Consider the following 141994-nt stretch of genomic DNA (forward strand, 5'->3'; position numbering starts at 1 on the left):
TTGGGATTACTCTTTCGGAACATCTTTCGTCAATGATTAATTAGTTTATTAACTTTATTTATTTATTTTTATCGTGAACTTAATGAATTACCAAAATTCACTACATTTCACATTTTGTTGGAAAATATGAAAAATGTTACCTACCTTTACATTTTTTACAAAATTTCAATACAATCTTTAATAAAAGGCAAAAAGATGAGAGAGGAAAGAAAAATGTTTTGAACGTATTAAAATAATGGATAGGGAAGCTCTTTTGGTTTCCTACACATTGGAAAGAACTGTAGTATTTCTAATACTTATGAAACCGATAATGTCTCTGTTGTGGGTAGTTTTTTGTGATTTTTTTTGACATTTTTTCTATATATAAAAAAGGAAAATGGCTATAAAAAAGCTGTTGAGAATGCTGTAAAAATTATTTGTTGGATCTTTCCATTTCGTTCTTTAATTTGCATCTTCTTTGGTTTCAGTATGATCATTATTTTGTCTTCTTTTCAGAACTGTTTCTGCTCTAGGTAGATGCATGGGATGGCCTTTTTATTTTATTTTATTTTCGTTTTTTTGAACCCTGCATCATCTTTTCTTGTCATTACATGGAAGAGAAGAAAATTTCTAATTCTCAACTACTGAAAATTGTAGTTGTTGTAGTAAACAAATTTTAAAACCAGAAGTTCAAACGCAATCGACAAACGGCTTTTACTTTCAGACTTTGTCCTCTTTTATATCTACCAAAAAAATAATAATAATAATAATAATAAATACATAAAAAATTAGAAGTTAGAAGCCGCCTTCATTGCAAACCATTCATGCATTATAAGTAAAAGCCCAGCACAACCCGTTTTCTCAAACTGAGCAAGCTAGAATTCCGACGACTGTCCCACCTCCCAATTTTCTTTGCTCCCCAATTTGGTTCAATCTTTTTCAGGTGCTTGACAATGGCCGACGAAGTGGTTCTTCTGGATTACTGGGCCAGCGTGTTTGGGATGAGGGTCAGGATCGCCCTCGCTGAGAAGGGGATCAAGTACGAGTACAAGGAGCAGGGCCTGAGGTACAAGAGCGACCTGCTTCTCAAGATGAACCCGGTTCACAAGAAGGTCCCGGTTCTCATCCACAACGGGAAACCGGTCTGTGAGTCCCTCATCATCGTTCAGTACATAGACGAGGTCTGGAACGACAAGTCTCCGTTGCTTCCCTCTGATCCTTACCAGAGAGCTCACGCCAGGTTCTGGGCTGATTTTATTGATCAGAAGGTAGTGCGTCTCTGCAATTTCTTTTTTTCTTCTAATTTTCTATAATTGTTTTTAAACCAACGAAACTAATCCCAAATTAATAGGAGTTCAAATCATTTAGTTTATTTGTTTATTGTTTAATGTAGAGTGATAAAACTTCTCCGGCACTGTTTGGTAACCATTAATTAGTGGATAAATAATTTTTTTTTGTTGCATAGTAGTAAAAAGTGGTTAATATAAATAAAGTAGAAAAAGTTTGATTTTTTTTTTTTGGGAGGGTGAAAATTTTTTATTGGTATTCAAAATTTTGAATATAATAAAGAATAATATAATACAATACGAAAAAATTAACACTCAAACAAGTCCTTAATTTTAATTATTAAAATTTCAAGAATTTATTTGTACGTGCGATAATAAGATCTAAGCTATTTATCAAAAATAATTATTAAAATTTTAATAATTTTACTGTGAAATTACTTCAGAAATTGTAAAAAGAAATATGATATTTGAATAATTAATTAGATTATTTATTAGAATTTACTATTTCATAGGAAAGATTCATTTGGCATGATGATTCTACCACGTATTTTGACATGCAGATACAGGGTGTTGGAAGGAAGGTATTGGCCACAAAAGGAGAAGAGCTGGAGGCAGCAAAGAATGATTTCTTGGAAATATTCAAGACATTGGAGGGAGAGCTTGGGGATAAGCCTTACTTTGGGGGTGAGACATTTGGGTTTGTCGACATTGCTCTCGTCACTTTCTACAGCCGGTTCTATGTGTATGAGACTTTTGGTAGATTGAGCATGGAGGTGGAGTGCCCCAAGATTGTTGCATGGGCTAAGAGATGCATGCAGAGGGAGAGTGTCGCCAAGTCTCTTCCTGACCAGAAGAAAGTTTGTGAGTTTGTCGTGCAGTTGCTTGGATTAGGGTAAGCTCAGCCGGCCAGAAATAGAAGTGCATGTTTTTTTCGTTGTGTCCACTAAATGTTTTATGAAATGGTACCATAGGAATAAGGACATGATTATGTTGTGTCTGCTAAATGTTTGATGAAATTGAAATTGTCTTTCTACATACGAGAGGAATGATATATCTTTTTTTCTTTCTTAACTTTTCTTCTGTCATTTATCCATTGTCTAATGCTCCGTTTGTTTCGGTGTAAATTGATTTCTGGAAAATGATTTCGGTATTTTTCGGTGTTTGGTTGGGGCGAAAATAATGGTCAACGAAAATCATTTTCGGTTTGACCGAAAAAGCTTCTTTAATTTTCGAAAAACGATTTACGATTTTTAGAACCGTAAATCGTTTTCCGAAATTAAGCTCTTCGTCCTTACACGCATGTTTGATATTCGATCGTCAGAATTTAGCAATTGTCGGTCGTCGGGATCCAGTCGGCGCCGGAGTCCGACAACATCTGGTCGCCAGAAACCTGCCGGCGCTGGAATCAGGCCACCGGAATTCTGCCTGTGCCGGAATTCTGCCGGCGCCGAAATTCGGCACTGGCAAAGCACATTTCGGCTGGAATATTGCCGGATTCCGGCTAGATCTGGCCAAAACGGCCGGGATCCGGCCGGATCTGGACGGATTCGGCTATTGATCCAGCCGGATTTGGCCAAAACGGCCGGAATCCGGCCGGATCTGGACGGATCCGGCTATTGATCCAGCCGGATCTGGCCAAAACGGCCAGGATCCGGCCGGATCTCGACGGATCAGGTCATTGATCCGGCCGGATCAGGAAGATTCCGGCCTGAATCCGGCCATTTTGGCCGGATCCGGTCAAACTTTCTCCCCGGAATCCGGCAACGACGACCGGACGTTGCTGGATTCCGGCGACAATTACCAAACTCTTATTTTTGCATTTTGTAATTTTTTCGTGCGAACCAAACACCGAAAAATATTTTTGAGAAAATCATTTTTCCTGAAAATAATTTCGTCGAAATCATTTTACGTCGAAACAAACGGAGCATAAGAAGAAAAGAAACTATTATTTTAACAAGCAAATACTGACAAGCAATGGTATCCAACAATTTCAGCATACATACACACATATTAGAGAAACAAAAAAATTGTAGAGCAAATAATAGAAAAAAGGAAATTAAAACAAGAAATACCGCAATGCCACCACTGTCCCATCAATTGAAAAAGTTATTTTGGTGAGCCAATTTGTTGAAATGATTTAAAATGAGTTTCTAACAGCTTCACCAATTTAGTAAAAAAAAAAATTGGTGAGTGAACAGTACTTACCAACTGTAACATCCAAGAAATTTATTTGGATGACTAAGAATATTTTGGTATAAATATTAGTTTTAGATTGGATTAAATATATTTGAAAAAAAATATATATTTTGTCTAATCTTATGTTCTTAGTTTGATCTAAAAAGTGAACAATTCGAACTAGGCTTAAAGAAAAATGAAATTTTGGAGCTTTGGAAATTATTTTCAAGAGTTTTGTTTTAAAAGAATAAATAAATAAAAATATAATAATAATAAATAAATAAATAATAGTAGGTTCCAGATTTGTATTATGCTAGAATTTGGTAAGTCCATGTCTAGGTGGACTTGATTACGGAGGAAGTCCACTTTAAGCAACGTACCCCACCTTCACGTAAGCACTAGAAGAATTTAGATAAAAGTGAAGGTATAGTTGTTTTTTCACATTCCATAAAAATTTTGGAACTTTGAAAATTATTTTCACATTTTCATAGAATGTGAAAAGATAACTATGCCCTCATTGTTACACGAAATGAAAAGAGTCCTCTCCATTTCATCCTTGTCGAAAGACTACCCCATTCTTTCTTTTATACGGATTTAGAGTGGTAAAAACCTTCGTTTATAACCTTTTTTTTTTTAGCATTTAATTAGAAAAAAAAAAAAAAAAAAAAAAAGAAGAAGAAAAGAAAGAAACAAAAAAAAAAAAAAAAAAGCATTAGAATGACTTGGATTTGTAAACTAGCACTAGTTCACGTAAGCACTAGAAAGAGTAGAACAAAACAATAATAAAATAAAAATATGATTATTGTGTATTCTATAGTACATTACATATTCATTGATGCTCCCTTTTCAATGATTAGAGTGTAAACCTTTCATGCATTATATGTAAAAGCCCAGCACAACCCGTTTTCGAATACTGAGGGAGCTAAAATTCCGAGGACTATCCCACGTCTTTTTTGCTGCTCCATCCCACTTTTCTTTGCTCCCCAATTTGCTTCAATCCTTTTCAGGTGGTTTGACAATGGCGGACGAGGTGGTTCTGCTGGATTTGTGGCCCAGCATTTTTGGGATGAGGGTCAGGATCGCGCTCGTTGGGAAGGGGATCAAGCACGAGTCTAAGGAAGACGACTTGAGGAACAAGAGCGATCTGCTTCTCAAGATGAACCCGGTTTACAAGAAAGTCCCGGTTCTCATCCACAACGGGAAACCGGTCTGTGACTCCCTCATCGATCATCGTTCAGTACATAGACGACTAGACGAGGTCTGGAACGACAGCTCTCCGTTGCTGCCCTCTGATCCTTACCACAGAGCTCACGCCGGCCAGGTTCTGGGCTGATTTTGTTGATCAGAAGGTAGTGCATGCGTGCGTCTCTGCAATTTCTTTTTTCTTTTCCTTAATTAATAGGAGTTCAAATCAATTAGTTTATTGTTTAATTTATAGGTTTTCATGGGCGTATTGTGTATTGGTTTTGAGATTTTTTATTTATTATATTTTATTATTTTTGGAAAACATGTTTGGATAGATTTTTTAAATTTACATTTTACTCAAGTTTTATCAAACTTTTTTCAATTTTGTCTCAGGTTCTTTAAACTATCTTAACGTACATAATTTTCAAAAAATAAATTTTTTCGATATTTGCAATTTTAAATATAGTAAAGAATAATAGAATACTGTTGGGTGGTCCTTCCTATGTGGGGACCAACCCAGGTGTGCTGAAAAACAGAAGGCAGCAACCCTCTGCTCTGCAGCAAAAGAGAAGTCACGCACAGTGCGTGACTCTCTTGACTTGCGACCAGGAAGAGAAAAAAAAAAAAAAATAGAAAGAAAAGGGAGTCAAGCTGATTTTTCAGCTTGAGTTACAGAGAGGGGGAAGTGAGTTTTTTGAAAAAGGCTCTCGAGAAAACAGTGAGGGAGAGGAGAAAAATAGAGCTTCTAACATAGTTATTTCTGTCAGAGATTGGAAGGTCATCTATGGTCCGATCTTGATGAAATTTTAGTATGTTGTTCCTGACGACGAGAGCTACGCATTGACTGGTGTCGATCGTTGGACTTCCTCTCCAGTTGCTCGATTGTTCATCCCCACTTGGTGAGACCTTTCTTTTTTGTTGTTGGAATCCACTTTTATAGTAATGAATTTATGTTTTAATCCAAGAATGTGTGTATTCTTGATGTGGTGATAACCTCTAGATATTGTTCTAGAGAAGACAATCTGTAAGCCCATTATTGTTGATAGTGGAAGTTTAACTGGATTAGGTCCCGTGGTTTTTCCCTTCACACCGGAGGGTTTTCCACGTAAAAATTTTGGTGTCTTTCTTGTGGTGGTTGCTGGATTTATTTTTCTGCATTGTTCTTGGGTGAGTTGATATTTTGGTGCTAGCTAGATTGACTATTTAATTTGCACAAAGAGGGATAGATATTTTCCGCTGTGATTTTGTTATTGACATTCACACCAACAAAGTGGTATCAGAGCTTTGGTTGTGAAATTGCTGTGTAAATTAAATGGAGGAGTCATCTAATAGCATGGTTAAACTTACAGCTTCCAATTATTCAATTTGGAAGACTAGGGTGGAAGATATTTTGTACTGTAAAGAATTGTTTGAGCTTATTGAGTTGAATGGGAATAAACCGGATGCCAAAACCAATGATGAATGGAAGAAATTAAATAGGAAAGCCGTCGGACATATTAGGCAATGGGTTGATCAAAGTGTCTTCCATCATGTAGCCAAAGAAGTTGATGCTTACTTACTTTGGTTGAAATTAGAGAGTCTTTATGAGCAAAAGACTGCTCAGAACAAAGCCTTTATGATAAGAAGGCTTGTGAATTTGAAGTACAAAGATGGGCAAAGTGTTACGGAGCATTTGAGTAATTTTCAAGGATTATTGAATGAGTTGTCTACCATGAAACTTGTGCTAGATGATGAGGTGCAAGCATTACTTATGTTGAGTTCTTTGCCAGACAGTTGGGAAACCTTGGTAGTGTCACTCAGCAATTCAGCTAACAACGGTGTGATGACTATGGGTATGGTAAAAGACAGCATGTTCAATGAAGAGGCAAGAAGAAAAGAGCATGGTATTTCTTCTCATACAGATGCACTTGTAGACCAATGATTGTCTTTACAAAATTTTTGTATTGACAGTAAATTGGATGAGGCATGTGGACAATGTAAAATGTTCTTAAGACAAAAAAGATTATTGGAAGTGGAGAGTAGTGAAGAACCAGTGTTGGCTATTTGTAGACCACCTCCATTGCCTACTGTCACAGTTTCAGTTCCTTGATATGGTTGTTGCAGGGTGAGATTCTCAGGTTCCAGGGTGATGTGGTGATTAGCACCGTTCTCAAGATACCAAGGCTACTCTAGTTCGGTTGCACTGTGTGTAGTTGCTGCCATTGCTGCAAGTTGAGAAGGTGGGTGGCGACCTTGATAGGCAAAGTCCATCCGATGATAGCAATCCAAGGCTTGATGGCTATTTTTCTCACAAATTTGACAAGGAGGACGATTAGAAGACTCAAAAGAAGAGAAAGGGTTTGTAGTTTTACCCGATTGCATGTTGGTGGGAAAACTTGGTCTCTGAGGTGGAAACCCTGGTCTTTGAGGTGGAACTTGATGCTAAAAGGATGAGTATTGCTGAAATGGTCAAGGAGGCTGCCTGTAACCTTGCTGAAACTTGGGTTTTCTAGAGAGTTGCTGTAGTTTCTTTTGTGTAAAGAAGGCAAGCTGTCCACCTTCAGGTTGGACAGTTTTTTGGGATGCATTTAGAAGCTATTCATAGTTCAATAATTTCATTTGAAAAGCATCAAATGAAATTGGGCTGTCTCGGGTAATAAAGCTGAGTGTTGTAATGAAAGGGTGGTAGGAGGGGTTAAGGCCTCCAATAACACAGGATATGAGGTCTTCATCATCTACGCCTTTTCCTACTGCAGCAAGTTGATCAGCCAAGCTTTTAGCAGTAAGGAGGTAGTCTGAGCAATGTTGAGATCCTTGATCAAGAGTTTGAAGTTGCCTCTTGAGATGAGAAATTTGAGTGCGGGAGTTTGGAGCAAATCTGTTGGAGAGGTAAGACCAAACCTGGGGGGCTGTGTTCATTCCATAGACTGTAGAAAGGATTCTCTCAGTGAGAGTAGCATTAATCCAAGCAAGTATAAACTGGTCTTTCTTTTGCCAAACCAGAAATTATGGATTATGAGCTGATGTCGGTTTGCCTTCATCATCAAGGATAAATTCTGCAGGACAAGGTTCAATGCCATCAACAATACCCAAGAGCTCATGGGGTCGTAGAGCTGGAAGGAATTGTGTGGTCCAGCTTATGAAGTTTGGACCATCCAGTTTCAAAGACACCAAAGATGTGATGTTTGGAAAAACAAAAGTTGCAGAGGTGGAGTTATCTGCGGCCATTTCAAAGGGATGATTTTTCAAAGAGACTAGGATCGAAAGAGGGGATGAGCCAAGGGCTCTGATACCAAGTTAGAAAGGTTGGGAGTAAGAAGGATTTGGAAATTCTGAAGTTTTGGAATTCTTTGTTTTGGAAGCGTGCCAAAAACATAGGAGTTTCGTTTGTATTTATAAAGGCAAGGGATTGCAGCTTTTGTACAAAGGTCACAAAACAAAACAATGTAATACAATGTACAAGGAAAGTATCAAGAACACTTTACAAGTGAGGAAAACTAAGTAAGGACCAAAGAGGGAATAAGGCAACTCCTAGTTTCTGTTGTCATTGCATGCAGTGGTGTCATTGTTGGCATGTAAGATTCCTTGTTGCTGACATTTCAAAGCTGCTGGTGTCATCATTCTGCTGGTGTCATTGCTGAGGAGTGCTGGCAGAGGTTTAGCAACTGTCATTGTTGTGTAGCTGCTGGTGTCATTGCTGAGGAGTGCTTGCATAGGTCTCTCGATACTGTTAACACTTTCTACTTACAAGAGGAATGATATATCTTCTTTTCTTTCTTACTTTTCTTCTGCCCTTTATCCATTGTCAAAGAAGGAAAAAAAACTATTATTTTAACAAGCAAATACTGATAAGCAATGGTATCCAATAATTTCAACATACATACACACCTACACATATCAGAGGGAAAAAAAAAAAAAAAAAAATCATAGAGCAAATAATAGACAAAAAGGAAATTAAAATAGGAAAGACCGCAATGCCACCACTATCCTATCAATTGGGGGTAATTACCTTTTCCCCCCATGAACTACCAACTTTTGCGCAAAGCCCCCACAAACTACCAACTCGACCAAAATAGAGCATTCAACTACCAAAGACAACTATTTTCCCCCCTTCCGTCAGTCAAATGGGTTAAATAAACGGTCAACGGGTCACGTGACCGTCACATGTCGTTTTACCCTCATTTTCTTCATCTTTTCCCCCCATGAACTACCACCATCTTCCTCTTTCCTCCCCATGAACTACCACCATCTTCCAACATGCCCCCATGTAAAATGGCACATGACCCGTTGACTGTTTCTTTTAACCCCTCTAACTGACGGAAGGGAGAAAAATTGTTGTTTTTGGTAGTTGAATGCTCTATTTTGGTTGAGTTGGTAGTTCATGGGGACATCGCGCATTTTTTGGTAGTTCATGAGGGGAAAATGTAATTACCCCAAAAAGTTAATATGGTGAAAAAAAATTTGGTGAGTGAACAATACTCACCAACTTGACACCCAAGAAATTTATTTGGATGACTAGCTAAGAATTTGTTGGTATAAATATTAGTTTTAAATTAGATTAAATATACTTGAAAAAAAATAAATATATTTTGTCTAATTTTATGTTCTTAGTTTGATCTGAGAAATGGACAATTCGAACTAGGCTCAAAGAGAAATGAAATTTTGGAGCTTTGAGAATTATTTTCAAGAGTTTTGTCCTAAAAAAATAAAAAAATAATAATAAATAGATAAATAATTCTAGATTCCAGATTTGTATTATGCTAGAATTTGGTAAGTCCATGTCTAAGTGGACTTGATTCTAGAGGAAGTCCACTTTAAACAACCCCACCTTTACTTAAGCACTAGAAGAATTTGGATAAAAGTGAGGGTATAGTTGTCTTTTGACATTCTATGAAAATTTTAGAACTTTAGAAATTTTTTTTTACATTTTCATGGAATGTGAAAAGACAACTATACACTCATTGTTACACTAAATGAATAGAATCATCTCCATTTGAAATGGAGAGAATCCTTGCCAAATAACTACTCCATTCTTTCTTTTATACGAATTCAAAGCGGTAAAAACCCTCATTTGTAACCTTTTTTTCCCATTTAATTAGGAAAAAAAAGAAGCACTAGAATGACTTGGATTTGTAAACTCTAGTTCGATCATGTAGTTCACGTAGGCACGAGAAACAGTAGAACAAAAAAATAGTAAAATAAAATATGATTAGTGTGTATTCTATTAGTACATTATTCATTGATGCTCCCTTTTCAATGATTAGAGTGTTTGCCCTGCAATTTTGCACGTTAAACATGTATTTTTTAAACAAAATCACAAAAACTATATTGCATAGAGTGCGTTTGAAAAAAAAATAAAAAATTGTAGCATTTTAAAAAACACGCAATTTTAAAGGCTAAATCACGATTTTATCAAATGCTAAATTGCGTTTTAAAAAATTGTATTTTTTAAAATAATGTTTTGAGATCACTATTTTTAATATTTCAACACAACGTAATTAAGAGAGAATGTATAAATTAGGGAAAAGTACATATATCCCCCTCAAACTATCACTCAATTGTCAATGTACTCTTCAAACTACCAATTGTGTGAATATCTTTCTAAGACCAACAAAAAGACAAAAATGACCCTAATTTTTTTTTTGAGTTGTTGTGCCTATGTTGTGGACTTGTAGTGCAACAATCAAACCTCTTTATTTATTTTTCTCGTTACTTAATGAATTACCAAAATTCAATACATTTCACTTTTTGTTGGAAAATATGAAAAATGTGATCATTAAATAAAAGACAATTTTTAAAAAATGACCGCAGAAAAACGACAAACTTTCAAGACTCGTTGCAAAAACTTCCATGAAAACTATATTTGTCGAATCTTTCCATTCCGTACTTTGCATGTTCTTTGGTTTCAGTATCGGGCTTGTTTGTCGAGCAACAATACAGAACAGCATAATGCTGTTACTATTTACTCGTACTTTTTTTATTTTTTTATATTTTTCACTACTAATCAACATCAAAATATTTTTACTTTTTTCACTTTTTATATCACATCAATAATTTTTTATTACTATTTAAATAAAAAAATTCACTACAATATAAAACTTTTTTACTTTTTTATACAAATTCTTTTTATTTTATATCACATCATCACTTTTTACTCATTTTAAAACTAACAAACCACTGCTCTATTCTGTTATGTTATGTACATGTCTTTGCCAAACAAGCTCATTTCAATATTTTGTCTTCTTTTCCGAACTGTTTCTGCTCTAGCTAGATGCAAGGGTTGGCCTTTTATTTTGTTTTATTGTTCGTTTTTTTAACCTTGCATTATCTTTTTTTAAGAAAATAATTTCTCTACATCACATTATCCTACATTAATTCTACATCAAGACACATAGGGTGTGAAATCCATGCATGTGAGTCCTATATATGTGGATCTCATATATATATATATATATATATATATATATATATATATATATATATATATGTATCTTACTCTCAACGTGTCTCGATGAAAAATAATATGATTTTGGAATAAAACATCCTTTCTTTTCTTGTCATTACATGGAAGAAAATCCCTAATTCACAACTGCTGAAAATTGTAGTTGTTGTAGTAAACAATATTTTAAAACCAGAAGTTCAAACGCAATCAACAAACGGCGTTTACTTTCAGACTTTGTCCTCTTTTATATATACAAAATAATAATAATAATAATAATAATAATAAAAAGCCCAAGCACAACCCGTTTTCGCATACTGATCGAGCTACAATTCCGAGGACTATCCATCGTCTTTTTTGCTGCTCCATCCCACTTTTCTTTGCTTCAATCCTTTTCAGGTGTTTGGCAATGGCGGACGAGGTGGTTCTGCTGGATGTCTGGTCCAGCATGTTTGGGATGAGGGTCAGGATCGCGCTCGCTGAGAAGGGGATCAAGTACGAGTCTAAGGAAGTCCACTTGAGGAACAAGAGCGATCTGCTTCTCAAGATGAACCCGGTTCACAAGAAAGTCCCGGTTCTCATCCACAACGGGAAACCGGTCTGTGAGTCCCTCATCATCGTTCAGTACATAGACGAGGTCTGGAACCACAAGTCTCCGTTGCTTCCCTCTGATCCTTACCAGAGAGCTCACGCCAGGTTCTGGGCTGATTTTGTTGATCAGAAGGTAGTGCATGCGTGCGTCTCTGCAATTTCTTTTTTCTTTTTCTTTAATTAATAGGAGTTCAAATCAATTAGTTTATTGTTTAATTTATAGGTTTTCATGGGTGTATTTAGTATTATGCGTTGGTTTTGAGATTTTTTTTTATTATTATTTTTAGAAAACATGTTTGGATAGATTTTTTAAATTTACATTTTACTCAAGTTTTATTAAACTTTTTTTAATTTTGTCTCAGGTTCTTTAAACCATCCTAACATAATTTTCAAAAAATAATTTTTTTTTTGATATTTACAATTTTAAATATAGTAAAGAATAATAAAATACAATACAAAAAAATTCACACCCAAATGAGCCCTTAATTTTAATTATTAGAATTTCCATAATTTATTTGTATGTGCGATAATAAGATCTAAGCTATTTATCAAAAATAAATAATAGAATTTTAATAATTCTACTGTGAAATTACTTAAGAAATTGTATAAAAATATGACATTTGAATAATTAATTAAATTATTTATTATAATTTAATATTTCATAGGAAATATTCATTTAGCATGATGATTCTACTATTTATTTGACATGCAGGTACATGGTGCTGGAAAGAAGTTAATGGCCACAAAAGGAGAAGAGCTGGAAGCAGCAAAGAAGGATTTTTTGGAAATACATAAGACATTGGAGGGAGAGCTTGGCGACAAGCCTTACTTTGGGGGTGAGACATTTGGGTTTGTCGACATTGCTTTCATTACTTTTTACAGCTGGTTCTCTGTGTTTGAGGCTTTTGGCAAATTGAGCATGGAGGTGGAGTGCCCCAAGATTATTGCATGGGCTAAGAGATGCATGCAGAAGGAGAGTGTCGCTAAGTCTCTTCCTGACCAGAAGAAAGTTTATGAGTATGTCTTGCAGGCGGTTGGATTAGGGTAAGTTCAGCCGACCAGAGTTACAGAGTATAGAAGTGCATGTTTTTTCGTTGTGTCTGCTAAATGTTTGATGAAATGGTATCATAGGAATAAGGACATGACTTTGTTGTGTCTGCTAAATGTTTGATAAAAATGAAATTGTGCCTTTCTACGTACAAGAGGAATGATATATCTTCCTTTCTTTCTTAACTTTTCTTCTGCCATTTATCCACTATCTAAGAAGGAAAAGAAACTATTATTTTAACAAGCAAATACTGATAAGCAATGGTATCCAACAATTTCAACATACATACACACATACACATATTAGAGGAGAAAAAAAAAAAATCATAGAGCAAATAATAGACAAAAAGGAAATTAAAACAGGAAAGACGGCAATGCCACCGCTGCCCCATCAATTGAAAAAGTTAATTTGGTGAGTAAACAATACTCACCAATTGTAACACCCAAAAAATTTATTTGGATGACTAGCTAAGAATATGTTGGTATAAATATATTAGTTTTAAATTAGATTAAATATACTTGAAAAAAAAAATATTTTGTCTAATTTTACGTTCTTAGTTTGATCTGAGAAGTGGACAATTCGAACTAGATTAAAAGAGAAATAAAATTTTGGAGCTTTGGGAATTATTTTCAGGAGTTTTGTCCTAAAAGAATAAATAAATAAAAATATAATAATAATAAATAGATAAATAATTCTAGGTTCCAGATTTGTATTATGCTAGAATTTGGTAAGTCCATGTCCAAGTGGACTTAATTCTAGAGGAAGTCCACTTTAAACAACCCCACCTTCACGTAAGCTCTAGATTGACTATCCCATTCTTTCTTCCATACGGATTTAGACGGTAAGAACCCTCACTTGAAACCTTCTTTTTTTTTTCTTTTTTTTTCCTATTTAATTAGAAAAAAAGCACTAAAATGACTTGGATTTGTAAACTTTAGTTCATGTAAGCACTAGAAAGAGTAGAACAAAAAAATAATAGAGATAACTTTATAAAATGGTATCGAATTATACGGCGTTTTGAGATAAGGGTACTGAACTAGCAAATGTCTCAAACTGAAATATTCAAGTTTTCAATGTCTCACTTAAGGGTACTTCGTTAGGATTTGCTTTTAAATCTTAACGGAGTACCCAAAATACCCCTAATTTTTTTACGAAAAGGAAAAGAAAAAAATGCTAGGAACTATGTGTTAGTCAGAATTTAACAGAATTTGTAAAAATACCATTGCCTGAATCTTTAAAAAAATAAACACAATGGTATTTTGAAAATTTTTGCAGGATTTAATAGCAAATCCTAATGAAGTACCCTTAAGTGAGACATTTGGAAACTTAGATATTCTAGTTTGAGACGTTTACTAGTTCAGTACCTTTATCTCAAAACGGCGTATAATTTGATATCATTTTGTGAAGTTATCTCAAAATAATAAAATCGCAAAAAATATATTGTATAGAGTGTGTTTGAAAAAAAAAAAAAAATTGTAGTGTTTTTAAAGACGCACAATTTTAAAGGCTAAATCACAATTTTACCAAATGCTAAATTGTGTTTTAAAAAATCGCAATTTCTAAAATAATGTTTTGAGATCACTATTTTTAATATTTCAACACAAAGTAATTAAGAGAGAAGGTATAACTTACTAGCATATTTCGCATACCATTATTGCCAACAAACAGTCAAAGTACCAATTTAAGCAAAGTGTCTTACAGAAGTCAAGAAAACAACAATAATGTTAGCAAATGTACATTGTTTATAGGTGGGAAAATAGTAGGAAGAAGATGAAGAAGAAATGCAATCATTGCATAATGACTGTAGTAAATATACAGGCATCATTTCTTCAGTGGCGTTTTGATGCTCACATAAACACATAGCTGATGAATATAAGTCACCTCAAGCAGTTCTGTTCAAGCCTAATGATGGATTTCTTTGCTCGTAAGCTAATAATTAACCTTCTTCTCAAATGCAGAATTTCAACCATCCAGCAATTGGCCGAATCATCTCCAAGTTCATAAGGCCAAGGAAGTGTTCTAGAAAGGAAGTGTTCTAGAAATCCTTTGAGGTTCGCTTGCTCTAGATCTCAGCTTGGATTTCCCCCCTTCCATGTTGTATACTGTATAGGACCGAAAAAACATGTGGCCTATTAAAGGAGGATTAATTCCAATATAACTTGGGCTAGAATTTTCCTATCAGCCTACCAGTAGTCTTTACAAGAGCATAATCCACCTTTAAAATGGTGAAATCGATTGCAATCTCTAACAACAATCTCCCTGTCAAACACCCTAGATATCATCTTTATTGCAACATGACAATCACTACAAATCCTTAGGTTCTTAACAATTCGGATTGCAGTACCTGGACTGGTCTTTAAAAAGCAAAAGGCAATGGCCAATTTTTCACTATGAAGGGATATTGCCAACTCCCTTCCTTCCTCGTCCAAATCAAGCAATACCTCATTCGTGTTCCCCACATAACCCTCCATCTTCAACCTCTTCATAATCTCATCAAGCATCTTATATATCTCTCTGGTTTCTGGATGAGAATCATCACCCACCAAAAACTCATGAAGGACACCTCCCAACTCTACCAAACTACAACCAGGAACTTTCTTGATCCCCCTTGCCTCCATAAGATCTCTCACATGCCTCACATCCGCCCACCTACCCCTTTTTGCGTACACATTGGACAGAAGCACATAGGCACCACTGTTTGTGGGATCCAACTCAATTAGTTTTTTAAGTGCAATCTCACACGTTTCAATGTCCCCATGCATCCTAGATCCGCTAAGCAGAGCACCCCATACCAGCACATCAGGCTCCATAGGCATAGACTTGACCAAAACGCATGCCTCCTCAATGAGACCAGCTCTTCCATAAAGGTCTACCATGCAACCATAGTGTTGGATCAAAGGAGTAATACCAAACTCCTCACTCATCCTCCTAAAATACTCCTGCCCTTCACTCACCAAACCTCCATGTACACAAGCACAAAGGACGCCCAAAAATGTTACAGCATTAGGTCTCACCCCATAATTTGTCATCTTTGCAAATAATTCAAGGCATTCTTCGGCATGTCCATGCATGGCCAATCCCGAGATCATAGCACTGCAAGCCATCATATCCTTATTAGGACCCATATTATCAAATACCCACTTTGCCCTCTCAATACTCCCACATTTCGCATACATGTCTACCAATGAAGTTCCTAACACAACATCAACTTCCATTCCACATTTCCCAATATAAGTATGAACCCATTTCCCATGCTCAAGTGCACCTAACCGTCCACAAGCCAAAAGCACACTGGACACGGTGAACTCATTAGGCTTAACTCCATTCACTTCCACCTTTTGCATCTCACGAAACAAAGCAAGAGCTTCTTTATACTCACCAGACCTCCCATACCCATTTATCATACAACTCCAAGATATAACATTCCTTTCAGGCATCTCGTCAAACAGCTTCCTTGCAATATCAACCAAACCGGCTTTAACATTCGCATTAATGATCGAGTTCCAAGACGGTAAATCGGGTTGGGCAATCTCATCGAATGCTTGACGCGCAAGCATCAAATTGCCACAAGACGAGTACATGTTGATGAGGGACGTTTGAACAAACTGGTCGTTAGCGCGCCCAAAGAGGAGAATTTGCGCGTGGGTTTGTTTTCCTGATTGGAGGTGAGGTGGGGAATCGAAAGATTGGAGAAGGAAAGGGAAGGTATGGAAGTCTGGTTCGACTCCATGGAAGCGCATCCGGAGAAAGATGGAGATTGGTGTATGCGTTAGGGCGTCAGCCCGAGACCCGGCTTGGGCATGGGCTCGAATAAGGTTGTTCCAGATGAAGGATTCAACGGTTGGATGTGCAAAATGAAGAGTTGGGTGCGTCGAAGATATGAGCTTTGCGCAACCTCGCATTGCAGGGCCTGCAGCCACAGGGTGGCGGGGACACTCTACAAACCGTTTCATAAACAAATTGTTGTATTTGTTCCTTTTATGAGTGGATTAACATGGTCATTTTTTATTTTATGGTTTTTTTAGGTCCATAATAGGTTGGGCTCATTTTATTTATTTATTTTATTGCTGTTAATTATATTAGAGAAATATACGAAAGAGAGAACGGAAACATCTAATGGACTACATTGTATTGAAGTAGTGTATATCAATATTGAATTAAGATCCCATCAAATTTTTTGCCCGAATTTGATAGAATTCGGACAGGTAGTTGTGAGTGAGCATTTATAAGATCCACCTGACCAAATAAAAATTGGGCTGCCCAACTGCTTATCCAGTCAGGTGAATCTCATAAATGCTTACTCACAACAACCTGCCCGAATGGTATCAAATTCGGACAAAGAATTTGAGGGGATCCTAATCCATCAATATTACATACGTCTCTATTTATAGAGAGACAATGAGTAGTAAACAAAAAATCCTAAACTATATAAGATAGGGAATAAACCCTGACAAGAAAGACAATAAACATAAAAAAAATAATATAATATTCTTAACAGTTGCAAAACCCGTACTCGCCTCTCACCATATATATATATATATAAATGGAGTTGGCTCATTAATTTTAAAGTTAAATACATTTTTACCCCCCTTGGTTTTAACAATTTTTTTTTTTTTTTTCCACTTCGGTTTCAATTTTGATCATAGGTTGTAGCCTTGTAGGGGTGTACAACTAAAACCAGTTTAGGCTGTTATTCTTTTTCTTTTCTTTTTTTCTAAAAAAAAAAAAAAAAAAAAAAAAAAAAAAAAAAAAAAAACAACAGAAACAGGCCATAGTTTCAGTTCCCGTACATATTGGTTCAGTGTTTGCAGAGATTACTTGAAGAAGCCATTTCATTTTAGAAGGTTTTTACTTGGAAATTTGGAAGATTTTTGTAGCACTGGGTTTGTTTTACCTTATTTCCGTGAACAAAAATTCATGTAAATGTGCGATGCTTGTTGTGCGCCATGTTATTGTTTTAGATTGTATTGGGTTCAATGGTTCATGGTCTGGGCTAAATGCATAGCAAGAGCCTGCCTGCTTGTTTCCTCAGCCGACCCAAAGTTTCAATACGACAACGTTATTTAAGAAAGCTTTTTGTATTTTATATATTCATTTTGCTTCCATGGTCCGGTGACTCCGATCCGGCCCCTACACCAAACACCATTAAAGAGTCAGTTGGCTGCTTCACCCCCATCACCCCAAAGTGTGAATTAGTCAAGACAATATACTTATAAAGCATAAGAATGAAACTCCTAAGACTTTTAGGATTGGTAAGTTACACATGCATCGATCCTTTTGACTCTTTGAGACTTGGAACCCACAACCTCTAACATAAGATATATTGCTGGAACTAGGAACAGAACTTACATTCATCTCTCTTGCTCTCTCTTTACACAAGATCTAGTTATTTGCTGATGTGGCTTTTTAATGACATGGCGATCCACCGTGGTATATGTTTTACGTGGTGAAGCTGATTGCAATGTATACACGTGTCGCAAAACTATTAGATATGACGTGACATTCCGTCAACAAAGTTGGCAAAAGTAGAACAAATGAGTGATTTGACAATGAATTAAACTTAAATGATCGATTGAATTAGTTTTAAACCTAATAAGTGATGTGATAAAAGAAGGATTATTTGATAACGGCAGGAATTTTATACCTCCATAACTACTAGTGGATCATTGCTGCTTTTTGTTGTTTTTCCTTTCTACATATCTGCTTTTAGCTGACGATTTGATCAGACATTCAAAAATTGCAGTGTCCATCAATTTCTTTGGTTACCTACCTTGTTAGCAACAATACTCAATGATCAATGTCAATACGCAAAGGCTTGATCAGTGGTGCTGGCACCAACTTTTTAACTAAAAATTGCATTATTGAAGGTACATGCAGAATCAACACTTTGAACAAAAGCAAACAAAAGTTCTTCTTTTCCATTCTGTGTCTATGTGAGTATACAATGCCTTCTTGCGAGGCGTTTTATCAACAAAAGATATTAACAAAAAAGGGAAAACTTTTTGTACATACAAAAGTCCCAGAAAGAGCAACTTAGCTGACTCTAGAGCCTGGGACTAAAACTGGGTTTGAGAGGAAAAAGGCAGCTTCAATGGCGTATTCACTTCGTTCGAACCCGCTTCCTTCCCTTCATGGGAGCAACGGGTCCTTGATGAGCACTTACACGTCCACCTTTTCTTAGCCGACCAAGGCCTTTCTTCGTCACAGCCAAGGATTCTACTGAAGAAGGGGAATCAGCATAACTTGGTCTTTTACCAACATTTGAGGTGTTTGTAACAGCATTCCTAGCATTAGCTGCTTTTCCTGATACCTTTCCATTAATGGGGTGAAAGCTTCGCGGTTTCACTGGACGATTAGGCATTGGGGATTTAACTGAGAGGTTGGCAGAGGTAGCCTTGCTGCTAGAATACTTGTAATACTGCTGCAGTTTTTTGGTGATGAGGTCTCTGAGAAGTAGAGCAGATTTATATTCACGTGTGCTCTTGGAGTAAAAGACCAAGGAATTGTTACTGAGCAGCAGAAGATCTCGGAAGAGTTCCAAAGCTGATGTGATGGAGCGGCTAGCAATTCTTGATCTTATTGTGTCAAAATCCATATGCCGCCGGATCATTTTCTTGTATCTTCCTCTCTTCTGAGAAGGAATACAGTAAATAAATAAAATGAGCTGATTCCATGGATAACACCAAAGTTTGTTTCTTTTTATTTTTTGGTTGCAAGCAGAAATAATAAATGTATATCATCTAATGGGACAATTAACGGGAATCATTGGGTAAGCTTAAGATTATTCGATCCAAAGTAGCTGATAAGAAATCCTGACCAAATCATAGATACAGTTTGGCCGAATCAAATGCAGCAATCAACATCAAGCACGTATTTGAATGATGGTAAGTCTGAGAAAACATGAAATAGTTGTTCATACCTGGCTATCAAGCCGTCGACGGAAGATGGAGGCACTTTTATTCTCCAAAAGAGAGTTATAAATCTCCATCAGATCATCAATTCCATTCTTGCTCAAATTTCTGTTATAATCATCAGCACCAGAAGATCCTGCAACCTCACCACGGTTGCTGGTTGCATTTTCCGTAAAACGCAAGGCAGTTAAAACATCATTTGGGCCCAAAAAGTCAGTTTCTCCAATGCTACCTTCCTTGACATCCCTACTGCAGAATTTTCTCTTTCTCTTCCCCCTCCTCTTTGTTAAACTCCCTCCTCGTCCTCCATGTAAGGTCTCTGTCAGCTTCTCAATACCTGAGATTTTCTCCCACTCATGAGGCCGTGAAGTTTCTGGGTTAGTCTCCATATCTTCAGTTGACACTGCTGCAGGAATCCGACATTCAGCCGACCAATATGTATGGATGTCCTCTGTGAAACTACCAGCAGATAGTCCATCCTTAGACATTTCTTTAATGGAAGATTCAACTCCCTCTGATTTTTGAAAAGGAACAGGTGATTCAGTCTGGCTGGAGCCATAACCAACATGACAGTCATCTCCTTTCTCAGCCTTGAGAGATTCAAGCTTTGATTCCAGGGACCTGAAACAGGCAGATTATACAAATCATAACAAAAATGCAAGAATACAAACTATAGCTCGCTGTAGACTGAAAATCCCCACAGAAAAGCAAAACAGATTTTCTAAATTCACTCTGGCATTATATATATATTTTTTTCCTTCTCTCATGTTTAGTGGAGCTCAAGGTCTTTGGGAGCATCAAATAGCAAATTTAAATTATGTGGTTTTGTCGTGCTTCTCTGACTTCAAACATCTAACTTCCCCTAATTTCAAACCAACCACATGCTCAGCAACTCTGATTCATCTTTCTTCAATTTTCAGCTCTTATATCTTGGGCAAAACAGAAGGTTACCGCTAAACTACTATAGCATGTCCTTCGAAGTTAGTTGAGAATCCATGCTTTAAGTGTTAGACTCTAAATCTTAACTTGTTCCCATCTTAACTGCAGCATAAAATCTTCCAACACACAGTTTTTGGAATTGAAAATGACCAGTTCCATCAGAGTACAAAAAAAGGAAAAAGGGGACAGCCATCATCATGCTATTTTATGGTTTTTTTAGGAGGATAGCATGGAACCGTTCTATCTTAATATAAATAGAAAAAGGGGAAAATATATTTAGTCACCTCAAATTACCACTACTTTAGCACTTAGACCACCAAACTTTAAAAGGTGACACTTAACCCCTCCAATTACCACATTGTTACAAGTTACGCCAATCATTAGCAACTTAGCATTTAGCGTTAAAATGGATGGAAAAATGTCACACGTAACACGCACGAGAATTTTCTTACTTGAACTATCCAAATTACCCCTAAAAATACTGAAGGGTGGGGTGGTTCAGCCACCCCCCCGAAATGGTCAAAGGGGTGGCTGAACCACCCCCCGAGGCTGGGGGGTGGTTCGGCCACCCCTTCAGGCTTCAGGTTTTTTCCTTCTTCATTTGTTTGTATTTTTTTGATATTTTTTAAGAGTAATTTGGGCATTTCAAGTAAAAAAAATTCACGTGCCACGCACGTGTGACATTTATCCTTCCATTTTGATGTCAAATGCTAACAAAGAGTGTAACTTGTTAGTGTGGTAGTTAGAGGGGGCCAAGTATCGCTTTTTAAAAGTTTGGTGGTCTAAGTGACAAAGGGGTGGTAGTTTGAGAGGGTTAAGTGTATTTTCCACATAGAAAAAAGATGTATTGGGTCCTTTGATCTTATACAACTTGACAAACAAACATGTAACTAACCCAATAGAGTCTTCAGACAGCTCTAAAGCTCGCCTCAGCTCAGCCATTCGCTTCTTCCGTAGCTCATCAAACCAGGCCCTACGGAGGAAATCATAAAATGAACTTGAGGGAAAGAGCCATACTGGTAGAATTTAATAATATGCATAAACATACATAAGTTGAAATAAAGCTTGACAAGAAAAGTCAGAGCAGAGGTATGAAAAATTCAGGAACCAAGCATGTTAAATTCATATTTAAGAAGAGGATACAAGAAACAAAAAAGGCCATCATTTATATACATTCAAACTAATTAAATGCTAAATGTTATGCATTACCAGACAATCAAAGTAAACTTACTTGCATCCAGCATAACGCCGTTGCAAGTCCTCATATTTGGACTTACATACCTGCAAACAAGATACTATATTTACTATATTGGATGTGAAAATGAATTAAATTGAAAAATTAATCAGATAATTCCCTCCCATTTCACATCTTGATGAATTATTTATTATTCCGAATACTCATAGCAGGAAGGTAAAAGAGAAATTACAACTGGAAATATCAGCATACTGATGGTATGAGAAAATAATGAAAGAAAAAAAAATTAGTCAAGTAACTCTTTCACATTCTTTCTATAAAACGATTATTACGTGAGTTTGTAAGAGATTGTATTAAAAATTGTAGTACCCCAAGCATTTTCTTTTAGTAAATGATGTGGTAAGTGTCACGTAGACTGCAACATCATTTGTAAACATGACAAGTGCTATGTAAACTACTGGATGATAATACATATTTTAGTGGCTGACCTGTAAGGCTACATAGATTGTCACGTCAACTACTGCGTGATAATATATATTTTAGTGGTTTACGTGTAAGTGCTACGTAGATTGTCACATAAGTTTGTAAGAAATTTTATATTAAAGCTCTTCATAAATACCCATGGACCTAGCTTCTGTTCAATCCAACATTGGTGTCAAATGGGCAAACACTGAGGTAACAACAGTTTCACTAAAAACATATCAAAACTCCCTTATCGACTCCCTATTTGATCTAACTAGTGTCCATGAGATCCTCAAGATTCGAATCCCTTCCTCTTCCCATATGAATTTTCTCTAGACCCCCTCCTCAGTAACTTCACTACCAGTTCTGCCTTTCTCTTCCTCACCAAAAATAACAACCCTCCCTCCCCCCTTCCCTGCAAATCCTGGAATGCTCTCTGGAAATTTAACCTTAGTGATAGACTTAGAATGTTCATGTGGAAAATTGCTAGGAACATTGTCCCAACCAAAACCATAATCTTCTCCCTTTTCCAAAATCCCTCCACTGACCTACTCTGGCCCCTAAACTGAACCTGACTCATTGCCCCACCTTTTCTTCAACTGCCTTTTTTGCTCATGTGGTTTGGAAAGAATCCTTCTGGCCCTTGGATTCACTAGCCCTGAATTTGTGTTCCATGGCTGATTGGATTGAGAACATTATTTATCCAGGGAGATCCCATTGGATCACCTTGATAGATACTCCCCTTTTCCAAATTTTTGCAGCTACGGCTTGTGATCTACTTTGGCTTTATAGGAATAAAGCCCTGCATGAAAATCTCGACTGATGCCCCCCCCCTTTCTAAGACAAAAAAAAAAGGTGGCATTGGAACACATGCAGCTTTGGTGGAGAAATGGTCCCCCCGCGGGCACCCTTAAGATTAACTTTGACACTGCTATTAGGGACTCATTTTCTGCCCAAGCTGCTGTTTGCAGAAATTTTGAAGGCTGCATCCTCAAAGCAGTTTCTCTAATTAGTCCTCCCTGTGATCCCAGCACAGGTGAGGCACTTGCTGCTCTCTTAGCAGCCCAGCCAACCCTCTCTTTCATGCTCAAGTCCTTTATATTATAATTTAAATTAAATGATTAAATTCATCACTTCCTATCCGCTTAAGCTTTTGGGACAAGTGGTAATTTAACACTTTATCTTGGAAGGTGACTCCTTGGCGGGCATCCTTGCGCTCCTGCAACCCAACATCACTCAAGATTGGCGAATCTCCCCCATCTTCCTTTTGAGAAACTAGGAAAATTAACAAAAGTGTCAAGTTCTATGCCTACCATATCGCATATTGGGTCGCTGCCCAATCCTCTTCGAGCGACATTCCCATTTCCCCTTCCCAATTCCCTCCTATCCCATTTGTAGAGAGAAAGAGTCCCATATTCCTCCTCTTTCTTTAGCTGACTGTTGTACTTTTTTAAAAAAAATATATATATATATATCAAGCTATGCTATCCTACACACAAGGGGGTGAGGTCATAGGTATCACTATACTAAACTTTCCCACTCACTCATAAAGACTAACGATGCAATTACGCGGAAGCTCTTTAATGCCGCGTTTATGCAACAAAAGGTACCCTATTCCATTCTTTAGGGAACAGTGAAAACCGAGTTAAAAAAGTTAATGGACATTTCCTTTTCTCACTTTCAAGTATATATTCTCCCAATCACCTACATATAAATATGGCCTTTATTTTGTCCTTTGTTCCCTTAGCATCGATTTCCATTTACGCCCTTGGAATATTGACATATATATATATATATATTTTTTACCTTGCAACATTAATATTATTCCCTTCCAACTTGAGATCCTCTCAAATTATTTGTCCGTATGTGAAAAAATTCAAACAGGTGATTGTAAGAGACTATTTATGACGCATGGAATTCATTAGACCGAATAAACGGTTGGGTAGCCCAATTTTTATTTGGTCATGTGAGTTCCATAAGTGGTCTCTCACAATCACCTGTCTGAATTCTCTTAAATTCAGGCAAATAATTTGAGAGGGTCCAATTCTAATCCCTCCAACTCAGCCCTACACTGGAGGGTAATTTGGACATTTAATGCCCAAAAGACCCGTATGTTGTTTGCGGGACCCACTGATAATATTACCAAATCCTAGTGGTAGCGTAAGAACTAAAACATCACAAATTATGTCTAAAACAAGTTTTAAAAAAAAATGAAAGAAATTTCCAAAAATATATAGAAGACTTAGTAGAATATAGCACATTAGCACGTTTTTAAGTGAAATTTTGTAACAATTTAATGTATGATTAAATAAATAGTGTTTATAAATCCCCCATAAAGTAATTAACTTGTGTTTAAATATTTGTTTATTATTATTTACCTCGGGAGTGAAAGTGTGGGTCGGGCAAACGAGTCGGTCTCGGAGCTCCGAGGCCACGACGGTCCAGTCTCGGGTCCCGTGGCGGAGCACGGCCCCACCAAGGAGAAGCTCCTCCCATGTACCCCACCTCCCCAACATGATCACCACCCTCCACGAGTACGGCGGCCACCACCGCCTCCGCCTCCTCTTCTATCTCCCTACGCACCCGGCGGACGTTAGCGGAAACCGCGCTCCAACCCAAAACCCGGAAAAGAACCCCTTTTTGCGTGAGAATGAAATGAACGACCCAAATGGGTTTGTCTGGATGGAAAAGAAAAGAACAGAAAAACCGCTTTTTGGGATGTGGGTACGAGAGAGGGAAGGGAAGGTGGTTTTGGGATAACAAAGGCGGTTTTTTTTTTTTTTGAAGGGGGGGTATTTCTTTCTATTTTAGTGGTTTTGTAATTCTTTTAGAAGTACTTGTTTTTTGTTTATTTGCTTTTGATTTGTTTTGGGTGGTTTTCTTCTAGTATTGGTAAGCGTGAGACAAGGGGTTGACGGATTCTATTCCCATGGGGTTTGAAGAGAAAAACAGAGAGAAAACAGAGGAGACGCCTATTATGGAGTTTATAGTCATGAAATGTGGAGAGAACGATGAGGAAAACGATGGATTTTCTTATGGGGCTGGTTTTGATTTTGCTAAAGCTTGCTGTTTTTGCTTTATTCTCGCTTTATATATGGCTGTCAGGCTGTGGTTTTTCTGCAATGACTTCTATGTCCCCCCATGTTTTTGTCCTTTTTCTTTCTTTCTTTTTTTGGGGTATTTAATTCTGATATATAGAAGTCAATCATGGTATTCTTAAACTACATTCCTTGTTGCCTACGCCAATTTAGAATAGTCAACTTAGGTCTCATTCGATGGTCAAGGATCATTTACTGTTTTTAGAAGATATTTTAGAACCTACGCAGTTGTGAAAAGAGTATTTTGACTAATATTGTGTTCTCCATTTTCGGTGGAAGAAATATAATTTATGGTCAATATTAAATTTTATAAATTAATGGTATGTATATGTTATTATATTAATTAAAATTTTAACTAATATGGTTTCATATATATTGATAAATGCAATAAAATAAATTAATAAGTTATATATGTCATGACGTCATTTAAAAATATAATATACACGTTAAATTCAACAAAATTATGAATCTATAATTCAAATCGGGATGCTTCCAAGAGAAAAAGCATGCAAAAGCTGACGTAATTTTCATTCTTGCAATTGATGTTAGTCTAAGTAATGCTATTTTTCGTATGTATTTATTACGCTCATGTTATATCGGTTCACATTGGGTATTTTAAATAGCTTATATTTTTAGTTTTTTAATTTTATTTTTTTTAAAGCTAGGAGAAGCTACTTAAAATATAACACATCAACGGTATGATATGAGTGTGATCATAGTCTTTAGAATATTGAACTTTTCGGACTATACCATGTTTATGAGAACCTAACACCATGTAGTGTTGGATAATAGACGAAAATATATATGTGGTTGAGAAATTATACAAATTCATTCCCTACTCATCTACATACAATTAAGTTTCAAATCCATCATTGAATATGTGGAATCCAATATGAATCTCAAAAATCTAATAGTTAATTTGAAAATGAGATAGGTAAAGTGCATAAGAGCACTAGTAACAGTTACCCTATATTGGTTCCCTTCCCTATATTTAGGGAAAATTTCATGAAAAACATCAAAAAACCTTCCACAGCAGATGCCCTATATTTAGATGAGGGGGTTGGGAATGAATAGTGATTCCCTATGTATACATGTCTACTATTCATTCCCTATGTATTATTTTAATATAAAAGAAGTATAATTAATTGATATAGGGAATAGAAAAAAAGTAAGAAAGGGAGAAAAAGAATAAAATAAGAGTAAAAAAATAATATTTAATTGATATAGGGAAAAGTAAGGGAATCTATTGTGGGGTATTTTTTTATAGGGAAGCAAAAAGTAGTTTTGTTCCTTAAATATAAGAAAAATGGTTGAAAATCTGCTGCTAATGCTCTAAGTGATTGTTAGCAATACAACTCTTCTTTGCCAACCATTCTTTGCCAAGTACCTTATTCACTAGGAAAGATGATTGAGGGTGACCCTTAACCATCCTCCTCCTCCCTTTTGAATAAAAATAATAATTTTATTCAAAAAGTACACTTTTTTATTATTATTTGTTTTAAAAAAATAAAAGTACTTTTTTTATTCAAAGGGAAACGGTTAAGAGTCCCTCTCAATCATTTCTCATCCACTAGACACCGGGATGATGCTTCTGTTTGAGGGCTTCGATCCAACCATCTACAGTTCTTCTTTCCCTGTTGTGGTTCATTGGTTCTCCTCTTCGGTTGCTATAGTACGTGTTGCATTGACAAATTTGCTTTGGCAGGCGACCACTCCAATGGGCCACGCCATTCATTTGACCCATTTTCAATAACTCTTTTCTTTTTCTTTTTCTTTTTTTTCCTGTACTGTTATAAACTTATAATTTTGGGATTATTATTGGGTTCCCCCCCTTTTTCCATTGTATTGATTCTATTGAATACTAAAAATTAAAAAAGAAAAAAAAGAAGAAGAAGAGGATATGTGCGCTATTGAATAAAAAGACATATACCTATCTGTCACTATCACAATAAACCATGCAAATTGCAAGGAATCTTCTCTTCCATTTCTTTATATTTACGTAATGACTTTATTGTCCATGAATATAATTTTTTTTTTTTTTAAGGGAAAATGTAATCATTTAATTAAAACACCTAAAGAGTAACAAAGTTACAGTAAAAAAGAATCAAAACTAGACTCAGAATAGTACAAGTACCCCGTTATAGTTACCCCAAAACACAGATCATACCAACGGTTACTACAAATAAGCTTAGCCAACAAAAAGGTGCATCTGCGTTGAGATATGAACCTCTACTTGCACTATGGAGTCGATTACAAACAATTTGTTCTAAAAAGCAATGACAAGGCTAAATCTAATTCGGAGCAAACTGTCAAATGCAATCTGTCCAATATAAGAAAAACACCCAAAATAGAAGCTGCCGGCAGAAGAAAACACCACCGGAGATGGCGCGTGTAGCACACGCGCCGCCACCAGACGATCCCCTATAGCAGCCTAATACAAGAAACCCCCGTGCACCGCCAGACACGACAAAAGATGCAGAATGCAGCCATCACGCACGGCCCAAAGTGTGTAGAACACCCTGTCGCGTGATGATCACGCGCCGATCACCGATGAGCTTTCCGACCGTAGCAGGCAGTGGTTGAGCCAGAGGACGACGGCGAGCAAGGCTGGGGGGCGCATGTTGACTAGAGGGCGGCAGAACAGCGCAAGTGTAGCCTCAAAGATTGATAAAAAAAAACTGAGGCAAAGCGACACAAGCGGTGGACTCTCTCCCTCCGGATCCTCTCAAGAGTGTTTTCCTGCCAAAACCAAAAAAAACTAAAAGAATCTAAAAAGCTGCACAAACTTCTATAGTCCAAATGGACTAGGAGGACTAAAACAACTACCGGAACAAGTCCGAGGGACTCAAAACTCCACAGTCCTAATGACTAGGAGACTCTAGCCTCCACTGGAACAACTCAAGAAAGAACAAAAACCTTTATAACCCTAAAAGAGCTAAGAGAAGAAGTAAAAACCAGAAGAGGGAGGTTTTCCTACCCCATGAATATAATTGGTCTAGTATAAAAGTCACCTTTTTTAACAATTAAGAAGAAATCACCCTTTTGTCTAAATAAAATAATCAATAAAATAAAATAAAATGAAAAGTAATCAATAAAATACATAAAGGCAATTTGGTCTCACCTGAAAACTAAATGCTATAATTAATGATTATTTTCTTTCTTTTAAAAATAAATAGAGTTGGAATTCAACTCATCGTAGAGAGAAAGTTATACTATAATCTTCAATCATTTCTTATCAAAAAGACTGATTGAGATAGTTATTGTAAATTTTTTAATCTTCCATCATTTCTGAGAGCAACCTTATTTTGTTTCAATTTAGACCCACCTACCAATTCAAATTGACTGACTAAAAACAAAAAAGAAAAAGGGTGACAAGCACCATTCCTTTGCTCTTAAATATTAGATCGTGGACAGATGTTTCATCCAATTTAGATTGGCCTAGTTTTAGGTTTATAACAAAATAAATAAATAAAAAATGTTGAATCAAACTTACCAATTCCATAAAAATAGATGTCTAATGTTTTGCTTTCAACTCTTGTTATCAACTCCTCTAAGTTTCCTTAACTATGTTTGATGTGCAAGCCAAAATGCAAGAAGAATATAATATAAATTGTTGATGCAGATTTTGCACTATTGGATTGGACAACGAGTGCCTGCAAAATAAGGGAGAACAATCGGATTGGTGCCTGTCAAAAACGGTAGAGGATTCTGAGTGAATGTTGAACGGACGAGTGCCTGCAAAATAAAGGAAAGCATTCGGATTAGTGCATATTGAAAACCGATAAAGAATTCTAAGTGAAGGTTAAACGATGAAAGAGATGGGTTCTAAAAGTCACGTCCCTTTTTATTAAGTGTTGGCTAGGCAATACACTCTTATTGTTATATAAAAGGAAGAATTCTTCAAATGATTGACTCCAGCATTGCCTGCCACATGTGTGGCCTGGCCTATCACATTCTAGGACGTGGCACAAAACAAATCAGACATGTTTCATTTGCCGCATGGCATCACATGCCGCTTGTCAATGACATGTTCATGACTCTCGGCCAATGGTTGGATTAGGTTTAGCAGCTCTTAATTTTCAATGAAAAGAAGAAGAGGAAGAGGAAGAGATGCTTGCCATGAGAAGGCCACCATTCTAATTCCAACGGCTAACAAATTGACAAGATTGGGTATGCCCATGAGGGCGGTGGTCTAATAAAAATTAACATTTTATTAAGTCAGGCATAGCCATGTTATTACATTTTGATCGCACACCAAAGAGTTAGTTGAAAATGCCTATAAAATATACGAAAGGTGATCAAAAAAACTTATCGGATGTGCGGGCAGAAGATGACTCTCATGCTTAAGTAAGTGCAATTGTTTAAGAGAAAATGTGAGAATAAATAATTAACTGTGTATATGAATGTGCAAGAATGACAAGTGTTGCTCATACGTGCAATAATGATTTCTCCCTTATTTTATTGATCGTGGATCCCTTCCTAGTGTGTTGTCCAAACACGTGGCACCCTTTGGTTGGGCATAATGTAGTCCATCCAGTGTGCGTCAGCTAGTGGCGCTTGCCAAGCCATTTCCCCTTCCTTCGATGGGACAGAATCTCTAACTCCACCTTGGGCTTCCACCTCTCATGCTGCACCATATTCCTTATTGGGTCCCCCAATCCTTATTCCCAAACACCCCACAATTCATCCTGGCTCGTCAAGGTCTATGAGATCCATCTCTGTCAAATGCGCTTGAAGAACTTTCGTTTGATTGATAGTGTGCGTGTTTTTACTTGGAATTGTGAGAGAGCAAAAGAGAAAGGAGAGAAGGGGAGGAAAGAGAAATCACCAGGATGATGACACACCATTTGAGAAACCACTTTTAGGATGGCTAGCCGGATCCAAGTAGTTTTGGACCAATATTTGCTACCGGACTAAACGTTTTACAATCAACTTCATGCATCTTGGAAGGAAAACACTTTATAAAAGAGTATGAAAGCACCTTCATCCCTAACCATCGAATTGTGAAATGAACAAAAAAAGAAATGCCTATTGACGCATAATGTTAATATAGAACGGCTGCAATTTGAAGAAAAAATGTCTCTCTAATAAATACATTATAACTGCAATTTATACAAGATTGAACCGATGATACAATGATATTTTCCGGAATCAAAGAATCAAAAATAGGGGCTCATGTACTGCCAGAGGACCAAGATTGGAATCACTACTGCTGTCTTCAAGCTCTTACAATGGCAAGCAAAGATGTTGCTTCAAACTACAGCTCTCTTTACTGATGAAAGCCGGGGGTGATAACTAAAGGTCGAGAGATCTGGACAAAATTTGTGTGATATGAGAAACTGTGAGTCAATGAGAGGAGTGTAGTATTTATATGCAGTCCCCCTCAAAGGGTGCAGTTGAGCCGCCCTTTCTTGCTAGCAGAAATTCGTTTGGATGGCAGCATTGGTTATGATTCTTGAAGAACTAGATTCAACTCCTGCGCACATCTTGCCAGCAAACCACCCTTCCTGTAGCATAATCAAGAGAAAAGCTTTCTATATGTCAATTGCTAAATTTGCAACAAGGAATATCAATTAGTGCCCAGGAGAAAGGGCACTGGACTTATCAAAAGCATGCCATAAGGGAATTAATGTATATCATTCTGATGAAGGCAGCCAAGGACTAGCTCTCAGCAGTACAGAAATTAATACATTCAGATTGCTAAATTTTCTTCCTCCAAAATAATGCTCAAGAGCTTGAGTTTTAGCCATCCAGCAATTAGGGATGATTTAAATGGCTAGATTTCTCTAACCCCTCAATTACAATATAGTAATCTGCATTACTTTTCATGTCAGCATCATCCTTCTTTTTTTCTTTCCCTTCATTACCTTGCATATGCAAGGCATGTTCAAAAACAACCTTCTAAGTTATATTTTGAGAGCTTTATACTTCAGCATAAACTCCATTTTCAACAAAAAGCACTTTTTGAAGTGTGAAACGCAAGATGACATGCTTACCTTACAAGTGCTGGAAGAACTTTCTGGATCTTTTGCATCTGAATAAAACACTGGTTGCAGCATTCTAGCCTGTGGTTAAATTTCAAATCAAGCAAGGCCATCACACCAAATATGTTTGACTCATCCACACCCACACAAGAACCAAAAAGGAAAATGCATTATTGTAAACATACGAAACCTTTTTTCTGCCTGAAGATTGACGCCAACAGCACGAGGTGCTGAGATGGTTGAGCTTATCACTGGGCCAAAGACTGCAACAAGCTTCAATAGCATCTCCAATGACACACTTGCATGCCTGTGTAACATTTTGCAGCATAAGACAATATCTACCAGAACTTACCTGAAAACTCCAACGAAATTTGGGTAAAAACCCACCTACCCCTCTCAATCTACCATATATGGTAGACTACACAGCGCCTAAATATCATTTAAACACACTTTTAAATGACATCATTAATATGTCAGCAACAAGTGGTTCTACAAGGAATCATTCGTGACATATAAAAGCACTCTCAAGCAATTTTCCTGAGGTTGAATTCCTTCCTCTACAAATTACAGTTCCAAAAAGTCAAGGAGCTATGGTCTGGGATTCAGATGAGTAAGAGCGGACTCATGCTGATTTGACGTTTAATATATACTAATTATGAACCATCTGAGGAAATTCACTTGTCAAATCAGATATCACCAGCTCTATTTGCAGGGTTGTGGCCCACATTTGGTGAGGACTGCACTAAGATGGTATAAACCCAGGTCAAACATCTTCCACACCCTAGGATTTTGAATTTGCTTACCATTTTATGCATGAAAAGATTACCTTTCTACCTTGCTATCCAGCAAGCCCAGAAGCACAGGAAGCATGCAGGAGAACAGATCTAAGGTGAGAATCTCCGTTTTCTCCGTAAGTACACTGATCACATCTGCTTGCACCTGCACCAGGATCAAATGATCATTGAGACAACCAAATATGCAGAAAAAAGCACTACTTACTAGTTTGAAACATGAAAAAAAATTAAGCATCACACTTGAACTCTTCCAATAAATACCCACAGAATGATCTGGTAGCTTCCTCAACGCGCTGATAGCACCTTTAGTATCATTCCGCTCCCAAAAATGCCGCACTACCTGTAAATTCACATTATAACTGCTATGAGTGACTTCCAGCGTAAAAACAATGTAGAAAAAAATCATGTAAGATTAATTAAGGTACTTGAACTACATGTAGTAAAGATCTCTTCTTTTCATCTTTCCCCAATTTGTGTACCAGCAAGAAGTTTTTTCAATCATTACAAAGAGCTAGATGCATTTTACATTGCAAACTATATGTACTTGTAACATTACAAATTACAATAAATCCACGGACAATTCAATATGTAAGGCTTCCAGAGGGTTACCTTATAGGATAAATTTCCCCATGTCAGGTGGAACAGTAACTACTACTAGAAAACTTGGTATAACTAACGAAGCAATAGGTTGCATGTCATTACTTAATTATTCAATTTGTCCGACCAAGGTTACCTGTAACTTTGTTAAGCGGGACCGAAGGGTACTTAGGAATACTTCATGAGTTTGCATGAGATCTTCAGTAACATCCCTATAATTTGCAGAAGCTGAGTCCCTTCCAGAAGTTTGAGGTTCTCCTTTCTGTAAATTAGAAAACAACGTGAAAACAAAATTGACCTACTTTAGCTAACCAAAAGTAACAATGCATACATGTGAGTTTATTGACTGAGAAGTAAATGTTTCAAGAACACTGGATCTCACACTGCTTAAAAGAAAATTGCCACAAAGTCTCATCTGAATTGAAATTAAATACTGTGAAGGAGGTACACAGTAAATATCATAATGTGTTTCCAGAACACGAGAATTTTGGAAATATGGGCAGCTTTTGACCCCCAATAGCCAGTTACATATTCTCAAACAATCAACAAATTTATATCTCAACACTATGTTAACAGGCGAAAAGAAATGGCAATCATCAAATGATCCAAACCATCTTGGACTGGTAACTGGTAGGTTTCCTAATGAAGCAATATTATTGAGGATTAATCCAAACAATCATGAATCTATGGAGAACAGCAAATTCCTAGTTTTGAGAAGCCTACTTCTTAAGTCAAAAGTTTGAATTTTTGAGTCTTTCTCATATTACTTGAAACCTAGACTATGAAATCTGAATTTCCAAATGTAGTAGAGATGCCACAAGTTATATATGCCTGTAGTCTAAAAAGGTTTTCCTTTAAGAGTGCAAAACTTTTACCGGCATGGTGGGAGTTTTATCCATTTCAGGTATCACACGAGACATGGTAGATGCTTGATCTTTTTTATCTGTTTCAGGTATCACATGAGACATGGTAGATGCTTGATCTTTTTTATCGGTTTCAGGTATCACATGAGACATGGTAGATGCTTGATCTTTTTTATCCGTTTCAGGTACCACATGAGACATGGTAGATGCTTGATCTTCATTGCTATTGAATCTTTCTCTTCTTTCAAACCTCTCAACGAGAGAGCGGGTCCTTCCATGTATAACAGCAACTGCCAAAGGGAATTTTTTTAAGAATCAAGATCCATCCCACTTGTACACTATAAAAGAACATGATCAGCAATAGCAAACCTCCATTAACAATTTTAACAGGGCTTATCCCTTTGCTGCAATTGAGGGATTTATCGCCTGAGCTGCAATTGAGGGATTTATCGCCTGAAAAACAAAAAATGAAAGAAAATTACTTATTACCGGCTGCAGACTATAAATCTATTCACAGATCATTAACGAAGATTATTAATAGAGGCCACTGCTAATAAAGGAACAAATAACCATGGTTCAGCTAACCCGAGAATGAGATAAAAGAAAAGGTCCAGGGGCAAGCATAAACAGAGATACCATAAGATTATGACTTGTAATTTTTGGGGGAATGCTAACAGAATACCCATACACCTCAGCACTTAAACAGTAACAATTCTCATATTTATCAACAAAAAATACTTGTAATGGAGATTGATGAAATTATAAATATAATCTTTGAGCTAAAAGAGAAGATCCAATATGGGCATTGGCAAAAGATCTAGTAAAATGTTTTAGAAATAAGAGAGAAATTTAAAAGACAGCTATAAGCAGCATGCTGTATATTATGGAATGTCAAACAAAAAAAAAAATTTATTAAAAAAAAAAAAAAAAAGAGAAACTTTATAAAATGTGTAGCTAGAATTAGACATTGCGACGAATAGCTATACAAGGGAACATTAAGTAGAAATGAATGCATCTACTAGGAGCTAATTGTTGTTGCAAAACAAATGTCACAAAGTGGTTTCATAATATGCATAAAAATAATAGTTTTTTTTTGCACGTAATAGTGGTATGGTTATATTGGAAGTGTCACAAGACATGTCAACTATGCTGACTACATAAATCTGGCAAAGCAAAATGGTACAAGACTTTGGTTGAGTGAACTGAGATTGTTGGGCTAAGGCTTCGATGGGTAAATGAAATCAACACCTAACAAAGGTGCATTAATGGGAAAATTGATGATAGAAAGAAATAGGTGAGTGGAGGGGCAAAAAGGATGAAAACAAAGAAACAGTCACAGAATATAATCATATTTGGGCTAAGGTTTTGATAGGGTAAATGGAGATTAATCGCTAACAAAGATGCATTAGTGGGAAAATTTGAGGATAGAAAGAAATAGGTGAGTGGAGGGGCAAAAAAGATGAAAACAAATAATCAATCACAAAAAGTAATCATATTTCACTTGTAAATAGATGACACTAGAGTATAAGAACTTACAGCTCTCCTGATTAGAGGGCGTCTGTGGTGACAAATTTTTTTCAAAATTCTCAGCAACACCCTTGATATTAGAATGTTTTTCCTCGTACGATTCTCTAGATCCATCTTCTGATGCAAGTTTGGACTGGAAGTTCAAACATATTGCACCATCTAATTTGCTCGTCACATTGCTCAAAGTTTCAGATTCAACAACTTCTGGCTGCCTCTCAACCTCAATTTTGCTATTTGATGGCCTCCGTGTATGAGCTGGTTTGAGCAACATACCACGTTTTGTCCTTGAAAAGGTTATACATTCTTTTCTTGAATTGGGCCCATCTTTTCCATCAGGACTGTCCCTAGGTACAATGCTAGGCACAACAAAGGATTTATCAAGTGCTTTTTCTTTAGATCTTGCATTTAACCCTATTGCAGGACTTTGCTTCTGAGTTGGCAGACAACTGATTTCCTTAGATTCTGATGCAGGTTCCTTTTTGGGACAATCGGACTCAACTCTCTGCGAAGCAACTGGCTTTCCGCCAGTAGCTTTACAAAAATGAGAAAACGGCACATTAGAGAAAGTAGGATGAAATGAAGGGGACATGAATACACACAAGAACGCCTACATATCCGATAATATGTCAGTTTTTCAGTTAGTGCTTGTTTGTCAAAGTAAATTCCTTTCCAAGTCTCTGTAGTCTAAGGTACATAATGTGCTGCAAAATGCAGAAAATTTGTCTCTACTCTCTAGATTTTTCACGTATCAAAATGGATTTCTCATCCTCCATTAATTCGAGTAATTATAAGAAAGCAACTATTTTGCATCTTTTTCGCCAAAACTTTAAGGGCAAACTACACTCAGCGCCCTTGAACTCACACCCAATTTACACTTACCTCCCAAACTACCATTTGTAGCACTTAAAATACCCATTATAAGAAAGTTACTATTTTGACTCCCTCCAAGTACCACCTTTTTTTAAAAAAAATAAATAAATAAATACTTAAAATGGATAAAAAATACCACTTATGACCCACACATGTAATTTTTTTATTTGAAATACCCAAAATACCCCGACTTTAGGAGTTATAATGTCGCATTTGTCCTTCAAATAAAAAAAAAAAAGAAAATTTGGAAAAAAAAAACTAAAAGAAAACAGAGAGATGGGGTGGTCCAACCACCCTTGCCACCCACGAGGGTGGGTCAGCCACATCCAAAAAGAGACTTTAAGGGTGGCTAAACTACCCCGCAACCCTAGGGGTGACTCGGCCACCCTTGAAATCCCTGACAAAGTGGTTCGGTCACCTCCTCAACTTCTTGTTTTTTTTTAAAAAAAAAAAATTGTTTTTGTTGAAGGGTAATTTGGACATTTCAAGTAAAAATTTGCACGTGAGTCACGTGCACAAGTTTCCATCTATTTTAACAACAAACACTACCAGAGGATGCAAATTGAAAATAATTGGTAGTTTAAGGGGGTCAAATGTCAAAAATGATAGTTTTGAGGGCTATCTGCAAATGAACTGTCAGTTCATGGAGGGTAATCACCATAGTCTACAATTCTTTAATAATCACCGCTCTCACTCTTGCTTTAACATCATACTCTGGTAACCTATGTCTGGCTAGACCAGGCCAAGTGCAATCTCAATCTGCCAACACCTACATTAATTAAGCTCAGCCAACATAGAACGCCCAGTATCTAAAATTTTGTAAAAAGTGTAAGAGCATAACCAAAGTAAAATCTCCTCTAACCAAAGAAGATGGAGGAGTGTAAATTTTGAGGGGGGGCAATCCAAGCAAATCCCCAAAATCTGCCATAAAAGGCATTACATGACGCTGAAAAGAGAGAAAAAAAAAAATAAAGATAAGAAAAGTCATCAAAGAAAATTTCTGTCATAGTAATGACTTCGCATTCGATTTCATGTTGTTCCTTTTTTTTCTCCCTCTTTCTACATATTTGTTTGAGGGGGAAGGAGGAACCAAAAATAATAATCCTGTCAAGCAGCTTCTAATCAAAACTGAACCCATGTTTATAAGTTGTGAGACCAGTCCAAATTTCCACACCCTTGGATGTGGACCATGTTTAAAATAGATGCATAAGCACATATGCACAAAATATTCAAAAATGAGAATTTTAGGGAATTATAAACTGTTTTAAAACTAACTAAAAGGAAGTTAAAAAAAAAAGGTAACAACTTACAATCCACGTATATGTTCTTTATCTCTTTTGTCTCATAATCAGGAGACATACGCCGCAAATCCAAAGTTGACCTGATACCACTTCCTACTTTCTCTGAAGACTGACTTCCCTGGGAATTAAGATTAGTTTTCTGCTCTGTACAGTCATTTTGGTCATGTGTTGAATTAGCTCCATATGGCTCAATAAGCTGTCACGGAGAATATAACTAAAATTGACTTCAAGGTCCATAGGAAAATTATAAAGATTTAAATTTTAAAAAGCAAAAAAAAAAAAAAAAGAGCACAAGTTACATGAAAAGATAAAGGTGAATACCGAAATATCTGCTGCCCAAACTCCAATAGAATTTTGATAGTATGTGCAAGCCAGAAGTTTTTCATCATGAATGCATAGGTCACCAAGTGTCGACCATCCCATATCAACAGCATCATGACAAATTACAGGCTCCCACGAGTAAACCTACAATTCAAAAACAAGGAAATGACATTTTTGTACCAATCTCATAAAATTTTGTGATGGGGATAATCCAAACCTTCAAACTATCTTCCACTCCAGAAAACAGGGTCCTCCCATCAGGATGAAAGGTGATTGCGCGTACTCCAGTAGCCTGGAATCGGGTAAAGAATTTTGTTAGAAAAGTGGGATGAAATCCATCTCTAACAATTATCAATAAGAAATAAGGGTAAATATAGAGATATCTCTAGCCAAACCAAAGACAAAAAGACAAATGAAGGAAAGGGCAAAAAAGGAGGCTTGGTCTGTGTCTCAGAGTTTTAGGGTAATCCCATCAGAACACTGAACTTCTACAATACTTAAACTTACTAAGAAAATTTCACTTTAAGAGCACATAACATCAGATACCTCAGGTCTGGTAGATCCAATCAGTTCAAAGGTTTCCAGATCCCAGAATTTCACAGTTCTGTCTGCTGAACCTGGAAGATGATTCTTATGTTACAATAGCTTACTAATTAGTACATTAACAAATTAGTGAAAATATACTGATTTCTGGAGGCAGAGGAAAGGAATCAGAAATATGACAGATGGACATTCTGAATATACTTGCCAACATATAAATCATCTAACTACAGCCTTCCTAACTTGACATATATTTATCATACAGAGTGTTAAACAAACCACTAAAAGGTTTGAAATTGCTACAGTTTATGTAAATAATTAAAGGTGGTTAAAAAAAATGGAGAGGGAATAGAACTACACTAATAGAGATGCATTTGATTCATTAAAGTTATTAAAGAGATGGCACTAAAGGCAAATATAACTTGCATAAATATAAAGGATATATCACCCCATTAGAGCCTCGTTTATTGGGAACTCTTTAATCATGCAGAGACTTTTTTGTCTAACACGGTCAATTTAAGTCTGAAAATCCAGGCTATGATTAGATACTCACCTGTGGCCAGGAGAAACTCAAGGGGATGGAAATCTATGGATCGAATGTGTCCTTCATGGAACTTAAAATCATGCAAGAGCTTTCCAGCCGTTAGATCCCAAACCTGTTCAGCAGTAACAGGAAATTGCTGATTACAGACAGTGATAAGAAATCTTGCCACAAGCTGCACTCTAGCAGTGTGATCCATTATTACCTTTACAACATTATCAAATCCACCAGAAACTACCCATCGACCATCAGGACTGAACTTGATTGTACTAACGCCTCGAGTATGGCCCTTGTATGTGTGAATGCATCCTTTCTTTCTAATATCCCAGATCTTTAAATTAGTATCCATGGCACCAGACGCAAAGAACTCTCCAAATGGATGAAATTCAACAGCACTGCAGTTGGATCTGTGTCCAGTGAGAGTTCGAACCACTACACTTCAATAACAACAAATAGATTAGAAGTTTACTCACAAACTACAACAATTCATGTTACAATCCCCAGCTGCAAGTCTGTCAATTCTGATCCACACAAGTCATGACTTGAAACTGAAAATTGCAAACCCAAATTCTTGTATGAGCCCAAGTCCACTAAGTGGGTGATATGATCTATATAAGACTTGTATCAACTACATTGTTCCAGAGCAATGTACCACGTTTTTCAATCTAACGACTCCAATTTTAATCAAGCAATGAGAAACCAATAAAGGTAATGACTTACTCTTTATTTCCTCCAAATCCCAAAGCTTTATCGCACCATTTGAAGCTCCAGCAAGCACCAAAACTTCTGCCGAATCAAAAGCTACAGATTCAACTGGACTTGTGTGGCCACACAGGCTCTGTACATTTTAACACCGAACAAAAAAAAATCTCATTTTGCCGTACTAAGAAACGGTCGAGCAAATGTATGGTCCTGGTCAAACTAGGTTCTAAACAACCATAAAAGAAGGGTAGAGGATAATATGCATTAGTTCAAAGCCCAGTTAAACAAAATTGTGATTTCAGGTTATTAATCCATAAACCCTACTCGAAAACAATCTATTCGCATTGTACCCACATCCCCATAATATGGATGTAGATTATTTATTTTTTTAACATAAAAAATAAAAATAAAAATAAAAAAACCCGACTTTGGCAATGGACAATGCAGTCATTGAAGTTGTACTAATTGCAAGTAGCGACCTTACTTTTCCACAAATAAGAACTATTTTTACAACCCAATGTGCATCGAAGGAAACTCTAAATGCTATAGCAATTCAATGCAAAAGACCAAGGCTTGAGCTTTTACCATTAAAGAATTGGGTTTCCCAATCGTCCACAGATTAACTTTATGGTCATCCCCGCCGGTAATAAAAAGACGGCAGGCTTTCTTCCCAATGTTCAGGCAGTTCACACTCGCCGAATGAGCCACAAATTCCTCTATAATTCAATTCAGTCAAGAAATCATACGGTCCAACATGCAAAAAAATAATTTTTTTTTCCTTTTATTTTTTGGATTTATTGCTTTAATTAAAAAAAAAAAAAAAAAATCCATGGATTAAAAATATGGTTATGAACTTTGCTGAGACTCTAATGCTCCTAGTTGCCGAGAATCTTGAAGAAAAGACAAAGCTAACTGAAAAGTATTCAATCTTGGCCGAGAATTCAAAACCCTCTTCCTAGCTAAGCTTAAAGTATGTTTGAGCTAGATTCAGTCAAAAACCAGATTTTAACTTTCTTTTCCTCAGAAACTCGACAGAGCCTAAAGTAATCCTTCTATGAAATCTTTAAAAAAGAATAGACCGAAATAGGAAAGTCGGTTAAACCATAAACTCCCAATAAAAAAAAAAAGCTAACTACAAAAATACAGTTCGGATTAAAACGAATTTTCAGGTAAAATTTCAACACAGAATTTCCAAAAGAAGCTTATATACTAACAGCAAGAAACGCTAAAAATAGAACCAGATTTCTAAAATTCTGAGCTCATTCAAGCTGTGCATTTCAAGCAAACCAGCAAAAAAAAAAAAAATCAAGAACTAAAAAAGAAAAATCAAAAGGATACGTAGCTTATATCCACGCTTCGCCATCTTCCTAGAAGCCGAGAAATCGAATTTCCGAAGCCAAAACGAAATAGAGAAATGCAAGCCTTTTCGCCTTACATACAGAAACGGCGTCGCGAAGGGTATAACGTCTGGTCTTTTGGTGAGGAAACGAAATCCTCCGAGAAGGATAGGAATTGGATTCACGTGGAAATAGTATTTTCACAGATTTCGGAGGAATTCAATTCCGAAGAAAGCAAAAATCCCAAACACGAAAAAAAATAGAGTATTTTCTCTTTCTTACTTTTCTGCAACGCGTCAGATAGTAAGAGAGAGAAAGAGAAAGGGTGCTTTTGAAATTTCTGACTGTGATTGAGCCAAGTCTCTGCTGGCTTTTCATTTGACCGAATTGCCCCCGATTTTTACGGGTTTCGGAAGTTGTAATTACGTAATTGACCAATACAATGGGTTTATGACGTAGTGGTCCCACAATCCTCCTGCTTGTAATAGATTCTAGTGGTTAGGTTAATTAAGTTTGGATAAAAAAAAGGTCGTTAAGAAAATGTAATTTAAAATTAAATTATTTAGAATTATGTTTTTAAAAAATTATTATTTAAAAATATAGAAAACTGCTTTTTTCAATTAAAATAAAGGGTTTTTTTTAAAAAAAAAAAACATAAAATTTTAAATGTTAAATTGTACCTGATTTTGTTTTAGATAAAGGAAAAATGATTATTTTAATTTGGTGTTTTTGTTTATTCTTTATTAGTGCACGTTGGTGGCTCTGATAAATAGGAATATGATTTTTAAATTTTGGGGGGGTGGGGAATCTAGTCATTCTACCAACCATTGGAAAATGACTTTTGTGAAACTGTAAATTAATAAGAGGAAGGAAAATTGGTTGTGATCGATGGTTTCCTCTTTTGTCTTTGTTTTTTTATAAATATTTTCAATCTGTTTCTTGTGGGTGGTAATTGCGATTTGGTTTGATTAAGACATTTAATTAATATTTTATTATTAACTAAAACATTAACTGCTCCAAAATAAATAAATAAATAAAAATATTGATTAGCAGTCAACTTTGGTGTATCAACCCCAACAAAAGAGTTACTTGTTCAAAGAATCAAAACAAAATGAAGCATTTAGGTTGTTTTAATTGGAATACTTTCCATTTTAAATAAAATAGAGACGGATGATTATTATTGTCAAATGTTAGATTTGATTAAAAAAGAACCAAAAATATAAAATTTCCAAAATTTATAAACTCCGCACTTCTGATAACACTTGTTACATTAATCACTAAAATGTAAATTAAATAATTTATATGACAATTGTTATTTTGTAGTAAGTTCACACGTAAATTTGTAAAATATATATATAAAGTAAGAATTGTAATACCAAAAAAAAAAAAAAAATCTTCTCTTTTTGTGATGCTATTTTCATTGAAGTACTTTTGGTTTTTTAAAATGGTTTTAGCTTATTGGTCATAGATTTGGATAAGATTTTATTTTTTTTAATTTTTTTTTAAGATCTTTGGATAAGATTTATTGGTCATACATTTTGAAGCAACTCGGTTCATTCAATAGAGACGTGCCTAAGCCTTCCTGCAGGATTGACAAAGAGCATTATGAAATACATATCATCAAGAGCATACCTAGACCCTAGTCATCAGGGTTTTTTTTTTTTTTTTTTTTTTTTTTTTTTTTTTTTTTTTTTTCACTTTCCTTCATTGCAACTTGCATTCTAAAACCAACCTGGTAATAAAAACACGACCGGACGTAAAAATAGCTATGATGCTTTAGTTATCATGAATAGAAGGAAAGCGAAACAGGGTCTAAAAAAATGAGACGAAAGTTCCCTTTTACCTAATATTTATCGCTCTTTATAACGGACTTTACCATAATTGTATGTCATGTGATACGCCTTCATTGGAATCTATCTTGGTGTAAATATTTTTTTACACCTCCTAACCCCCATCATGTGTATTGTCTCATGCTGATAATTATTGAGAGGTTACTGACGTGACTTAGGGAGAAATTAATTCAGTGTGAAGCTGTTTAGAAATTCTCGAGTTAGTTAATTGATGAATTGGGCATGGGGTCAACTGGCCCAACATTAACCATCTAAATAAATCAAGTGTTTACCACGAGTTATAAAAAATTTACCATATGCTTGCTAGAATTAATGGGATGTTTTTAATTTCAAGTGAAATATAGATGATTTATTTTTATGATCTAATTTTGTTTTGTTGAATCTAACGGTGTATATGATATTACGCCATTTAAATTTTTTAAATAATGTGACAATATATTCACTATGTAGTAACATATACACTATTAAATATGTAAAATCTAATATGAATGCTTGTTAATCATATGTGTAAGATATATCGTTGAGTGTCAAACAGGGGGTGAACTGAGAACAATTGCCTCAACAGCCCCCTGACCATAATAATTTTTGGCTCCGTCCCTGAACGAAAAGTAAGTCTGGTGCCGGCAGCTGCGATAATTCCGACTCCAATAGCGTGTATTTAAGTAGTTATACTTGAAGAACGTACTCATAGTTAAACGGACAGATGGGTAAGCCCATGGTGGGGGCCTAGTACTGTGAAATGCATCGAAATAAAATGGTTGAGAGGTTGCTTAAAGAAATGGTAGTAATCATGAGGAACAGCTGCTACAAAAATGAGAAAAGGTGTTGGAGATAAAAGCAAGAGAAGGTGTACTCCAGTCCAGGCCTTTAATGGTGGTGGGGTTGAATCATCTGTAGACAATCATATTGTGAGGCAAGAGGAATGTCTCCGAAGGGCAAATTTATTGAAACAAGATAATTATTAATAGTGATCTTCAGCTTCCTGTGTGCAGTGTGCATGATCATGAGCAGTGTACCTGAACGTTTTCCATGCTTATATGGTTCAGCGCCCTGTTCGGTCGGTGATGACCTTTAATATATATATATATATATATATATATATATATATATATATAGGCATTGAATACTTTTTGAAACAATACTTTTGGATTAGCTATCTGAAAAAATAAAATAAAATAAAAATTGTAGAATAATTTAAGAGATAATTGTACCGTTGGTCCCTGTGGTATGCCATAATTATTTTTCACTCTCAATAGTTTAAAAAGTTCATGGGAGGTCCCTGTGCTATACAATAATTACAAATCAATCCCTAGCGTCAAATTAAGTTAAATTTTTTAACAGATTCCGTCAAATGCCACGCCAGCGCCACGTGTCGCCAATAAGATGGCGACACGTGTCCATCTTAATAAAAAATATAAATTTATTAAAGAAATAAACTTATTTTTGTAAAAAAAATTAAAATTCAAAAAAAAAAAAAAAAAAAAGAAGCAGCAAGGGGTGGCTGGCTTCCCCTTTTTCTTTTTCTTTTTTTCTTTTATTTTTTTTAAAAAAATAAGTATTTTTATTTATTTTTTAATAATTTTTTTTTGTTAAGATGGACACGTGTCGCCATCTTATTGGCGACACGTGGCGTTGACGTGTAGAGCTAATAGATTCCGTCAAAATGGTGGACGGAAAATCGACCCAGGGAGTAAAACATAATTATTGCATAGCACAAGAACCTCCCATGAACTTTTTAAACCACAAGGAGTGAAAAATAATTATGGCATACCACATGGACCAACGGTGCAATTATCCCATACTTTAATTTGACCTGTATTTGCTTTCTATCAAGAAAAAAAAAAAAAAAAAGTTATTCTAAGAAATAGAGAGTATTAAAAAAAATAAAAAAATACTTAAAACTGTTTTTATCTTTATGTCTCATCATAAATAAACGGATGTTATTATAAGAAATAGACAAAATGCTTTTACAAATTCAGTCTAAAGAACTGACATGTATTCTATGTGTTCTTAGAACACATGAGAATTACATATTCTAGTGACATATATTTATTCAATAAATTAGGTTGAAATAATTTTCTCTAATCCGGTTGAGAAAAAATTGTCCAGTTCTCCAAAGGTAGCTTGTATAGAGGGTTCGGACTAGCAATATTTTTTGTAAAGCATTTTTTAGATTTCCTTAAGGAGTGACAAAATTTTAAAAAGGAAAAAAAAAATTAAAAAAAAAAAAGAAGGAAAATTTAATTGTATATTCCAGTATAATATTAGAAATCAAGATATTTGAGATGTTCACGTCTTAGCCCATATATAAATTTAAGGATGAGTTATACTATAAACTACAATTTTATTTCACTACAATCTCAACATGCTTTTTTTTTTTTTAATTTTTTAATTTTTTTTATTAGCATTGTTCCGTCAACCGGGTTTGATAATAGTGAAATAAAAATGTAATTTTCACTGCACCTCAATCTTACTGGCCTATGTGTCCGTGTCCATCTGCCTTTGTTATATATATAATAAAGGCTGATGTGTCGATAGGGACAACCACATCAATTCAATAAAATGCAGGTGAGGATGTAACACGTAGCGTTATTCTTTTTAAAAGGACAATTAGGGGAATCTGTTTGAAGGGCGTGAATGAAGGGACTACAAGCTGCTCTTTGTTCTCACTAGTCACTATACAAATCCTTGTCCTGACCTTGAAACCGATCTATGAATTAAATATGATTAATGATTGAGTAAAATAAACATATTAAATATGATTAATGATTGAGTAAAATAAACATTTGACTGTCTGGAACTCAGCCGACATCCCACATTACCACAATGCCACCCATCAAATCCAAAGACCTGTGTCTTCTAAAATGACTTCTTTTGTTACTAAAACAATACTCCAAGTGAGGGTGGCCCAATTAGGAGAGAGAAGCTCTCGTTTGTTTCCACTGTGAGAAAGAAAGCCATCTGTTTGAGTTTGTCGCCGGGGGAGGGTGGCTTCACGCCTCCCTCCTCCTGGTAAGTGCTTTTCTCCTAGCCTTTTAGGTTATGGAGTGATTTTTGCTCCTCCATAGTGTGTACCAGTGAAGGTTAGGTTTTATCCCAACCATTAGGGTTGTGGAGTCTTATTCCCCCGATAGTTCAGTGGCGGTTGTTTTCCCCTAGTCTTGTTTTGGCTATGGCGGTTGCTGTTTCTTTGTTTTTTTCTTCTGGTTTATTTCTTTTGATTCAGGCATGAAGCTTCAAATCAAGCCGACCAGGTGGGGGAGAGACTGCTCTGTGCAGTGTCATCGACGGTGGTTCTCTGGCCGGACCTTCACTTTTCTAATTTTTTGAAGACAGATCTACGCATCCTCGTCGATTTCTGGTAGACACGTGCCGCCCTGCAGCGTTGTTCGTCGTTCTCTGCTCCAGCCGCCGAAAGGTGTGGTCGTGCCGATCGTCGGAGCATGGCGCGTGGCTTTCACGCACCAGGAAGCTTTGCTCCCTGGGCCGCGCATGTGAGTCACGTTCCAATTTTTCAGGCCATGTTCGGTGGTTTCTGGGGTTTAGGACGACCGATCTGCTGTTTGGGGGTTGTCAGTGGCGGCGTGTGTCCCACACGCGCCGTCGTCTGACGAGGACTGCCTCTGCCTCTCTGCTTCCGATTTGGTTTGGGTGTTTCTGTCTGTTGTGTGTTTATTCCCTTTGTGTCTCCGGTACAGTCTGCCATTGTAATACCCTTGTTTTTATGAAAATATTTGATGGCTTCTTGCTAGATCGGCTCCCTTTTATTTTTGAGAGTGAGCGTTATTGTAAAAGGAGGCTCAAATGTTTATTCTTGTAAGATTTGTGTTCTGCATTGACAGCTGTTTTTAAGTCAGATCCTTCTGACTTAGGGTTCAAGGGTCTTGTACCTCTTGTCTCAATATGTAAGCCTTCGAGCTTTTTCAGTAATACATCGTAGCACATGCTACTTGTTCAAAAAAAAAAAAAAAAAAAAAATACTCCAAGTGACGACAGGACCATGTGCATTGGAGATCAACAACTCTGGTTTGGCTTAAACACAAAGCTATTAGTAAAATACTTCCAATTGTCCATGCCTGAAATTTTTCTTAAGCCAAAAAAAAAAAAAAGAAAAAAAAATTCTCATGCCCTTTAGACATATTATCATCTCTTTGCAATGTCCTTCAATATACCATTTGGGTTGTAGTGTCCTCCTTCCGCAGCTAAAAATGACAAAAATATCCTCCATAAGTAAAAACCTTTTCTCTAAATTTTTTATCCTATGGGGGTGATTTTTGTCATTTTGAATAGCGGAAGGAAGGCATTGCAACTCCAATAGTAGAATGGAGGAAACATTGCAGAAAGAATGGTAGTTAGAAGAAAATTAAAACTTAGCTCATACCCCTAATGGATAAGCTCAAGCCCACAAGCCTACTGGATTCCTGCAAATTAGGCCTCATAAACCTTGGGGGAACTGGAAACACCCCCTCGCCTGGTTAGCCCATATGCCTAGCAATTTCAGGCAGCCAAACCAGGCTTGTTAATCAGTCATTAAACAAAGTCAATAAAAGTCCTGTCCAAACAGATTAACATGAACAAAGTGAAAGATGGAGAGCATGAATATATTTAAAACTGAACACTAAACTGACACATCACATACTTTTCACCATAAATAGTCACATTGTTTTAAGCAATATGGACAACAATAATCATAATGAGTTTTGAATTATATTAAAGAGGCTTCCCTCTATAGAGTGACTACCAGGAAAAAAATCCACAAACACTGCATGCTCCCCACACTAAGCTGCCCCTTCTACTCCAACTGTCTTCTTCTCTAAATCATTTGTAAGAGTTCCTGGACAATTTCAGATATTGATGGCCTGAATTCCGGCTCCCGCTGCAAAAGGATTGTATGTTTAAATTGAAATCAATATATGTAGTCAAAACACTTATAATATAAAGAGTGTCAAAATACCCTCACCTGTACACATGAGGAAATAATATCAGCAAAACGCGATAACGACTTGATCGGATACCCTCCTTTTAATGAGGGATCAACCATCTTTGCTAATGCATCAATATCATGAAGCTGAGGAATTGCCCATCTAACCAAAAATTGCTCCCCCCGAGGCCGTGACCTAGATATTATTTTTAAACAAGAACACAGTTTTAGGTGAGACCAAATAATTCGCGTGAGTGATGGAAGAGTTCTGTTGGGGATGTTATGCAAAAGTGAAAGATAGGTGCAGAACATATGCATTTTCTGTAACTGGGCTGCTAACCTGTCGTACGACTTGCGCCCTGTGAGGAGTTCTAACATTACAACTCCAAAGCTATAGACATCACTCTGGTGTGTATAACTTCCCGAGTCAAACTCCGGGGCACCATAACCATAAGCAGTGAGAAGTCGTCCAGACAACTGACAGTAAATGCACCAATGTCAGCTACAAGTTATGTATAACAAAAGTCAACCATCCAGCTTAATTTTCTACCTCGCATTACCAAATAAAAGTTTCATATGTTTTAGCACAAAATCCATGCACTTTTGAGCTCAGTAACAAATAACAAATAATAAGTTTTGGCATCCTACGGTATTAACTGGTTAGTTTTTGCAATATTATCACAACTTAGGTCACAAAATTGATGCATCTAACCACAAGTCAGAATGAGGACAACATCTACATAATTAATTTGTTATCGCACATCATATCTTAAACTCAAAATTACCTGACTCACCGAACCAGATGATAGTAGAGGAGCCAAACCACAGTCTGAGACACGAACTTCAAGCTTGCCATCAAGGAGAAGATTGGCAGACTTGAAATTTCGGTGAATAATGGGTGGCTGACAGATCTCATGCAAATACCTTTACCACAAAAGAGAGGAAAATCAGTTTTTAATTGACTAAACATATACAGCAGAAGGTCTTGCACAAGTACATAATCCAACAAGCAAGTTATGAGCTCTTCAAGAGATCTCCTAGGTCACCAATAAAGGAGACGCTACAAAGAAACCTGTTTCTGACCTCCAGGCCTAACATGAGCCTTCTATATAAGCACGAAAAATTACACCAGATATTTTGAGTTAGGTGCTTTATCTTATTCGTGAGTCAGTTGTTCAACTTACTCTAGGGCTCTCGCAGCACCAAGCGCTAGTTGGATGCGTGTTTTCCATGAAAGTCTTTTATGAATCTCATCATCCACATGCAGTGCATCATGAAGTGTCCCATTTCTGCAATACTCATACACAAGTAGCCGCTGACCGTGCTCAGCACAGTAACCCACTAGCTCCACAATATTAGGGTGGCAAAGTCTAGAGATACTAGAAACTAGTTCAACGAACTCCTCATCAGTCTGCTGCCTGGAAACTTTAGTGTCCAATTTCTTGATTGCCAGTAGCTACAAAGAATCAATAAGTGGCAGATTAAATGTTAGGATCTCAATTTATAATGTGTGTGACTAGAAACACAAAGCTAACCATGAGAGAGGGGGGAGGGGGAGGGGGTGGTCAAGAATAGATCATCTCAAGCATAAAAGGATATAAAGAGTTATTCTTTTAAGATGACTTTTGAAGGAAAATTGGAAGGTTAATTAAGAAATGTCATTCTCATAAATATTTGAATCAAGGTTTGTCTACCCATATAATCGAAAACTTGGGGAAAGAGTGGTGGTTTGGGGGAAGGGGTGGGGGCTACCTAGCAGGTAGTTTTTTCACACTTAGAGGTGAGCCTAATAGTTTGACAATTCAAACCTATACTTACGAAGATGAAGATGAAAATGAAGAAGAAGAATACCAGCAAAATTCTTTAAAAAGTGACTCCAAGTATGCAAGCCTACCCCAGCAGCCCACAAAGGAACCTCCATATAACTCAATAGGAAAAAATGGAAAAGACAACAAAAACAAGCACACAACACTGTCTGAAGTAGATCCACACAACCAAGTTGAGAAGCCACACGATCAAACAGCCACATGGTCATCCTAGCAAATCAGTTCATATTAAACTAAAAGAATCTTACCTTTCCATCGGGGAGCTCAGCCCTATAAACATTACCAAGCATGCCTTCTCCAATAAAATTTTCTTGAGAAAAGCTATTTGTATACTGCTGAAGCAATGCGACGGTGAAATGTTTTACAGAACTTGTGTTCAGACCCTTAGAGGGATCTCTAGTTGTAGTTACTTTGATAGGCACCATCGGTTTCACACTGATCTTCTCAACGGGAAAGAATGGAGGAGGAGGTGGTGGCGGCAAGAAATTCATATCCATGCTGGTCGTGTCTATCTCATCATCCTCCTTATGCATTGAAACTGCAGACATTGTTTTCACATCTACCTCATGTTCATTCTGAAGCTTTGGAGTGCCAACCTTTCTTCCATTGTTTAATACATACCTATCTAGTGGTTTCACAACTGTCTCTCTTGGAACTACTAAAAATGTCAAAAAGCCAAATTTTAAGTAGAACAGATTGTAAGAGATAAAGAAATTTAAAAAATGGACAATGTCAAAGCTACCTTTCTCCATTAGACCATTTTGCGGAACCGAAGATTCAGTGTATCTAAGCTTTTCTCTAGAGCCCTTATAGGCACCAATATCATGCCTCTCAGCATTTTTTTTCTCTTTCCTTCCTTTCAAGCATCGCAACTTACAAAGGCACAGCCCGATTGCAATAAGAACTAAACTCCCTACAACAGCAATCCAAGTGACCCTCTTGGCTGTCAAAATTTCCCCGGCTCCTGTATGCTTCAGGTTTTCTGGGACAACACGTCCATTTGCTGGTAGCCTAGGGGCTTGTGCAGAGTATGTTGCCGCTGGAGCCGCTGCAAGAGGAGGGGCTGCAGTCGGGGGTGATGGAATAACTGTAGTATTAAATGGATTTCCATCTTTTCTGCAAAATAGATGCTATTGTTACCAAAAGAAGCAACAAAGTAAAAGTTAGACAGTATAAATATGGTGATAAAATGGAACATTAGGCACACAAATTTAAGCCATACCATTGGACTTCAATACAGAACAATGGGGATATCTAGAAGCTATTATTATACTACAATAGTAGTATCCATTGTGTCCCCTGTGACTACTCCATAGAGGTCAAAATGATAACAAACCTAACCGGTCTTGGAATGATAAATTGGTTAGAAGATGGGATTACTCATGTTCTACTTTATGATCTTAAATAAAATACTAGGCATTAATGGCTGCTTTACTAAGCCTAGATAGGTAAAACATTGTCATGCCAGACGAGTTAATATCCAAAAAGAAAGGGGGAGAAGGGAAAAAAAAATTAAGAAAGAAAGAAGTATCAAGTTGTTCAGTATTTTCCTTATGCTTCAACAACAATACATTCATGCTTTCTCTGATAAATTCATACGTTCATCTATAACATACAAATAACACAATTCCCCTGTTAATTAAAATGAGACCACGGAGGAACCATTAATGTCATTATTTCACAGGATTTGGCAAAACACAACACAACTATATCCATGTTAAAAGACAAATCCATATATTGTAATTGGCACAACATATAAAAGGGGAAGGAGGGGGGGGGGGGGGGGGTTGGTACTTCACCTGAAATTTGGAATACTCAGTAATTTTGCAGGTATAGGTCCAGAGAATAGATTGTTCTCTATGTTCCTACATAGCACGAAAAAAAAAGAATTTGAATTGCTGAAGGCAGCACATAGTTCCTCCCACCAACTTTTGCATCAGTATCAAATCCTCCAATGGTAAGATTGCCAAGAAACAATATTAAGAATATGTAAAAATAAAAATCAAAGAGGATGAAAGATGGGTACAGATCCAGCAGGGGAAGATCGTGTAAAACATCAAGGGTCCCAGAAAGTTGATTGTTCTGCAAGTGCCTGCATAGAAAGTATATAGTTAATGGAAATTATTATGTATAGTAGATTTACAAAAAGAAATTATATTGAGACAATTACTCACAATTTGGTAAGAGCTGACAAATTTCCCAATGAGGGAGGCAAATGACCACTTAAATTGTTGCTCGACAGATCTCTGCACCACAATATGTGATCACAACCACAAAAACAGAAAAACAAGATGAATGAAAAGCTATTCGAACAAAAAAGAAAATGCCTACAAGTTCATCAAACCAGCAAGCTGTTGAAAGGTATCTGGTATTCCCCCAGTTAGAAGGTTATTGTTTAATGACCTGCGGGAGGAAATTAGACTTTAGATGAAGAAACATATCACAAGAAAACAATAACAAACCAACAACAGGACATTAAGGCTCCATTTCTTTCAACGACAAATGGTTTATGGATAATATTGTCATGTTTTAGTATGTTTAGTGCCATAGAAAAAACTAATCAATGGAAAACACTTTCCTGAATCCTGGTCATCTGAAAATTACACCCCAAGTGGTAGGAAATGACTTGCACTTTAAGTAAATGTAAGTCATTTTCTGGGATGCAGTCCTCTCTTTTCTCTCTTTCTCTCATCTTTTTATCTCTTCTCTCTCTCTATCAAGCCTTTGCCTCCTCACCTCCACACCGCCACCACCACAACCACCCTCCTCACTCCAGCACCACCTCCCCCTCCCTTCTCCTCACTCCTCTACATCGCCGCCACCATCTCCCACTCCCTCCTCCTCAGTCCTCCACAGCACTACCACCAGCTCCCTCTTCCCTTCCCCTTCACTCCGCACCACCACCACCACCTCCCTCCTCAAACAACAGAAATTTCTCACGTAAACAAACATTAAATTTCATTTTTAAAGTCTCAACCAAAAGCCAGAAATAGATCATCTAATATTTTGCATTGAAAACATTTCCCTCAAAAAATGTTTTATTTCGAAACAAATAGAGCCTTAGTATGATTAAACTTTAACCAAAACTTACAAGTCCATCAATTGACCTGCTGAGGACCAAACGTCGGGGATGCTTCCGATGAATTTGTTATTCGAAAGAGAACTAAACAAGTGTAATAAACAAAAGACTCAAATAATGTCAAAATAGGGTATTTAAAAGCATGACAGAGTAAAAGTAGTTTGCTCTCATGGATAGGGAAGTGAATGAGGTTTAAACGCACAAGTTCCTGACGGTAAGGGGCAAAGTTGATGGAATAGGCCCGCCAATATGGTTGTTGCTCAAATCTCTGCTCCATAATGCAGCACAAAGCTTCATTAGATTCTAGAAAGATATATTTAAACAGTTAAACAATTGAAGTGGCAATGTAATTTGATGCTTCCTTCTTGAGGTGGTCGAACCATCCCCACCGGTCGGTTTTGGAGGTAGCTAAACAACCCCCAGGCTATGGGGGTAATTCAGCTGTCCCCAAAGGCTGGTATTGGGGGTGGTCGGCCAACGCAAACCAAGTCTTTTTCCTTTTTTTTTTCTTTATATTTTCCTTTGTTTTTTATAACTTTTTATTCTAAGGTAAAATTGTAATTTCATAAGAACTCTGCCACAAAAAAGACCAAAATTTGTACAAAATGATCATTTTCGTACATACGCATACCACATGAATTTTTGAAACTACAGGGATTTATTTGTTCCTCGGACAAACAAAAGGGGCTAATTTAGCAATTTTCCCTATCTAACATGTTGACATTGATATAACAAGTACATATAAATTCAGAGCTTGAGGCATTTATATTACACAAATTGGATTCAGATAACAGTGATAATAGTCACTCTAAATGATGTCAACCTCATTCATATGACAACTGCATGCACATATGACACAGAAAATTGCAGGTAATCGTGACACATACATTGCTAAGATCGATCCAAAGTATCCCAAGCTATCGCCCAATACTCCTCCCAAATTTACAGCACTAAGTCGTCTGTCAACCCAAACAGCTCAGAAGATCAACAAAGGAATGAAAACTGATAAATAATAACTCAAGAGTGGGAGAATCAACATACAGTTCCGTTATGTTTGAGAAAACACACTCAACACCTTGCCACTTATCCCCGCATGGGTCTCCTCCAACAAGAAGCCACCCAAGAAGTGGCGGGTACCCCAGAGCAACATATAAGCTATTAATTGCCATAACTGGAAAAGGAATAGACACAACAAGATAATCAATATACAACTCCATAGTGATATTTGACAACGTCAACCTATAATTTCTCGGCTAAGAAAACAGAAGAAGCTAAAGAAAAAAAAAAAACAACCATATTAGAACTTCTATCTATCAAAGCGGGGAAAATAGTTTGACAGTATGTCAAAGAATTCAGTAAAATTCTTCATAAGAACTGAAAACTACGATTTATAATACAGCAAATTATAGACAAGCAGGGTTTAACATACACCAAGAAAAGAAAGAAATTTGAAAATTTAAATACTTAGCCACTCTTATTCTAAGTTGGGTTTACAGAAAGAATCAATCAAATGAAATAAAATGTTAATCAAAGATGCCACCTTCAATCATTTTCCTTTTACTTTCCCGAGAACCAAACAGAGCACTGCTAGACAAATATAGTCAGAAAGTGTGAGCTCTGTACGTTACCATCGAGAGGATCAGTGACCCCGACACAAAATCTCGCCGTGGAAATCAACATCAACCCAATACAGACTCCCACACAAAAACTGCGGTTCATGCAACCCATTTCCTCAGCAGCAAAATCCCAGCTTTCTTTTTTCTCTTTCTCTCAGAACTCTTTTCCAGAACCAACCTCCAAATCCCTGAAATATCAAAACCCAAAAGCAAACAATAAACAAACTTTCAAAAAGAATCACTATTAATTAAAAAAGAAAAAGGAACCCTTTAGAGCTTAGAGCCTAAGGAACTCAACAAAAGTGTGTGACGAAGATGCTTCAAGGTCTGAGAAAAACACGATGATATCCAAGCTTACGAAAGGCTAAGCTGAATGTAGCTAAGAGGATTCAGAGAACAACATTGGGAAAGATTTTAGCAGAGATTTGAAGACGCAAAGGGGAAGAATATAAAGGATTCGATGGCCTTATTATTTTAAATACCTGCTGGAGAGCTACCCAAAGAGAAAAGTTTCCGGCTACTCGGGCTCCACTGTTCGCAGATCAAACGTTCTTTTCCTTCTGGGACATGTCAATGGAATATCTTTTTGACAGAGATTTAAATTCTAATCATATATTTTAAATTTTTTAAAGACCTCCGAGAAAACAAAATTAAAAGCTTGGTTGAGTGCCCCCAGGCCCCAGCCTCCAACGTTTGATTTGGGTTGGGACCGGGACCTGACCTGGTACGTTACACGACCCCTTCGTCTTCTTCTCAAAATATATTTTTTTATTAAAAAAAATAGCCTCATATTTGACTGAAACAGAATTTTCTTTTCAAATGTTCTTCGGAGAAAAATAGGTTTAATTTTGAAAAAAAAATAATGAACTAAGTTTTTTAAAAAATACAGTTGCAAATTTATGGATTGAATTTTTATTTATTTTAGGACTATATTAGAGAAATACATTATCTACATTCTATGGAGCCCTAGCCCAATGAGTAATATTTTTTTAGGAAAAAGTAGACATAACTTCTTCAAATTACTATTTCGTTATCAATGTTCTTCCAACCTACTAATTGTGTCAATTTCTCCGCCTTAAACTATTGAAAAAATGTCAATATCCCTCCTAATGACAAAAATACCATTCTATAAAATTATTTAAAAAAATCTAAAATAAAAAAAAATAAAAATAAAAACTGGTTTTTCTTTTTTTTTTTTCATTTAATTTTTTTAAATAAAATTGTTTTATAATTTTCAGTTTTTTTTTTCGTTTTTTCATTTTTCAATTTTTTTTTGTTTTTTCATTTTTTTTTTAACTTTTTCTTTTGTTTTTTTTTTATTTTTGTTTTTCAAATTTATAAGGACATTTTTGTTTTATTGGAAAATATATATATATTATGGTTATTTTTGTCTTTTTGTTAGTCTTAGGATGTGACATTGACATTTTTTGCCTTTTGATACTTTGAGGGAGATACGTATACTTTTGCATATTTTTAATGTTACCTTTGTTGTTGGGATGGAGGGTGTTTTTTTTTTTTTTTTTTTTGAACAAATAGCATGTGCTATCATTAATATTGCAAACAGCTTCAGGGCTTACAACTTAAAAATAAGGGACAAGACCCCTCATTCTCTAAGCCATAAAGATTTGACTTAATAAAACAATTGCCTAAACAGAAATACAAATTTTACAAAAATGACACTTGAGCTTCTCTTATAATAACGTTCACTCTCTAAAGAAAGATGGCTGATCTAGCAATTAGCAAACAAATATTCCCATAAAATTTGAACCAAACACAAACAGACTATAACTGGAGAAACATGAGAAGAACACAAAGACAAAACAGGCCAAAACATCAAAACAAGCCGCTGGCAGTGGGGGAAGGAGGCTAAGATGCCGGACGGCGACGCGTGTAGGACACGCACCATCAATAGTACCACCTATAAATTACCATTGAATTTATAATAACCCACTACTAAATTTTGATTTAATAATAATTTTAAGAATTACATCAATTTTAAATTGAAAAATAAAAATATTAAATTGCATTGCACCGCACACGATAGTGACGTTTCCATTAAGACGAACCGAAAAAATAGAGAAGGCAAAAAATGTCAAAACCACGTTGCCCATGTTTTCCACATGAGATCCAATAAGTCTAAATTGATTCCGTGGTCAATGCTCTATAGTCTATAAAGCTGGAAGAAGATACGTATACCACAGTTTTTCCTTGTTACTACAATTGCTTAGAACAAAATAAAAGAAATAAAAAAAAAAATACTTAGGGTCCGTTTGAGATTGTAATTTGGTAGACAATAAATGCAGTTTTAAACCAAATTGCAAAACATAAATAGTTTGGGAACTACGTTTTAAAAAATTGTGATTTGAAAACACAGAAAAATCTGCTTTTTTAAATCGCAAGTAATAAGGTGTTTTTTTGAAAACGCATAATTTTAAAGGCTAATTTGCGATTTTAAAGGCTAAACTGCGATTTTGCCAAAAGCTGAACTGCATTTTTAACTGCGATTTTGCCAAAAGCCGAACTGCATTTTTAAATTTTTTTTTTTTTCAAATAGCACATTTTAAAAGCGTTATTTTAAATTGTACTTTTTTAAATCCCAAAAAACAGACCTTTAGAGTATACTCTATCTACCACTCATTGACTCATTCACGTACCATTGTTAATCCACTTTTGTATTAATTTTAATTAAAAAATTAATATTAAATTAAAAATGTCACGTTACTATAATGAGATATTGCTAATTATACTTTTTCTTAAAAATAAGAGAAAAATTGGCTTTATACAATCCGCAAAAACAAAACTCAAAATACCAAAAAAGTTACTATAGAGAAATACTAAATGTTATTCTTGTATCTCTCTTCTATTCCTAGGAGCTCTAAGAATAATCATGACTTTTAAAATTATAGTTAAATCAAAATTTATTTAATAATAATTTTAAAAGTCACATCATTTTTTAAGAAATACAAGAAAAATTGACATTTTAGCCCTCCTTTTTTTCTTTTCTTTTTATTTAAATAAAAATTAAAAATTAAAAATTAATTACTAATGCTATAGTTATCGGAAATAAATAAAATTTTACTAGACGATCTTCATTCAGGTTGGCATACAATTTTTAGAGGCAACTCCAATAGTACTCAAACAAAGAAGGCAGTGGAGCGCCTCGACCGCCACTGTCCCATGTCGCACTGCCACTGTTCCGTCGCTCGTTCTGTCGTTGACTGCACTTGCGACTTTGACAGAGAGTTCAAGACTGACATGTCGTGGCCCACTTTCTCCATAGGCTTCAACTGGAACTAACCGAGGTTTAATTAGTGGAGCAATGATAGGCAGGGGCCAACTTGCCGGTCCTTGCCCGCCCCTTTTCATTAAAAAATTATTATTTTTTAATTAAAAAAAGTCTGTTGGAGGCCAACAAGTCGGCCTCCAACTATCATTTCCCCTAATTAGTGGGGTTGGGATGATTTTTGTAGCAGTTTTAGAGCACCCATGGACAGGGGACGGTCAACCGTCCCCTGTCTATCATATTCTGTTTACTAAACAGGATGTTCAAAGGTCACCCACATGCTTAGAATTTTTCTAGTGGAAAATTGGGACCACAAAGTTTGCTCTTCATGACACACATAAAAATGGGTCAATGTTTCTTTCTCTTTCTTCTTTTTTTTTATTATAAAATGTTAGAGAAAAGTCACATATCCCTTTCAAAAATAAAAAATAAAAATCAGAATGAGAGAAAAATGGTAGGAGCGGAGAGTAAAAAGGAAAATGGAGAGGATGAGGGAGTATATTTGCTCTTTAATTATTTTTGTACATAGTTAGCAAAAAATGAAAATCATAGATGACACTTTATTGTAAGAATTTTGTTTGTATCTATGACTATGTAACCTTATAGCATGTGGCTATGATTTTGCAGAACTTTATGTAGTGGCGGAGCCAGGAATCTGTCTTATTAGGGACGAAATTAAAATAATAAAATATAATGATAAATTTTTTTTTTATGTGCTATATTTTTATTATAATATATAAAAGTATGATAATTACAATTCAAAATATAAATTATAAATAATATATGTATCACAAAAAAAATGTATCTATCAAACTTCAAAAATATATGTCAAATTAATATATTAGTTAACATGTAGGCACTAATACAAAAAATAAAAATAAAAAACAAAATACAAAATTAACTTTAAAAATAAAAAATAAAACAAGGTGTAATTGTTGCCACGTTGACAAGACACATTGCAACTTACAACTTGCAACGATTGAAATTCTAAAAAGTATCTATAAAAAAAAATAAATAAATAAATAAAGGGAGAAATTCTGAAAAGTAAAACAAAGACAACTTGTCGACCACAGATTTTTATCGTCTAGAAAACTGAAAAGTCAATGAACAAAGAGAATAATTTAACAATCATTGTCTCACACAGTCACTCTCAGCTTAGTAATAGAAAAGGAAAAAAAAGAAAGAAGAAGAAAAAAGTAGAAGGCTTATGTTGCGAGAGATTGTCGAGGAAGAGGCGGAGATGCTGGAAGCCAAATAACAAGATTTGTGTTATTGGCTTCTAATGGTTGATTTTTCTATGCAGAAGTTCTAAAGTTTCCCCAAAATGGAGAGATAAATGTCTTTTTTTTAAAAAAAATGAAAAATGAAAAAAAAATATATATATATTAAAAAAAACAAATGAAAAAAAAAATAACTGAAAATTATAAAAATATTTTTTTAAAAAGAAGAAGAAGAAGAAAAACCAGTTTTTATTTTTTATTTCTATTTTTTGTTTTTTGTGTAACTTTTTGTTATTTTATATTTTTTTAATAATTTTTTTTGTTTTTTTTTTAAATAATAATTTTATGAAGGGTATTTTTGTCATTATGAGAGACATTGACAATTTTTTTGTAGTTTATGGGGAAACATTGACAATGATGTTGTAGTTTAAAGGAGTATGTGTACTTTTCTTTAAAATTTTATATTAAATTGACATCTGTCATTAAATCACATGATTTTCATATGCATTCTTTAAATAGGATTAACAAATTGTGTGACATTTGTTTTTAGAATACGTGATTCTCCCTATAAAAGTCACAAACTCTAAAGACAAGTCAATTTAATAGAATAAATTATAAATTTTCTTAACCCTTTTTTTTTATTTTTTTATGAGCAATGTGAGACTGCTGTTCAAATAATAACAAAACCCCCATTGTCCAACGTAATTATTTTGCAGCAAGGGGCCACATCTTTGGTTCAGCTGTCACAGCTGTATGCAGACGTACACCCTTCCTAAATCCTAAACACTTTAGGTCATGCATAATTGTAGTCTACCAAATTTCTTTGTAAAAAAGGAAGCTTATATGACAAAAAGATTAAACAATTGGTTGAAAGATTAAAAGGGTGCCAAAAAGAAGAGGCACATTATTAATCTTCAATCCCACTCTTTCTAGGTGGAACTATGATGCCCAAAGTGAGTTGCCCCTTCCACTCTTCCATCTTTTCGCAGCAGCAAAATTGATATCAGCCTATCATGCATGTTTGTTAATGTATTTTGAGAGTATTTTTGGTTTTTAGTTTGAAAAAAGTGTTTTGATGTGACATTAAGGTGAACAGGGACGGAGCTACCCCAGGCCTTGGGGAGGTTAGGCTTGAGGTCTCCCCCTAAAAATAAAAAATAAAAATATATATTAATTTTTATTTATTTTTTTTTTAGTTTTGGCCCTCCTAAGTTATTATTTTTCAATTTGGACCTCCCAAATCCTAAATCATAGCTCCACCCTTGAAGGTGAATACTTTTCGTGTTTTGGGTTATTTGTTAATGAAGCGAATATGGCTAATAGACTCATGTACAACTGACATGCAACTGGATGGCGTGACAGTAAAAATCAGCAACTGAATCAGTACTTATAACGGCCACGTTATCCAATTGTATGGCAGTTGCATAGTAGTCTACTAAATATAATTACTCTTATTATTATTTTTTTTGTTTTAAGGACAGAAAATAAAAAAGACAAGAAAACAATTTTAGCAAACATAGCCATTGGCTGGTTCATTGACAAAGGTTGAGAGAGCTAGATCATGTGTAGGTTCTATGTATATCAACATGAAACGCATTTCTTCCTTGTTTTCATTGACAAATGCTGATTCACGACAATGATCAAACACTTGTTGGGCGTAAATATCATGCTACTTTAGTTGCCCATATATACATGGTTGGTGGATTGATAATTGGTGAAATAAAGTGCAGTGATTATTACTCTCTTTGTAATCCTTTTAGTCAAGTCACTCCATTGTCATGGGGTGCAAGAATCCATTTCCCTTGCGTGAAATTTACATTTTTAATTTTAATAAGCCACTATATTCAACCAACATTGCTTGATACACCTTAAAGAAGGCCGGACAAGCACGCTTTAATTTTCATTCCCGAGCTAATCAAACTTCTATATATGAGAAGATAGTGGCTCGTTTGGGTGTGCGATTTTTTATATTATATTTAAAAAAAAAAGTTGGATAAAATCTAAGTAGAATTTAAATTCTAAAAAATAACCCAAATATGTTTTTTGAAAATAATAAAATATAATTAAAAAAAACAATTATTACCCAAACATGTCCCAAGTAATCCCTAGGGCTAGATATCGATTTATACAATATTGGAAAATATGGCTTTGGCAAACATGCTTGGGCTACTTTATTTGTGGGCGCAAATTTTTATAATTTTAGGTGTCGGTTTGGTTTAACGGTTATAAAAAAAGCGGTTTTTTAAAAAGTAGCAATTATAAAACTCATTTAATGAAACACGATTTTTAAAGTGCATCATTTTCGGGCCGGCAATTTATACCCTCATGCAAGCTATTTAAGTACAACAAAAAGTTGTTGTGGGAGCACATGCTGCACTCCTTAGGGGCAGTTATGGCTATCAATCAATAAGAGATGTTCATCATCATCTTGGCTTCTTCCCAATTTGGAAAGCTATCCTAATGATTATTCATTATTTATTTTGTAATTCCTAATTATTAATGTGTAAATATATTAGTTTAAATTATCAAAATTCATATTTTTAATGGAAAACTACATTTAACCCCATCCAACTTATATCTAAATTGCAAATTTGCAATGCTCTTTTAAACTTTAAAAATTTTCAATTGAAATGTTCCTAAATGTTCCATCATTCAGGAACGAAATTAGGAATTTAATGCTAGAGGGGCTAGACTGCGTTGATTTTTTTTTTTTTTTTTTTAAAAAAAAGGGTAATCATAATGAAGTTTAATTAAAAAAAAAAAAATCTTAAAAATACTTAAAAGTTTATTTTTATTTTTTTTAACAATTTGTTCGGTGGGAGGAGGGGGGCTGGGAGCCTGGGAGGGGTCATGACCACTTCCAACCCCCTCCGGTTTGTCCCTTGCATCATTTAAAAAATTAAAATGATGTGATAATAAATTGATATCTAAAATTTAATTTAGATTATGAAATAGATCATTTTCATTTCCTTATAAATATAGTTTTTAAGAGTTTTTTTTTTTTTTTTTTTAATATATTGGGATATAATAAGCCAATGTGAGTGACTTCTGTAGTTGTAACGTCTACGACAGTCACTTTCACAAGTTGTTTAGGTAACATAGCTAGAAATATAAATGTTGGATGTACTCTCAAATTCATATTCCTTTACGTGTGGCAGTGAAAATCACCATTAGATTTAAAATTCAATGGTAATTCATAAAAAAATTAATAGTGATTTTTACTGTCACGTCAAAAAATGTGCATCTGAGACTGGAGAGTTTGAACTTGATAGTGGATATAGTATTTAAGAAGATGCAAGATTATAAAGGCTATTTTATTCGTCTTAATTTCGGGCCGGAAAATACTAATTGAAGTTAGCACATCCATATTTAGATTAGATAGTTTTGGTTGGAATATTGGTAATATATCAGTAGAGGGAAATGATAGATGCTTTGAGGTTGGCTGCACAATATTCCGACGTGGATACTCTAATTACTCTATAATGTTGGACAAAGATGGTTTAATATAAATTGAGGTATTTTTAATTTAGTATAAAATATGAAAAATAAAAAATAAAATTTATTTACTTTTATTATTATTATTATTATTGAAAAGTACACTAGCCTTCTCCCCTATCATATATTTCTTCGTTTGGTAATTTTTGATGTAATGTGTCATAGAAAAATGTCTATTATTTTCATCTTTAAGAAAATTTAAATTACTAATTTTATTTTATTTGATTTGGACCTCTTTCTACTAAATATATGTAGATATATAATTTGATATTTTGCAAGGACCTTTACTTTTTTTATTCATTTTTTTTTTTATTTTATTCTCTACTAAAACTTGTTTTTATGTACATTTAGTATTATTATGAATATAGTTGTTTTTAAATTTGGTTAAAATAGTTGGTTGTTCAGTTATTAATTCTTTAGTTAAACCGATGTTATGTTTGAGTGTTATTAACAACAAATTTATCAAGAGTTTTTTGTTTTTTTTTTTAGATTGAATTAATTTTTTTATTTTTCTTTTTCCTTTTTTAATATCTAGAATAAGAGAGTTAGAGCCTAGAGGTATGAAAGAAAAAACGAGAGAAATAGAATTGAAAGATAAAAAGTCAAGTTTCTATGATGCCTTTAGGCTTTAACCTTCTCCCTGCAAGGCATGGATACCTTTGTCTTTTTTTTTTTTTTTTTTTTTTTTTTTTTTTTTTTGGCAAAGATGCATTTCAGAGGCAAAGAGCAAAGATGTCTCTCTTGATCTTTATTTAATGCCATATATTGTTTTATTATTTACATACCGACATAAAAATGGCAAATATGCATCTAATAATAATATATATATATATTACACTTTGATCGTTGTTTCTTTCCATATTACCTTGTTAGGTAATTATTTTGTGGAAAAAAATATATAAAAAAAAGGACCTCTAACAAACAACCGATTTTATAATAGCCTTTTCAATTTTCAAATGCACTGATGGACTAGCGGTGGCGCGCACCACCCCTGACTTTCAAAGGCCACCTCAGAACTACCATTGGGGGTGGCCTGCGAGGGGGTGCCTATCGAGCCACCTCTTTTTTTCTTTTTTTTCTTTTTTTTAAATTAATTTTTTTCTTTTTTAAGTTTTTAATTTCTTAAACTTTTTAGTTTTATATTAATGGTTTTTTAAAACACACACACACATATATATATAAAATTTTTTAAGATAATAAGGATGTTATAGGAATATTTCGATAAAAATGGCCTTTTCGGCACACTTTATTAGTTTGATGGGTCATATTAATATACTTAAAAATTTAGAGAACTATTCTAAAATCGGTTTTGTTCATAAGGCTTTTTTATATTATTTCCTTTTTTTTATTATTATTATTACTTGAAGACTTATTACTTGGCATGCATTTGGTATGTTTTGGGCCATTTGTTGCCTTACACAACTAAAGTGGCTTTAGGTCCAAAATGCACAACCAGCCCAAATTATAACCACCAAACAAGAAATGTGCATGGCCTTTTTCGTCGTTAGCCTCTTTTTTGTTGGGCCTCTATCTTCTCTAGTCCTACCACTTGTTGATTTTTCTTGTAACGTGAAGCTATTGTATTTACCATACGTAGGTCCTGCCATTTCATGTTGCAGCGGAGACATTTGTATGGAAGAAAAATTGATAGGAGTAATACAATTTTTACTACAAATTTTTTACAAATTAATGTGTCGGTCGACACCGATTACAGTCCAATTTAACTTATTTAGTGATTGTCTTATAAAGTGTCAAGTGAACTTATAAACTAGCATGACGTACAGTTTACGTGGCACTGCTATGTCAACCACGATCAAATTTAATTGTTTTGTGACTGAATTAATAAGTAGAGTCAAATAATACATCACCACACCAATCACAACAAATTTGATTGTCCTACAAAGTGTTATATGGACTTATAAATTGTCATGACAGATTATGTGGCACTGCTACGCCAACCACAATCAAATTTAATTGTTTCGTGACTGAATTGTTAAGCAGAGTCAAATAATACATCATCGTCTAAAGTTCTACTCTACTAAGTGAAAGTCATGCACGTCTATGGTGCTCGAGTTTAATTGGGTATGTTTGGTCAAAATTGTTGAGGTTAAGGTATTTGGAGTTGTGAAGGTGTGGCCGGTGCACATATTGTATTATTTTTTTTTTTAAGTACTAATAAGAAGTGTTTGATGTGATATATAAAAAAAAAAAATGAATAGTAATAAAAAAATGATTGATGTGTTATAAAAAGTGATAAAAAAAAAAAAATTGAAATTGATTTTTTTTAAGAAAATTGAAAATAAGGAGAGGGAAGAAGAAGTTGGTTGCCAAATGCATCCATCATTTTATCTTTCGATGTGTGCGTGGTAGGTAGTTTATATGAGGCGATGCAATTAATGAAATTATTTCAAGCTTTTTTAGAGATGAGATTTCCCCTGCCTTTTCTTTCAACTCAATCGTTGGCAAGTAAGACTCTGTAAAACATGAATTTATCTATTATTTGTTTCTTTGGTTTTCTTTTATCCCCATCGCGTGGATTGGCGCGTCAATTTTCAAAAAACTTATGTGTGGGAGGCAATAGCAAAACTTCGGAGCCTAAATTAGGATTGAAGGAGTATAATTTATATTCGGTGGTGGCAAAAATCAAGACCTTTTTGCCTACCAATAAAAAGTTGACATATCAGCATGAAACAAAAAAAGCACAAAAAAAGTAAGTTTTGAAAAATACTGGATCATCACTCCTTCTTTCACTCTTTTAGTCTTTAGAAGAAAAAAATTAAAAAACAAAAACAAAAAATCCTCCCAGCCGTTGCCCCACACGGCTACGCCGAACACCTATGGCCCTCCCGAGATCGGCAACTTCACGGCCGAACCGGGGCTTTTCATGTTACGTGGAGGCGTCGGAACTTGAGGAAGAAGACGACGACGCGGCGGAGTCGAACGAGGTGGGTAGTCCCTGGACGGGAAGGATCAGCTCTTCTCGGACCCAAAGTTGGCCGCGTGGCCACCCCGGCCACCCCCAGGGTTTGGGGTGGCCTTCGGGCCAACCCTTTTGTCCGGGCTGTCACTCACCGTCGTCCGGGCTGTCACTCACTGTCGACTCCAACTACGCCGATCAGCTGATTGGTGGCGACTGTGGTGGCGGGTTGGGTTGGGGAGGTGGTGATGGAGAGGGGATGGGTTTTAGCAGATTGGGTTTATGAATTTAGTGTGATTGAGTGTTTTCACCCTATAGTGATTTGGTGTGCTAAACTAACGTGTTGAGTGTTTATTGGTGGGCAAAAATATCTTGTTTTCTGCAATGACCTTATAAAAGGGGCTCTCTTGAAGGAGAGCTCATCCAGGCATTTAATGAGAAACCTTCTATCAATTTCAATTAGCTGAATTCTGCTTTTTCTTTCCCTTTCTTTCTTTGATTATGCAGAGCTGTATTAATTATGTAGTATGGCTCTAGGCTTTCACCTAATAACCAACTAATGTGGAATTGTAAGACTTAACACTCATGACAATCTTTATAAATCACTCACTCTATAAAACAACTTTAAATTAATTAGTCATTTTGGGGTGATAGCGCAAATGTGACTATAACTTTTCTCTAAATCGTTACAGTTAGGGTTCTACAAAGCAGGGTAAGTTATTCATCGAGTCCAAGTCCATAATTGAGTATTCTATAATATTGGTGTGGCAATTTCAACCAACTTTTAGAATTAATTATTATTAAAAAAAAATTAAAGATTTATTAGGACAGAAAAGAGAATGGTAAGATAGTTGTAAAAAAAAAAAGTGGTTAATAGCAGTTACAATCTGCCCTCAAAGCTAATAATGGCATATTGTTCTTTGCCATTAATGATACTCTCTGCTTAAGCATGCCCCCATTACTCTCGTGGGGTCGAGAAATTGAATAATTCAGGGCACGTTCAACTGTAAGATGCACCCACTTTATTAGTCACTCAACCTCCCCTCATTGTCTTTTCCTTTAGTTTGTTTGGGGTTTCTTCTTCATCCTGCACATCGGATTCCCTACCATATCCTATCCGAATTGCATAGAATAGTAGGAAATTGTGAGAGGTTTCGATAGAAGTCAACTTACCTGAATAATGCACACTTTTATTTTGACGTAAAATATTTTTTTTTGTTGGAAAAATATTTTTGGTGAAGTCATTTTTTTTAAAAAAATGTTTTTTGTTGGTTTGGCTCGGTAGATAATGAGCGACTATGAAAAATGGTCGGGAAATTTCGGAGGTTTAGCGATGGTCTGGTGAAGGTTCAGTGGTTTGAGAAGGAGACGCTCAAACTTAAAAAATTATTTACGAAATTTAAAAATGGAATTCATTTTTCAAAACTAAAGGAGTTTTTTTGGTTAAACTAAAAATATTTTCGGTTTGCTTATTATTTTTTAGTTGCACCAAACATTCGAAAATACGAAAAACATTTTCCAAAAAATACATTGCACCGAAACAAACCGACCCTAAATAACTTTTTTACCCGACACGTACTCATAAAAAAGTAAGTTTTTACTGAATAAGGATTTCAGTACTTTATTGTCCAAATTGCTCATAGGACCATACCTATTCGGATAAGTGACTGAAAATTTAGAAATAAATACAAATCAGTGCTTATGGTTGGAGTAAATTACAAATCGTTCTCTGTTGTATAAAAAATAATTTAGAGGTCATTGGGGAAGGCCAAAATAACAATTTAATCCCTGTAGTTATATTCCTAATAGATTCCATTAGTGTACTATGTCAACATCAATAAAATGATGACACGTGTAATTGTTAATATATATATTAAATAATAATAATAAAAAAACAAAGGATTCAGCTGGAGGTTTGGCAATTAATTAATTTTTTTTTTAAGTTTTAAGTTTTATATATTTATATATTTAATATATTTATAGTTTTTTATTAAGAGAGGCACATGTTATTATTTTATTAGTATTAATGTGGACACTAACAGAATCTGTTAAGTGTTTTGACAGAATTTGACTACAGTAATTAAATTGTTATTTTAGCATATCCTGATGACATCTAAAGTATTTTTTATATTGCAAAAAATAATTTGTAATTTAGGCCAATCAAATAAATTGATTTTACATTTATTTTCAAAATTTATTTAGATAAATGAATTTTTATTTGGATTTTTTTTTATAATAATTCAGACAATAAATTGTTAAAAAAAATTTAATCTATTTAAATTTAGGAAAAAATAGTCAGCCGTGAGGTTCTCACAATCTGACATAATCCCCCATGGCCAATGGTACTATTTTAGTTTTAGTTATTTTATTATTATTTGAAGGACAGAGGCCATGTTCATGTAAATCTAGGACACATTGGGGTTCAGTCATGTGGATCCCAAGTTAACAGGGTCAGAAGCTATTCTCACCGCTGGATGGCTAGTAAAAGAACCCCACACACGTGTTCCTTCCCAGAAATGGGAGTGCGTGGCCGGGACGGACCGCCCATACTGATTGGACATTACATATGTTAATTCACATGTCAGTGACGGTAGCAAAACGAAACACGCTCTTCCCATTGTGATAAGGAAAAAGACTCTGCAGCTGTTGAGCAGGTTTTTTAAGGAACACGTGGATTTTATTTAAGAAGTGCACAATAATTATACATCAATTATTAGGTTTTTTTATTTTTTTTATTTTTAACATGTCTACACAAGAGAGAAAAAAAATAGAAGATTCGAACTAGTGATCTCCGCTTCATGAAGCATGATCCCCAACCGATTAAACTACCCGTTAGGGACATTAATTAAGTCTCTTATGATAATTGCTCATAAATAACGGATGACTTTATTCAACTTCCGCATAAATTTATACCGAAAGCCATCGAAGTGAAACATAAAGCACTAGTAACTTTATGACACGTATTTTTTATAATAAAAAGTAATATATATATATATATATATATGCTCGAGAAAAAATAATTGAAGGGATTGTTGAACTATCTCCAAATTAGCTAAAAAGTGGTGGCTCAATCCCCCTAAGCCGGCGAGAAGCATGTTATGATAATAAAGTTACCTTTGGGTAACCCTTCCCCCTTATTAATTATAAAGATAAAAAGACAAAGAAAAAGGTGACCTTTGGGTATGTTATGACAATAAAGTTTATAATTATTCGATTATACAGAAAATAAATTTTTGAGATTTTTTTTTTCTTTTAATTTGATGGAATATAAATTTTAATAATTATTATTTTAATTAAATAATTTAAAAGTTACCATCACACAGTTTGGTACAGACTACTACTGTTGGAGATTGTACAATAAATACATTTCATTGACGCTTACCAATCCATCCATCCATACGCTCATTGAGGGCTCTTTGAATCAGCCAACTACCTCAAAACTTTAGTCCTCTTCTTGTCTTCCATTTCCATCACCACACTCACTGCTCCGAGACTGCACCCTCTCCGGCCAGCTACAGCGTCTCTCTCACCAGTTTCCGGCTCAAACATGGTGCCCAAGAGGGGCTAGACTTGAGCCCAACGCAACACTATCTCAACGTGGCGGTGGGTCTGCCCAGTTTTTCCTCCAAAAGATCTCAAATGGGTTGCTGTGTGAGCTCCGGCAAGCCATCAGCTGCACACAAACACCACCAGTCTCTGGTGTCCGATGCCAATGAAAACAGAGCTTCCCATCCTTTAGCCGAAGAAGAGACCGTCAAAGAAGTGCTCTCCGAGACCCCGAAACCCAAGCCTCCGCAACAAGACTACCAACCCACGTTACCCACCACCAAACCGGTCTTCGACAACGTCAAAGACAACAAGAGCAACGACGACGAGGAGGACAAGATCGACAAAATTCACTCGCCCATCAATGCCGCCACAGACAACGACGTCTCCGAGCTCTCCGAGGTCTACAGCGTGAGCGAGAGCGTGTCCACTACAACCACCAAGAGAGACGAAGACGAGGAGGTCCGTCAGAGAGTGCACAGATCGTCCCCTGCGAGAGCGCCGCAGAGGAGCCGAGCTCAAACTGGGGACTTGGGGGCCAAGAGAGAGAGGCTTCTCGGGAAGTCTCCGACCCGGAGACCCGATCAGTCTCCGGGTCGGTTTAATTCCGGGTCGGTCCGGCTTGTTCACGGCAGAGAACCCATCTCTGGGCGTGGGTTGAGGGCCGCTGAGCCACCCCAGCCCCGTCGGGACCCTTATGGGGAGGCGTCCAGCAGGCGGTCCAGGTCGCCGGCGACCCGTGTGGACAATGGGCCGAATAGATCCGTCATGGGTCGGAGCCCGTCTGCCAGGAGAACGAACAGGTCTCCGAGTCGGGTCAAATCGGCTCCGACTGAGACTAACACCCGGAAAATGGAGCAGACCAAGAATGATATCGATAATGGCACGGAGGGTAAGTGGCCGACTACCACGACAACGACGAGGACCACCAATGAGTCCTTGGATAACCCACTTGTGTCCTTGGAGTGTTTCATTTTTCTCTGATTTTTTTTTTTTTTTTTTTTTTTTGTAAATAATTTTAATTTTAGTATAAAAGGTCAATCTGGGGATTTGGAAGGATTTTGTCTATCAGTGGGTTGGGTGATAACTGATAAGGAGATGACACAGTCTGTGTCTGAATTGTCACAGAAACGCCATTAAATTGACCTCTGTTTACTTTTACTCTCACAGGCTTTCAAAGTTGTCTCTCTTGTGCTGGTTGCCCAAAGATTGCGTTTCTGCAGAATAATGATTCTTGTACTATGAACATAATTTTTTATTTTTTTTTATTGTTCTTTTAGTGGCTTTTTCTCGTTTTGAATTTGAAAGATTGAGGAGTGAGGTCACTAAAGAAATCCTACACTCAACCAAAAAGTACACATTTTCAGAAATAGAAAAATAGAAAATAGGAGAATCGGAAATATAATTTTGTGATAAGGCCCATATGAATGTACAATATATAAGTAATGTAAATCTTGTAATAATGATCATATTTTGATATTATGACATGATCAGAATATGATTCTTGATTATCATATGATAAGGAAAGAATATCACTTCGATTTTAACATGAGTAAGCTAGAGTTTGAAAGGAAAATTAAAATGAGTTGATAGTGCTAGGAGATGAGGCGAGTTGGTCAGGAATGGTGGCTCAGGACAATGCGGTGGCCAAGTTATAAAAAAGATTTTTAAAAAAGTTATTATGATATATTGTTAAATTCAAGAGACATTGTGATGGAGGCTTTGTTTTTAGAGTTTTTGTTTCGGCTGTTGCAATGCCTTCCCACCTCACCCTTATTGAGGAATCGGGTAGGGTTAAAGGGTTACGTGAGGGTCATGACCCGCCCTCATCTATCTTGGTGCATATTACCTCTTATGCGACCCATACCTTGGCTTTTCTTGCCAAGGTCTAGAGGACCGAGACATTCTTGACTCATGTGGGGATAAACAATACGAATTTCTTGTTTGTTGTTTTCAAATTTGTTACCTTTCTTTTTTTTTCAAAAAAAAAAATCATTATTTTGTACATTCATTATTTCAAAAAAAAAAATCATTATTTCAAAAAAATAGTTTTTGTTTAATACCTATTTCTAGGCAACATGAATTATCATTCAGTATGGTCAATATAATTCTCTTAGAGCACTAGCAGCAGATTCCTAACAATTTTTCCTATATTTAGGGAATAATACTACTTTTTGCTTCCCTATAAAAAAAGAGCAGTGATTCACTACCACCTAAATATACAACTTTTCACCACCTTGTCTATGTGGCAAGGTTGTCCCCTACTTTAATTTATTTTAAAAAAATAAAAAAACTTAAAAAGTTGTGGGGGACCACCTTGCCACATAGGCAAGGTGGTGAAAAGTTGTATATTTAGGTGGCATTGAATCATTATTCATAAAAAAATACCCCACAATAGATTCCCTTACCTTTCCCTATATCAATTAAATATTATTTTTTTACTCTTATTTTATTATTTTTTTTCTCTTTCCTACTTCTTCTATATTCTCTATATCAATTAATTATACTTCTTTTATATTAAAATAATACATAGGGAATAAATAGTAGACATGTATACATTGGGAATCACTATTCATTGCCAACCCTCTCATCTAAATATAGGACATCTGCTGTGGGAGGTTTTTTGATGTTTTTCATGAAATTTTCCCTAAATATAGAGAAGGGAACCAATATAGGGTAACTGCTATTAGTGCTCTTAGACCTTATAACTGTAGATATAGGATGAACTCTCAGACTAAATCACCTCATCAAATTATTGTCTCCCTTTTTGCTTCTACTTTTCATATTTCCTATTTTAACATGGTATTAGACATGGGGCTTCTTATTGCATGTCAAATTAAGAACTGTTAAAAAAAAGAAAAAGAAAAAAGAATTGCATGGACACGTCATACTTGGCCCCACATTAGTTTCTTACGACAGAAGAAGAAAATGATGGTCAGTGGTAATGATTTTATATTCGAACAAGATCTAGTGATGTCGTCTACGCCCAGGCTGGCTTCCATGGTGCACCAGAAAACGAAAAGGTACTAAAAAAAAAAAAAAAAAAAATTCTAATAAAAAATAAATAAAAAGAAAGCTGCTAAAAACCATTAAAAGAAGAAGAAGCAATCTTGTGCTAAAAACTATGGCAATGATAGTACTAGTCTAAAAAGACTAAAATTTAGTGTAACAAGGAATTCACATTGAAATCACTTTTGGGTAATTGTCTACTTAATTGTATAGATAGGTTTAAAGAAATTCTTTCATATTTATTGTCCGGATGACAATGAGATCTGAATCTTAAATCGGAATCTCTTGCAATTTTTCTATTTAAAATAGTAGATAAATTTTAGTAATTCTAATTGTAGGGGCTCTCGATTCCTAGATCGTCGCCCTAACTTGAAATTTAATATGAGGTGATTGTTCATAAAATTATAAGAAAATTGTATGCATATTATACTCTGTTTGTTTCGACGTAAAATGATTTCCGTCGTAAAATAATTTCAACAAAATCATTTTCAGAAAAAATGATTTTTTCGAAAATATTTTTCTGTGTTTGGCTTGCATGAAAAAATTACAAAATGTAAAAATCAGAGTTTGGCAAATGCCGCTGGAATTCAGCAACGTCCGATCGCTGTCGCCGGATTCCGGAGAGAAAGTTTGATAGGATCTGGCCGGATCAGGTCATATCCGGTAGGATCCCAGCAGTTTTGGCAAGATCCGGCTGGATTCCGGCCATTTTGGCCAGAATCTAGCAATATTTCGGCAAGAATCTGGTGGCCGGCATCCGGCGCCGGCATATTTCCTGCGACCGAATGTTGTTGGACTTCGGCGCCGGTTGGATTCCAACGATCAACAATTGCTAAATTCTGACAATCAAATATCAAACATACGTGTAAGAATGAAGAGTTTAATTTCGGAAAACGATTTACGGTTTTAAAAATCGTAAAACGTTTTCCAAAAATTAAAGAAGCTTTTACGGTCAAACTGAAAACGATTTTCGTTGACCATTATTTTTGCCCCTACCAAACAACGTAAAATACCGAAATCATTTTTTAAAAATCATTTTACGCTGAAACAAACAGAGCATTAATCAGTGAAAGCAAGTAAATTCTAACATAAAGGTGCCTATAATTTTGTAATACTTTTTCAATTAAGACATTAAATATTAATCACTCACTACATGAATATTATGGAAATATCCTATACAACTATCATATAATTGAGAATAAATGACTAATTATTATAACCATATTATTAAGTTGTATATAAGTATATAGGTCTATTAAATAGCGTTATATTTTGAATGAGAGTTGAAATGGAAGGGAGGGAAACCTTTTTTCTATTTCTCTTTTTGGTAGCCGTTGTGGCATGGAGACAATTAAATAGTGGTCCTAATATTATATTAAGCCGTTGGCTTTTGTGAGTGGAAAGCAAATGGGTAGTATCGGATGTTTTTTACTGTTTCTTTGGTCGTCTCTATCATGCAGAGACAGACAATATTCTTTGTACTCCAATCATGTGGATCTCTTTCTTTTTTATTTATTATTATTTTTTTCCTATCAATTTTGATACATATAATTACTGAATTATTTATTAGGAATGCTCCGTTTGTTCCGGCGTAAAATGATTTCTGAAAAATGATTTTGGTATTTTACGGTGTTTGGTAGGGACGAAAATAATGGTCAACAAAAACCATTTTCGGTTTGACCGTAAAAACTTTTTTAATTTTTGGAAAACGATTTACGTTTTAAAAACCGTAAATCGTTTTCCGAAATTATATTTATTGTCATTACACGCACGTTTGATATCTGACTGCCCGAATCCTACAATAGTCGGTCGTCCGGAACCAGGCAGCACCAGAATTCGGCATCATCCAGGCACCGGAATAATGCCGTCGCCGGAAGCCAGTGACATCCGGCCACCGTCACCGGATGTTGGCGGACCAGATTCCGGCAGAATCTGGCCGGATCTGTCAGGATTTGAAGGAGTCCTGTGGGAATCCGGCAACGGCCGGTCGCCGTTGTCAGATTCCGGTGACAACTGCATTTTCCCTTTTCGTAATTTTTTCCTGTGAACCAAACGCCAAAAAATATTTTCGAGAAAATAATTTTTTCTGAAATTGATTTCGTCGAAAATATTTTACGACGAAAACCATTTTACGTCGAAACAAACGGAGCATAAGTATGACCGGTTTGTAGTAAATTTCTTACAACCCACATATAAAATTGACATGTATCCCTTTATATGTGTGCTTCTCACCTGTTTTTTTAATAGCATTAATAAAAAACATGTGTTTCTCATATACTTAAAAGACACATGTCATTTTTATATATAAATTATAGAAAATTTCTTACAATTCAGTTTGTATAAAATTTATGTCCATATTAAAAATAATAGTCCTTTTTGTATGCTTTTCCTAGTTTTGTTGCTGCAACGAGCTTTACGCAATTTTCTGGGCCAAAAGATAGAAGGCCTACCTTATTTTTAATGCTTCAGTAATCTTGGATAATTATTATGGACACAAGGCCCATTGTCCTGCAAATGAAGGAACAAAAAAGCCCATCCCCTGGTGCTAAGGGCTCAAGCGATTTTTTTTATATTTTTTTTGGTTGCATTTGTGGTGGTTATCTTGCTTATGAACATTCCTCTTTTTACACTCCCATTCTACACCTTCCCTACTCTCAATGTGTTTTGAGAATTTTTTACTTTCATTTTTTTTTTTTTTTTTTTTAAAAAAGAAAGAATTAAAGGAGAGGTGTAGAAAAGGTGTAGTGGGTGCAAAATGTTAAGCCTTTGAGCTAATGTATAAAAATAAAAATATTAAAATATTAATTAAGTGATTAAATTTATTATTATTTTTTATTAACTTTAAGCTTTTGAGCTTTACACATTTCAACTTACAAGTGCTGAGGAATGACAATTCCACCTCGTTCTATGTTGCGGATGTATTTGTTTCCTTGATGTTGCAATAATAATCTCTACTAATCATAAATATGGGGTCAACAGCTAGGGTTCTATATATGATAGAATCTCACATACTCTATAATAAAAAAAAATGATTAATATAACATATTAAGTCATATTACCAGAAAACGATCAGTTAGTACTACTCTACCGTGCCGTGAGAAGTTGGCAATTTAGAAAGAAAAATAATCTTTTTACATCTCTATATATAGATCCTAAAGATCCAATGGTTGATATATGAGATGGATGTGTAACGGGTCTAATCTTAAAATTTGACACATGAAATGAGCATCTATTAAGGCCTTTGCTATGCACCTTTTTGAAAATTCTGCACCATACCCAACACCATTTACATTCCTCAGTTTTTTTTTTTTTTTACAAAAGAGAGTAAGAGACTGATCTATCTGATGGCAATGCAATACATATATCTAAAGATCCAAATCATATTTGGGAAATCTGAACATTAAAAGATAAATATGTAATACCAGGTGCACTTGGATGGTAAGTCAGTCTGCAAATTTGAAGGTGACACTTATGCCAAGGCCAGCCTGCCCATTAATGCTATATACAAATCAAGAGCTTTTGGGTAAAAAGAAAAATAGTGCAACCTTGAATACTGTCCGGCCATGCTTGCTTTAGTGTCCAGGGAGTAGTAACACTTGCTCTGAGTGCATGATCATGGTTTGAGCTTGAAATAGCTAGCATGCGATGCGATTCTCATGTTTAGTTTTCTCCTAAGGAGCTTGAGCTTGAGTTTGCGCCCAAGTTGGAGTTTGAGTTGAGATTAGGCAATGAAATATGATGATGGGGAGGCCACAAAAAGCGTGCAGGAGGACATGGCATGGGGGCTGGGTGTGCAATGAAGGTAGGAATATCATCTCCAGGCATCAATACAGAAACTCCACTAGCATACACAGTCATCTGCAGAATTAAGGGATGGCAAACTGTTAAACTATACCTAGAAAAGTCGAATAATGGATATGCGAAGAGCATAACGAATTAAAACATATGAAACCAAAAAGGCGAGTGTTAGAGAATTCTACTTGCAACTGCTGAAGAAAAACCTACCATAAGAAAAGAAAAAAAAAAGCACTAGCAAACCACAAGCCCAGCTCAGGTGGGGTGATTAATGAGTTGCAGGTCAGCCAACTGACACCAGGAGTAGATGAGTTACTCCATTTATCATTGAAAGACTGATGTCAACTGAGCTTGGGGTGATAGGGGAACATCTACACCCCGTGTCGGTATACTAATGTGCATTGCACTGCTACCACTAATTTGAAGTGAAAAATTAACATCATTTTTGGATTTTGAGAACATTGGAAGAAGATGACTACCGAACAACTATACCAAAGATGAGAGAAGATATTAGTGTTAAGAAGTAAAAATACCAGTAAGGCAATTTCACCCAGATAAATGTTTGGGGCATGGCCAATGGCAATTGGCAAGTAAAAACCTATACCTGAATCCTTTAAAAGGCATAAACAGGTCCCAACTAAGCTTTAAAGAAACATTATCTAGAGTATGGAAGTACAGCTGGATCAAATTCCAGTGCTTGCTGTCCTATTTTTTCTATAATTAACACATCATTCCTTCCACATACTCAGCTGACAGGTGAAGACACTGAACAGGGACTTGTAGTCCCCATTTACAAATATTTTAATATAGCACCAACAAATGTAGTGACCCAATATAATTGAATTATTTAAGGATCATTAAGTAGTCGGATTTAGTTGGTACATAATGTAAAAGCATAAACAAACAGCAAAAACAATAAAATAAATCAATTGAACCCAATCTCATGGTAGTGCTTTGATGGTGCATTTGTCTTATTCCTTTATTTTCATTTTTTTTTTAACTTAGTAGATAAGGTAGGAACATTATCCCAATAACTAGCATATGAGTTTGACTTTTTGCATTTCTAGACAAAAGTTTGGGATATAAATGGTGGATGCTGAGAGAAGACAACATTTTATGGGAATAAGACAACAGAAAAATAGAAATAAAAGGTGCACAGTTGATGGCTCCATCTAACAAAATGAGATGCCTTATTAATTAATTAAAAACATTCAAATGGAGCAACATTCCGCTGTAAAAAGACTATATTACATATTTGGATTCTTAGTGTGCAATTTAGCTTGAAACCATATGTATCTTCTAGGTCCCTAGTCCATTAAAACATCCATGGAGTGACACTTTGTGTTCCTGTAACTGTTTCTAGCTTTCTGAATGATTTACTTTTATACTGTCATCATCACGCCTGATAAGTTTCTGAAATCATGAAAAAGTTTCCCCACTGGAAATCCACAAAAACTTCAGGGAATGACTGTGAGACCCATAAACATTTTGGCAGTTTCTTTAGCTTTGCAGTGCAAACTTACCAAGGTGATCTTCTGGTCTAGGTGTTCAACAAACTGACCATTGACTCACAATATAAACCGGTTAAGATTTTTAAAACAATTAAATATTCCTTTTTCTATTGATGACTCTAGATCTGTAGCTATGTTCATAAAGTTGAGAATACATCCTTTGTCGGCTATGTCCAACAAAAAAGTTAGTCCCCTAATTGAACAATTAGCAAGGATCAGTAGGTGGGCCTTGGATGTTCCCAGAAGTATGGTACAAGGTAGTCCCTTAATATGATGCTTTAGACAAATTAATAGGATTCTGTTCCTTTGATGCAATTATAGCATACAGAATACCTTTATCCACAGTTTTCTTTGCTTAATAGATCTAGTTGGAAAACAAGTTGACAACTAAAGGTGGAAATAAGAAGACACTAAACTATTCCTTGCCCACAAACAAAGACAGACTACTTGTCTCCGACCCCGGCACAGACCATGCTGGGTGTCATAAAGATTGGCAGTGATGGGCTAGATGGCATAGGCCACCATGTAAATTCCAAGCACATTTAGTCTCAAGACACTCTTCCTTGGGACCAATCAGCTACCATTTAACTGACAACTACTTGGATGGGGTCATTGCCCGACAATCATAATTACATGACAACACAGTTCTTTGATGACGAAAAATTCACGGGGAAGGTATATGCAGATAAGAAAGAAAATTTAACATCAGCAAGTGGTATACAATGGAGGAAATTCATAAACTTTATCAAACTGGTTTTTGGAACTATTGCACAATGCACAGTGCACCCAGTGTTTGGAAGTAGATTTCACACATGAACTTGGTCTTTGACGATAAGAAAGAGGAACAGTAATTTGATCTGTGACAAGAGTTGGCCAAGTGGAGGAAAAAAAAGACACCCAGAAAGAACATCTGCGTAGAAATCACAGACAAGCAGGAAAGTCATGTTTGGGGAATGGTCAGTACAAGGAAAGGGCAAAAAGAAGAGTAGGGCCATTGGAGAAAATTCAATGGTGAGGGGGGATGTACTTATCCCACTGACTACAGTGGTATATGTGTTTAAATATTTCTGTTGTAATTGGTAATTTGGTGACTAAAAATAAACAAGACTGTGCCTAAAGAAACAAAATACATTAAATAAAGATCAAAGAACCAGAAACAAAAGAGAACTCTGGAAGAGAGAGTGTGAGACATACAAAAAACAAAAAAGAAAAGGTAAAAAATTGAACTAATAGAAGTAGATACTTCAATAATTCCCAGGATACAAGTAACTCAGCTAAAACCCCTGAACCATTTGACCAGCAAAACTTGTAAATTAACCAAAATGATTATCAGAGAGAAAACATTAGGCAGCAGAACTTTATGTCAGAGAAATAACCATCATTATTTAGGAAATAAATAAATAATAAAAAAAAAGCCACTCAAACTGTCCTGAAAAGAAAAAAGCACCAACATTTCTGGTAGAATGAAAGTGCATTCTGCATTACCCTGTTTGGTCCTAGGGAAGACTGAAGAATGAGAAACCAAAAAACAAAAGAACTTTAAAAACTTTTTAGAAAATCAAACATGGAAAAGTAAAGCTACACAGTTGCAAACGAAAATGCAAAGTAAAAAAGTCCCTAATATTAGAACTTTTCTCAAAAAATAAAAGGAAAAATGACATGGGTTGCTTACTTTGGGAGATGGGTGTCCGAGTTTGGCATTGAAGCCCATCTGGGACTCAAGGTCCCGGTGGTTGCGGGCACCGGACGGCGAGAGCGCCTGCGAGGTGGGTCTGAGGAATCTCTCAAAGATGGCCATGATCAAGAACATGGAGATGAGAATGGCGGTGGCAACGAACCCGAACGACACAGCATTAACCGAGTTGTCGAAGTGCCTCAAGGGCTCCTCTCTCTGCACGTTGTCCAAAGGAGCCCCTATTGGTGCCCATGCATACCCTTCTTTTTCCACCATTTTCCTTTCTTGTTGTTTTCCTTTTCCTTCTTCTCAACTCCGAAATCTAGCAGGCTTACACCATGTTTACGTGGTTCTTCTTGGTCATAGCAATGCAGTTTCAGAGAGAGAGAGAGAGAGAGAGAGAGCTTTGGACTGTACTGAAAGCTGTGGCAGTACTTAAAGGCTTTACACCATTACCAAAGCCTTTGCCGTTGTCGGAGTACTTAAAACTTGTGGCTTAGCGAGTGAGTGAGAGAGAGAGAGAGAGAGAGAGAGAGAGACTGAGAGAGGCATGTGAGCTTTGGACTTTTGCTAGCTCTTCCCTTAAATTGGCAAATGGGAATTTTCTTTTAAATTCTTTTTTTTATTTTTATTTTGGCCAATAGTAAAGGTGGAAAAATAGTGAGGACTTGCAACTTTTTGAAACTATGCTCTGAGTTGTGATTAAAGGTATTTGATTCCTTTAATTAAGTAAATCGAGTTAAAATTTATTTATTTAATTTTATATTTAAAAAAAATAGTCCCTTGTGTTTTGGTTGGTTTTAAAATTGACCTCTCAAAGTTTTATTCTTTTTTCTTTCTTTTTTTTCTCTCTATTTCATTCAAAGCATTGGAGTCTTTTGTTGTCAAAATAATAATTGTATTTAATAAAAACCGTTAAATACACATATGACATGGGTTTAAACTTGTTTATTGATAAAAATATATATATATATATATATATATATATTTGCCAAAGAATTAGATGATTTGGCAAGAAACATGAAAGATGCAAAGCTTTCGGACTTTGTAAATTGTTTTCCCTTTTTCCGGCTCCATTTTGCGTAAAGGGCCACAATGCTTCCATTAGAATTTTCTTTTCTTTTTTTTTCGCAATTATTCTGGCTTTGTGTCCATATCAGAATTCGACCAACTTTAAACAACTTTTCATGGCTAATTTCACGATCATGAGCAACATTTTTATCATTTGTTGGATCTCTTTAATTGGAAAGAAAGAAAGACAGACAGACACAACATGCAGTGGGAAAAATATGAAGTCTTAGCCACACATGCGAGCATCCAAAACAGTTGAGGCCCAAGGAATATCTTTCCCCATCTAATTTCCCCCCTTTTGTTTTCCATGAACAGACCATCCAATAATAAACTTGAAGGTTCTCCTTCTCCCACAGAAGAAAAACACCAGTAATGGCCTGGGCCATGCCAGCTCCAACATTTTGCTTTTCTATTTTGTTGTTGCACTTGAGGGGCCCAATCCAATTACTTCCCTAAGCTTGGACTTACATGCTGCAAACTAATACCATTCTTCTCATCAATATTATCAAACTGCCACTCTCATTAAAATTTATAGCTTACAAATTTTGACACGGTTCGCAAATTCAACATGAAATTAGAGAACTAAGGTCGAGAGATATGACATGTTTAATTAAATGGGTTGGATTAGGGTTTAGCTATATAGTCTTTTACCTATGTCTCAGCATGAACAGTGCCCGATACGCGACATTGAGTGCTGATAAATTTTGGCACGATCCTCGAACCCATCACGAATTTAGCGAGTTAAGCCTAAGACTTCTGACCTATTTAAATAAATGAGTCAAGTTGAGGTTAATCTATCTATGCTTCGACACGATTCGAATCCAATATGCAAACATGAATTGCAACTTGTAATTTCAATGTGGGTTTAACACTAATCCACTCTCATTGGGGCATTGTTATGGCAAAGAAAAATGATTGTTTTACAACCATCGACACAATTTCTGTCAAACTTTGCCTACGTGACATTTAAAAAAAATAAGAAAAAAGATGAAACCACCGTGGGGGAAAAATGTCAGGTCATTTTCTTGAAGAAAAAAAACTACTACGTAGGTTAAGTTGGATGGAAGTTGTGTATGTTGTATATAATTTTATACCATGTTTTGGCACAAATCGAGTCGAATACGCGATATCGAGAGCTTGCAATTTTTGACACCATTCGCGAAATTGGTACGAAATTAATGAATTAAGATTAAGAGATCTGACTCATTTAATAAACAAGTCAAGTTAAAATTAATTTATTTATATTTCGACACAATTCAAACTCTACGTTCAACCATAAATTGCACTTGTAATTTATAATTTTAATATGGGTTTAACAAGAAGAATCCTCTATCATAGGGGCATTGTTGTGGCAAAAGGGGCAGTTGTGAAATTAGAGGTGGGAAGTTGGCCAAAGAGGCAGTAAGAGGTGTATGCTAAGCATCAAAAGAGGGTGTGGAACAGTAGGGAATAGAGTAAGAGACAGATCGATTACATGGGAATTGATAAAAACAAAGTACTACGATCACATCTGGTTTGCTTTCCCATCTCGAAAAGGGCAACACAGGTCCCCCCCGAAGGCCAAGGGGTGTCCTACCAAAGGTCCAAGGGTAATGCCTTTATTATGTGTCGTCCGACAAGGCAGTTCATCACCCTTCGTGCCGCACACATCATTAGGGCATTGCTGCTTCACCCCCCTGAATCTTCTTTTATTTTTTAGGTGCTATTTGCTTAAACACGTTACAGAAATCCATTTTTATCTTCTATATCAGCTCTATAATAAGAGTATCAAACTTGTGATTTAAATTTAGAGAAGGGCTTTTATGATTCTATAATGGATTTTACTTTTTTCACAAAATATCTGAGTATTTCATTAATCAAAAATCACGAGTATAAAGTTCTTACATCACAAATCATAAAACTATGCAAAATCATAGTCATATCCTATGACATAGTCATAGATACAAACAAAATTTTTATTATAAAGTGTTATTTATGACTTTCAGCTACGGCTAACTTATGTACAAAAATAGTTAAATAACAGATTTGTTCTGAGCAGACTGGATCTAAGACAATGGTAGCCAAATATCCTAATAATTTATTTAAACCGACCATAAGATATAACTCATCACACTGAACTATCCAGGCCGTGAGGGATAACCACTCACATCTGATTAACCTTCATACTATAAACCGTCCATGATGACAGATCTAAAGAGAATAAAACCCTTATTTAAAACAAAAAACACAACCAGCAAACAGCAGCAGCGACTAGGGATGAGATAAACGGCATAGTACGGAGGTAGATAAACAGATGTATAGCGGAGATGCTATAATTGCTGATATGGTCGGAAAACACCTACAAACAAAAGAACAAACCAGAACGAGAATATGAAGTTAGAAGTAGGGAATAGAAGGATAAAAAGGAGAGGAGGAGGGAGCAGATCTGCTCCCTTGTCCCCTCAGATTTATTTTCTGGAGGGTGAAGTTTTACAATCAATTCTACTAAAACAACCATTTACCCATAAAAAAAGGCTTAAATAGGGCTTTGATGCTTATGGTTTAAAGTCTTTATTTTTTGTTATTTGTGCATCAATTTGTATCACATATGGTATCTAAGTTTTGAAAAATACCGAATTGGTATATCCGTTAATTTTTTCGTCCAAAAAATAACGGTTGTCTACGTGTCAAATCTTAAGAGTAGACACGTGTCATAATATAAAAAAACACCTCAAATGGCCAAAGAAAAATAAAATAAAAAATTAGGGTGTTTGGCCCGGGAAGGGGGGGAGGGTTGGCCAACCCTTTTTTTTTTTTGTTTTTTTTTTTTTTGCCCTTTGGCCTTTAGGGGTGGTTCGGCCACCTTAAGGGCCAAACACCCCAATTTTTTTTTTCTTCGGCCATGGGGTTGGCCACCCGTCTTCTTCTTCTTCTTATTTTTTTAAAGTTTTTAATATATATATTTTTAAAGTTTTATTATTTTTAAATTTTTAAAGCTTTTTATTTTCTGTTTTTTAATTTTTTTACATTATGACATGTGTCTACTCTTAGAAGTTGACACATGGACAATCGTTAGTTTTTTGACGGAAAAAACTACTAGAGATACCAATTTGGTCTTTTTTCAAAACCCCTATATGTGATACGAATTGAAGCACATAGGCAACAAATAAAAATTTTAAACCACATTTACCAAAAATGTGTTTCGCCCTACAAAAAAATCGAAACGCATAATATATTTATGTATATATGTATAATTAATTAATGCACATTTATGATGTGACATTAGTTTAGAGAAAGCTTGAAATATATATAAGAGCAGTGCTACGGAGGAGTAAAATTTTTGGAATTCATTCGGAAATTTTGCTTCATCCAAGCTTTACCCTATATATAATTAGAACACTTTTATAAAATAGCTATAGACCAATTGTAGGTTTAACATTATTCGTTAGATTTTTTTTTTATTTTTTTTTTTATTTTTTAAATTTTCATAACAATAATTGATAGACCGATTCATCATAGGCCCATATGGCCTTGGGCCGAGCCAAGCCCAACTAAAGGGAATGGCCAATACTGATCGATGGTCCCCCAGTCCTCCGACCACGGTCTGAAGCCCAATGACCCCTCAAGCGCTCCCAAACATGTATATTGTAGGAGATTCGTACCCCTACCAAGTTTCGAGGCTCTCTCAACCAAAGGATGCCACGTGTCCGAAGGGTTACACTACGAAAGGCCTTCATAGACCATGATATCTATGCCTAGCAAGTGTACTACAATTATGGTAATCAGTTTATGTTGTTTCCATATATTCTATGTTCTCCATATTTGATGTTCTTCTCATATATTCTGCATTCTTGCCATTTTGTGCGCTTTCCATATATCTTCCACTTTTCTTATTTGACATTCTAAACTTGTCTATTTCAACCTCTATAAAAGGTAGCCACAGCAATAGGTATGGTTTAAGCAACTTTCTCCTTTATTTCTATACTTTATTCTTCATTTTTTTAGAGTTTTATACTGATTTAAGCATTAGAGATTTCTCTTGTTAGCATAGTCGACACAACAAGCCGACAGGCCAACAAGCCTTTTTATCTATTGTTTTCTTTGGCGTGCGGTCAATTGTACTAACAATAATATTAGGCACTTTCATTAAGGTCATGTTTGTATGAAAATCCATGCTTAAAAAGCACTTTGACCATTTGGTTACCTTTAGGCTGAAATTGCAAAGAAAGGTATCAAAGGATGAAAAAACAGAAAGGGAAGGGTGGCTAAAACTTATTCCAAATTTCAATGCGCATGTCAATTGTCAAGTCATTACACAACACAAGGCAGACTCAACTCCCTTCCTAATTATCTCAAATTGCCATTTTCACCTTTTTCTCATAGCGCTTCAAGCATTTGAAGTTTAGAAGAAATTCTACAATAAAGTTTGCATTTTTAATTTATGATTTAGATTGTTATATTTGCATAATCCAAGTCTAATTGTATCTGTTTTTTGTTCATGAATTTATTTATTGATGCTATAATTTAAAAAAAAAAAAAAAAAGGTAGGAATTACAAGGAGCTAGAACTAAATAAAATTATTAAATGATATGATATCATATAGATAAAGTGCAATTCTCTAACTCATAAATTAATAAATTAAATACAACCCAAATCATTGGAAGGTAAAATGAATCAACCCTCAATTTATCCAATCCAATGCATAAAATCGATCAAAGCAATAATGTAAACTTAGATTTTACCATATCAGCTATTCTTGAATTTGGTTAAACAACCTTGACATTAAGAGAAATGTTTTTTCTTTTTTCCTCTTGCCCATCTTCATATAAGAGATGTATAAATTTACTATTGAATCGGTGAAACCATATCACAAGAGATGTGGAAGAGAATGACATCAAACATATATCTACCAATAAAGAGTGCTAGTAGGGTATTATAGTTTTTATCGCAAGTTTTTTTACAAACACGTCAACTACTAAAATGTGGACCGCCAAAGACACTTATCATGTTTATAAATTGATGTGATAATTTCTGTGACATTTATCATGTCAAGCACCGAAATGTAAATTTTCATGTGACAGTCCACGAGATAGTCATTTTCATAAAAAAGAGTAATGATATTTAGCATATTATACAACTGTCACACAACTGGGATGCCGTAGCAGTAAAAAAGCTAGCCAATTGTGTTTTTTTTTTTTTTTAACAAGTAATGATCTAATGGTTGATTTTCACAATCGTATCATCAAGTTTTGTGACAGTCATATAACAATATACTAAATAAAAGTAATGTTAGAAGTCTCTCTTGTGTTCGTCTAATAATATATGACTTTTAAAAAATCATCATTAAGCTTGTGATTAATTATTATTAAATTTTATTCTAATAATGATGACCACAAAAGTAATACAATATGAACTTTTAAAATTGCTCAAATAGCAGTACTCTGCTTTAACATAAATTTATAAAAAGAATAAAAAATAAAGAATTCCAACCATAAATGATAAATCATAAACACCGGTCTTTATTTATTCTCCAATTACAATCCAAGTGGCAAAGAAATGTCAATTTGCAACTTGACGATACTGTAGAGAAACAGTTGGGCAGACCCACCTTCATAGTTGGGAACCCCCCTTTGCGTGAACCCTCGCACATGAACCATGTCGAGGTATGTGCCATTGTCCCTCGATGGCCCCCCCCCCCCCTATGAGCCCCATGGTCCCCACCTCTACTCTTTTCCCACGTGTCAATCCGAGCAATCAAGCTCGCCCTCTGCCACGTGGCATGACCTGGACTTGTCGGGAACCGGGGGAGAAAAGCATTTAAGAAGCAGAGCCTCAATTCCCCTCTCTCGCAACGTAAACAAAAAACCGACATATCAGCTTCTTGTGTCGGCCTTTTCAGGTCCGGAGACACCCACCCAGTCCTCGAAATTGTCCCCCTTTTCAACAGTCCAGATTCCTGTTTGACAGGATATCAGATCTGGGACGTTGATATGGGGTGCTCGCAGTCAAAGCCACACGGGTCAAACATCGGCTTCTCGCGTGCGCGGGTACTGTCGCACGTGTGATTGAGTGTCCATCTGGAAAAATGGTTTTGACAATGACTAGGAAAGATGGAGGAGTGACATGGGTGTGTCAGAGATGGGTCAGTGGTCAGGTGCTCAGGCGGTCAAGGGTCAGGGGTCAGGGGTTGTGAGTGAGTGAGTGAGGGTGGCTCGTGCGAGAGACTGATCCCCATGGCTCACGTGAATGATGGTTTGGTAAAAGCTATGGGTTTGCACTTTCTCTTCTTTTGATGGTGGTAAAAAAGCTTTGGAAGACTTGACCACTTGAGAGCTAGGCCTTGGGCTGTTTTTTTAGGCTCACAAGGCTAGAGCTATGGCCAATGCTCGATTGACCCAAAATCATTTTTGAGGGTGGGTGGGCCCGTTTGCTCTCGGGCATGGCCCACCTAGGCATGGATCAATTGGGTTATTTATTTCCTCTTTGCTTCACGAAGAAGGTCCTGCCCATTTATGGTGGGTTCAAGGGACAAGGATTTTCCAAGAGTTGGGGGGCATAGGGGACATTGATAGGGCCCAATTGGGAAGCAGCATAATTTATGGTGAAGTCATATCCTAGAGCCTAGAGGAGTAATGAATTGTTTGAAGTCATAATCATGATTTGGGTCATTAAAGTTGTAGAAATTGGAAAGACCCTAGTAGTGTGTGTTTGAGAGATACAACACATTATCCAAAGCTTTTCTGGATTAATATAAAGTATAGTAGCTTTCCTTGATGAAGTGACATGATATAACATGGAGACTAATGGTATATGTGAATAAGATTTTAATCATGATTTGGGTCACTAAGTCCTTTCTAATTTTGGACAAACATCATCAATATGCCTCAAATAGATCCTAGTGGCTTTCATCTTTTTAGTATTATGATTTGGTTTTGCACTAAAGCCTTATGATATAAATTCTTTATAGGGCAAAGCTCTTCCTTCCTCGCACTACTTAAATTATCAATTCAAAAGCACTAGAAAGCTAAGGAGTATATTATCTCTAAAGCCCAAAAAGCCCTAAGGAGCCTCAAATAAATGATACATTCTCTTCAAAACTGAGGTACGCTCAAAAGAACAATTCCTACTTCATTTTCTCTTTTTCAGGCAAAATTACCGACTTGACCATCGAAGGCTTTCCCGTTGGGTCCAACCCAGTGCCACTCCGGTGGTTCTCTCTTTGTTTTGCAGGAGGCCCATTGCCCAATCTGACCGCACGAAATTTGGTACCATCAGTTGACAAAGAACACTTGGCTGGCTTTATGACGTGATCCCCATTGTATTAATAATGGAATTTTTTGTTCTAAACTAATCAAGCATTGTTGTTCTTATTGTCTACATGAAGCTGATCAATTACGTTTGTTAATGGTCACATTCAGGGGGTGCTTGCTTTTTAAGGTCTGGTTTGTCACTGGATATTAATATCCTAATTGTAATTGCAAATACAATTACTTCTGTCTGAATTCAATTCGAAGTACAATATTCTAAGACTTGTTCTGTTTGAATTCGGGTCTCGATTAATGGAATTCGCACTCATGGTCTGATAATGCAATTGATAGTGCAGTCAAATTCAGTCAATGGACATGGGCAAAACAAATGGGGACAATCGAGAACTTGTCGGTAGGAGAATTCTTTGATGTTTAAGTTAGCAAAATGAATTGTATAATGCTCAAAGGGAGAGCTAGGGTTTTCTCAGATTGAGTATATGACTATATGAGTATGGGTGTACAAAGAATGGTGATATGACCTTTCCTCGTATAGAGCGTATACTGTTGAGTTTTGGTAGCAGTTAGATTCTGAGTGGTTTGAATATAAGTTGGATTAAAATCATGGTATAGTTATCCTCGGTGCTACAATTCTGACATTCTTTTAGCTAGAGTTGTTGTCTTTATTTAAATTTTTGTTATGCTGATGTGGTTGGACGAGCTATCTAGGTTTTCTCATTTGGTTGAGTCCTGTCACCTGTTCTTTGTTATGTTCCTTTGAGTTGGCTTTTGTGGTTTGGTCGCGACTTCACCGACTTGCAGTGCGTTTGAGTTTTATCATCTTGACTTGAATCTTAGGCTACAAGGTCTGTTTATTTTTTCTTCGGTCGGATTGGTCGATTGTATATTTGGTCTATCATGCTCCATTGAATATGGACCGGATTCAAACTTTTACCAGCTCTGATTGTTTGTTGCTACTTTGTACTTGTAATCCTGCTCCAAAACAATGGCCTACTGCTCTTTGGTGTGTCGTTATGAGTAACTAAATTGTAGGCAAGGCAATGCATTGCCCCTTAAATCAAGAACTATGTATAATTTAAACTCCAGGAAAGGCAAAAGCTTAATTATAGTACAAGATTTTCTTATTTTGTCACCAGGTCAGAACAATCACGTGGAATATTCCCTAGTGGCCACAGGTTGAGCATCCGACCAAGACGCCTATACGGTAAAACTCACAACTGAATTAGTAAAAAACATTACACATTATCACTCAGCCTACCAACTAAGCCAGCTAAAGTTGAACATTAACACAGCAATGGCTACAAAACTCTTTTAGTCCCTCCTCTTCAATGGGCACAACGCTCCTCCAGGCGTCGGTGGTCGCCGATGTGTCGTATATATGGACCCTTGATGTTGTCCTTGACAAGTCGCTAGCCCTCCGGCAGCCTGCCAAGATATATAAACAGGTCCCTATTGGTGCCATTGTGAGGTAAAGCCGTTGATTTGGTTGCCAATCTTCATGGTTGGCCTCCGATGTGTGGGAAATTGGGGAACCCCCGAGGGCTTCTTGTGACCCGGCAACTTCTTCCCATATGTTAACCATGCCAAGCCCATCATACACCTCAATATGGCCCTTCCATGCATTTAGGCAGTCCCCACAGCTAAATAGCCTCCCATTCACCGGGACAATTTGATTAGGTGGAACGTCTAGTTGCCACATCCCCTTCACGAGGTCCCACCTCCTTGCTTGCGTGTCGTACATCTCAGCCGAGCTACGCTCCCAACCAAAGGCCCCCGGGCTTGCATCCACTGGGTCTGCAAATCCCCCGACCACGTGGAATTTACCTTGCCATGTCACCCCGGCACACTTGTATCGCCGTATCATCATGTCAGGCAATGGGGTCCAGATGTCGAGCAAGGGATCATACATCTCAGCAGAGGCAACACCCCTTGCACAGGTCATATCGGACTGCCCCCCCGCCACATAGATCTTGTTTTCGCAAACGGAGAAGGCGAAATCACAACGTGGCGTGCCTAGTGGCGCGCACTCAAACCATTGGTTCGACCGAACATTGTAACGCCACACCCAAGGGAGGATTTTGACATCTTCGTCCACATACTCTTCTGAATCCTGTGTGCCAGGACGAGCACTCTCCTTGTATTGCCTCCCACCTATTATAAACACGTAGTCTCCTAGAGAGACCATTGCAAAGCCCTTCAAGAAATGGCTGTCAGTTTGGCGAGGGATTGAGGTAGCATAGCTCCATGTGTTGTTAGAGGGATTGTAGCACTCTATTCTATTGCATGTGTATGTGTTTTGCCCTTGCTTCCTCTGGCAAAACGACGCATAGATTTGATAGTTTGATGCAGGGCTTTGTGGCGATGGAGGGGAGGGGAGGGAACCCATTGGAGTAGCAAGGGAGAGGAGGATAATACTGGACTAGTAGGGGCTTTATGCTTCTTTATAATTAAGGCAGATATAAGGGGGATGGTTAAGGTGTTTTTTGTGAGCATCGAATAGAGCAAGAACTGGAGATTGGATCTATGTTTTTTCTTGGAGTAATTGGTGACAATTGATCGGATATTTTTGTGGGTTATTGTCTCATTCATTGTCCAATTTTTATAGTAGAAACAACTGACAAGAACGTCTCCGGAAATATCGAGGACTTGTTGATGGAGAATCGAATGACATAATTGGACGAAAATTTTATTAAAGTAACTAATTTAAGATGTATAGTCCCAATACAACATTGGACATAAACAATGTAGAAACTTTTTTTGTTATTTTTCTTTCATCTTATCTTCTCTCAATCTCTCTCCTTCACTCTATCCCTCTGGTCACGTCCAGTTTCGCAATCCTTCCCTCGAACTACTCGAACAATCAATCCTATATGTGAAATGGTGCACAGGGTCTCACGGCGTGGATCATGAGGAGGACGAAGTTCTTGGCGAAGACTCTGAACACGGTGACCCAACAGGGCTGCTCAGGCTTGTACGGGAGGGGCTTGCGAGTCCAGTGGTGGCTCAGATCCTTGGACCTTGCCATTGACGGTTGTGCCTGTATTGTCGCCGCCAGTAGGGCTTGGTTGGGGCGGCAAGGCTTCGTTGATGCAGAGCAATTCGAAGCTGGTGGTCCTCTTCTCGGTAACCACCATGGGCCGCCACCGAGCCGCTAGGTTCGCCGTTATTGATACGGTCGAAGCTGACATTTACAGTTTTTTCAAAGTTTTACATAGAGAAAAGAGAAATGGTATATATACGTATATATTAAAGGGATTTGTGGGTTTGGAGAGAGAGAGAAAGAAAGACGATGGGTGGTTGTGGACTTGTGGTGGTGTGGAGGGAGGGAGGGAGAGGAGACAGAAGAGAGAGTTGCAGAGGCGTTGCCATGGGGTCCGGACTTTGAGCAGAGAGTACGAGAGTCGAGAGAAGTGGAAAAAATAAATAATAAATAATATTTTTTTAAAAAAATAAAGAATGAAATAGAGAATCGACTGAAATTTGCATAAAAAATAAGTAGGATAAATAGAAAAAAGTACTTTCTGAGTATGTAAAATTAGAATCCAACTTGAACCCAATACGATTAGTTAATTGGGCTGACACCTTAAACCTGAACACAACATATTTATAAACTGGATAACCCGACACGATCTGTTTAACCTGATTGATTTTTTCTTAGATTTTTTTCTTTAATTTAATTTAATTATTTTTTTAAGTATTTCTGGATAAGAAACATCTCTCGCATAGAAAAAATACAATCAACTATTTTGTTTTCACCAATTTACTCGAAAGAGTTAAGTATTTCAAGATCAACAAAACAAACAGAGATGATAAGCTAATCCACAATTCCACAGTTAAGTTTGCAGAAATTTCTTTCAACCCCACATGTTACCGCCACATGACTGCAGTCTGGAGAGTGGCGAAGACGAGTTGGAGTTGGAGTCTTGGACGGTGCCGCTAGAGGGAGCTTAGGAGGGTTTGGAGCTTTGGAGAGGACGGCGCTGCTGGAGGGAGTGTTATAGGCTGTTAACTTAGGATCAGAAAATGTGATGTTAGGGAAGTTTTTGCCTTTCTTGTTTAGTAGGGTTTTTCCTTTTTAAACGATTATAAATGAGTCAATCTGTTTATGATCCGAGCCTGATTAATATAAACCTAAATTCTGGGCTTGTTTGGTAAGTGATTGTGAATTGAAATATTTATTTGAATAGTAGTAAGAAATGATTGATGTGATAGAAAATTTGAGAATGTTTTATAGAAAAGTGAAAAAGTTTTGTTTTGTAGTGGGTTTTTTTGGTTGAATAATAATAAAAAATTATTGATGTGATGTAAAAAGTGTAAAAAAGTAAGAATGTTTTTGATTTGATATTTTTGGGAGAAGTAAAATGAAAATGAAAATTTTGTGGATGATTTACCAAACAAGGTCTATAATTTTGTGTCTTGTTTCTATCGGATTTGTGGATCATGTCAAAAATTACAAGCCCGGATAAAATACCTCTTAATGCTGAAGATGCTCTAAGTTTGTTCAATTCAAGGTGAATCCCTCTTGGTTGAAGCTTTTGGATTAAAACATACTGGCTTGCCATTTTTATTACTTCCAAGTTTTAATATAACTTCAGTTGAAACTCTCATAATGTTGGTAAAAGTATTGCCCAAAAGTAAATCATAATTTTTAGGGATTGTGAAATGCTACGCATTCCAAAAATTTTCTTTAAAATTTGGTTATCAAATGATGTGTCACAATCTTATGTGATCTATTATTTTGAAAAATGTGTCATATTCTCATAGAATTGTAACACATCATTTAGGAATATAATTTTGAGAAATCTAGCATTTTTCTTACAATATTGCAATGCCAAACGCACTCTTCATCTCTTACTGAATTACTCATTATTTCAGTAATTCCGATCATTATTTCAGTAGTTCCAACCATCTGAAGATATATTCACAAAATCCAAATTCCAAACATACTATTATTGTTTAAAAGCAAACAAGAAAAAAATCACAAAACAAAACCCACTCATCTCGATTCTCAACACAACATTTTACACTCGGATTTCTTAAGAGCCAGATTATCTTCAACATAGCTCAAGCAGTAGCAAGTCAGCTTTCTTATAACGACAGATTACCTTCAATAATGGGTGATTCCCATTCAAGAACAACACAAATCTGTATATATATATACACTGCAACATGAAGAACTTCAACAATAACAGAAAACTCAATTCATGCAACTCTGTTAAATATATATATATATCTTACTCAGGCATGGGTCAGGTTATGAGTCGAATAGCTATGATGGTTCATGTTCAAAGGAATCAATAGATAATTAGCCTAGCGGGTAAAAAATCTAGACGATAATAAACTGAGTGAACTTCAGAAAATGATTTTTACATCAAATTATATTTCAAATTCTGTGAGTATAATAAAGAATGTGAAATGGTGTCAGGGCAGGGTATATCTCTTCTTTTCATGACACATGATAATCAACCCTAAAGTGGTCTCACATCCAAAAAGAAGCAAACAGACTAGCCAAGCTATACCAATGGAAGCACTCTGAAAAGTGAAAAAGGCACATAAAAAGACTCGGGGAGCAAATCCATAGAAGATACATCAAGGTCTGGAATCTTAGACCCAACATAAATTCGGCTCTAGGATTTGTGTTTCCATGAATGTGAAATGTGCCCTTCTTTTGAAGTACGGACTAATTTTATACAAGTTGAAGAAAGTGTATGCTGCTCCTACTTCCTACTTTCTAGCCCCTAGGATCTCATATCTTTTATCTTATTTTCATCACCTAGATTTGAGGCAATCAGAAGTATTTTTTTATGTTCAGGGAACAAAGCAGCAGCCAAGGCATGTGATCGACAAACACAACCCACCTGAAGGTGTGATTTTGTCAAACAATTGGACTGCCCATTCTTATTGTAACATGTCATCCTCCACTAGCAATATTTTTTAAGTTTCTCTCTGCAAAGGCAACAGCAATATTCAAGTTTAACATTAATGCGTGTTGGGCTTTGAATTTGATGATACCCACAAGCTGATCATGAGAAACCCCATTGAATCACATGCAAACACTTCATGCAATAGCAGGGTATTTTCTGTTATTGAAGATGTAGCACAAATTCACTTAATTCTAGCTTGGAGATATCCTGACCGTCTATATTCAATCATTTGGCATTTTCCTAACAGGCTATTTATGGAACAGGTTGAAACATTATTCATACTGCTCCTGAATAATGTTTGTGACATTTCAAATCAAGTTGAATTAGCAACCCACAAGTTGGTAGTTTTTGAGTCAATAATTGAAACCAATTACAGAAAGAGAGAAAATAGACGAGAGATGGCACAACTAAAGATATGTGAAAGTTTGTAATGGGGACATACATAAGAGGCCAGATTTTCCACGTATTTGTTCCAGAGAACCTGCAAAAAGCAAATGACTGAATGAGCAAGCACCATCAACAAAGGAAATAAGAGAACAAACTTCCATGAATAATTGGGCTGACACAGTGAATGTTCGCCAGCTATATTTGAAAGAGATGGGAATATTTGGGGTGACAAAGTGAATGCATGCACGCTCAATCTGGCATCATCAACTATTTGGGCTTTACCCATTGGTTTCTCTGTGAATTCCATATGGTTGAAGCTTAGGCCAAGCCCTGTTGCAAACCAGCCAGGGACCATTGGAACCTGCATCATAAAAGGGACCCACTTCAGGAAACTGCCAAGCGGCAAAACCTGATCCATGAAATCCTAGATCACCAGAAGGCTAAAGAAGCCCAAATGCGCTCAAACGAAAAGCAATTCATTGTGGGAGAACCCATACATAACTTAGGTGTTCAAATAATTTTTAGGGTTAAATACATATTTGCCCCATGTACTTTACGACCTTTATTTTTTGTCCTCTCAGTTTCACTTTTTATCAAATTTGGTACCTGTGGTATATGAAAAGACGGAAATAGTACCTCCGTCTGATTTCCCGTCCAAAACTAACGTCCACCCACGTCATTGGATACCTAAAAATTTGAAGCCCAGAACCCAATTCTTTATACATCGTTTCCAACAACATCCAGACAACAACATGATAGAAAATGCCGTGGGTAGATGTTAGTTTTGGACGGGAAATCAGACGAAGGTACCATTTCCGTCTTTTCATATACCATAAGTATCAAATTTGATAAAAAGTGAAACTGAGAGGACAAAAAATAAAGGTCGTAAAGTACATGAGGCAAATATGTATTTAACCCTAAATTTTAATCAGTCTGACTATCTATTTGAACAGATGGGTCTCACCCAAATGTACCACCTAAATTACTGACCAATTAGACTGAAAATTCTAATCCAAAAACAGTCTACAGAGAAAGAAGCCATGGTGAAAGACAAAGGGTTGGTTTGTTGGAAAAGAATGACAGGTCATCCATGTGGAATCCACATCAAAATGTAAACAACAAATGGGTAGCAGTCTATAGAGAGCTATGAGCCTATGAGGAAGGTTGCTGTACGTGAAGAGAGACAAAAGAGAATTTAATGTGCATGGAAAAAGCACAATGAACTTTGAAGTGAAGACAAAAAGAGACAGAGGCGATCAAAGGGAACCACAACCTCCCACGAACCATCCTGTAGGAGACAGAGCAGTTAGGTGCCAAAAATAGGGCAATTTGATTTGATTGATCACTGTAGGATTTCATCGCCGATTCTTTTCTTTTTCACTTGGGATGTAAATGTTAGACCCACTCAGCACAAAGTATATGTTCTATAAACTTAAAGAGGATCTGAAATGTTAGTGAATAGTTAAGAGGATATCTGTCAAATAGCATTGCTGTGGCTAAGCTGAAATCCTTTTATTTCAATTTTTTTTTTTACTGTCAATCAAACAATTCTCCTAAACTTACATCATATTTACAATTCAATCTTTAAGTTTTGACTCACTCAAACTCGTATTTGTAAACTATCAAAACAGTTTGAATAATACCATGAATCAGATTTGGAGTGTAAGGTGGGTAAAGTGTATGTTTGTTAATGTAATTTAAAAGGTTTTTTTTTTTTTTTTTTTGAAAACTTCATTTAACTTTTCTGAATTGTAACATGCTTTTGTAATTATCTCTCTATATTTTAAAAATTCTCAATTTAGTGTATCTATCTTTTAATTTTTTTTTAATTTCACTCATGTTTGGATTTTTCGTTAAATTCTATCAAAATTTCCAAAATAACCCTGTTTTTTTTTTTTTTAATATATACATGCAAATATTTAAATTCAAAGATTTAGACAAAATATTTTTGCAAATTCCGTTAATCCTGACCAACGCCTCAATCCTTACAATTTTTTTTCCCTAAAAAGAAGAAAGGTATTTTGAAAATTTTGACATCTCCCCATTACGATTTTCTGTTAAATCCTAATAAATTAGTGAAATTGAAAGATTGATACACTAAATTGAGAATTTTTTTAAGTTTATGGAGTAATTGCAAAAGCGACGACAATTCAGAGGGTTAAATGAAGATTTTTTTTTTTTGAAAAAATTATTTTAATGTGACATAAAGGTGAGAAGTGTTATATTATTTTTTGAAGAATATTTTGTATTTTTAGTTGTTTATTAATGTTTTTGTTTAAGATAAAAAAAAAAAAAGAAAAGAAAAAAAAAAAGATTTAAAACACAAAAACTTTAACCAACATACCCTACTATTAAAAAAGGAAAATGCAGTAAATAATTAATGCACCACAGTCGGTAACAGAGTTTGAATGGGAAATGATACAAGGTGAAGGTGGGTTTAGAGAGAGAGAGATGTGGTCCTGGAAAGGTGGAAACCTAATTTGAAGTTAGGTACCCATGTTTGTCCAATCATATCCTTCTATACGTTGGCCTAAACCCGATCAGCACTCTCTCTCAAGATGTGTATCCCGGGAAGAAAGGGCAAAGGGCCGAGGAAATCATCGTTCAACTGCCGAGGAATACGGACTCGTTATGCTCTTTACTCCTACGACCAATTTTTGATGGTGAAAGGACCTTGCACAGGCTCTCTGCCCACTGCACCTGCACCTGCACCCCTTCTTCTCTCTCTCTCTCTCTCTCTCTGGATAATAGAATTTTAGCATCCCAATGCCAATTCCGAAAAAAGTTATATGTCGCTGCAGCTGAGGCTGCGCAGCTTCTTTGAAAGACCAAAAAGATTTTTTATTGCTTTTCTATTTCCTTTCCCTGCTTCTGTACTGCTGGTCCCTTTTTAAGCCTTCGTGTTCCAACCTGTGCAACCATTGCAACTTGCTCTGTTTCTCTCTTTCCTTCTTTCTCAACCTGGCAGAGTTTTGATAAACTAGTGAAGAAAGAGGAACTGGGGTTTGTTTTCTTATAATTGAGACCGCTACAGATATGGGTTTTGGTGGAAGATTGGAGTGGGTTAGTGCTTACGGTAAGAAGCGATGCAGGAGCCTGTTCTGGAGGATGAGGGCGGCTGTCAAGAAGGCTGTCAAGAATGCAGGGAAGCAGCAGCTCAAGTTCCAGTATGATCCTTCCAGCTACGCTCTCAATTTTGATGACGGCGGTTGCCATTTGGGAAAGGGAGCAGTTGAATTTACGCATGCAGCAAAAAAACTTCAGGATTTTCAAGATATCAGAAAAACTGCTTGGGTGTATGTTGTCTGGGTCAAAGCTGATTGATCTTGCCGAGGATTCTCGTTTTGTTTCTTAGGCTGGGATCAGAATTTGCTCATTTATGTGATTTGCTTCTGTTGATGTTTTTCACTTTGGTAAATAAGGAACAAAATTTTCGTGATTGATCAGGGGATCACTGCTACTGAATGATTGCATCATTTGCCTTGAATAACCGTCTTTCGATTTACTATGAGGTGCATGCTATAAAAACTGTGGCACCATTTGATATACAACTCCACTCCCCTTTCCTTTTTTTTACTTCTAAAAAAAAAAAATCAAATTCAAAATATTCGAAATTTTTTTCATTTTTTATTACATCAATAATTTTTTATTACTCATTAAAAAAAACTACTACAAAATAAAATTTTTTCACTTTTCTATAAAAAAAAATTACAAACTTCTTTTTACTTAAAAAAAAATTACAAATTTCTCTCTTCTTTAAATTACATCAAACCGTGTTGTAGTTTTTGCAACGGACTAGATTAAATTTCAAATTTTGTATGAAAAAAGAGAATAAAATTAATTGGAGAGTTACATGCGACAGAAAACGAGTTTGTAATTTTTTTTTTTTTTTTTAAGCACTCAAGACAACTCTAACCAACAAAAGAAGGGCGAGCTTTTACATTCTAGGGCAAAACGGCAAGAAGATGAGATTGCATCAACTCGAGCTATTCTTCGTACAAGAAATCTGCAACAAATCTTGGCATTGAATATGATGAGAAGAATATTCAAATCATTTTGTACAACAGCATCTATTGAAAGAAATTTAACTCCAAACTGAACAACATGCAAGAGATTATAACACCTAGATACAGTCATTTTCAGATAAAAGTACAAACATCATGTCTCATTACATCGAACTTGATCTATTCAATCTAAGAAACACCTACATCCTCCACGCATGCAATTTCAAATGGCAGAGTCTTCAAGCGTGGCCGTAGAAAAGTCATTTATGCGAGGATAAGCAGCCTTCTCGTCCAGTTGGTTCTGGGCCCATATCAGCATCTTTAACAAGCTGGGGAGCTTTGGGTCTGTGGTTCAACCAAATCATACACAAGTTATTCACTTGGAAACTAACATTGGAAGAAGATTTCCAAAAGGCAGTAATAATGAAAAGTTGGGTCAGCAATTAAATTTGGCATTTCCCTCATAAAGCATCATCTAACATAGGCAAAAGGAGCAATGTTAGAAGTCCCTCTTGTGTCCTTCTAATAATTATGTGACTTTTAAAATCATCATTGAGCTTGTGATTAATTATTATTGTGATTTTAAAAGTCATTTCATTATTAGAGAGACACAAGAAGAATACAAGAAAAACTTGTAGAATTACTTGACATTATTTACAAACCCCAAAAAGATCCAACTTCCAATAACCAACGGTTAAAACTTGAGTTCAATTATACAAGTCAATTGCATTTCTTTCTTTTATTATAATTCTTTTATGTGGAATCTGTATGACATGAAATTCATATATGAAATAGTTGGAACCTGACAAATATGGGTAGCAATTCGTGTTCGAGTGTTAGGTTCGAGTCATATTGAGACATGTATAAGTCAACCCTAACATAACTTATTTAATTAAAGGGGTCAGATCCTTCAACCCCAACTCGATAATTTTGTGTTGGATTAGTGGATCGTGTCAAAAATTGTCTGCTCTTATGTCGCGTATCGCATTCAGGTAATATCGAGGTATTAGTATAAGACTATATAGGTTAACCCCAATCCACTAATTTTGTGTTAAGTTCGCGAGTCGTGTCAAAAATTGCCAGCGCTACTGACAATTAGACAAAATAGAAGTTTTTAAGAATACTTATAAAAAAGAAGAAGAAGTTTTTGAGAATAATATCAAATATGGTACGGACACCAGACATAGGCCACCAATCACACTTGTATGGACACCGACGTCGGAGGATGGCTGAGTGATTGAGAACTAGAGATTTGTTAGTGACACTTTTGTTATTGAGCATTTTATTGTTATGTTATTTATTTTCTACACTTTGGGCAATGTTATGTTTTTGGACTTTATGTTATTTTTAGTGGGCGGTCAGCCCAAGTATCATTAGGGTTTATGTTACAGTCTCTTTAAACCCAATTTTATATTGTTGATAGCAATTTTGGTGAATAAAGAATGATTTAACGTCTTTTTTTTGTCTTTATCTTCTTCCTCTTCGGCTTCTCCCCCTTCCAGTTTGCTTCTCTCTTTCTTCTCCCTCTCTTTCTTGCTGCATCAAATTTGGTATCAAAGCCTAACCTAATTGTTTCCCATGACAATAGTGCGATACACCACCGTACTACCCCATAACAACTACCATTCCAACACAATGCCCGCCCTCCCAAGCCACTCCACTGCCGACCAAATCAACCCGTAAAACCCACCAACTCCCAAACACTCAAGATTGCCACCATTCAAACAAATATATATATATACCCCCACAACCCATAGTGATTCAATCACCCCACGCTACTGCGTCACCGCCACCCAACATCCAAACCCACCAATGCGCACAACCTTAAGCACCGCCGCCAAAAACACCCAACATCCTAACGTGCCTCATTGTTAGCCTTCTCTATCAGCCCACGGCCGGACATCATCATTTCAGCCTCCCACTCGGGCATAGATTATCGACCATCTTCTCGCAAGCACAACCCAGTCGCGCCGCCGCATTCACCTTGTCGTCATTTCGTCTTTGCCGTTGAAGCCCCTGTTGGGAGCCGCAACTAAGAACTGCACTTAGTCACACCACCTTCAAGCTGATTCACACCACCTTCAAGCTGATTCACACAAGCGTCACACTACATTTAGCATAGAAGATTATGTCATAGTCCAGATTAGACCTGAACGGTTCCCACCTGGATCCGTTCGAAAATTGCAAGCTCATAGTGTCAAGTTTTTCAAGTGTTGCAGCAGGTCAGACCAAATGCGTATGTCATTAACATCCCACCCGACCATCGTACTAGCTTCACATTTAATGTAGAGGACCTAAATGCTTATAGGGGCCACCTAGCTATCCTAGATGACCCTTTTGAGTACCCTTCATCTGACCACGACACCAACCATATATCTGATCCCGTCCAGCTACCCCTTCCACCAACACAAAAAGCATATATTGATGCTATTTGGATGAGCAGGTTGTCTTTACCAAGGATGACAAAGTTAGGCGTTTCCCAGTTTGTTGGGAGGGCTGGCCAGATTTCGACTGCACATGGAATACCAGGGGCATGTAACACGTGTATAAACGCCGACGTTGGAGGACGGCCCAGTCTATGACTTTATGTTTGGTGATTTATCGCTGATGATTTTGTTATTGGCACTTTTGTTATTGAGATTTTTTTTTTTTTTTTGATAAGTAAGAAGATTTCATTAAAAAAAGCGTAAAGCGCCCTAAGTACACAGAAAGTATACAGAAGGACAACCCAGCTAGCCCACAAAAACAAAGGAAAGCCAAAAGACAAAGAAAAGCCCCAAAACCCGAAAAAACAAAGGTAAGCCCCCAACAAACACCCAAAAAGCAAAAGAAACACCCCAAAACTACAAGAAACCCAAAAGAACCCAAAAAAATGAAAGCCCCCAACAAACACCCAAGGAACATAAGAAGCTCCCCAAATACAATAACCCCTACCAAGCACCCAAACCTGCCCTGAATGCCCCCAAACTAAAACCCCCTACAACATGAGAGCTTTTCCTTTCCAACGCTTGGAGGAAATGCTAGCATCGCCATAATTGATGGAGCTCTTCAAATTCAGGAGCTCCTTCTTGCCTTTTGTCTTCTGGCGAGCAATCATCTTGTCTCGATGGATATCTTCTTCCAAGGCATCCAAGATAGCCAAAGACTCCTCATCTTGAAAACCATCCATCTCCCAGTCCAAGGGCAACCCCTCCCAAAAATCGTTGTCCTTCTCCCAAACAACAATCTCCCAATTTTGATCAAACCCAACAGGCCAATTCCGAGATTGGGAAAAGCCATTACCCTCTAAGGGTGGAGGACAATTTGGGGGGGAGGGAAGTCTTTCCACTCCAACATCTTTAACCTCCCGAGGCGGTGGGTTGAGGAACCCCTTCCGAAGGAAACTTTTCTTCACCGAACCCGCAAACTTCTTCACTAGAGGCGCTGTAACTGAACCCTTACAGACAGGAGTCTTCGAAGCTACCAGTAAATCAGCTAACACCTCGTTCCATTTCACAGAATGGCCTACCCTGAGTTCTCTAGCCTTTCTGTAGTATCTTTGGAATGGCTTAGAAGGCTGCAACACAGGAAGAGAACAACGGATCTTCTCTCTCAACATTGCCGCCCCTGATGGAGAAAGAAAAGCCGGCCAACCCAGCACCAGCCCCGATTGAAGAGTTTGGTAGAGAGGCATGAACATAATCCACTTTAGACCTAACCTGAGCCGAAGCGACGTCCATGGACGCCGGAGGCAGCAAATCCAGAGCCGGAAAAGGGGGGAAAATGATAGGGGAGGGAGGCATGACGGGTACGACCGCCAGAAACGACCCACCCCCAGAGCTTGACACCTCCTGACCCACCCCATAATCTGCCGCCGACGATATCTCTGGCCAAAGAAGACTCCCACGAACGGCTGTCAGAATCGCACCCACAAGAACTTTCAGCTGCTGCAAAACTTTAGGTTTAGGTCTCGGAATAAACCGACCCAAACGAAGGCCTTTGCGAAAAAGGCCCTTTCTAGACCCAGAAGACCGCCCCAACCTTTTCCCAAAAACCCGGCCCAAAGCCAAATAAAGGCTAACGAGCAAATTTCTCCACGTGTGCAAGTTCAAATTCAAAAAAGACCCCCTATCTGGAAATGCACCACCTCGTGCAAAGAACCTAGGAGAACGAAGCTGCTTACCCATCGGACAAAGGGGTTTGTCCAAATCCAACAGAACAACCGAAGGGATCACCTTCACGGGGATGGGCGTCTCCTTTGCTGCCGGCACCGGAGCCGAACTCACCATTGTCGCATATGAAGGCCCCGACCTATTGAAAGATAAACCCAGCATTTCCCCTTCCTTCTTCCCACCCAGATTGACCGTCGCAACCGAGGACCAACTCCCACAGCCCACCGCAGCAGAAAGAAAGGCAGAAATCTTACTCAACTCGCGAGAAAACTTGCGGCAGCCCCAACCTCCGCGACCCTCCGGGATCAGAACGAACCCTCTCCGACCGCCCAACCCAAACACCGCCGCCTCTAAGAACCGGCCATCTTTGTTGCCACCTCTCCGGGCAATCAACAACTTCGGTCCTTCCCTGTAAGACTTGATAAACTCTTATTCTCCAGGAAAGCCCAAAAGTATTTCCATCGTCGAAACAAGCCATGCAGAACAATGGAAGCTCAGGACGACCGCTCCATGGAAGCCTTGTCTCTTCTCCTCCACCCACAACACCGACGCCCCCTCCAAGACCGAAAGGACAAAGGATTTTGACTCCACAAGTAATCTCATTTCCATTACGAGGCACACCCAAGCTCAAATAACCAACCCAGAACGAAAACGCATTCTCGCCGGAGAAAACAAAAGCCCACCAGCTAAGCACCCTACCTAACTAAGAGGAGCAACCCACGAAAGCACTAGAACCACGATACACAGACCCGAGTGACTGGAACGAGGAATGAAAGAGAGACCTAGAACTCTTTATGTTGTTCTTCAATAAATTGTATTCCATCAGTTTGAGACAGGGAGGTGAGGGCAAGTTTTTAAGATTTTTATAGTGGCAATTTTGTTATTTCACATTTTATTGTTATGTTATTTATTTTTCCAGACTTTGGGTTATGTTATGTTATTTTTAGACAACCCCCAAGTATGATAAGGATTAGGGTTTATGTTATAGTCTATTTAAACCCAATTTTGTATTGTTGTTAGCAGTTTTTGATGAATAAAGAATGATTTGACGTCTCTTCTGCCTTTGTCTTCTTCTCCTCCTTGCGGTTTGCTTTTCTATTTCTTCTCCCTTTGTTTCCCACTTCTTCTTCCTTCTACTTTCTTCTTGGTCTCTTACTGTTGTGCTGCATCAAAACAATATTCAATATTCCACTGATGGACACACTCAGGATATTATCGGGCGTCTCTAGTCTGATCTTCTTCCAACCATTCCATTGCCAAATCTAAGGTGGTGATTATAGCCGATAGTGGAATCATTGGAGGAGCTCAATCAACAATTTATAGCCATCAGCATGTGTATGCATGGGTTTATACAAGAATCCCAAACATGATAGAGGAAACATCTCAAACTATTAACTAGAGCCAAAGTCCCATATTGTGACTCTAGGATGATGAAGAAATTGTTAAAAAAGATGTGATTATGTGTGGCGATATTGATATTTTTATTTATTCATTTCTATTTTACTTTTTATTTTTTAAGATCTGAGCAGCAATATTTTTATAATGAGAGAACCATGATATATTAATTTCATACCCTGGAGAATGGCAAATATTACTGTTAAAGATCAAATGACAAATGCACTTACCTTTTTCGTGGCTCTGGCTAGTAAGGATGGCTGCATTCACCTCACTGGCTGTCTTTAGGCGCTGTGATATGTCCAGAAGCTCTCCAACAGGACAATTGGAAACATCTTCAAAAGCGAGAAGTGCAACAGTCTTCTCCAACTCTTCTAAAAAGCTTTGCTGCAGACAACTAATTTTCTTAGGCCAAGTGTTAAACCAATTTGTAGCAATGAAACGAAGTTGGATAGTGGAATAGACTATATTATTTCAACATTTATCCTATCTGCATGTTTGTCTATATAGTCAACATTAAAACTTTAACAATTATTAACAAAGAAAGCAACAAAGAAATTCATCACAAGAAGAAGAGACTCAAACTATACATGCATGACTGCAAGCCACACCACAAAGTCTTTCTTCTTCTTCTTTTTTTTATTTTTTTTTTAATTTTTTTTTATGACAATGAACCCTTCCAAGGCAAGGCCACTTCATGTACCCACCCTTGTCAGATAAACCTTGGACCCGTGTAGAATGCCCCATCCACACGGATCGGGTAATACTCCGGCTTCGCCGGCAGGCTAGCCCCAAAGAATTGTTTGCACCCAAGGAGATTTGAACTTTAGACCTCATTAGACTACCACAAAGACCAAGACCCTTACCACTTGAGCTAACCCCTTGGGTCACCCATACCAAAGTCATAAAGAATGAAGTCATACATTTTCTTCTCCCCTTGGTGCAAGCTCCTCCTGAGCGAATTCTAAAGCCTCTTCTACTTTCCCATTCCGAATTAGTTCTATCAACCTCTGTTGTTGAAGATGGAAAAACAATTGGGGATTTGTATCGAGTATCTGCATATAAAATTCAAAGGATAAACAACTAAATTTAAAAATGAGAGAGAGAGAGAGAGAGAGAAAAGAAGAGAACCTAAATCAGAAATAATTGGTTCCATAACACAAATTATGAAAAAAAATCTTTCAGAAATAGATGCAGGACAAAATCTCAAAGATAACACTTGTATATGTTCTTTAAGATTCTGATTCAGAGTAGAGGGGGGACACAGCATAATTCTCTTCCCAAGGTTCCAGTTCAATGAGAAGAAAAAAGATTATTCTTAGCAGCAGGTTGACAAAAGAAAGTGAAAACAGCAGACAAATAAACAAGCCAACTTCCAAAAAATGGGTTTAACAATATAAAGATTAGGTACATGTACAATTACTTATTCTGTGAAAGATTGTTCACAACTACCTCTGTAGAGTAGTTTGAGCCTATATCAGATAATATCTCACCCAAGTTCTAATGACACTACCTTCACCTCCATTCTGGTAATCTAACTGAAAAACAATAAAAAAAATTATCCTATATCATGACAAGGCATCTATTTCACAAGTCTTCTTTACATGATCACTCTACAAGAGTCATAATGCGGACAGATGCCCACAAGAAGAATAATCCTGATTTGGAAGGTTTTCATGTTTCTGGAATCTGATGATTTTAGGAAGCTTTTAGAAAAATGATGCATGGGTTCCAATCCGTATCAATACAAGCTCAGTAGTTTTGATGGATTCCATGTGTTTTTAGAGTTTTGTGGTGCTCAAATACTGGCTGCCTTCGCGTAAAACGAGATGGAGAACTTGGATGAATATTGAATAACAATTAGTCTTTCGAAAGAGCTTGCGGTCTAACTCACCAATTTCCCACTCTCCACCTCTTTTCTAGGTTCTGTTCTCTTATCAGCCCCTCTTGCCTTCCTATCTCTTCTGCTCTCCACCCCTTTTCTAGGTTCGCCCTGTGTCGCCCATTTCCTACTCTCCACTCTTTGCTTTCCTAGTTTGTCTGTTCTATTATCAGCCCCTCTTGCCTTCCTTTCTCATTTGGTTCTTCTCTTACCTCTTCCATCTTGTTATCTTTCCTTGGTTTGTTGTATCACTTTCTATATCTCCAACCCCCAGGGACGTTCTCTCTACTTTTTTACATCTTTCCAATTCTACTCCTTTCTATCTCCCTATTGATTTATATTTCTCATCAGTTTAAAGAAAAATACTTTTCAATCACGAGTTTGCTTCTCCTTTGCGTTTGATGAAATGCCATAGCAACCAGAAGTTTGAAGTTACGTGTTACGTGTTACTGCCTAAGCAAAGCTAACAATGGGTCAGATACGTGTGGGACAATCTTTCACAGGATGGAGCAAAAACCTTGCATTTACATAGCTATACACTTTAGTTGTACACGTTCAAGCTAAGCAAGACCCTACTTACTGGTTTATCCATTATTCAATCAACAACAAATCAAAACGAAAGCATGATACTTCTCGCCTACTCCAGCGAGATTGAGAAAAAAAAAAACTCACTCTGTAATAAAAAAGGTTTCAAAGAGCACAGAAAATCAAGTTTAACTGCTTTCAAATGCAGGTAGTCGATGAGCTACTACCTGCATTTTGAAAGCAGTCAGTTTGGTGGTAAGATCTGAAGGGAGGATGAACATACCTTCACTATTGGAAATGTTTATAGTGGCACTAACCAATTAATAATAGAATTCCAACTACTTACAGGAAAGATGAATTCTTTATGTGGTCAAAGCTTGGGGCTATAAGCCAAGCAATAGTGACATGATCTTATTGGGTCATTTTCTAACTAGATGTATTACATCCTTTAAAAGTACCTATCTGTCTCCGTTTTAGAAGGATTCCAGCAGGAAATTGGGCTCATTAATGGTCATTAAGGGCACTCGTTCTTATACCTAGACATATCTACAAACTTGGAGGTGCTTTTCAATGATCAAACAAAAAGGGAATTCAAGCTAATTAACAGGCATCCCATACAATCTCTAAAATGCTGAACGGAGAAAAAAAAAAAAATAGTGCCATGAGGAAAAAAAAAAAAAAAGCTGATTGCTAGGGATAGCAATCACAACAACATACATTTTTGATCACTTTATCAATATATATATATATTTATATTGTTTATAACAATAGTTAGAATGTTGTCTGACTATTGAGAAGGGTTGTGGGAAAGATTATCTCAAAACCTCATAATGCTTTTGTGAAAGGTAGGCAAATCCTTGGTTTAATTCTTATAGCAAATGAGTGTTTGGATAGTCATCTCAATTCCGGTGAACCAAGGTTGCTTTGTAAGCTGAACATTGAGAAGGCTTATGATCATGTTAACTGAGATTTCTCATTGTATATGCTGAAAAGATGTGGTTTTGGGGAGAAATGGTGTTCTTGGATAGCGCATTGCATTTCTTCGATGCGCTTCTCTGTCTTGGTGAATGGCACTCCGTCTAGTTTCTATGGTAACTCTCGCAAGCTAAGACAGGGTGATCCTCTGTCTTCTCTTCTGTTTGTTATCGTTATGGAGGCTCGAAGTAAGTTGCTCATTGCTATTGTCCAAATAGGCTTTTCTTTCAAGCTTTTCAATGGGTTCTAGACACTCTGAGGTGGTTAACATTTCTCATCTATTGTTCGCGGACGATACTTTGGTTTTTTGTGGGGCTAATCATGAGCATCTTCGCTATCTTCGTGCATTGTTCTTGTGCTTTGAAGCTGTCTTAGGTTTGAAGATTAACTTGGCTAAGTTTGTTTTGGTTCCTGTGGGTTGTGTGGATAATGTGGATGGTTTGGCTAGCATCTTGGGTTGTGGGGTTTACTCGTTACCTCTAAAGTACCTTGGTCTTCCTTTGGGGGCCTCTTTTAAGGCCAAGTCTATTTGGGATGGTGTTGTTGGAAAGATTGAGAGGCGGTTGGCTAGCTGGAAGCGGATGTATCTGTCCAAGGGTGGTAGGGTTACCCTTATAAAGAGCACTCTTTCCAATCTTCCTATGTATTTCTTGTCTCTCTTCCCTATTCCTGCTAGTGTGGCAACTTGTATTGAGAAGCTCCATCGAGATTTCTTATGGGGAGGTTTAGGTGAAGTGTTCAAATACCATCTGGTTAGTTGGTCCAAGGTTTGTTCCCCTATTTCTGAGGGAGGCTTGGGCATTTGGAACTTGAGGATATTCAACAAGGCTTTGTTAGGGAAGTAGCTATGGCGTTATACACATCAGAGAGAGGCTTGGTGGAAAGTTATTGTGGATGCCAAGTACGGTGGTGCGTGGGACGGGTGGTGCTCTTTAGATCCCCCTGGGTCTCATGGAGTGAGGCTTTGGAAGTACATAAGGAAGGGGTGGAGTTTGTTTCGTAGTCATACCAGATTTATTTTAGGTTATGGGTCCAGGATCAGATTTTGGCATGATGTGTGGTGTGCAGAGATGACCCTCAAGGAAGCTTTCCCGGTTTTATATGGCGTTGCTAGTGATAAGGATGCGCCTGTTGCAGTTCACATGGCTTCGGAGGGTGTTCCCTTTAGTGGGACTTCGGCTTTATTCGAGCGGCCCACGACTTGGAGGTGGATGTCTTGGCTTCCTTCTTCACCTTGTTGTATTCCATTAGAGTGAGAAGTGAAGAGGACGACAAGCTTTGGTGGACTCCTCACAAAGGGAAGTTTGTGGTTAGTTCTTTCTAGAAGGTTCTTACTTGCAAAGAGAAAGATCATTTCCCCTGGAGAAGTATTTGGTGGACCAATGTTCCCTTGAAAGTGGCTTTTTTTGCTTGGTCGGCAGAGCTAGGAAAGATCCTTACCATGGATAATCTTAGAACGAGGCATGTCATTGTAATTGATAGGTATTTGTATGTGCAAGATGAATGGGGAAACAGTGAACCAACTTCTTCTCCATTGTGAGGTTTCTCGTGTCTTATGAAATGTCATCTTTAGCCACTTCAGCTTGTCTTGGGCAATGCCTCTTCGAGAGGTAGATTTATTCACTTGTTGGTGGACGGGTGGCCGCTCTTGAAGTGCTGTTGTGTGGAAGATGGTTCCTTCTTGCCTTATGTGGTGCTTGTGAAGGGAACGAAATGATAGAAACTTCGAGGATAAAGAAATGACGTTTGAGGAGCTCATAACTTTCTTTTCTTATTCGTTGTACACTTGGACTGCTGCGTTCCTAACTCCCTTAGTGATTAGCTTTCATGATTTTCTTGTTCTTTTTTCTTCTCCGTCTTAGACGCTCCTCTTGTATACTCCGTGTACTTGACTCGCTTTGCGTTTTTAATGATATTTCTCTTACTTATCAAAAAAAAAATGGTGTATGAGTTTCATATATCCATAATGGAAGAAATGAAGCATGGATTAAAAGTAACATAGCAACCTAATTAGATACAGTTGCATAATTCATTCATTTTCAACAAAAGCCCTATTAAATTAGTATAGGATGCGATCAAGTTAAACTACAAGAAAATTAAGGGTTAGAATCATATAAGGTCGTTAATGCCAAATTAGCAATGACCCTAAAGATAAAATTTCAAAATATTGTATCATATAGGTTATTACTAACTTCCAGTCCCTCACATCTCAATTCCAAATGGTCCTCATGACAAACTTACAAACCAATATAAACTTAGTTTAGTGCACATCAACTAGTTAAATATGCAATGTGCACATTGCACATGAACTAATAAACCCCAAGAGTTTAAGATTAACAAATCAAATGAATTGGCTGTTAAGTGTGTGCAAAACAGCACGATGATAAGAACAATGTAAACTTTCCTGAAGCCATGCTGAAGTAATGATTTCATAATTACCATCACCAAAAACAAATGTAATATGCCAAAGAATTAGCAACAAATTCCAGATTAGGATATCCACCTCGGGATTTAAGTCATTAACTTTCTCAATTGCGTCCTCCACATTACCACACTGAACTGCCTTCTTAACTGCCATGCGATCTGTGATTGTTGCAAGATCTATGTCTGCTATTTATACATAAGGAGTAACAAATATAAAATATAGCAGAAAATGAAAGAAAGCACCAAGCGTCAGCACTAAACACCTAGAAAGAAAAGAGTAGGCAATCATTGAAAACTAAGGATACGTTCAGTTCCAGATTCCATCCGGAATTTCTCAGCAGCATCAACATAACCTTCTGTTACAAGGAAATTCATCACCAATTTATTCATGTCTTCCTTCCTAATCTTTACATCATTAAGCTTCTTCTCCCACTCTTCCTTCGTAATCACTTTCTTCGATGTAGCCTGTGCACGGATAGATAAAGACAAAATCACATCATTGTTTAAAAAATCGCTTAGGCCATGTTTTTCACACCAAATGAAACCAAAACTTGCTGCATTCCCCATTTCTCTATAATTCCGATAGGCTAAGCATCATAACCATCGATTATTAGGACAACTCCTATTTTACACACTCGCTCCATCATAGAAAAATGGATTTCTTCCTAAATGCTTTGTTTGGTTGCTAAGAAAATAGAGGAAAAAGAATCTGAAACTAGTTACTCTTTGAATCTTCCTATATTTCGAACCCAAGAAAACAGAAACCACTACTCCACTGGACCTATTTGGCTTAGTTGAGGTTGGATTTTCACTTCGCGTATTCAAAACAATAACAAAACAAGTGTGCCAAATTTTCAACTTCCTTTCCTGCTCTAAATTTCTCCGCAACCAAACAGAGACTAAAATGCCACAGACACACAGGCAAACAATTCCATTCTCTTTGAATTAACAAAAAGAATCACAATCAACTAAATTTGTAAGAACTCAAAAGCAAAATACCATCGCTTCGATCTCTGCAAGCTGACGAATCACAATCCAGAACAGTGACATCAGTGCTCCGCCTTCAAATCCATCCCCTACGAAAGTCACCAAATCAGAAACCGTCGATTTCCAAATCGCTGCTCCACAAAAACCCTAGACCCACCAGAATGCTCGCAAAAAAAAAAAAAAAAAAAAAAAACAAGAAACAAAAAGATTCCTACACTCAAACCCTAGCGAAGTAAAAAAAAATTCCCGGGAACTTTAGTTGTTTGTTACCCGGGAAAATTGTGGACGGAAAGTTACCTTATGATGTTGATTTTGTTGCGACAAGTGCAACTGTACGTAAATGGCGTTGCCGGCGACTACTTTCGTCTCTGCGGTACATCGACTCGGTAAGGCTTTTTGTTTCCCGGTTTTTATTTGGATCCAGACTCCTCGGGTTCGGTTTTAGCCGCTTTGCCCCGTTAGAAGTATCTTTTCTTTTTCTTTTTAGCAAAAACTTTGATTTCGATGAACTCATAAAGATAGGGGAATTGATTGATGGGGACGAAAAACCGTCCCTAAACCAGCTCTTTTTAATAAAAAAAAATATCATTAAATGACATTTTTTTAATTATTTTTGCTTTTTTTTAATAAAGGATTTGCAAGGAGACGGTTTTCGTCCCCTACATATCACTTCTCTAAAGATAGTGCATAACAAAACAATGTCACATATACAATTATAAACTTCTTTCATTTATTTCTGGTTTATAACTTGTTTAACAGCTCTTTAACTAATCCATTGGCAGCAAAATTTACCTATTTTCTAACATTGTCAATCTACCAACTATGTACACAATTAAGCACCCCTTTTATGTCGTCAATAATTTGGTGTACTTGCTCCAATTCCGTCCTCAAGATGCGACAGCATTCATCACTTGTAGCGCATCACCTTCCAATAAGATCTTTAGCAAGCCTAAGTTTTTGCTAAATTTTGTTGCATATAGGACAATCAATGTCTCGACCGTAACAAGCTTTAGATTCACCATTTAGTATCCAAATCTATGAGTTCGGTCATCTTACCATTTGCCACAAAGATTTCCCTTGGGGATTGAACAGCAAAAGCGTTGGGAGACATTTTCCCCCCCTCCCCCTTCCCCCCAACTATCGCCAATCCTCTAAATGAGCCATTGTTTTAGTAAGCCACTCACCCCTAAGATACTCTGCCAGGCAAATGATGGTCATTTACATAACTCAACCTCTAGGATCGTGCTTTTGGGGTAATATTTATCCTTCATAATTCGTGCCACCAGACTATCTAGATTTTGTTATAGTCTCCAATACTACTTGGCCCGTTGGACATGTAATCAACCGTTAAACGTGTCTTAGTATGTGTAGCATTATTCTTATAATATTTAAGATGTTGTTACAGGTGTTATAATTTGGTTTTTTTTTTTTTTAAAAAAAAAAAAAAAAAAAAGATTGACTTAATAGTTCACGTGGTACTTATGACTTCAGTTACTAAATAATTAAATTTGTCACTTTTCAAATTTTGTTGCTTAATTTTTTCATCAATGTGACATCGCATGACACTTACGTAGACTATCATATTAGGTTGTAAAAAAGTTGTTGTAAAAGTTCCGGTATCCAAACATTTTTCATTATATAATGTATACCTTAATATATATTTTCAAATTAAATTGTTGATTTTGTTTCGTACTACAATTTATCACTTTTGAGATGTAATAAAATACGAAAAACATTAAAGTTGATACATTGAAATTTAGGGGTGAAAAGGTAGGCGGTTAATAACCGTCTACTAATCGCTGAAGGCCTAACCGCCTAACCACTTTTGTAGGCCGTTAGAAAAAAAACTAACTGCCTAGGACGCGGTTTGCGATTTTAAGGATATGTGAAGGAAGTTACTAACTACTAATCATCTACCTATATGTATACACTAAATGACATCATACATTCGGCGAAAAAAAAAAAGTTCAATGAAGGCTCAACACTTTAAAAAAAATAGGCTCAAAATGTCAAAATTTTAAAACAATTATACGGTGTGGTTATAACTTTAAATAACTGCTAACTGAAAATTATATAAGGCGGGACGATTGTGGTTATTAAAACAGAATAACCGTCTTTTCACCCCTATCGAGATTCCACCTCTCAGATTTGGGCTGATTGGCCCATTGAAAGGCTAACCAACCCAGGATCAAATCGGCGCTATGGCTATAAGGTCATCCCGCGGCTGCAAGAGAACCAAAAGCCCAGGAAGTATCATATCACCTCTCTTTCACTTGAGTCAAATCCTAATTTCAATGTTATTAGCAGTATTTTTAAATAACTTTAATTTCAACTGAGATGACATTAAATAACTTATGCATCAAAGTTATTTTTTACTGACTATTCTTTTCTCGCAGGTATTGCGACCATTCTTAGTCTTAGACTCAGCAAGGCAGATTCCAACAACATCAAAAGTCATAAAATTAAAACTATGTTTAATTTAAAAATAATGATTGGAATTTAAAGATTTGTATAAATAAAATAACACAAAAATTATAAAGGATCATACTCCATCATCAAATTCTGTAACATAATAATACGACACGTGTCCATTATACTATAAAATAGAAAATAAATCTAAATATAAAAAGTAAAAAAGAAAAAGAAAAACAATTTATAGTAGGTGGTCAGATAATCTCAAATTGGCCAAAACGGGTAGCCGAACCATCTCCAAAGATTTGGAGGTGATTCAATGATGGTTTCAGTCAAAATTTAAAATGAAGTTTGGGATTGAGAGTTATTTATTATTTATCCTTACCACATGGAGTTTTACAAAAATGTAAGTTCTTATGTACTTTCACATTTTTTACAAAATTTCAATACAATCCTTAATGAAAGGCATATAGAGGAGAGGGGGAGAAAGATATATTTTGTATTAAAATAATTGATAGAAAAGCTAAAGTGCTACCTAATTGGGTAGTATTGTAGCTTACCCAATGTTTAAGAAAATATATAAGGTATTTGCTGCGCATGGCTTTTTGAATTTTTTTTGAGAATTTATCTTATATTTAAGGAAGAAAGGAGGATTTATGGAAAATGTTGAGAGTGTTCTTAGTAGCGGCTTTACTAGGGCTGTACAGGACCTGACTTGATCCAAAGCCCTCGCCCTGCCTCTCAAGCAGCCAGATTTCTTTCATTTTTTTGTGGTTTTCGGTCCCAATACAGTAAATCCGTGCGGTGCGGTTTACGGGTTGGGATTTTGAAAAATCTTGGGGCCCCACCCCGCCCCACACTGCATGAATAAAAGAAAATAAATAAATAAAAATCCTACCACTTAACCCTAGCCACACCCCCCCCCCCCCCCCTTTTATTTTTTTCATTTCTTTTCTTCTAATTCTAGAGATTTCGCCCTAGCGTCGCACAGCCTCTCATTCTCTTCATTTTTCTCCTCTCTTCACACTGAGCTGATCTTCGCCTCTTCATCTTATTCAACCTTCACCAAAACCCTAACTCAGTCATCCCCTTCCTGCGAATCATCCCTCCCTCTTAAGTCCCTTCTTTCTTCATTTTTGTAATTTTTCGACTCTTCAATACTCATGGGTGATTTTTTGGTAGTTTGTTGTTTGGGTTTGCAAGTTTTATTGGTTGGATCCTAGGGTTTGATTTTGCAGGTTTTCTGGTGGTTCCTTATCTGACTTCAATTTTATTGGTTTCATTCTGGATTCTGATTGAGATTTTGGGGGATTGCTTTGAATCTCAGGGTTTGATTCATTGAGCTTTTAGAGAAGATGAGGAAAACCACCCCGCCCCGCCCCGCATCGTATGGATACAATTGAATTTTAGCGGGCCATAGGTGTGAATTTTTGAAACCGCAAGGTTGCGAGGTGGGGGCAAAAAGGGCGGAAATCCACCCCACCCCGCCCCACCCCGTGCCCACCCTTAGCTATTACGATGTGGATAACAATGATACCAATGGAAACAATTGAAATGAGAGCACCTTTAAAGAATGTGGGGAACATCAACTTTTGATTGGAGACAAAAATTATGGGAACAAAATTCTTGTTAAGGTTGTGTTTTTAATTAAAGACAAAGTTTCCGTTGGCGAAATTTTTTTAACCTGTCTATTAAATTGATATGTTCGAAGAACATATGTCACATGCTCTACTAATCCTATTAAAAATACATGTGAGAATTACTGTTTTAAGAGCAATTACTATTTTAATTCACTGAATTTGAGACATTTCTTTTGATGTGTTATGAAGTAAAAGCATTAAGGCAGCATCAAATTAGTGTTTGGTAGGACTGAAAATCGTGGTCAAATCGAAAACATTTATGATTGATCAGGAAAATCGTTTTTAATGTCCCTAAAATAGTTTCTATTTTTTAAAACCGTAAATAATTTTTCGAGTTTGAGCTTTATCTTCTCAAATTGCCTGAGTACGCTACTTCGCTGGACCGTCACCAGAGTTCATCAAACCATTGTCAAAAGCTAACGGTCCACCGTAAAAAATTATTGGACCACTTCCACGAAGTTCGCCTGAATCCGCCGCCGGTTGTCGTCATCGGAAGTTGTCGGAATCTGTTATAGTGTTCGCCGGAGGTTGTCGAAAGTCGCGGTTGTTTTTCGTTGTCGCTCATTTTCCATACGAGCCAAACATAGAAAAATATTTTCAAGAAAATTTATTTTTCATTGGAAATATTTTCCAACAGAATAAATTTTATGTCGAAACAAAGCCTAAGGTACAGAAACAATTAAAATTCAAACATTGGATTAATTTATGTTCTTTAACCTCATTACTTTTTTCCCTTTTTTTTTCTTTCCTAATTTGCATATGCAAACGCTTCTATGAAATAATAAAGTCAATTATATATTGAAAACGATAATTTGACCTGGTTCTTTTGTCATCCAATATTAGTTAAATAATCAAATTCATATATATATATATATATATATATATTTTATCAATTTAATATGATATCATAATACAAATTATATGCTCGAACTTTGACTCTACGATTCATCTCATTTCATTAAGTAATTTACATGCTCAGGGGCGGAGCTAGCAGGGGTTGAGAGGGGGACTCACACCCCGGCTAGTCTACAAAAAATTCCTTAACCCATGTAAAGTTTTCCTTGCTTCCTTGATTGCCCACCCTAACTTAGTCACTCAAGAGAGATTCTTTAGTGCCTCGCATGAAAGTCCCGTGTTAGAGATTCTCAAGTTTTCAACATTCAATTATATTTATTCTTCTTTGAGAAAACAAAGCATGAAAAGCATGATGCAAAAGACCCTTTACTTCAAAACCCAACCCCTCATCTCACATAAATTTTGTTGTTTCCTTTTGCCAAAATGAATACTCACCATTTTTGCACCAAATTTTTCTCCGATTCGCTCTTCGCTTTTGCTTTCACGTCAAACCCATATACAAAACTCAATTATCTGCCCAAGAAAGACAGAAATAGCATTCATATGTGCAAGAAAAAACTAAAGAAGAAATGGCTCTCAAAGATTAACAATTAGGTTCATACTCGAATCGATATCAATGATGGCCTCAATAGGTGGATGTGTGGTTAATTGATAATATATAATGGTGGAACGTTGTCCCTAAAAGTATGCTATAAAAGCCTGCGATAAAGTGTTGAGAATTGTAGCAACAATTTTTGTTAGATGAAGGGAGGAAGTTGAAGATCTCTAGGCAATTAGTAATTAGGTGGCTAAAGAGATGCGAGAAAGGTTGAAACACACAAGATTCAATTTGGGTTGTGCCAAAGGTTGTCTCATATCTTAATAGCATGTGTGACAGTTTGGCAAGTATGAAAAGTTGTTTGAACATAAATTTCCTACAAACTAGTTTGTAAGAAATTTCATACAATCCACATATAAGAGTGACATATATCCTTTAAACATATGAAAAACATACATACACACACACATATATATATTGATTCTTTATTTATCTTCTTATTTCTTTTTTTCTTTATTTATTTGTCTTATTCTTTAAGAAAACAATAAACAAAATAAAAAAAATAAAAACTCTAAAAATAATATTTAAATAAAATAAAAAGTATAATAAAAAACCTGTTGGAGTGTGTATAGAAAAAATAGTAGCCGAAATATAAATTAACACTTTTTCATTAAGTATTTTAACTATAATTGTTGGAGATACTTTTATGGGGGTAAAAGGCTTATGTTTGGAATGTGTTTTGGTTGAGGTAGGATTATGATTTTGTGTATGGGTGAGTGGCAATTAACTAGGGAAAGAAAAGGTGCAGGCTGGTTAGGAGTGGGCTTTGTCAAGTGGGCTTTCTTACAATTTTTGAGTTTAAATGGGCTTCGGTTGTAACTGTTTTACTTTCTTTATGTAACTGATGTAACGAGTTTAGATAGTAGTTGGAAGGTTGTGTGTCCATGTAGTGTATAAAATCCAATTTGCTTTGTATGAACATGGAGAACAACCGAATAAATTAACGTTAGATGTGAAAAAAGAAGAAGTTTTAAACAATAATTAAGGTTTGTTGAATTGTTTATTTATTTTGTAAAATTTTTGTACATCTTTAATTTTTAATGTTGTCCATTTTTAACTAAAATTTTAGTTCTGCCACTGCACTTGCTCACATGAGGGAGAAATTATAAGAATATGTTAGAAATACAATAATACATAGCGGAATGAATTATTTGATACCGAAATAAATTTGATCTTAAATAGTTGTTCTACATGCTTTGTTCTTGAATTTTTCTCTCGGTGGTAGAGCATACCACTAAAGCAATACCCATATAATTCACAATCTAAATAACTTCCACATATTCACAAGACAAGAGAGAGAAATATAAAAACACATGCCGCCATACATGCATTTTTATGTCTCTTCTTTCTATTAAAAAGCAACTGACACATTGCATTGTTTATATACAATCAGGGATGGAGGCCCTGCCACCCTCCCCCTCCCAATTTCTTAAAAAATAAAATAAAAAAATTATAAGGTTAGATTTTTTTTTTTTTGGTAAGGTAAAAAATAAAAATTTAGCTTACTGGTCCCTACCAATTTTTTTTTTGGCCACTGGCCCTTGTTCATAAGAGCTTTTGGCTCCGTCCTTGTATACAATATAACATGTATTGTAAAATGTTACTACCCATAGTGGGCGCTGTTTCGCTTTCTACATAATATATTAAGTTTACAATTTTTTTATTGACTTAAACTTTTGAAATAAGTGACGATTTAAAGTATAAAAAAGTGATTTATTGCTGCCGATAAACAAATGATTTTCAATTTTTGTGTTAACAAGCATTTCAATAATCAAAATTTATAACTAGGAAGGTAATTGTTGCAAACCGCTACTCATGCATACATGTTATGAAAAATGCAATATATTGGCTTGGCAGCCATTCTAGCCTGCTTCAACACTCTACACACTACCAAAAAAAAAAAAAAAAAAAAACAATTTCTAATGATTTGAAGAGACAGGGAAAGGCAGAGACCCAGGAGAGCAAATATCACCCTGTCACAAATATGACGCATTTTTTGTCTCCCTGTCACAAATATCTTGACAAAAGAAGAGCTAGAAATTGTAACAAAATGCTGGACATCTTCAGTCAAATCTATGGGTGGATTGGATTATATGTATTTCACATGTGTACTTAACTGAGAGATCCTGTCGGCTGGAGAATCAGAATATTGGTAGACACGACAATCTACGCGTTTAAAAATCAGTTTGTTTTGAAGACTTTTGAAGCCTGCATGTCGGCTGGAGAATCATAAAAAAAGCTGGCATGCCGAAGAAAAAAGGCATGACTTGCACGGAGTTTTATGACGAAGTTTACCAAAATTTGGCTTCTAACCCGTCCAGATTACGCCATTATTTTCACTTTTCAAAGGTTTTTGGAATCTGCACTAATTTATGAAAGTGAAGAAAACACGAACCGACAAAGGAATTATACATAGAATATTATGGAAAAGATTGAAATATGCATGTTGCTTCTTTAGACAAACCAGAGGATTCGATCTCCTTCATATTTGAACATTGTTTGAAACTTCAAATCAAACCCAATTGCCAAAGTTACTTTAAATATAGACAGCCAATTGCTCTAACAAGTGATTGTTTACATCTCTTTTACCCTAAAGTAGATGAATTTATTTGTAGATTCGTCGGGTAGAGAACGAGATTTTGATTCCGATTAGACCGTCAATATCAGCTCTTATTTTTTATATTTTACTTGTTTTAAACTATTGTTAAGTTTTGTTTTCGAGTTGGCAAATCCTAATATCAAAATACGGGTCAATTGTGTTGTAATCGACACTGTTGTAATTGACAGTCGTTCAAACAAACTTAAACATAAACTTCACTCAACCTTTACTCGATAGTCGCTCGAAAGAGTTTATGGGAATTTAATTATGTTTTAAGTCTGATTCATTATTTAATGACCATATATTGCCTTACCAATGAATACATATCTAGAAAAGGGATATGTAATCTTGAAAACTCTAGAGTGAGAACATGATTTAGTGACCATATATTAATTGCAATGGAAGTGATTAGGAAAAATAGCTTTTAAAATTAATTATTTTGGATAAAAATCTACGCAATCATAGTGATTAGATGTTCTAACAGTCTGTCTTAGTACTCTTTTTCTATAAATAAACAGTAATTCTATGATTGAGTATTTGTAGGAGGAGCACGAACGAAATTTCTAGCCTTTTATATATATATATGTAATAGTTTGGAAGCTCCCTCAAATCTGACAACACGTGGGTTCTCAGAAACTTCCAATGACTCACAAAATTTGGCATTTGCTTCCCATCTTTGAAAATAATAATGATTAATCCTTCCTTTTTAATCATCCTTCGCATGCCTCCTTGAAGGACCACTTTAATTGCTGTCAACGATTACTGTCCATACAAGAAAAGTACAAGCTCCACTAGTTCTTGGATAAAAGTTTTGCTCGTACAAGATTTGTTTGACAAAACTATTTTTTTTTTTTAGCTTTTCAAAATAAAAATATTAACCACCACTTTAGAAATATTAATAAAATACTTAAAATTACTTTCATCCTCATATTACATTAAAATACTTTGTTTTATTTTTTGTTTAAAAAAACACCCTTTAAAAAGCGTTAACAAATAAAGTTATATATATATATATATATATATATATATTTTCTCTCTAAAAAGCATTAACACAGTAGAATACCTTTATTTTTTTTAGTAATGCCATATACAACATAAGATTAGAATTTAATAATGGATTAACACACATTTAATGTAATTTTGAAAAGACTCAAAACAAAATAAATATAAAAAAAAGGGGGCCACGAGCCGCGTGGCAAAGCGATGATCCAAATCCAAGTTGGCAGTGTGAAAAGGCAAAAGAGGCGTAGACTGATAGACTCCGCTGATTCCTCACCGCACCTCAGAGGCTCTCACACTTAAAGACTATTGAAGGCTGAAAACTGAGCCCAAAAGAATTGGTCCTTAACCGACGCACGCCCAAACCCTATTTAAACCTGCGCCACCCGCAATTCAGCACGGCTCACGATCCGCGACTTTGTCCTTTCCTATCTCTCTTTTTATTTTTATTTTCGCACGACGAAAAGTCGCATTGCGAACCTTCTCCGAAACCGCCCTCTGCGAGCAAATTCTTCGTCGTCGTCGTCGTTTCGTGGAGATATGCGATTTCGATTCCATCGCAATAGAGACCTTGGTCGCCGAGCATAAAGCTAGGGAGAGGGAGAGAGAGAGAGAGTTAGGGTTTTGGAGAGATTGATTGTCTGAACATGTTGATGGCCGACGATGGCGTGTGGACACGCGGCGATATCTCGGGCGGTGATGGGTTCTGGAACGAGGACTTGTCGATCGACGTCGAGACGTTGCTTCACATTCTCGGCGAGGAGGATCCCCAGCCTTTGCAGGTAGGTTTTCTCTGGAAAATCGCTTCTAGAATATGCGAATTCAAATTGGGAGTTTTGGGAAGATTCAATTCCATGGGTCGTATGGTGTGTAGTGAGCTGGTAATTTGTGTGTACAATTGTATTTTAAGGCTTTGCGACACTGTTTCGGTCTCTGTGAATTGGGGAAGAATGAGAGGAGGGGTTCTCAAAGCTGTAGATATTCCAAAGTTAGCCTCTTAGCTATGAGACCCTTGGTGTGACTTGGGCCTCATGGCAACAAAGTTGTAGCTGTGCACCTAATTCGAGACCAGGACGAGTTTTGGGTTACCTAAAGCACGATTTTGCTTCCGGAAACAAGGATTTTCCGTATTTAAAGTTGAAGTAGTTGGGGGGAAGTTTATGGTTATTATGTGCTTTGCGGGAGTCTTAGCCTAAGTGAAATTTTATGATGTTAATTAATTATGGTCCAGGTTGTACGAAGTTTTAGCATTTGGTGATTCTGGTTTGATAGTGTTGTTATAAAAGTTTTGATATTTTGTGGGTTGTTAATTACCTTTTTGATGAATCTCTGATTGTGCGATTTGTATGTGTTCAAAATGACAGGGTATGTAGGATTTTTGTTCTTCTTTCTACTCTGTTTGCTTATAAGTGTTATGGGTTGGCTGGATTGCTTTGTTTTCTGGTTGTGATGTCAATTATGCTGCGTGGTACTTTGATGGACATGTACTAATGTCTGTGGACCCGTGCTTGGAATTGTCAGTTGGATGAGCTTGGCTGTATTCAATGTGGGTGTATCTGCTTGCTGATATATGAGAGTTTTTTTTGGGGCCTATTTTTCATTTATATGCTGTATTAATTTGTCTATACTTGAATGCCTTGTATATCTGTGGCAAGTCCTCTGCAAGTTTGAATTTTTAACATATGTAAGCCCTAATCCCATCAAACTGAACTTTTGATGAGCATCTTTTCCTTGTGAACTGAACATTTTAGTACCAAATTGCAGAGCAGTCGAGAGGACTCATCTCAGAAAAATGTGTTGCACAGTGAATCAGCTCCTGATGCTGGCATTCTTGAGAATCCACAGTGTCAAACGGGTAAACCCTTTATGCTGACCTGCTTTTTTTCCTCCACTGTCCCCTCTTCTCCTACTATCTCATTGCTTATGGGATCTCTAAGTACTCTATTTTCAGGCTTAGTAGTGGGATATTGATATCTCCTCAAACTACTACCGGATATTGGGATATGACATTAATACTAATTTTTTACATTTTCGTTTCTTTCCATACTTATTCTTTAGGATCTCAAGTATCAAAAGGATCACCTCCATTACAGGCTGAGTTAACAGGTCCTAGCACATTTTTCTCTTTATACAACTCAGAAGGTTCAGATTCTGTGACATGGGGCTCAAGTGCTTCATTTGATTCTGCAGGGAACTCTGTCATGGTCTTTGACTGTGGAAACATAGAACCCTTGACGCAAACTGCCTCTCCTGTGCGTGCTTGCTCTGCTAGTTTCAAAGATTGGTTTTCAGTAGTACCGGGCCATGAGTCCTCCTTCACAGGGAGGGCTGGAGTTCCACCAGCTGAGATACCAACGTGTAGTTCAGGTTTTGCTGATATAGATGCTCACAATGTTTTGTATAATGGAGATAGCTTGTATCCCGATTTTCCTAAGGGTGAAACTGAAGTTCAGTTCCGGCATGTAGGGGAGGATGTTGACTCCAAATGTATGTAAACTCTTCCACTGAGGATATTAATTGGACTTAAGTATTTGCTAAATGGAATTTATGTTGTCAATTGAAAGTTTTCCTTGATCATTGCATTGGGCATGGTATTGTTTCTGAAAACTGAGATGGAAGACTGATTAGTGTCTTCTGATTATTGCAGATGCTTCACACAGTCCTTTTGTCGAGGACATTGCTGTAAATTTTGCAAATTATGGTATGGATACCTTTGGACCACAGGAAACTAATCCATGTACAGACATGACAATATCCTTCATGGATGCGGATATATCTTCGCAAAATATAACTTCTACTGAGTCAACAATCTGTCAAAGTTCTGATGTTGTAAGTGACTTCACTGACCAGTACCCTTCTTTGCAATATTGCATGAGTACAGATGATTTCTCACAGCATTGTATGCCCAGTAGTTATAGTTCTCAAATTTCGCTGGGTAATCAAAGAAAGATGACTAACACGAAGGATGAAATAGGGGAATTTTCCAATGATAGTGCATGCTCAAGTAGTAAGATGATTATGAATGCTCAGAGGGGAACAACTGGTAGATCTGTCTCGGAGGTGTCAATGACTGATTACGCAGATGTTAATGGTTGGAGTTTTAAATATGATGGTAATAACTATATGTCATCAATCAGTGGAAATTCTTCGTCTGATGCTGAAGATTGCCCTATTGATGACAAGGCATCAGCAAAGCTGTTGACTTGCACTCAGTCATACATGGCAAGCAAAGTACAAGCAGCTTGTGTCAAGAATGAAGATACTGATGAATTGATTGGACCTAGTAGCCATTCTATTAAAGGAATTGATAAAGCTGTCAGTAGAAAGCCTTTTTACAGTGCTGATGACAAAATTTTTGTTGACGAAGACTTGAAACTGTCTGGTGCTTCACATTCTACATCAACTCAGAAGTATGATCACGTAAAAAGTGAGAAGGATGACTTGATTATTGCTTCTATGAGAGCGCATCATTCTCAAGATATAGTTGATGAAATGGCTAGTAGATCCCACATTGATGGTAGATATTTGAATTTAAGTGCATCGGAACAATATTTGCCCTGTGAGCCATCTGCTCTGGGCAAGATGCAGTTGAATTGCGTTAAGGATGAAAGTGAGGGTAGACTTGTTCAATCTACGACCACGGGTTTTCATTTTTCAGAAGTCAGCCCTGAGTTGAGTTGCAAAAATTTCTTGGACAAATCCCGTGTTGAGGATGATTCTGATATCTGCATTATCGAAGATATGAGTCATCCTCCACCCACAAATCGTTCTCCATCAACTGGGAATTCCCTTGTTACTTCACAACATTCTACATTTAGTGATTCCAGTCATTACATGGGAGTAGGAGGCACAAGATTTAAGGCAAGAAATGATAGGTTGATTTTACAAGTCGCATTGCAGGTTAGCTCTGTTAGTTTTGGATTGTCCTCTTTCCTTGCTCTTACTGGTACTGGAAATATGCCCTCTGTAGAATGCAAATATGCTCCTGTCTTTTATTTTATTTTTTTGTTTAAAAGATTAAATTAAATTGTCTCGATGATGGTTTGTTACTGGAACCATGGTGAGCTTAGATCGTGCTATACATTTCAGGATCTTTCGCAGCCAAAGTCAGAAGCTATTCCACCAGAAGGAGAATTGGCAGTTCCTTTGTTAAGACATCAGGTCTGTTATTTTTCCATTGCGTTATTTCTCCTCGAATTTAATTGGAGATATTGGAGGTTTTTGGAATTCTGTTGTTTAGAGTTTGGGCAACCTCTGAAACAAAAATGTACTCTGATATAGGCATGGATGCCTGGGATGGGCATTGCTACTCTGTGCAAAATAAAAAATAAAAGAAAAATTGGTTATGCTATCTGCATACTTGTTACAGAGATCGTAAAAAGTAATTTTATTAGACGATTATGGCAATCTCATTTGTTTGAAAGGTGCCATGTGAAAGTATGATTTTTTTTTTTTCATGTTCCTACCCAATTCGACATTATAAGTATATCGATTTTTAACCACAGTTTAATAAAAGAGGTAGTGTTTGGTTACAAGGTTTGATGATCCCCCCGCACTGGGGATGGAATAGCAAGCATTGTGATTTTTTTTTTCCCCTTCAGAAATATAAGCTGTGAACTGGGATATTGTACTCCAGCATATGGGCAGAAGGCGTACAGAGGCTCTCCATTTTTTTTATCTTTCCTTCAAATGAGTATTGAGTTTTCTAAATGGTTCATCTCAATGGAAACAAACCCTGTGTATACTAAATCAGGAGTTGATTTTCTTCAACTGTAGATGAGAATCTTGGTATGTGAGTGGTGAATGGTTGACCTAACAACCCCCCCGCCCAAAAAAAAAGGTGGAGAGAATGGTTCCTTACATGGGTCATTTTGGGTGTTTTTAATCTTCCATACAAACTGCAATTGGGATTATTTTATGCTCTATTTGCATTCTTTGCTATTCATAAATTCTGACTTCTAATAATAGAATTCAAAACTTTCATGACCTGCTTTTGTTAATCTCTAGCGTGTGTGCTTGTATAAGTGATGTTGTCCAGTTAATCTCGACTAAATGTTCTGGACAGAGAATTGCTTTGTCATGGATGGTTCACAAGGAAACAAGTGGCTTGAACTGCTCGGGAGGAATTCTTGCAGATGATCAGGTTGATGTTCCCCTGTATGGTTAGATGTGGTGGAACTTTGCTTAACATTATTCTGATGTATGTAACCATTCTTGCAGGGATTGGGAAAAACAGTATCAACCATTGCACTTATACTGAAGGAAAGGGCTCCATCTTTTAGAGCCTGTCAAAATGTAAAACAAGGAGAGTTGGAAACTCTAAATTTGGAGGAGGATGAGGTTGTTCTTCCTGCAGTTGATGGAATGAAGCAAGATGCTGATTTGCAACAAGTAACGTCAAATAGAACTCGGATGAAGAACATGAACCCTTTGGTCCAAGCTAAGGGAAGGCCATCTGCTGGAACCCTTATTGTTTGTCCCACTAGCGTTCTACGGCAATGGGCTGAGGAGTTAAGTAGTAAGGTAACCAGCAAAGCTGATCTTTCTGTGCTGACATACCATGGAAGCAACCGGACAAAGGATCATTGCGAGCTGGCCAAGTATGATATTGTCCTGACTACATATTCAATTGTCAGCATGGAGGTCCCAAAGCAGTCTCTTGTTGATGAAGATGACGATGAGAAAGGAAAGCCAGAAGATGATGCTGGCTTTTCATCCAGCAGGAAAAGGAAATATCCTCCTAGTTCTGGTAAAAAATATTCAAAAAATAAAAAAGGTTTGGATAGTGCACTGCTTGAGTCTACTGCTCGTCCTCTTGCAAAGGTGGGATGGTTTAGGGTTGTCCTGGATGAGGCCCAGAGCATCAAGAATCACAGAACTCAAGTAGCTAGGGCCTGTTGGGGTCTTCGTGCTAAACGTAGATGGTGCTTGTCTGGGACTCCAATCCAGAATGCAATTGATGATCTTTATAGTTACTTCAGATTTCTCAGATATGATCCTTTTTCATTATATACGTCTTTCTGTTCTGCAATAAAGCATCCAATCAATAGGAATCCAACAAAAGGGTACAGAAAGCTACAAGCTATCTTGAAGACAATAATGTTGCGCCGTACCAAAGGTAAGAATATATAAGACTTGTGTGCATTAATTCTTGTCCCTCAATATAAATTGATGCTGATTTGATATTATTTGTTTTGTTTTTTGTTCTGGATTTGTTTGTACATGTAGAAATTGTTAGATGCGTTAAATCTTTACTCTCTATTCCATCTTGAGGCTTATTACTTGGCTCGGGTCTGACTCTGTGCTGTGACCATGAATACTCTGTTTTACAAGCCATCGAAGTTGCATTGATGCATCAGGAAATATTTCTCAACTGGTTCTTTTTTTTTTTTAATTATTATTATTATTCTTTTTTAATTATTTTTAATTTTAAATTTTTTTATGCTCTCTCTCGTTTGAGAATAAATTGTTGATGAACCACTTGAAAGCATGGAATCAAATTGATTATTCTGTTTGCCTTGAGGATGGTTACTGTGGCTTTAAAGGAACATCTGTAGGTACAGTGATCGACTCAATTTTAGGTAAGCTGCAAGAAAACCATAGCATATTTGTTCACCCGTCAACGACTAAGATCCATGAGTTACCAATCCAACTCACTTCCTATGATCCCAAAGAAAGTTAAAATGTACTTTTGACTTCGTTTTTTGAGGTTTAATTTTATTCTATATATTTAGGTATTATTTTTTGCATCTTGATATATTGCCATCGTGTAAACTGCATCAAATCTCGAATAATATTTTCCATTGCAATCGATTTCTAGTTGTAAGCACTGGTGTGAAATTTTTTGCTCTGAAATATGATTATCTGACGGTAAGGTAATTGTTTTCTGTAGGCACACTTCTTGATGGGGAACCTATAATTAGTCTTCCGCCCAAATTCATAGAGCTGAAAAAAGTGGACTTTTCAGATGAGGAACGCAATTTCTACTCCAGATTGGAGGCTGATTCACGTGCCCAGTTTCAAGTATGGCAGTTTGGATTTGATTGGGGACTGACTTTTCCTTTTTCATGTGATTGCATTGTTTTTAATGAAATAAAGCTTGCAATTTTCTTTAGTTTACGTACTCAAAATTTGAATGTGGTGGCCATGTTAATTTGCGTTCAGTAGTTCTTTGAACCATGTGTACGTTTGTTATGTAGGAATACGCAAATGCTGGAACTGTCAAACAAAATTATGTTAACATCTTGTTGATGCTCTTGCGCCTTCGACAAGCTTGCGATCACCCCCTTCTCGTTAGGCCTTATGATTCTAGTTCTTTATGGAGATCCTCAGTTGAGATGGCAAAGAAGCTTCCACGGGACAAACAAATATATCTTCTGAATTGTTTAGAAGCATCTTTAGCAATTTGTGGCATCTGTAATGTATGTACTGATTTTCCTTTTTCCTTACTTATTCCTCTGTCTGTGTTTTGTGTATGTGTGTGTTTACGCGTGCTTACATTTCTTTTTCCTGACTTGCTCCTCTGTCTGTCTATCTCTTTGTTGTGTGTGTGTGCACGTCTTTAAGGTTTAGTGTGACTAGAGAGAAGCTATTTTGGATTGCACTTGTAGGCTGGTAATATGGTTACAAATAAAAGTGCAAGAAACTCTATTTTCTTTTGTTATCATATCATTATTTACTGTATGTTTGGAGAAGTTAAAGGTAGAGAACACCAAATATGTCTGTTCAGCAGTTCTGTAAAGAAACTAAACATGTGCCAGCCTCCCTTATTCTCATCATTTTCTGGCTCTCCTAATTTTACCAAAAAACAAAAAACAAAAAACAAAAAACTTTTGCTTCTCTCTCTCTCTCTCCTGCTCTCCCTCCCTCTGATTGATTATTCTCTCTTTGTTGTCAAATTCCTCTACCCTAACTCTCTGATCCCCATCTCTAACTGAGTTTGATAACAAACCCATCGCTCAAAAATCACGGTGATGTTCTTGATCTTGTCTCAATTGTGGTGGACTTGAGGTTGTTGTTAGAGGTGGAGGTGTTGTTTGTGGGAGAGAGGAGCTCTTGATGGTGGTGTTGTAGTTGATTGGCTTCTGGTTGACATTGTTTAAGGGCTGTTGGTAGCATCTCTAATTGAGCTTTTCATGGTAACCTGATTGATGATGGTGAATTGAGTTTGTGGAAATTGTGGTGGGTTATTTTATTTTATTTTTCTTCCGCTAAGAGATGTGGTGGTTTCCGGTTTTGTGTAATTTTGAGTGAAAATTGTGGTGTTTTTTAAGGATTTTCTTTGGCCATGGGGATGTGGTGATTTATGGTTAATTTATAGTTCTGGGTTGTCTTGATTGATTTGATGTTTTCTATGAGTTCTGGGTGTGAGATATGTTTGGGTGTTGTGGTGGGGAATGATTTTCAATGCAAGCTTAACAGCCAAAAATGTTCTCAGACTCATTTTTACAGTTTTTACCAAATTAACATTATTTTACTAAATTTTCTATAAGAAAACATTTTCCGACAAATAACGTTTTACGTCGAAACAAGCACAATTTCTAAATTCTAATGGCATTTTAGTAAATTTTCCATAAAGAAACATTTTCCGACCAATAACTTTTTACGTCGAAACAGGCACAATTTCTAAAGTCTAATGTAGATGGAGTTCATGCCTTGTTGGAAAGCAAGATGTGCTATGGCTTGGATTTACTAGGCAATTAGGATTTTGAGATGGTGCCTATTGGTGGAAGTCTGGGAGATCTGGGAGCGCTATTTCTTGGAAGATGGTGCCTATTTGTCTTTTTTGGTGTATTTGGAGAGAAAGAAACCTTAGGTGTTTTGAGAACCTAGAGAGCTCCCTAGAGGAGGTGTTAAAGTTGTTTCTCCATACCTTGTATGTCTGGTCGATACCCATTATCAATCAGCTTTGCTTATTTTTTTGCTTCTTTTCCGCCTTCTAGTTAGGTGTTTCCTGTTGTATACTTCTAGTGTACGTAGGGGCGTCTTACGCTTTCAATAAAACTATTCTTACTTATAAAAAAAAAAAGGATTTTGAGATGGAAGTATAGATGCCTGAGTGTCTATGAAGGGGGTATAACCTTTTTAACCAATTAGTTTGTGCTGAAACTGGTAGGTCTGGTTATAGTTCTTAAGAATTTCATTATAAAGCACATACCTCATGGTTGAAATTCCCCTTCCATTATTGAAAGGGTCAATATTTGTTTATGTGGTTCAAGATTCTATTGAAACTAATTGGATGTTAAATAAACATGCTAGCATTATGATGGACAAATGGTATAATGATATTAGGTGTATCTTTATTCTATAGTCCTTGGCATTTAATTCTCTTACTGGGTGTGTTTTACATTACAATGTCGCCTGTGGTGAGTATTGAGCAACTCCCTGAAATATTGTGTATTTCTAGAACTCTGTCTTGTGCTATATCTACCACCTATTCTTTTTCTTTTAATATCCTTGGAATTCTTGTGTTGAGATAAAAAAAGTTGATGTACTTTTTGTGTTTCTGACAACCTGCTGGTTCCTCTATAGGATCCTCCTGAAGATGCTGTTGTTTCGATTTGTGGTCATGTTTTCTGCAACCAATGTATTAGTGAGCATCTTATTGGTGATGACAAGCAGTGCCCTGTTACAAATTGCAAAGAAAGACTCAGTACGTCTTCAGTGTTTTCCAAAGCCACACTAAATGGTTCTCTCTCTGACGAGCCTTGTCAGGGTAGTTCCCCCAACTGCCCTACTTCTGAAGTTGTTGATGCAGCCGAGCATTTTTCTGAGTGTACTTCTACCAAAATTAAGGCTGCTCTTGAGGTCCTGCAGTCATTATGTAAACCTCGGGGTTGTACATCGAGAAATAGTTATGCACAGAACACACTTGACGAAAGATCCATCTGTCTCAGCAACTCTGTTGGGGAATTACTTGAGGATAATCCTGATAGACAAAATGTGGCCGTGGAGAGGAGTTCTAATAATTCAGTTGAGTCAGCAGGAGAGAAAGCCATAGTGTTTTCCCAGTGGACGAGGATGTTGGATTTGCTTGAAGCTTGTCTAAAAAATTCTTCTATTCAGTACAGAAGACTTGATGGAACAATGTCAGTTTTTGCCAGAGATAAAGCTGTGAAGGATTTTAACACCCGCCCAGAGGTTTGTGGAAACCATAGCATCTCTTGATATCCTTGTTCGAAGTTCTATGTTTTCCCTCTTGATATATATAGAATGCAATCCCTTTCCTTGTAGGTGTCGGTTATGATTATGTCTCTGAAAGCTGCTAGTCTTGGTCTCAACATGGTTGCTGCTTGTCATGTTCTTCTGCTGGACCTTTGGTGGAACCCTACTACTGAGGATCAAGCAATTGATAGAGCACACCGAATTGGGCAAACTCGTCCTGTTAAAGTTTTGCGATTGACAGTCAGAGACACGGTTGAAGATCGTATTTTAGCCCTTCAGGTACTGTCGTTGCGTGTTCTTGTAAATTCTCTCTTTTGTTTATTTTAAGCTTTTCAGTCAAAATTTGTAGACATTGATAACTTGGTAGTTCTCATGAAAATTCAGTTTTATACTGCCAGATATTGCCGTGTTTTATTTAACAATCAAATTAAGAGCACAGGATAGATTTGTAGACTTTATATCTCATTTATATGTTTTGAAATGGCCAGGGGAAGCCGAAAAGGAAATGAATAGGTGAATCTTGTTGACTTATTGTTTTACTGAAGCTTCCGTTAGATTCAGTGCACTGACATACTGACATGTGGGTTAAACTACTTGAAATAATAACAATATTCATGTGCTTTGTTAATTGGGTAATGCATATTCCTGACACTGGCATTCATTTCTTCTGCATATCAGCAATGTTCAGGTGGGCTCAGCTTGCCACGTTTAGATACATGCCTTAAGTATATTGGTTCCATCATGATAATTGAGTGGACAAGCAAAATAAAGAGTATTTTGTTTCAGGAAAAAAATCTTTGATATGTTGTCTAGGCCATGAAAGTGAGCTTTCATCAGTTTGCATCGGAGTCGTTTGAAATCACGGTCCTGTTCACGACTCAAACCTTTTATAATTTATAACAATTGTCAGCTTTGTTCTTCTGACATTGACTAAAACTGTCATTGCCTGAGTTATCAGTACTGCACAACTATCTGTGTCATATGTGGATGTCTTTATTCAATAATGACTGATTTCACATTTATACTTGAAATTGTCCTTATCTGTGATTTCCCTAACTTTATCTTTTTCTCATGTGATATATACACTTGGGGGTTTTTGCAGGAAAAGAAGAGAGAGATGGTTGCATCTGCATTTGGAGAGGATGGAACCGGTGGTCGGCAGACGCGCCTCACAGTGGAGGACCTGAAATACCTGTTTATGATGTGATTAGGGAGTTCTTTTTAGGCTTGACAGATGTTATTTGCTAACGCAGGTTATCAATAGGTTTGTTTTTGATGGCGAGAACGACAGCAGCAGCAGCAGCTCAATTATTTGGAGATTGTCTGACAATAGTTCTAAAGGAGTAACAGGGGACTGTGTTGATGGGAGAATTTTCTGTGAATAGTCTACATACGGAAACACATGATCCATTCTTTTCCGTTAAATTTTTTGTTCGTTAGGGAATGATCTTTTCTGTCTTTCTCATCATTCTCTCCTACAGTTAATAGGATGTGGAGATCATTAGTCTACAGCAAGTAAAGATACATGTTACTTCCCAAGTGTAAATGATAGGGGATTATTATTATTTTTTATTATTTTTTTTCTCGTCTTTTGTTTATTTTGTTTTCTGATTCAGTGTTTACAAAGTCTTAGGTTCTTTAGTAAAAATTGATTCTATACATATACGGTATTGATGCGTTGGTATTTGTCCTAATGTTATTATATATTTGTTACTTTGAAGATTGTGAGATGAGATTTTGAACGATTCTTGTCTCCTATAACAGCTCGCTCTATCCATGTTGAGTATTTGTTTGTTTATTACCATTAATCTGCACTGAGGTTAATTCGGATCATCAAATTGAAATGCATGCCATCGTAGCAGATTCCTAGTGTTCTCACATCCTCTCGTCTTGAGTAATGTCGCAATTCCCAGTTTGAATAGTAGATGTGGCCTGAGCAATCTTCATGTTGATTAAAGATAATCTGTATGTAAGCCATATATGGACAGTATATTTTACCCAAGCAGGCGACTGTTTTATTTTTAGTCATTGAATGACTTGTCCAGTAAAGTTGGTAATTGACATTAGGGTCGTAAATGAACAAGTTTGCTCCATGCCCGTTCGTATAAACTTGATTCGAATTCGGTTCGTTTAATAATTGAGCTAATCGTGAATATAAAATCAAGCTCTAATATTGAATGATCTATACTCGGTGCAATAAATTCCTACAACTTTAATTTTTAATTTTTTATTTTAATTTCATAATTAAAACATCGGAACTCTATTTTTAATATAATAGATATAACTTGAATTATTGTTATTGTGAGTCTTGATATAGATATATGCGTGTTTATGTATGGATAATTATTTGTGTACATAATGAATTTATATACAACTATAAAACTTAAGATTGGATTTTTTAAGATTCAAGTTAATTTGTTTCATTAACTCAAATGATAAAATCTTGATAATAATTAATTAACTAATAATTAGTATGAATTTATGAAGAAAATAAGCAATTATAATATTTACTTTATATAAGGAATGGATAAGTTAATTAAATAGCTCGTGAACAAGTTTAAGTTTGCTCAAACAATAAATGAGTCAAGCTTAAACAAATTATCTAGCTCATAAGCTCGAGCTCGACTTGCGTTCGAAATAAAATTAAATAAATAGAGCTTAGACATTTAATACTTAACTCGATTATAACCCTGAGGTCCATCGCGATAACTTAGACATTTAATACTTAACTCGATTATAACCCTAGCTAATTGTCTTTGGACTGTACTTAGTGACATTGTTGCGAAACAAGTAGCTTTTATTAGTGGAGGGCAGATCGGGGATAATATTCTTTTGGCCCAAGAGCTTTAGAGAAATTACTATAGAGATAAAAGGATCCCCTTAGTGTGCTTTGAAGGTTGATTTAATGAAGACCTATAATTATGCGAGATGGGATTTTGTTTGGTGGTTTTAAGGACTGTTGGAGTTCTTAAGGTTATGGTGCGGTGATCACTAATTCACTATGAATAGATTCTCTATTTGAATTAATGGTGAGCATAAGGGTTTTTTCTCTGGGAGTAGAAGTCTTGGTCAATATGATCCTCAGTCACTTTATCTGTTTGTCTTGGTGAATGGGGCATTTTCAGAGCTTATGGATAATATGTCTAAAAGGGCCAAGTATAGATTCAATTAGAGATGCCCTAGGGAGAAAATTTTCCATCTTTGTTTCGCTGGATGACCTTCTTATCTTATGTAGGGGCGAGTTGAACTTCATTGTTATTGTCAATGAGTGTTTGAATCATTTTAAGAATGTGCCAGGGTTGACTGCTGAGCCTGATAAGAGCTGTTTGTTTACTTGTAGAGTTGCAGGGCTACCAAGAATTATTTGTTGGAATTTTGGGGTATCAAGAAGGTAAGCTCCTAATGAAGTATTTGAGGGTTTCTCCTACTTCTAGACCGAAGAAGACTGATTATGTGATGTTGGCTAAGAGCTGGACAAGCAGAGCCTTCTCTTATGCAGAAAGACTTCAATTGATTAATTCAATTCTCTTTGCCATGCAAGTGTACTAGTCCTTCCTTTTAGTTCTTCCTAAAGGAATCATCAACAAAGTGGAAAAGATTCTCAGGTCTTTCTTATGGAATGAAAGTGAGCTTAATGGTTCAGGTGCTAAATTGGCTTGGAAATGTGGAATAAAAGCAGCAATGTTGAAACATGTGTGGTGTGGCTATGTTCCAATAATGGTAACTCCATTTGGTCCAGCTACAGGTTACTTCTAATCTTCTCAGAAATGGAAGTTTCTGGGATGTCAAGACTCCCAGAGATTGCTCTTGGTCTTGGAGGAAGATTTTGGACCTTAGAAGCATTATTCAGGATAAAGTGTCTTAGTTGATGGTCCCTAGTTCCTTTTTTGTGTCGAGCAGGCTTATAGGAGAGCTTGCAAGACCACAACCTTGAAGTTTTCTGGAACAAGCTAGCCAGTGTGACATGATAAAATTATTCATTGCAAATCCTTCATTTTATGCCTTGCAAGTAAAAGAATATTTTGCACCGAAGACAGATTGGTTGTGAAGTTTCCTAGAACTCCACTTTTCCTTTGATGCTAGTGTTATGAGCATCTAAACCACAGTGGACAAGTTGCTTCTATTTCCAACACGAGCTTCATTAAGATGTTTGAAGTAGTATATTATATATATATATGGTAAAGATGTCGACAATGAACACTGTATAACATGAGCAGAGATGAAGTTTCATCTTGCATATTGAAGCGTAAATACACTAAAAAAAAACTATTCTTGATCAGACTTCTATAGTTCCAAATAACAAGAATCAATTCTACAGCTCTGGAGAGACTATGCAAGAATAACCACTTGGTTTTGTTGGAACACGATTCAGAAAGATGGATAGTCATGCAGGTTTTGGCACACTCCATAAACTACGTATCTGTCATTAAGATAATCCCCTCACTGAAGACTTCATCAAACACTAACCACTATCATAATATATATTATTGTGAACGCTTGTGAGTTCATTTGGGCAGAGTACAATTGGTCAAATCTTTAATTATGTATAACAAAAACAACAATTTGGATTTCGGACCCACTAATCAGAAATTTCAAATTTCAAATTTATTCAGCTCTTCCTCTGCATCTACCATTCAACCATGAGAGGATATCAAGGAGAACAATCTCAATATTCTCATCAGTTTCGCCAAACAACAAAGAATGCATCATCCCGTCATAAATCTTTATGCTCTTGTCCTCACTCTCCGCCTCATCATGCAAATCTCTGCTCACATTCGGATCTGTAACAACATCCGCGCTTCCATGTAATACAATAAATGGGAGGCTCACGTCCTGCAACCTTTGACTCAAATACTCAGTAACTTTCAATAGCTCCACCACCGTCCCCAATCTTGGTTTGCCCCGGTACCTCATCGGATTCATCTCCGCTACGATCTTCTTCTCATCAACCTTCACAGACTTGTACATAAGATCGGCGGCCGGAACGATTGGCAGAGTGGGCAAGAATTTGGCAACGAAAGTGAGGACCTGCGGAATTGGCCATCTGGGTCTCACTTTGTCAGAGATTTTACACATGGGTGCGACCAAAACTGCACCATCGAACCCTTTCGGATCCGCTAAGTGGATCAAGAGGCAAATTGCGCCGCCCATCGATTCTCCGTAGAGAAAAGAAGGCAGCCCACGAAACAGAGGGTCTTGTTTGACAAAATTGAAGAATGAGAGGCAGTCTTGAACAACAAGATCAACATTGGGTACGAAAGCCCTGAGACCTTGAGATTGGCCATGGCCTTCCAGGTCAAGAGCAAAGCAGGCAAAACCCTTTTGGGCAAGGAAGATTGGGGTGGCCTGGAAGGTCCAGCTGATGTCGTTGCCGTAGCCGTGGACCATGCAGATGAGGGCACGTGGAGGGGTGGAGGAGAGGGGAAGCCATGACCTGGTGAAGAGCTTAAGGCCTCTGGGCGAGGTGTAGAATGACTTGGAGGCGACGACTCCTTGGAGCTTGTAGTAGTCTTCTTCTGGGGTGTTGCCCCAGTAATGGAGGTAGTGGGTTAGGGGGTTTTCTTGTTCCTTCATTCTTGGAGGTGCTTGAGATTTTTCTGGGTCCGCTCTCCTGTTCAGTTCTCGTGGCTCGTTGGAGGATAGTGGACTCTGTTTATCCCTGAATTGACACTACTTTTCTTTTCTTTTCTCTTCTCTCTCCTTTTTTTTTTTTTTTTTTTTTTTTTTTTTTTTTTTTTAAAAAAAATTAATTAATTTTTTTCCTTCGTTTTTGTCGTAGCCTTTTGTTTTTGTTTTTGTTGGTGGTAAGGAACTCGGGCAAGGGCAAGAAAAAAAGACAAAAGGAAAAATGAAAAGACAAAAAAAAAAAAAAGAAAAAGAAAAAGAAAAAAGATCCCAAGGACTAAAAGAAAAGAAAAAATTTAAAATAAAAGGAAGAAATTAAACTACACACCCTCAAACTTGTATTTGAATTGTAATGTCTTTCAAATTATAAAAAAGTTGCAGTTGATACCTTAAGCCATTTTTACTTTTTTAACTCTTTACGTTGGAATTTTCTGTTAAATACGATAAATATTTTTTAAAATGATAATAATACTCTTGTATTAGATAATGTGTGAACCTCTCTTGGCAGCACTCTCGAAACGACAACACGCTCTCTCAATACCTCTCCAAAATGCTCTCTTTCGTCATATGCCGCCTTTGTGACTTGAACTCCTCATACCTATTTGCCTGCGTGAACTCCCTCGCACGTCATGAAGCCTCCGTTTGTTTGACTTACACTAAGACGAACGGAGGCTTAACACCTATGAGTGTTTTTATGAACTACTCAATCTATGTAAACTAATCATCTTTCTAATATGGGATCGTGATATTATAATATTATTTTAATTAGGTCTTTAAGGTGAACCATAACATATAGGCTGATAGTCACATATCCAATAAGATTCTGACATGCATGTGTACATATCATTGAGTTGGTACACATCATAAAAAAAAAATACTATGATAAAAGATAAAAAAAAAGAGGAGGTCACCAAACCACTCTAAAGGCCATTAGGGATGGTCTGCCCACCCCAAAGGCTAGGTTAAATGATGCGATAAAATTAATAGGTACATACTCCATGGTATATATGTACATGTATTGAAATATTATTGTATATGACGTGATCATTAGCCTATATGTCAGTTTACCGTATAAAAAAAACTAACAAAATTAGTATGAAAGGAAAGCATATGATCTCAATTAGGAGCGATTTGATAAGTTTTAAACTTTAGGGAATAATTATCTCAAGAAGCAATTTGATAAGTTTTAAACCTTAGGGACTAATTTAATAAAATGTTGAATCACAATGAGCTCTACAGTGGGTTTTTCTTTTTTTCTTCAATTTTAACTCTTAGCTAATGGAAACAAGTGATTTTTTTAATCAAAATTGATAATATGAGTCAACATAAGCAAAGAAATGAGAAACAATTTGATTGTAGAGAAATGATACTCCTACCCCTCCAACATATCTCATTTTAAATCTATCATTGAATTTAATATGATCTAATATGATCTAATATGATCGTCATGACGATTTAGTGATTCTGCATTGATCCATATCATAAGAATGATTTGATCTCCAAATCTTGAATTATTATTTGAGTATAACATAATTTGATTGGTGTATCATGTATGAGAACCTCAAAAAATTTGGTAAAAAATTAGAGGTCTTAAAGTATACTTCTAAATTCTAGCTCTATACATGTGGTTTGGTGCATGGTTACTTGCATAACATGCAAGATAAAGGGAAAAAAAATTGACGAATATGGATTTATTTATTCCCCAAATATCTCGTGGCTATTTGATTTATGAGCGCTTGGATTTTATTATCTTGAGTTTGATCAATGCAGATCCTTCCATTGAGGAAAATTCTAGGGACTGTTTGGTTCGTGATAAGATCAGCGGGCCTAACTTTTTCTTGAGCATCATGAATCTGCTCGAATCGTTGTGGGAATATAGGCCAATCAGGATTGTGCAATTGAATGATTGGAATAGTGGGATTACTGTTAAGGGATTTTGGGGGAATTTTAGGAGAAAATTAGAAGAGAATTACTGGAATTATATTGATAATACTGGTTGAAAAGACCTAGGCCGATTCGAGGTAGCCACCCTCCACAGTTCAATTCTACAAACTTCAGAATACCCACTAACGCTACCCTTGAGGCTTATATAAGGCTCCTTACAAAACGCAATATCCCAAGACATAAAACGACATGAAGAAAACAAGACACAAAACGACATCAGCTTAAGACTAAAACGCATAGCCCTAGACCAACCCAAAACGCACCGCTTGCTAAGCCCTTCTAAAAGCCAGCTGTACAGCACCCACTAACTTACTCACTTCAGACGCTGCCACATAACTGCTCGTCCACGAACTCCAAAACTCCCCTTTTCTCTTTCTTCCTCTCCAAAAACCGCAACTTTACCCTTTTCTCCACCTCCCAGGAACGCCTTGTGACAATACCCCCCTGATCAAAACACCTTGCCCACAAGGTGTGGGTAGGCGTCCTTGAGGCGGTGGAATTCTTCCCACATCGCATCGTCGGCCGTTTGACCTTCCCAGAGGATCAAGAGTTCGATCAGAGGCCGATTATTCTTCGGCCGCGAGCGGCGATCTAACACTTCTGCTGGTTCTAGGCGAAGAACCCCATTGGAGTCAACCGGGGGTAGCTTTGGCAGAGCCACAGAAGCAGATCCAAGTCTTGGTTTCAGTTGGGAGACATGGAAGATGGGGTGGATCCGGGCCTCAGGTGGTAAGTCAAGTTCGTACGCCACCTTCCCCACACGGCGGATGATGCGGAATGGTCCGTAGAACCGTGGCGCCAACTTGAGGGCTCGGCGGTGAGAGATGGATGTTTGCCGGTAAGGCTGTAATCGTAGGTAAACCTGTTGTTCGATCTCTAGTTCTCATTTTGTACATTTTAAATCGACATATTTTTTCATCCTCTGTTGTGCATGTTTGATATTCTGGCGGAGGAGGTTGAGGATTTGCTCGCGGTTGCGCAGCACTTCTTCGACCGCCTCCACTCGGGTGGTGCTCGAGACATAGCTTAGGAGCTGCGGGGGAGGAACACTGTAGACGGCCTCGAAATGAGTCATCTTGATGGTAGAGTGCCAGGAGGTATTGTACCAGTACTCTGCCCAAGGCAGCCAGTAGGTCCAATTCTTAGGAGTGTCCTGTGCAAAAACAACGCAGATAGTTCTCAAGGCATTTGTTCACCACTTCTGTTTGACCGTCGGTCTGCGGGTGGTAGCTCGTGCTGAGGTTAAGGGATGTGCCTTGAAGCTGGAAAAGCTCCCTCCAAAACAGGCTAGTGAACGTAGGGTCCCTGTCTGAGACAATGGACTGGGGCATGCTATGGAGTTTGAAAACAGTTTGGATGAAGAGCTGGGCGACTTTAATTGCGGTGTAGGGATGAGAGAGGGAGGCGAAATGACCATACTTTGACAATCGGTCGACCACCACAAGAATGACTGAATGGCCTTGGGATGGGGGTAACCCTTCCACAAAGTCCATCGAAATGTCAGTCCAGACCCTAGTAGGGATAGGGAGGGGTTGGAGTAGGCCCGTAGGGTGGGCGTTTTCGTGCTTGTTTTGTTGACAAACATCACAAGCCCAAATGAACTGTTTGATCTCCTTCATCATTCCCTTCCAGTAAAAATCCATTTTTGCCCTCTGTAGTGTTTTGTCATACCTCGAGTGCCCGGCCATGGGGTCACTATGCACTTACTGAAGCACATGAGCCTTTAGCTGGGGAGATTGACCCAGCAAAATCTTTTGCTTGTAGAACAAGAGTCCATCATGGAGTGAGAACTTCCTAGTGTCCAGTTCATTTCCCTGCCATTTAGCCATCAACTGCTGCAGCTCCGGAGTATGCTGTTTGAGCTCCTCGATCCAACTGGCTATGGGAATAGTGATCATTGTTAGTGAAATATCCTCCTCCCAACCTTCTTTTCGGGATAGGGCATCGGCCACCCTATTCTCCACCCCCCTTTTGTTTCCACCACAAAATCATACCCTATTAGCTTTGAAATCTATTTTTGCTGGAATAGGGTTCCCACCTTTTGTTCCAGCAGGAATTTAAGGCTTTACTGGTCGGTTTTAACCACGAACGAATTGCACAATAAATAGGGCCTCCACTTTTGGATTGCTGAAACCAAGGCAAATAATTCCTTTTCGTAGGTGGACATATGTAGAGCCTTGCCTTTAAGGGCTTTGCTGAAAAAAGCAATGGGGCGGTTGCCCTGCATCAGTACAGCCCCTATTCCACTTCCACTAGCATCACACTCGATTAAAAATGGCTGGGTGAAGTCAAGCAAAGCCAAGACAGGAGCATGTGTGACAGCCTCCTTTAGGGCTTGAAAGGTTGCCTTAGCCAGTTCAGACCACGAGAATGAGTTCTTTCTGAGCATAGCTGTTAGGGGAGCAGCTATCGAACGATAACCCTTAATAAATTTCCTATAATACCCTGTCAATCCCAAGAAGCCCCTCAATGCCTTAAGGGTTTTAGGGAATGGCCAGTCCACTATGGCCTGTATCTTGCCTGGGTCAGCACTAACCCCTTGGGCAGAGACTATGTGGCCCAAGTATTCAATTTCTGAACACCCAAACCGAAACTTGGACATTTTGGCGAATAGTTGGTGTTGCCGGAGGAGGTTTAGAGTTTGAGTGAGGTGAAGGACGTGTGAGTCCAAATCCTTGCTATATATCAAGATATCATCAAAGAAGACCAAAATAAACCTCCTTAAGTAGGGCTGAAAGATGTAGTTCATTAGACTTTGGAAGGTAAAGGGCGCATTGGTTAGCCCAAATGGCATAACCAAGAACTCATAATGTCCTGCATGAGTTCTAAAGGCTGCCTTAGGAATTTCAGCCTCTACCACCCTGATTTGGTGGTATCCCGACCTTAAATCCAACTTAGAGAATATCTTAGCCCCCCACAATTCATCTAGGAGCTCATCCACCACAATAGGAAACTTGTCCTTGATAGTCACTTGATTTAGAGCCTGGTAGTCCATGCACATGCGCCACGTGCCATCAGTTTTCCGCACCAAAAGGACCGGGGAGGAGAAGGGGCTGTGGCTTAGGCAGATTACGCTTGAGGCCAAGAGTTCCTGTACTATCTTTTCTATCTCCTCTTTTTGATAGTACGGGTATCGGTAGGGTCGAACGGAGACTGGCTGAGCTCCCTCTTATAAGGGAATTGAATGGTCATGGGCACGGTGAGGGGGCAGGCCCTTCGATTCTTGGAAGATATCATCATAAGCTTGGAGGATCGAAGCAATAGGGCCTGGCAGTATGGATTGTTCTGAAGGGAAAGACAATTTGGGGACTTGAGAAGTGGTTCCCACCAACTGTAAGGAGACCCCCTTCTTTTCATGTTTAGAGAGCTTGAAGGATTCACCATTCTCCAAACTAAGACGGGTTCCTTGCTGTATCCTTTGCAGCTGACAGTGTACTCCCCCATACAAAAAAGCCATTGTAAGAGCTGTAAAATCCCATAGAATGGGCCCAAGGGTCCTAAGCCAATGGATACCGAGAACAGCATCACATCTGGCCAGGGGAAGGATGAATAGGTCGGTATGGAAGACATGGCTCTGGAGCTTGATCTCCACAGCCCTGCTGCATCCTGGGCTGTAGATTTCCTGCTCGTTAGCGACCTGAACCTTGATGTCATCATGCTACAGCAGTTGAATGCCCAAGGTGGCAGCCAACTTTGCATCTACAAAGTTGTGGGTGCTGCCAGAATCTGAGTATGATGGCCTTGTAGTACCGGATTATGCCTATGAGTCGCATGGTTTTAGGGCTGGCGTCCTAGTAATGGCGTTGAGCGAGATCTTCGGGAATTCCTCCAAGAAAAAATCGCCCGGATCCTCGTCTGCAGGCTTAGGTGTCTTCCCTGTTGTCTCCTCTTCCTTTTCCACAGCCTCAAGTAGGAACAACTTAGGGACTGCTCAAAAGTGTCCCCGAGTCCATTTCGCATCACACGAGTAACAGAGCCCCATTTTTCGGCGGTCCACCATCTGAGCTTGCGTGATTTTCTGGACAAGGACAAGAGCCTGACTCGGCGGGTTGCCGTGGGGAGGATAAGGACCAAGGTGGCCTTGGGCAGTTGAAAGGGCTGGGTCCTGGAAATTGCCTCGGTTTGGGGTCCAGGAAGCTCCCTTCACCGGGCCAACAGGCAAATCGAACTCATGCTCCGCGATGAATGGGTGAACTGCGTAGATTTCCATATAGGACGTGCACTCTTAACATAGTTGAGCACGTATTCCTCATGAATTCGGGCTAGCGAATACGCTTCCGCCAAGCTCTTGGGATGGAACATCCTTACGGGTAAGTGGATATCCGCTTTCAACCCACCCATGAAACAGCTCAGCTTGTGAGCTTCAGGGAGGTTGTGGACCTTAAGAGCCAGTATATCAAATTGGTTCTTATAGTCCTCTAACGACCCTTCCTGTTTCAGGTTAGACAGATTTTCCATGGGATCATCATACGGTCCCCGGCCAAATCGGGTTTGCATGGCATTCACAAACGCCACCCAAGAGGTCACAGTGTTACTAGCCTTAAATTCTTGAAACCAAACAAAGGCCTTATCGTCCATGTGGAAGGCAGAAATCGAGAGCTGCTAGTCGTCGGGAGTACCATAGAAGTCGAAGAACTGTTCTGCACGGCAACACCACGTCTCAGGGTCTTCACCATCAAAGCGCGGGAACTCCAACCAAAAGGATTTCGGTTTGATTCCATCGCTCGAATTTTGCCCATCCGGATGAGATCTGCCACTGCTCGACCTGTGTTCAAAATTGCGGAAATGTGAATTGGGATCCGATCTTGCCCCTGGTGAGCGCGACCTTTCGTCCAACAGCTTTTGGACAAGCTGTGTGAGGTTCTCCACTGCAGCACGCTGACTCTGCATCTCAGATTGGGCTACCTCCCCGATGGTAACCATCTCAGCTTGCAACTGGGTTATTTGTCCCTGCAAATTCTTCCAATGCTAGGAGTCTTCAGCCATGGCAGTAGATCTGGTTTTCATAAGCCAAGGATCGGAGGCTCTGATACCAAATGGAACAGTGGGATTACTGTTAAGGGATTTTGGGGGAATTTTAGGAGAAAATTAGAAGAGAAGTACTAGAATTATATTGATAATACTGGTTGAAAAGACCTAGGCCGATTCGAGGCAGCCACCCTCCACAGGTCAATTCTACAAACTTCAGAATACCCACTAACGCTACCCTTGAGGCTCATATAAGGCCCCTTACAAAACGCAATATCCCAAGACATAAAACGACATGAAGAAAACAAGACACAAAACGACATCAACTTAAGACTAAAACGCATAGCCCTAGACTAGCCCAAAACGCACCGCTTGCTAAGCCCTTCTAAAAGCCAGCTGTACAGCACCCACTAAATTACTCACTTCAGATGCTGCCACGTAACTGCCCGTCCACGAACTCCAAAACTCCCCCTTTCTCTTTCTTCCTCGCCAAAAACCGCAACTTTACCCTTTTATCCACCTCCCAGGAACGTCGTGTGACAATGATCATCTTTGTATATGGGTTTTCCTAAGCTAGCCGGATAAGAATTAATGCGATTCTAGGTGGCCTATATATATGTTAATTGATTAGATCCCTTACTATTGTAAATTTTTAAATTACGAAATTTAGGCGTTCTAAGCATCAAAAGTTTGAAACGCTTGAAAAATGCCACCTATTAAAAATGTGGCATGTTACAGTTGAGAATTGAGTATATTTTCATCAGGTCATTGCTTTCTATGTTGTAAAAAAGTTGAGCCAAAAATTGTCTCTTGA

General features: G+C 36.9%; 13 protein-coding genes and 2 long non-coding RNA genes across 21 annotated transcripts; 6 read left to right on the forward strand and 9 right to left on the reverse strand.

Moving 5' to 3' along the window:
• Positions 1 to 814: 814 nt before the first annotated feature.
• On the forward strand, positions 815 to 2336 carry LOC133868623 (probable glutathione S-transferase parC). Its single transcript, XM_062305556.1, has 2 exons — positions 815 to 1247; positions 1826 to 2336. The coding sequence occupies exons 1-2, from the start codon at positions 933 to 935 to the stop codon at positions 2159 to 2161; spliced, it is 651 nt and encodes a 216-aa protein (XP_062161540.1). The 5' UTR covers positions 815 to 932; the 3' UTR covers positions 2162 to 2336.
• Positions 2337 to 4215: 1879 nt separating this feature from the next.
• Positions 4216 to 4881, forward strand: LOC133867825 (glutathione S-transferase U24-like). The gene has a single exon (XM_062304588.1). It carries the CDS (start codon positions 4459 to 4461, stop codon positions 4771 to 4773), a length of 315 nt encoding a protein of 104 aa, XP_062160572.1. The 5' UTR covers positions 4216 to 4458; the 3' UTR covers positions 4774 to 4881.
• A 6449-nt stretch (positions 4882 to 11330) lies between these two features.
• LOC133867950 (probable glutathione S-transferase parC) lies at positions 11331 to 12867 on the forward strand. The gene is made up of 2 exons (XM_062304731.1): positions 11331 to 11767; positions 12347 to 12867. Exons 1-2 carry the CDS (start codon positions 11453 to 11455, stop codon positions 12680 to 12682), a joined length of 651 nt encoding a protein of 216 aa, XP_062160715.1. The 5' UTR covers positions 11331 to 11452; the 3' UTR covers positions 12683 to 12867.
• A 1452-nt stretch (positions 12868 to 14319) lies between these two features.
• Positions 14320 to 16620, reverse strand: LOC133867947 (pentatricopeptide repeat-containing protein At3g62890). The gene has a single exon (XM_062304729.1). It carries the CDS (start codon positions 16582 to 16584, stop codon positions 14866 to 14868), a length of 1719 nt encoding a protein of 572 aa, XP_062160713.1. The 5' UTR covers positions 16585 to 16620; the 3' UTR covers positions 14320 to 14865.
• Positions 16621 to 18576: 1956 nt separating this feature from the next.
• Positions 18577 to 25235, reverse strand: LOC133867949 (uncharacterized). The gene is made up of 5 exons (XM_062304730.1): positions 24568 to 25235; positions 21764 to 21813; positions 21428 to 21505; positions 19602 to 20214; positions 18577 to 19313 (listed from the first exon to the last, which is right to left on the reverse strand). The coding sequence occupies exons 1-5, from the start codon at positions 24703 to 24705 to the stop codon at positions 18783 to 18785; spliced, it is 1410 nt and encodes a 469-aa protein (XP_062160714.1). The 5' UTR covers positions 24706 to 25235; the 3' UTR covers positions 18577 to 18782.
• Positions 25236 to 30351: 5116 nt separating this feature from the next.
• LOC133868413 (katanin p80 WD40 repeat-containing subunit B1 homolog KTN80.1-like) lies at positions 30352 to 40964 on the reverse strand. Of its 2 annotated transcripts, XM_062305300.1 has the most exons (18): positions 40666 to 40964; positions 39913 to 40043; positions 39346 to 39463; positions 38831 to 39057; positions 38638 to 38740; positions 38091 to 38161; positions 37762 to 37836; positions 37545 to 37688; positions 37233 to 37419; positions 35062 to 35583; positions 33895 to 33978; positions 33538 to 33815; positions 32799 to 32924; positions 32331 to 32405; positions 32098 to 32210; positions 31462 to 31578; positions 31284 to 31352; positions 30352 to 30794 (listed from the first exon to the last, which is right to left on the reverse strand). In XM_062305300.1, exons 1-18 carry the CDS (start codon positions 40688 to 40690, stop codon positions 30734 to 30736), a joined length of 2526 nt encoding a protein of 841 aa, XP_062161284.1. In that variant the 5' UTR covers positions 40691 to 40964; the 3' UTR covers positions 30352 to 30733. The 2 variants fall into 2 exon arrangements, with proteins under 2 accessions (XP_062161284.1, XP_062161285.1); XM_062305301.1 differs by lacking the exon at positions 40666 to 40964 and having other exon boundaries at positions 38831 to 39062; positions 39913 to 39933.
• A 4442-nt stretch (positions 40965 to 45406) lies between these two features.
• LOC133868595 (uncharacterized) lies at positions 45407 to 46393 on the forward strand. The gene is made up of 2 exons (XR_009900365.1): positions 45407 to 45597; positions 45741 to 46393. It is a non-coding gene; the product is annotated as an uncharacterized LOC133868595 (long non-coding RNA).
• Positions 46394 to 47126: 733 nt separating this feature from the next.
• Positions 47127 to 54593, reverse strand: LOC133868594 (protein STRUBBELIG-RECEPTOR FAMILY 3-like). 2 transcript variants are annotated; one of them, XM_062305524.1, is made up of 17 exons: positions 54439 to 54593; positions 53969 to 54144; positions 53382 to 53511; positions 53228 to 53299; positions 52543 to 52608; positions 52353 to 52424; positions 51593 to 51664; positions 51436 to 51507; positions 51288 to 51353; positions 51061 to 51126; positions 50004 to 50377; positions 49510 to 49916; positions 48620 to 48891; positions 48221 to 48359; positions 47776 to 47912; positions 47475 to 47631; positions 47127 to 47390 (listed from the first exon to the last, which is right to left on the reverse strand). In XM_062305524.1, the coding sequence occupies exons 2-17, from the start codon at positions 54066 to 54068 to the stop codon at positions 47328 to 47330; spliced, it is 2265 nt and encodes a 754-aa protein (XP_062161508.1). In that variant the 5' UTR covers positions 54069 to 54144; positions 54439 to 54593; the 3' UTR covers positions 47127 to 47327. The 2 variants fall into 2 exon arrangements, with proteins under 2 accessions (XP_062161508.1, XP_062161507.1); XM_062305523.1 differs by having other exon boundaries at positions 49510 to 49919; positions 54439 to 54592.
• A 13668-nt stretch (positions 54594 to 68261) lies between these two features.
• On the forward strand, positions 68262 to 69578 carry LOC133868599 (uncharacterized). The gene has a single exon (XM_062305527.1). The coding sequence runs from the start codon at positions 68511 to 68513 to the stop codon at positions 69399 to 69401; it is 891 nt and encodes a 296-aa protein (XP_062161511.1). The 5' UTR covers positions 68262 to 68510; the 3' UTR covers positions 69402 to 69578.
• Positions 69579 to 74634: 5056 nt separating this feature from the next.
• Positions 74635 to 78957, reverse strand: LOC133868558 (uncharacterized). The gene is made up of 2 exons (XM_062305485.1): positions 78405 to 78957; positions 74635 to 75284 (listed from the first exon to the last, which is right to left on the reverse strand). Exons 1-2 carry the CDS (start codon positions 78681 to 78683, stop codon positions 75087 to 75089), a joined length of 477 nt encoding a protein of 158 aa, XP_062161469.1. The 5' UTR covers positions 78684 to 78957; the 3' UTR covers positions 74635 to 75086.
• A 9035-nt stretch (positions 78958 to 87992) lies between these two features.
• LOC133868902 (uncharacterized) lies at positions 87993 to 89181 on the reverse strand. Its single transcript, XM_062305902.1, has one exon. It carries the CDS (start codon positions 89106 to 89108, stop codon positions 87993 to 87995), a length of 1116 nt encoding a protein of 371 aa, XP_062161886.1. The 5' UTR covers positions 89109 to 89181.
• A 7841-nt stretch (positions 89182 to 97022) lies between these two features.
• On the reverse strand, positions 97023 to 109827 carry LOC133869646 (protein GID8 homolog). 2 transcript variants are annotated; one of them, XM_062306700.1, is made up of 7 exons: positions 109674 to 109826; positions 109389 to 109465; positions 108695 to 108854; positions 108469 to 108575; positions 103507 to 103638; positions 102814 to 102970; positions 97023 to 97382 (listed from the first exon to the last, which is right to left on the reverse strand). In XM_062306700.1, exons 2-7 carry the CDS (start codon positions 109437 to 109439, stop codon positions 97261 to 97263), a joined length of 729 nt encoding a protein of 242 aa, XP_062162684.1. In that variant the 5' UTR covers positions 109440 to 109465; positions 109674 to 109826; the 3' UTR covers positions 97023 to 97260. The 2 variants fall into 2 exon arrangements, with proteins under 2 accessions (XP_062162684.1, XP_062162685.1); XM_062306701.1 differs by lacking the exon at positions 103507 to 103638 and having other exon boundaries at positions 109674 to 109827.
• A 4518-nt stretch (positions 109828 to 114345) lies between these two features.
• On the reverse strand, positions 114346 to 115116 carry LOC133867819 (uncharacterized). The gene is made up of 3 exons (XR_009900197.1): positions 114886 to 115116; positions 114719 to 114796; positions 114346 to 114535 (listed from the first exon to the last, which is right to left on the reverse strand). It is a non-coding gene; the product is annotated as an uncharacterized LOC133867819 (long non-coding RNA).
• A 3754-nt stretch (positions 115117 to 118870) lies between these two features.
• On the forward strand, positions 118871 to 130337 carry LOC133868502 (helicase-like transcription factor CHR28). 4 transcript variants are annotated; one of them, XM_062305413.1, is made up of 13 exons: positions 118871 to 119261; positions 120244 to 120334; positions 120538 to 120585; positions 120670 to 120966; positions 121127 to 122379; positions 122569 to 122640; positions 123545 to 123622; positions 123700 to 124597; positions 125372 to 125502; positions 125679 to 125900; positions 128011 to 128619; positions 128713 to 128922; positions 129746 to 130337. In XM_062305413.1, the coding sequence occupies exons 1-13, from the start codon at positions 119127 to 119129 to the stop codon at positions 129848 to 129850; spliced, it is 4149 nt and encodes a 1382-aa protein (XP_062161397.1). In that variant the 5' UTR covers positions 118871 to 119126; the 3' UTR covers positions 129851 to 130337. The 4 variants fall into 4 exon arrangements, with proteins under 4 accessions (XP_062161397.1, XP_062161395.1, XP_062161394.1 ...); XM_062305411.1 differs by having other exon boundaries at positions 120231 to 120334; positions 120538 to 120966; XM_062305410.1 differs by having other exon boundaries at positions 120538 to 120966.
• A 2673-nt stretch (positions 130338 to 133010) lies between these two features.
• On the reverse strand, positions 133011 to 134301 carry LOC133868504 (caffeoylshikimate esterase). The gene has a single exon (XM_062305414.1). It carries the CDS (start codon positions 134215 to 134217, stop codon positions 133249 to 133251), a length of 969 nt encoding a protein of 322 aa, XP_062161398.1. The 5' UTR covers positions 134218 to 134301; the 3' UTR covers positions 133011 to 133248.
• Positions 134302 to 141994: the final 7693 nt, after the last annotated feature.

Source organism: Alnus glutinosa, chromosome 5, assembly GCF_958979055.1.
Source record: "Alnus glutinosa chromosome 5, dhAlnGlut1.1, whole genome shotgun sequence".
Taxonomy (NCBI): Eukaryota; Viridiplantae; Streptophyta; class Magnoliopsida; order Fagales; family Betulaceae; genus Alnus; species Alnus glutinosa.

Coding starts and splice junctions, on each gene's coding strand:
- LOC133868623 (XM_062305556.1), top strand. CDS start 933: ATGGCCGACGAAGTGGTTCTTCTGGATTACTGGGCCAGCGTGTTTGGG. Junction 1,248..1,825: donor CTGATTTTATTGATCAGAAG/GTAGTGCGTCTC, acceptor TTTGACATGCAG/ATACAGGGTGTTGGAAGGAA.
- LOC133867825 (XM_062304588.1), top strand. CDS start 4,459: ATGGCGGACGAGGTGGTTCTGCTGGATTTGTGGCCCAGCATTTTTGGG.
- LOC133867950 (XM_062304731.1), top strand. CDS start 11,453: ATGGCGGACGAGGTGGTTCTGCTGGATGTCTGGTCCAGCATGTTTGGG. Junction 11,768..12,346: donor CTGATTTTGTTGATCAGAAG/GTAGTGCATGCG, acceptor TTTGACATGCAG/GTACATGGTGCTGGAAAGAA.
- LOC133867947 (XM_062304729.1), bottom strand. CDS start 16,584: ATGCGAGGTTGCGCAAAGCTCATATCTTCGACGCACCCAACTCTTCAT.
- LOC133867949 (XM_062304730.1), bottom strand. CDS start 24,705: ATGTTGGGGAGGTGGGGTACATGGGAGGAGCTTCTCCTTGGTGGGGCC. Junction 21,506..21,763: donor CGGCGTTATGCTGGATGCAA/GTAAGTTTACTT, acceptor TTTCCTCCGTAG/GGCCTGGTTTGATGAGCTAC. Junction 20,215..21,427: donor CTGTCTGAAGACTCTATTGG/GTTAGTTACATG, acceptor TGCCTGTTTCAG/GTCCCTGGAATCAAAGCTTG.
- LOC133868413 (XM_062305300.1), bottom strand. CDS start 40,690: ATGGCGAAGCGTGGATATAAGCTAC. Junction 37,837..38,090: donor TTGGATCTACCAGACCTGAG/GTATCTGATGTT, acceptor ACCCGATTCCAG/GCTACTGGAGTACGCGCAAT. Junction 31,353..31,461: donor AATCTTCAGGCAGAAAAAAG/GTTTCGTATGTT, acceptor ATTTAACCACAG/GCTAGAATGCTGCAACCAGT.
- LOC133868594 (XM_062305523.1), bottom strand. CDS start 54,068: ATGGGTTGCATGAACCGCAGTTTTTGTGTGGGAGTCTGTATTGGGTTG. Junction 52,425..52,542: donor CCCCTTACCGTCAGGAACTT/GTGCGTTTAAAC, acceptor ACACTTGTTTAG/TTCTCTTTCGAATAACAAAT. Junction 51,127..51,287: donor GATCTTCCCCTGCTGGATCT/GTACCCATCTTT, acceptor CGTGCTATGTAG/GAACATAGAGAACAATCTAT.
- LOC133868599 (XM_062305527.1), top strand. CDS start 68,511: ATGGGTTGCTGTGTGAGCTCCGGCAAGCCATCAGCTGCACACAAACAC.
- LOC133868558 (XM_062305485.1), bottom strand. CDS start 78,683: ATGGTGGAAAAAGAAGGGTATGCATGGGCACCAATAGGGGCTCCTTTG. Junction 75,285..78,404: donor TCGGACACCCATCTCCCAAA/GTAAGCAACCCA, acceptor TTAATTCTGCAG/ATGACTGTGTATGCTAGTGG.
- LOC133868902 (XM_062305902.1), bottom strand. CDS start 89,108: ATGGGTTCCCTCCCCTCCCCTCCATCGCCACAAAGCCCTGCATCAAAC.
- LOC133869646 (XM_062306700.1), bottom strand. CDS start 109,439: ATGTCACTGTTCTGGATTGTGATTCGTCAGCTTGCAGAGATCGAAGCG. Junction 108,576..108,694: donor GATGGAATCTGGAACTGAAC/GTATCCTTAGTT, acceptor ATGTATAAATAG/CAGACATAGATCTTGCAACA. Junction 97,383..102,813: donor TAGCCAGAGCCACGAAAAAG/GTAAGTGCATTT, acceptor GTTGAACCACAG/ACCCAAAGCTCCCCAGCTTG.
- LOC133868502 (XM_062305410.1), top strand. CDS start 119,127: ATGTTGATGGCCGACGATGGCGTGTGGACACGCGGCGATATCTCGGGC. Junction 128,620..128,712: donor ATTTTAACACCCGCCCAGAG/GTTTGTGGAAAC, acceptor CTTTCCTTGTAG/GTGTCGGTTATGATTATGTC. Junction 128,923..129,745: donor ATCGTATTTTAGCCCTTCAG/GTACTGTCGTTG, acceptor GGGTTTTTGCAG/GAAAAGAAGAGAGAGATGGT.
- LOC133868504 (XM_062305414.1), bottom strand. CDS start 134,217: ATGAAGGAACAAGAAAACCCCCTAACCCACTACCTCCATTACTGGGGC.